Below are 121,896 nucleotides of genomic sequence, written 5' to 3' on the forward strand. Positions count from 1 at the left end.
TCAGTACAAGCAGCTTATCCTTAAACTTGACGTGATTTGATAACGTATTCTGTCATAGTTACTCCTAAAATAGAAATTGTGTTAATGTACGTAGCCTACCTATAGCCGTGTGAGAACCAGTGGCCTAGTGGCTTCAGAATGCACACACATCCCTGCGGATATAGGTTCGATCCCCGGCTATGCACCAATGGACTTTTCTATGTGCGCATTTAGTATTCGCGTACCTCGGCTTACCCTTGCCTTAAAGGTGTAAATCTAGCTAAAGTATTAATTTTACTTCTAATGGCAACCAGGCTAGTTATTTAGTTTCATTTAAATATGAATAAAACTTCTTTAACGAAAACTATCACATAATTGAGTTGCAGATAATATTATTTACACTTATTTATTACTGTTGAACTTTGAATTGATAGAAGCATAATTAATTTTTTTTAATATTTGGTTGTTTATTGTCTAAAGTCACTCTTGCCAATGATAAGTAAAGATAAGTCTAGTAAGGTCTAGTTCCTAAAGCCTTTAGCTTTAACGTTTCTCTTCTACATATAAGAAGGTGTTTGATAAACGTTATTAACACGTTCGCTGACAGTGAGCACTTACCCTTGAAACCACATTACGGCAGTAGAATTTTCCATACTAAATGACAAACGTTCCACGACGTAGTGTGATGGTGGCCATATATGTGCCTGTCAAAATTCGATACTACGTCGATGGACGTGAACGTTTCTCGACGTTGTGTCATTTTGGACATGTGTTTTCCTGCCCAAATGTGACACTACGTCGACAGATGTGAACGTCTTGCGACGTTGTGTCATGTTGTACATGTTTTTTCCTGCCCAAATGTGACACTACGTCGACAGACGTGAACGTCTTGCGACGTTGTGTCATGTTGGACATGTGTTTTCCTGCCCCAATGTGACACTACGTCGACAGACGAGGACGTCTCTCGACGTTGTGTCATGTTGGACATGTGTTTCTTTGCTCGAATGCGACACTACGTCGACAGACGTGAACGTCTTGCGACGTAGTTTCATGTTGGACATATGTTCGTCTGCTTAAATCCGACACTACGTCGAAAGATTTCAAGCCTTCTATGAGAAGGTAATAAAACACATATTTGTGAAACAATCATCTATTCTCAAAAACAAATCTCCATGAAATCTAATAAAATTGAGTTATAAAAAAACTAACTTTCATAATTAATCAACGTAAAAAAATAAACAAAATCTTAGCTATTATCACATAAAATGGCGATTATACTTGTTTCACTACGATAAAAAAATCGACAAATCGTCTGAAACTTATTTAAAACTAAAAGTAAATTAACAAACAGCTATATATTTCTTAAAGGAAAATAAATCACATATCCTAAGTGGAGTAAAGTCTATAAACTTTTTAATACTTATTTATGAATTGAGATCAACAGTCGTAGTTACTAACAGTCCTTGCAAAATCTCTCTCGTTAAAAAATCACAAAAAAAGGAACGTAAATCTACAAAATGTGTAATAATTCAGACAAGGGTCTCTTGTTCTTCCCGTTCAAGGAGTTGGTGATAATCTTGGAAACATTCAGGACATAGCGCAGGAAGTCCCGGGCAACCAATGCACCTGTAGCTGGTTTCAACTCTCTTCTTGTTCTTAGAACACATTTTACACATCAGAAATGAGTTTTTTTTTTTTGAATTTTCAGGTGCAGGCTGGCGTTTGGGCCAGTGATTCCAAAACTTTCGTCCTGGATCAAGAATATTTATTTGAGGGTTGTTGTGTTTCCTGCTATTATGTTTTCTTAGATCTGATACTAAGTCTTTGCCCTTGCAGTTTTCTTTCAAGCCTATTAATTTTTTTACCAATTCCTCCCGGTACGCACACAATTCATATTTTGAATTTTTTAATACAATTTTTTTGTATAAATAATAAGAATTCCATACAGCAGTGTTCAATAGATGAAAAATAACTTTTATGTACCAGCGTATAGTTTTTCTCGGCGAAGAATAATAGCTAATCATCTGGTCAGACCTATCTACACCGGACATGTATTTATTATATGTTGCTACTTCAATAGGCTTCTTAACCATTTTCCCGTATCTGTTTGTTGTTTCTATCATACGGGGGTGCTCTCTGGTGGTCAACATAATTACTGGTCGCTTATCAACCCATTTGCTGACATATACTTTATTCTTCCTTACCCAAACATGTTCACCTTTTTTTAATTTCCTGTCCACCACATCTTTTGGATTATCTTTTATGTTGACACGAAGAGTACCGTTTGTGTGTGTTTTCAAATCTAGCAGTTTTTGAGAAAGAGTGACTGAATTATAATAATTATCCATAAAAATATCATGACCTTTCAATAAAAATGGTCTCATCAATCGCATTACCAACCGTTCAAGTTTTTTACCCATTGCACCCGTGAATTGGGTGTTTTCGTCTTTTCTACTGTACATTATTATGTTCAGAACGTAACCATCAGCTGTTGCCAAGATGTAGAATTTAATAAGGCATATCTTGCCTTTTTGGACTTAATGTACTGCCGAAACTGAAGTCGACCTCGATATAATAGCAAGGACTCATCTAAACTAAGCTCTTTATCGGGTTTATATATATTTCTAAAATTCAGAGTCAACATGTCAGTAAATTTGTTAATCTTTTCTGCCCCCTTTGCACCCAGCTCTGAACAACACATACACCGAAGTATTTGCTCATAACGCCGACAAGACATTGTATATGAGAACACCGGGTGATAATATAGTGGGTCATCATATGTAAATAGTTTCTGTTGTTTAGGAATGCGAATATGTCCATGTAGTAATGAAAGTCCAAGAAATTTTTTCATCTCTGCAACGGTAATATGGCGAAAATTTTGAGACCTTGAGTATCGGGTTGATGGTTTGTTCGAATTACATAAAGCTGTACCATAATTATTAGTACACTGGACCAGATACTCGATTAACTCTTTGGGAAAAACATGATCGAAAATTTGTTCAACCCTTGTCTGAGAGCTAACGTCAAATTGTATGCCAGGTGAATCGGTATCAAATTCAAAAACAGGAATATCATCTATTGTATGAGTCCATGGCTGTTCGTCTGGTACAGGAGATCTTTGCCGGTTCAGCCCTGGTGCTGGATCTATATTATTATTATGCTGGGACTGAGATGTAAGAAGGGGTGGCGAGTTGTCTATTGATTCTGAAATTGGTTCCACATGTTCGGTAGAACTATCGTCCCGCTCAAAATCCGAACTTCTATTTGAGATATCAGACTTACTTGAATCCGATGAAGCGACAGGGCCTCCAGACGTGCGTTGACGAGGTCTGAATGAAAATATTTCTTCTGATGAACTTCTGATAAAAAGACATAGCTTAGTAAACGCGAACATCCCAGAATCGTGTAAATGCACCATAACCATGGCATTTTAAAAGACAGAAATGCACAAAATATCAGTTTTTCAAAATTTACTTACGGTTTGAGCGATGTAAACACGTGCTTGTTCACAAAATGGCACCGGCCGCACTGATTGTTCGAAAAACAAGGCGAGCGCTCACGCCGATCGACGTAGTACTCGTGCACCAACGGTTTACATGTGTGTGTGAGCGACTGAGAAAGCAATATGAAACTTCCCACAAATGCTCGTGTTACGACAGTAAGAAATGTGAAATTGCTCACAATATGACAGTGGATACTACTCTTCATAATACTTATATGAAAAATTATCGTTGGACGACGTACTGCTAATACTCCTAAAATTAAGTGGCCCGTCCTTCGACGTACTGCCATAACGCACTATTTTAATTTCCCGCCTAACAACGTACTGTCAGCGAACGTGTTAATGAAAGTACGTTCACCGTAAGTAACTCACGTTAAACGTAGTTTGGTGGCGGTTATTTGTGGGATGTTTAATTGTATGTTAAATGAAACTCTTTGCTTGCAGCTGGCTTTAATTGTTTAAAACATAAGCCTTCATATTAGAGGTAGAGTGGTGGTGGGAGAGCGATGCTACTAGAAAACTAACTTGGCTTATAAGGGTTCTTAAATCTGAGCGACACTTTAATAGTGTAATTGGCATTTTGGACATCGTAAACAAGAATGTAATGTTACAATAATTTATTAACTAAAGGGCTTATTTTGGCCCAGTCTGCGATAACTGCTAACATTTGGTTTTTCTTATTATTAATAGCAATTTATATATGTAACTAACCTGATGCTAGTTTAAATAACTCGAACAACACTTAATTTAACTATATATTTTGAATAAGTACCATAAACCGTAAATATTTTATTACTTGAAAAATATCTTTGGCGTTGTGGTGGGATCCAATTAGTATTGTAATTATAGAAACATACATGAAAAATTATCATTTCATCGATAGATTTTAACATTTCAAAAGAATGCGTGTTAAGCGAAATCCTATAGTTTTTAGCAGAAGTATCATGGTCGCCTGTCAAAATAAACCAAAACCAAATTGTCTACACGACTCTGAACCAATAATAAGGCTATTGTTTTTATACAAATACGATATTGCGATTATAAATCGGATGAACTTGTGCTAAACAGAGATGGAATAGAGCTGTCGCGCTTTTTCATTGAATGGAACGGGCTGATTAATACTAGCTATTTCTAAGCAAGGCTTAGAGATTAAAAAAAATACCAAGATTTCCATGTATATCTAAATTTCGTTAAATAAAAAAGTATATTGAGCATATTATATACATTCTTCAATTTACCTAGTTAAAAATCTATTATCCGGCAGCCTTTGCTGATACGAAAACATTCAAACAAACATACAAAACACCAAATATTCTCACCTACTTGAAAATTACATTTTCCGTTTTGTTCTTTAAAATCATGTTTCAACTTCAATTGTTATAGTTATTAACGTTTATTTCGTATAAAACCTCTCTATAACTTTTCCTGTCCACACATCTGACAACAAGAAAAGCGCGCGCGGCGGTGTCCGTGGCGCCAGTAGCCTCCGTTCGTATTTATTTATTTCTATTCGTCTGACTTGAACTTATTTATGTATTTATTCATTTTTCTACATTCAAACACCAACAGTAGTCGTGTTAATGTTTCTGGGAAGTAATCTTTAGTGTTCTGAATTTGAAATTATTTCTAACACTATATAGAGACACGATAAAGAGAGTATGAAGTGTATCTTTTCGCTTAATATGGAAATATTATTATATAATTAATTAACAATTTATTACTCGGACATCCTCTCTATAGAGATAGAGAGAGCTATATTGTACAGTGTACACTTTGAGCATGCAATAAAACAAAGAACTTTGAAGTATTTTCTAATACAAATACGGTTTCTTGTTTATAAAATAAACGAATGTTTATGTGACCTGCTAACTTTAACAATATATTAAGTTTTAATTATACTAAAGTATCACCATTTTATTGGCACCAGCCAAGAAAGTCGAAAGCGGTGTGGCTTATAATGAAGTAAAGCATAATTTCCTTATGAGCCCTTGTAAGATTTTGTTTTTACTATAATATTTTTTTACCATAACCCTTTAAAATGTTATATAAAATATATACCTAATACATATTTTTAGAGAGCTACTCCAGACTACACCCGTTTTATGCGTAGGAACATCGCGACTATAAACTTATCTCTTATGGCACTGAGCATTAAATCAACAAATCAAATGATATACTTTAAACTGATGCTCGAATAATCTGTAAAGTCGTGCTCATAAACTGTTATGATATGCATAAGCTGTGGCCACGTGGGAGCGGCATGCGTTTGTCGGCAAATCAAAAGTCACGCGCGCTAAGCTTCGGGAAACATAGATACTTGGAACTCGTTTTTCGGATCGATAGCAAAATGGACAATTTAGAATTTTCAAAGAACCGATTTTTGTTAATTTCACTTTAATTGCTTAGTAATGGTGTTTTTAGATTGTAGGCGCCGGTATTTTACCACATTCCTATTTTAAAAGCCTTTTTTCTTGTTTAATGAAAACAATGTAATATGTAAAAACTAAGCAGATATTTATAGAACATTTATATAAGAGGAACATTCACTAGTTAGTAACAATGAACTATGACAAATTACCTATATAAACCTTATTATTCCTGACTTTGTTCTTTGACTCATTTATTATATGTGAAAAAAATGTACCAAGGAGACGAAGGAGAAGAAATGGCGCCCTAGAAAAAGATGAACAGAAGACAAAGAAGCGAATGAACAAAGAAAGCCATAGATAGAAAAATTTCTAAATTTATATTATATTGTAAATAAACGAGCTATAATATTATTATTAAATATGAAAGCGTCCGTCCCGTTAGCCAGTTTTGGCACTTCATTATAAATGGAACAAGAATTTGAAACGTCGAAATATCAAGTCACGGTAAATGCCTTCAGAATTAGACTTTTATATCAGTTAATCTAGTGGCATAGATAAAATATTTTCGTACGAACACCTACATTATGAACGGGTGGTCTACAGAATATATCGTATCCTGCTGCGTCCACACATACCGGTCTCATACTACGATAAAATACCTTGTAAAGTGTATGAAGCACTAATAAAATTACAGTCTATACAAAATGTTTGTGCTAGACACATCCTTATTTCTAATGTAATTAGTACTAATTTCATTCAAACCACTTAGATATAAAAGTGTATTATTAATGATATGTATTTATCTTTATTAGTTTATGAAACGCATGTGAAATTTAATTTTAATGTTTAATTAGTTTCATTGAGTGGTACATAAAAGCGGGAAATCTTTTGATGTTGAATAAATAAATTTTAATTCTTGAATCTAGTCAATAAAATTAATTGTTGTTATGTACTTAATGTACGTACGTGACTAGATATAAATCAAACTGAATAACTAACATATTTATCAAATTGATTAAAATGATAACCTGATGTTATTTGGTCCGTCAAAGAATGATCACCAGCAAATTGAATCTTGGTTCCTAAAAAACTAAACGAATGGCGCCAACGCGCCCGCGATGTTCTTTATTTAAATGTCTGTTAACATTCCGTAAGTTTTTTTTCTTTTCATTTCCCAATGTTGTCAGGATATAAAATATTTAGTCCTTTAAATGATTATAGTGCTAATTAGACTTTTAGGGTAATAATAAATAAAATAAAAAAGTGTTCTTCAATTCATTTTAAGTACATTTTCATACTAAGGTAGGATTTGGTAACCCTTTCAAGTAAACATACCTGTGTCAGTGTACCCAGCTCTTCCATAAACAAACTTAATTCTAAATTCCTTAAAATAATTACATTATTTAACCTTATTTTATTAGTGTGGGTGCAAATGTGTGAGTGAGTGTATGAGTGAGTCAGTGAGTGAATGAATAAAGTGTTTCGTACTAGGTCTCAGAAGCAGCTCTAACACTGCATAGGTTTTGAAGCTACTTTGCATATAAACTGTTTAAGTGTATAAGAATACACGAAACAGATAATCTCAATTGATGTGTTTTGTCTGTAGGCTTAGGAATACATTTTTACATCATACATAGCTATAGTAAATATATAAGAGGTTAGATAGTTCCAGCATTGTGAATTCGTGTAATTCTGACTTCAAATTAAGTGCACACAGTTGCGATAACAAAAAATTGCACTGATCCCTTTACGACAAAATGGCGACATTTCAAATTGTCACACAGCGTTCGATTGAATTAGCAATTTGACAAATGCAACCTTTTCTAATCTGCACCTTTTATTGTAAAATTGGTTTAAGCCGTGCAAAAAACACTTTAGCCGGATATTTAAACATGTAAGTCTATTTGTTCGTCTGTAAATATTGTTAATGTCCCTTTGGTTGAACGATAGAATGGCCAATTTGACATTGAAATTTTTTGTTTAAATCGTTCGAGAAGTTCAACGAACATGAAAAAAAACATTTTTCAGGTTTAAATTATTATCCTTAAATTATTTACAACATTATATTATTGTCTATCTTGGAAACACTTATCAACAATAATGATGACTGAAGACCAAATGTATTTAAAATTATAAGATAATTCTCAATTGCATTTTTCTAGCTTCCTGACCAAGCATTTCAGAACAGTGTGTAGGTTCAGCTAAAGATTCACCAAATAACATCCTACTGACAGTGCACCAACAATAAAATCAAGAAGCAATGCAGCATATCTTATACCTGACATTGACAATGTGTCAGACGCAGAAGGCTAATTCAAATTATTTATAAAAGGGACGCAGAATTATGTCTTTCCTACCTATTAGAATTTCAGAAACATACATATTTCTGGTTTAAAAAGATGTATCAATTGCAGCTCAACATCGCATCTCATTTTCTTAATTTATAATAATTTAAACTAAGTTTATTTATATTACGCACAAATTATAATATATTCGTTCCGGTGGACAATTCTATACAAACTACCGAAACGTCGTTACAATTTGTAACGGCTCGTTGCTTTTGAAACTACTAGAGAGATTAATTCGTCATTTGAAGACCAGTTTTCGATGAAAAAATGAGTTTGCTCAATTTGTACTTATATAATTGAATTTAAACGCACCTGCTTGGGTCTGCGACATTTTTTCTGCTAATGTGTAGGTAGAAAAATTTCATACATTGATGTATTAAACGGTACATAGTCGAAGATAATTAAGACTGTTTAGCGATACAACGAGGTGTTTTCGTTTTATATATTTATTTATATACATACGTTATCTAAAATAACTATATTATGAGATATTAGCGTCCGGCTGTATTAATAGTGAAAATTTGAATAGCAAAAACACGTACCTTGATGGACAGTTAAAAAAAAGAAAAACTTTCGTTAATTAATTTATATGTATTTATAGCAGATATAATTTTTTAGAAATAAACTACTTATATAATGAAATGATAACGGGGTAGTAACCTTCTTGGCCTTGTCTCAAGAATAAAGTGAGCGAAAAGTTAAAATGATATTTAAGTACCTTTATATAGAGCCATGTGAGTATCGTGTAAGACATGTCTGTTATTTGGGCTTACTGAGGCGTAGGCAGCTTCCAGCCTTTATTTCACGTAAAGATCACTTTCGTACAGAGCTCACGAGTATTTGAAGTATGGAATTATCCTAATTTTATAAACGATATTTCATGCCTTTGTTAATTTCTAAGATCGTCTGACTCTTCTTACGAGGTCGAGATGATATTGACTTTTTAAGTCGCTTAGTTCGTCAAAAGGCAAGTCAGTTTTGCCGCTTTCCCTTATTTTTAATCTTGAATTAATCAAAATTTTGGGAAAGGAATGAAATGAGATAACTCGCCATTTTATTTAATCTTGTTGCATGATAGTAGTTGCTGAATTTTATGAAGGTGACTTTTTTCAGGTTATCGTAACTCACCATTTAGCAGTGTGTTTTTAAATTAAATTGGCTATCTTTGGATTTTTTCTATCAAGCGAAGTTATTTAAATCGTGTATCGATCAAAATAGATAGGTATATAAACTACTAAACTCCACCCTATATTTTTTCCATTCTACCTACTTCAAGAAATGATGACGAAAAATGGAAAGAAACAATGTACTTTGAGTTTCGCGACCAGATCGTCCAATATATATACTTTATCTCTTTATAGAGCCCAAGCAACTAGAGACGTCTCTTTGTGCTATTTTTAGATATGAGTTGGTTCATTAAAAATATGTATACCGAATAGCTGTCAAATAACATTTAATTTATAAATCGTAGTTTATCTCTATAATATAAAATCCTGTATGTGTGATGACGTCAGCAGAGGCTCATACATTAGCCGTCTTTAGCACGCTCTCTTGACCCGCTACTGAGAGAAATTGCTCGGAAAATCACACCACTGTACTGGAACTGTACTAGTGTCTACCAACAGTACATTCAAATCCCAACATAGTCGTTTTTATTCTATATTTATGCTCATTTAACTTTTTAGTAGGTAATTGATATTTAAGCTTTCAAAGTTGCGTTCTAATTAGTATACATTGTTGTTATTTTTCCAAGCAACGATCATATGACTATATATCTTCCGCTAAATGCAATTTTAAGGATTTTCATAACCACGATTTTTTTAATAATATTCTATTAAGATACATTACTTAAGAATGTATACACGTCTCCTGATCATGTACTGGTTACACTTTAAAGTGTATATGATTCATGTATTCTTTTTAAATATTCGAGGTGGTAATGCATTTACGCATCCCCTCCCCGCAAGTAGGGGTATGTAGGACGCGACCCACACCAGAGTCTCTGCTATTCAGAGACTGGGTGAGCAATGCCCACTAAAATCACCCCGGGTAGTTCCTACAAGGTCACGTTAGAATGGTTGCCGGGGCCATAACTGCCTAACCTAGGTAATACTGAAAATGTTTAGAAAATGAAATACGGCTCAATGTGAAAGTTGCCAATACTTTTATTGCTTTTCGAAGTAATCTCCGTGCCTCTGTACGCATTGATGGAACCGCTGAGAAAAGCAGTGGGCCCATTCTTCCTTAGGGGTGTTAAACTCGTTAAACCAATTGTAAGCCGTGGCAAGAGATGGGGCTTCATTAAGAAATGCTAATCGCAGCCTAACATTCTTGTCGAATAAGAACGAAAGTCATAATAAATAATTGACCCAATTCTTGCGTTTGATTTATTTTCACGTGTAACAAGAGTTTTAGATTTGCCGCCAATTCACAAAAACAAATGTCAAATAAATGCAATATACTTCATTAGGTTAACATAGAGTTCTAAAATTGAAATTCAAAAAAGTTTTCATTGCCAATGTTTCTAACTGGCATGTTGTAAACATTTTCAGTGTAAGTATTAACACTTACAGGAGGTAGGTAGATTCTTTGCAGACAAGAATTTATTGTTATTATAACATTACTAAACATCAATTAAATTGTATGTGTTGAATCTTTCTATAACTGTATTTTTTACTACACATTTATACAATATAAAGGCAATTTAATATGAAAATATATTTTTGTAATTTGTAATGTGTTGAACATTTTGAGTACATTTACTGTACTGCTAAAAACCAGCTTATTTAAATGATGTAAGATAATATAGTGATGAGATTTTCTTGTCGTTATGAAATTCAAGAAGTGAACGAAATTTAAGTACCTATTCGTAAGTTCAGTCAAAATATTTTAGCATTAAGGTTTTTTTGCGGTATACCATGTGTGGCAAGCGAGATTTTTAAGGATGAAAAACTAAACTAAATATAAAAAACCGTTACTTCTCATAGCGATACCGATCCAGATGTTTTTGTATGAAAGTTATAGGTATGTAGTATTTATACTTGATTTATTGTCTGACGCATTGGGCCTCCAACAGGTTCACTCTATTTGCTTCATCTGCATCTGTACTTCGCTAGGTTGTCTTGGGACGGCCGCTGACGAGACACAATAAAATACTTACCTATACATTGTATAGGAATGTAATACATATAATGTGTAGTGTGTACAATGCCATAATACAAATATTTAAAAAATATTGTAATCCAAACAAATAAGTGTTTCTTACGGTTTTGACTTCTGGTTTCAAATTACTTCTCTACAACCTTACTTAAGAAGAATCACCCCCTAAGCCTTATTAATGACCAAGAGGCGGGCCTAGGGGGGGTCAAGGGGGTGTGAAACCGTGATCCGAGGTGAGGAGATAAAGTAATTTTGCTTAACTGGCGGCAGTTAGTATCACGGAAAAAACATGGTAAGCAAGTATGGAAAAGGAATCTTATGAATAGTATTGTTAGGAAGATTTTGAGATTTTACTTACGAGGTTGAAATTCAATGTTTTACTATTTGTCTACAGCTTAGTGACGCTGTCAAGAGGCTAAAATATAATTTGTGACTGTTTCAAGAGAACATGTATCGCATACCAGAAAAACAGGCCGGGGTTTTCAGGACGTTGAAACATATTTTCCGGCTGTTACAATGCAAGTGTCTGTCAAGCCCAATGGTACAGTTTCCAGTCATACCCGTTTTCAGTCCTTATACGCATGCTATGAAGGAATATTTTAGATGATTTCTAGGTAGCTAACTAATGAATTTGTTTTATAACTGCGCCCGTACTAGGTCCACCGCCAGCGATACTTGTGATGTTGCAACCTTGGAAAAGCTTGGAACTAATAGCTGGTGTTTGTGTCTATTATTTTTTTTTTCATTTCTTAATCAAATGCCTATGTACTCAGATATATATATTACTTGTTACCCTTTGTTTTAATGTGTTTTTTGTTACTTATATTATTAATATTAATCGGTATTCGTGTTAGGTATGCATAGTATTCAAATTATTTACGTTTTTTTATGTATTAAAAAATATAAAAGACTGACATTGTAGATTTAAAGCGAAATTGGCAAGGATGAAAATTGTGATTCGTTGACAGAAAAGTAGAGGTAGAAATAGAGGTAATTCGATAATTAACTTGGCACTGGAGTTTGATAATACCGGCGACAACAGAGCTGGTGCATTATTACCATGTTAAGAATTCTGTAAATTATATTTGCATGTTATTATAAATTAAAGCAACTAAGAATTCCATTCGTGACTGAGTTATAATTTGATGCGAACAGTAGTATTAACTTGTAAATTTTGTAAATATCGGACGACATGGTCGTACTGGGCAAAAATGAGCTTTACACCTTTTTAATACCAGTTGAAATGAGAGTTTAGATTCTTAAATTCGATCGCATTTTTTCGTACATTGACCAAACTGAAATTGTATTGGAATCGCATGATCGAACGATACTTGCTTCGAACCTAAAAAGTTATCTAATAATGAATAACTCCTAAAATTATTTTAAATAATTTCTTGATCACAATTTTTTTTGTTTAATAATTAATATATTGTAAAGTTTTATTATTGACTCTCTATTTGCAAATGCACGGCCATGATATAGTCTCATCTAGTCAACAATACTACTTTTTCTTATCTTGATGATTGCTTAAATGATTTCCATACTTATGTAGCTGATGGCTCAAGTAGAAGTAGCAGTGATGACGTCACAGTTCAGGGTTTTCTGAGGAAAATTAACACATCGATCTCGGAATTCGCTTTAAGTGAACAAAGTTTCTTATTTAGAACAGTTTGATGTACTTTTGGCAAAGTATTGTGAAAGTTTTACTTTTTCTCTGGAACTGTGTGTGAGTAATTGAGTGAGTTGGTAGCTTAAGCTACTCTCATCCTTGTGGTCGTAGGTTCGATCCCTGACACCTATGGACTATCTGATATTTCGCATTTAACACTCGGTAGGTGAAAGAAAACACTCTGAGAAACCCGTCATATGGATGACTAAACTAGTTCCTATTTATCTTTTTTTTTACCTGTTTTGTATTATTGCTTATATGCTTACATAACTTAGTGGTTAATAAATATGCTAGACAAATTACTTGCAATACAAAACAAAGAGTGATGTGCACCATTGTGATATCAGAACATCAAACAACATCACTAGCTAGCAGATTGTTATAACAAGACCTTTTAATCAAAAACAAACGCTTTCCAATTCTAAAACGTCATTACCAGCCCCTTCAATGTCATTACCATGTTTCAATGGTTTGAGGGGAGACAGAGGGTTATCTGATACTCTAAACCCTCCTAATTACCCTCTTCCTTGAGAAGTTGAGATTTCCTCCATTGTCAAGGGCTATCTGTTGACAATTTAACTCAATCGGCTGACGATTTAACGGCTTACCCGTTACCCGTTGTATAATATAAATTATATAAGTTTATATACGTATCACAAAAAACCTATAAAAATTGATTTGTATTTAGATTTTTTTGTTCCCATATAATATGAGAATATTAAAAATAATTGAACATGGATAAATCGAAATTCATATTCAGTATCAATTAAATTTTTGACTGAAAAAGTGTTTGATTTTGATTGAGGGTTTTGCGTTTGTATTGATATTTCGATGTGTGGTAAACATATTAAAATGTTTACGATAGCTTAAATGTCCATTAACTCCAACCGATTCTGAGTGTGAAGTAGAGATTAGTTCGTTCAATAATATAGTCTATAATGGTTAGAAAATACATTGTCAGCCATTTAACATCGATTTTTGTTTAATTCTATCTTATCTATCTTATAATGTGCACATTATTCACATCTTTTTGTACAGTCAAGGGCTGATCAAAAGTTATGAAAGGTTATTTGTAATACATAGTGTATGTAGGTATGTCTTCAAAGGCTTATTCACTAGAAGATTTATTTGGATAGTAACTTGTTAGTATAACTAATAATAATTCACTGGAAATTTCATAGATAGTTTTAAAAATAGTAGATGAATGAACTAGCTTTTTTTCTTGTGGTGGCTGTCATTGCTATAAAGACTACTGTTTCAATATTTTTATTATTTAATTGAAAGACTACTGTTTAAATATTTTTATTATTTAATTTAAATTATTACCAGAACCAAAGCAAAATAAATGTATTTTTTTAAATAAAGTTTACAGCGAATCGCATTGACAATAAAATGAGGTTACATAAATACTGCTTTAGGTTTATTTTATAATCGTATACATACCGGTCTATCATAGATATTAGAATCGTAAAAGGACCACAGATGGAAAATGAAAGATTTTGCACAGTCACAACAGAAATTGATCAACTTTTTTATATTTATTCATATTTTTATATTGGCTAGACGTTTTATATTGTATTGATATCAGCGTTTTTAGATATATCCACAGACAATAATATTTGATGGAGGTGTATTAGGGAGAGTGCAACTCAATATCGAAATTACAAGTGTTTTTAAGAATATGAAATATCTATGGTACTATAAATGCAATATCTTGTCATACAATCATAAGTATAGGTGATTAGTCTTAAAATGTTAGTAGAAGTACTTTTACTACTAGTTAGCAAGACGTGTGACAAAAACTGTGCAAAATGTTCGTAAAATTATTACTTATTTTAGATACTTCAGACAGTTGATACCTTTATGTAAAGTAACCTTTTGAATTAATAAACAGTACTCGGTTTGGTTTACAGTGTTTAGTCAATTCAAAATATGCTTTTTTCTATTTGTCTTCTTTCATTTTTTTCTGATTAAATTCTATAGATTAAAATTAGCTGGGCATATTTTACTAAAATAAATAATATATATATAAGATACAAACATTATAAGAACAAAGAAATAAGAGAAGTCAGATCGAACATACACTTAATAAATTTTAAATACCAGGACAACAAAATCAATAGGAAATAGAATTTAATTGGTAATTTCTTTTGTTTTTAGTGTTACACGGGACACGATTAATTTCACTTAGCCGAGTATCGGTCTGTTGGAACTTAAAATATGTGGTATATCGGAATTCCCAATATCCGTTGGGGGTTGTGGGTGGGGGTGGTTCACAGGCGATGTTTGCGGCGCCTGCAGCCAGCGCCCGAGATAAGCGACGACCGACGCCCGTCCTATGAAATTATAGCACCCTACTCTGTATGTATGGCTTAGGAATTTGTCTGTACGTTACTGAGCTTCGTTTATCTTAATAATTTAATATGCTTCTATAGAAATCGCAAGTGGACTGGAAGCAAAATCAGAGTTTCCAATTTGTGTCAAGCGCGTTTTATAATTAAAGTTCCATTTTTAAATTTTCTTTTTTAAGTCACTTAGCTCGATATATAGCCTACTGACAATCAATACCAATAAAAAAAATACGCTACATTCCATTTTTAAATTCTCTATAACCTTTTCTCTTCTCTTTCGGTACTATTAAGTAGTTCGTGCCTAGCAATTATCTTCATACCATTAATACCTGTAATATTATTTGTACAGTACCTTCGTGTATAGAAATGTTTCAATAATCATCAAAAGCCAGGTTATTCTACTAGTACGTAAAGATATAGCGTATATATAGAGGGTGTTGGGGTCGAGTCCTCCTCCGGGCCATTTGTCAGTGACAGGACGTCGTATGGGTGGCTCCCCCTGGATTCCTCCGCACGTTTGTGGCTTGTGTAAGCTTAGGGCTGTCAAACCGATATAGTTAGTTTTTTTATTTGAATATAATATTTTTATTCGTCGAGCGAGTTTGCTTATCTTGCCGAAGCCGTGTACAAATTATTTGAAGAAATCTATTAGGTATGAGGGTGTGCAATTATTTAATCAATTACCATCTCAAATTCGCAATATTGGAGTGTTTGACAAATTCAAAAAGGCATTAAAGATGCATGTTAGAATGAACGTAGCTGACTAAAATTGTTACGGCTAATGGCGACGTGTATCTCGCTCGTATATAATATATACATATTAATATTAAGTTTCTCATGTAAATAAAATATTTCTGTTTTGTAATGAGAAATAAAGTTCTTTAAACATTTATTTCTCACAGGTAATTACGAAATATTGTATTATAAAATAACATGGTTCTTTTCGTGTCATATTTTTTACTAAAATTTCATTACATTATTTCGTTTCAAAATATTGTTTATAGGCCAATATTATTAAAATTTTACTTTTAGGTAGCGAAACTTATTTTTATATTAGAATGGCTTTTCCCTTAAATTATTTTTAAATGTATACTGTATTGTTGTCCAAAAGTGTAATCTTAACCATAATCCTCAAATTCTTTTTAGGAAAACAATGCTACCAGCCCTAGAGACACTCCACATGAACGCGTTTCTTCCGAATTACGAAAAATGTGCTATACAATTGTGTACGCGACTGTCTCACGGGTGTTTGAGTGTCAATTTAAGTACTTTCTATAATCATTTTAATTTGAGATTATTAAAATTATATTAACAGTAAAAAATATTTCGAAATAAGACTCTCTTGTAGACATATATTTATTATTCCATACGTTGCATAATTTTTGTTGTAAATATCAGCAGCTGTGGCTTCAGCATCCGACTTTCATCCCTGAAGAGATCAGCACTCCGGCTGTGCACCAACAGAGATTTTCTTTGTGCACTTTTAACACTCGTAGAAGTGAAGGCAAACATCGTGAGGAAACCGCCATGTCTCACACCCAAAAATCGTGTGTCTGACATATCGATTTAAAAGAAAGACTCTCTCCAAAAAATAACAAATATTCAAAGTGTTGTTTATTTATTTGTATAAACAAAACGAAACAATGTGTTTGATATGACGCGCTATAATATGTCCCTAATATCTTTACTTATTCAACCATAGCTATTCACCTAACCATTTGTACTTAGCTCTAAGTATTTAAGAGATTCCTACAAATATAGTAGATAGCTTTGAGCATTGTCCACGTAGCACTGAGGTCCGGTAAGACGATTACCGCCCCCCTCCCCCTGGAAATTGATCCACCCCCCTTTGTGCCTTTATCTCGTAAGCGTGACTTACTACTAGGATATTGTGAAGGAATTTTAAGGCATTAGAGGAATGAATGGAAGTGCTTTTGATTAAATGTACTGAATGTCGGTTGAACTTTTGGATATTGGGTTTTAAAATAAGGTAGGTATTACTAGACTTACTTTATACGTAGTTAAGTAAATATTTTTATTTTCTAATTTACCGAGTTAAATGACTGACATTAAGCATGGTAGTCCTTAATGGTAGAATTTAAAATTTAATAAAATAACGTATTCCAATGAGTCATAACTCTAAAAACACCATTTTCTTGGTCGTTCGTAGATCCATTTATTGATTCAAAATTATGGTTATAAATTTCAACATACTTTTATTTATATTTTAACCTACCTGAGCTGTGGATGTAAATTAAGACACTAAAACAGATAATAAACATGTCTAAATTTAAAATAAACACGACTCATGAGCTTTTAATACTCGCATTTTACACTTGACGTTTTAAAAAACAACATGCATAATCTATGGCCACGCAAATGTCATCGAATTGCCGCCTATTTCTAGTGCCGCGGTCGTGACACGACAAACGTGAGATGAAGATATGACTGAGATTGATCGCACTCTTACTGAGAACTGGTATTTATAGAGGCTAGATATAAACTCGACAGATTTCGTGTTCTCTTTTTGTGAGACTTGCCTTCAGATATTTTAGATGCAAGTTTAGCATTTTAATAAAAAAAATGCGTTTTTATTTTACGGTAAATATAAGCGGTTATTATGGGGTTATATTAATAGGTGCTAAGATATTGTGTATCGCTTTAAAAATACATTATAAGTCTTTAATTAAAACGAATATTTTTAAAGGTCTATGGCAGTGTTTTTAAATAACTTATTGAATAGCAATCTTGTGCCCAATGGATACTAGACATAGTCCATATCCCAATAATCATCGTCTGGATGACCAATCAGATTCTGCCATGACGACCCTTCACACCCGACGCGAGAAACTCGACACCTTTGATATCCCAACTGAAAAGACATAACAGTTAACACATGTTCCCAAAAAATAAACCGTCTCCCAAACGTAGAGAATTGAAATTCGGCTGCGGGAATAAGGTGTGAAAATTGACGCCTTGACTGTAACGTAATTCTCAAAGAATGTAATTTAATTTGAACTCTATGCACTATAAATACAACAGCCTTTCGCGTGTTTGATAAATTCCATTGTGTTCATTACAACAAAGGAATTTGTAACATAGATGTTTCACATTAAGGCCTATTTTCATGTGAATAAGTTAGGTGTTAAATTTTACACCTAACCAGTGTTCTTTGATCGATCGATGCTGCTATTGGTCGACTAAAGATTATTTGAGGATTAGAATGGGCTTTGAATATACGATACGAGTTAAATATAGTAGGAACGAGTAGGCGTACTGTGTCATGTTTCAAGCATCTATTCTCATATAATTAGTTTAGGATCTATAGGTTATATAACGATCAGAGGTTGCTCTTGTTTAACAAATAATTTAAATTAAACAGAATATGAAAATTTAAATTGGGAACATACACCTGTTGAATAGGGAAATTAATTAGTCTTCAATGATTTTTATGGTAATGAATTAAGATTATAAGATATAGATATATTTAGAAATATTTTTATATTTCATGGTTGCCAAGCAGTAAATAAATTATAAACTATATGACTATTAAATTTATCATTAACACATGAAATAATTTAGGTATATGAATAATGCATTATTTTCGTCTTGGATTTTCACTTTGAATTGCACTAATTATTATATTTGTCAATCAAATTCGACAATGCCATATAAACAATATCACTGGATAGTTTTTAATCGGTGGCACTGCATTGTGTGGAATCAAAAAGTCAACCTGAAAATTTAGTCGCAAAAAAGCAATACTAGGTAGGAATGTAATATAAGTAAATGTCGTAACACATTTGCATAATTATATTAGGTACGGGTAAAGCAGTTAAGCTGTGCAGTAGTCTGAATCAAATGGACGATTGTAATGAGCAGGTGTATGTCTTAGAAATGTGTTGGAACTCTCTGAGGCACGAGTCAGTTCCATATCTCATGAGTTTTCGGATGTTCGCTTTCGATATTTGGTTCAAGCTGAGAATATAACGTGTAAAAATTTCAGTGTATTGGCGCTAGATATGAATAAACTAAGTATGCTATTATGTATGTACTGTAAAATATAACACAATTGTTAAAATAGACATGATAATATTATCTAATAAATAATTTTAATATAATAACTAACCTTAAAATGTAATAACTCAAAAATTAACTTGTAAAAATTACAGTCGATCACATTGGCCTAAGCGGAGGCCTAATTAAATGTTACAGTGCAGAAGCAACTGATTCTGAAATATACAGTAAAGTTAAATTCACAGTAACAAAAGCTAATCATCTAATTTATTTTCCTTTTTTAGAAGAAAAACAATGATAACGAAACAGGTACAGAAATCTGAGTCTCAGACCTCAAAAGGTTGTAGCGTTACTGATTTACTTGTTACACTTTCAATATTTAAGTAATTTAAACAATTTGAGAATTTTCAATTTAATAATTTCAGTTAGCCGATTCAGTGATATGTCGACGGAATTCATAACATAAATTTCACCTATTTCTTTGAAAATGAATTTTCTAAAACACGAAACAATTCTGATTTCTCTTTCATCTCATTAACTTACAAAGTTTTAACTTATTCCCTACATGACATTTGACATTGACATGGGTTGATCTTTTTTCAAATTAGCTTTTGTGGTCATGTAAAGATACATATAATGTCTCATATTACACAGATAATTTGTAACATCAGTATGGGCGGGATATAGAAAGGTAGGTAGATGATCAGCGTTTTACGCCTGACACTCTATTTAGCGTATTAGACTTTCATTTTGATTCCTAAGCACGGGATGGACCTTTGCGTACAGTTGCGTAACACTACACTTACATTCACCGTAAGGATTAATAGAAAGAGATCTCTAAATATATATATATAAATATATTTTTATAGAACAGGGGGCAAACGGGCAGGAGGCTCACCTGATGTTAAGTGATACCGCCGCCCATGGATACTCTCAATGCCAGAGGGCTCGCGAGTGCGTTGCCGGTGGCATTGAGAGTGGAATGGTGGTTATATATTATTTTTTAAATATATTATTTTATATATTATTATCAATGGCGGCTAACCTTAAGATACTTTTAATTTACTTATTCATCCAACTAACCGTAATACGTTGTGCCTTTGTCGGTAAAACTCAAATTACATTTTAGTACCGTTACATGATTATGTAAGCTTACGATCGAATAACTCTGGACGGCTACCTGTGTTACTTTGTTGCATGTTAAATATTTAATTGTCAACACTTGCGGCATTAGCAAAGATTAATTTTATTTATAGAGTAGTGGATTTTGGTCTTTTAATTATAAAAATGGATTTTTAAGTTTACCTATAACGTTTTATCAATCTTCATTAAAAATAATAAATTTCAACATTTTAGTATTATGTTGATGTCCTATTTTTTTTTAACGGGTGCTTACAGATATCACTTTGAAATATATGTTTGTGGTATTGTAGCTATCGGGGTAAACTAATTGTGTAGTTTTTTATTTGAATTTGGAATTTTTATCGAAATCAGTTTGAAACTATTTTATGAAACATGTTTTAAGTATCTTATGTACCGCAAAAGAGTGTGTTAATAATATCTGTATAAAATTAGCTTAAAACTGTATGTAAGATTGGGGTAGATATGTCTGTCACAGTCCGCTAGCGCAGATAAATATCTAGATGGACAAGGTCGCACGATTTGGCAAACACAAAATATATGTAAATTACATTCCTTAGGTAATTAATATTAAAATTAATTAATATTCAGAGTCAATATGACCATAAAAATTAAAACTAGACCTAAACCTTGGCGTTACGTAGAGATGTGGGATACTCTACCGCATTTACCATTGATGATGTTCAAAGGAGTTGTTTGGATTAATACCAGCAGCTAAGTCTCATCATCGGGCTTGGATGTGGCACGGGTGAAACTTGGTATTCTATCCGTCTTACGTTCCACAACTCAGCATTTTTTCAGGCAGTTTTTGCCGCGCACCACCTTTACATAGAATCAGCTGTGCAGTGAAGTATTTCCGAAGCAATTTCACTAAGGGTCCTTCAAGAAGAGAGCGTACCAATTTTTTAAAAGCCCTCTGACATTGACACTGTTCATGGGCTGCGGTAACACTATATTAGGTGAGCCTTCTGCCCGTTTGCCTACTTTCTATAAATAAATTATAACTTCAACGTTTTAGTGCAGTTTGTTAGTTGGAACGAGTTAGGGCTTTCAACTACAGCATTAAAGTTAGAAAACAATTTACTTTTAGTTTCAGGCTGAAGATGTGTGCCCTTTGAAAGTTAAGAAGAGCTCAAATACGTCGTGACATGAAAACGGCAGATGGACGGTCGTGCGATGATCGTGCGTGGTTAAGGCGGTACGTTTGTAATATTTAATGTTGTACGTGTATAAATAATGGAGCACGGACTAACAGCATGCCGCTCGCTGAGGCCTAGGCGCCGAAGACCGAACAGAAGTGCTGAGGAGGCGCTGTTTCTGTTAAGAAGATGCGAACGTATTAATAATAAATCGTTTATTTGCAAAGGATCATTTAGTTGGTTAAGTCAGATTGATTAATTCAAAAAAACCTGCCTAATCAGACATACAAAAAATACGCATGCAAATGTCATAATGTCATACAAATGTTACTACTATCTCAATAACTATTTAATAAATACAAGAACAATGAACCTAAAATTAAAAATATAATAGAATAAGTAAAATATATCATTAAAAGGAATGACCCTTTAGGCAAAATGTATGTAAGTTTATAATATGTATGAGAAGGGTCAAAGGTAGATATCTCATTTGGAATCACAAATTAAAGTTTGAGATGGGCGTAATGACCATATTCACCATAGAAATTCATAGAACAGTGGAACATACTTTGGACTTCTACTTCATATAGTATTACAAAGAAAGAATGTTTTCTTGATCTTCGATAAGATTGTAATTCAGACTCCATATATTTCTGTTTTCCGCGGCTTGGGTGGCGCCCGCCGCTATAAAAATCGGACAGCGGCGCGGAATCCCACAGATTCCAAGTTAATATTAATTGACCATCGACTCAGCACCCCTCCAGCGGTTATCAATATTTCCCAACAATTCCCTTTACAACCTCCACGATCATATTTTCGTGCCATCAAGATAATCACTGAGTTTATTTTGAATTTTACAATAACAGGCATTGCTTACGTTGAAGCGTAAAATATAGCTTACTTAATGAATGATCTACAATACAAATTAACCTTTCAATTCGAGGCACTGGCTTCTGAAATTAACACGTTCACCGAACAGCGAACTTTGCGTCTTTGAAACATCAGTAGACTAAAATAACTAGTAGTAACATATATTGCCTTATTAATTTGGTACGTTTCGTTTCATATATATATATTTTTAGTATTTAATATTTTATGATTACAATTTTTGCGCTGTAGTTAGTGTTAGTAGTTTTGTGTTTAAAAGAAAACGCAGTTTCTATTAGGTGTCTGTATTTAAGAAAAGAAATGGTTTTTATTTTACTTACATTTAACTAATATAATTCGATTCGACCAGTTACGACAAGCAATGACTTGTGATAATTATCCTTGAAATGTGAAGTCGGGTATATACAATAATAAAAATAATTTAATACTACATGGATAACAGTACACTACAATAGTTATGCCTATTGATGAACGCTCCCGAAAAGCTGCCAAGAGCCGTGATATGGAACATTGCGCACGCCAGTCTTATAAAAATAATAATTACAATAATGCGGTAAAACTTGTTTGAATCTGGCTAACGTGTAACAAACTCAAAGGGTATTACGTTTTACTTATAGCTAGCTAGCTACTGAGTTTATTCATGAATATTATTTTTTAATTATTCAGTTAATTCTACTTTTAGGTTAGATTAAGTTCGATACCCGATTGTCCACAGGGACTAACTGTCTATGAGCGTATTTAATTTTAGCTCGAATGGTGAAGGAAAATATCGTGAGGAAACCCGCTTGGAAACCCAAAAAGTCGATGGCGTGTGACAAATGATTATGAAACCGTTACACAAGTCTGAGGCCCGGACCTAAAAAAGTTGTGCCACTGATTTTTTTAAATTATTCTTATAATATGTATAAATTTTTTTAAATTATTCTTATATGTATAAATTATTTAAAAACTTTTCGTTCAATTATTGCGTACCTAACACAAACACGCTTTTTGCTTAGTAGTTTAAAGTGTAATTTTCAAGGTTAAGTATTAATTATGTATTCTTTGTTAAAGACACTGGAGAACAAAAAACATATATATATAAGATCCCATAAGATCTTTAATTTACAGACAAATCTTGAATGAGACGGGAAATGAAGCAAGAGTTAGACATTACATAATTATACTCTTTAACGTCTCAAATCATAATCTGTCAGTTCGCCATTGTCATCATTCACGCCATCTGGTTAAAAATTACAAAGAGAGTTCATACACCCCAAACCACTTCCCGCTTATTAGGTAATTTTTACTAGAACCTTAACGAGCCCACGGGAGCACAAAGGATAAGTAGCCCTTAAATATTGTTTGATTTGTAGTTATCGTCCGTCACAATGCCGTGATCTTTTTAAATATGCCCTCGGATGCCGCAAAATTACAGTAAAATCGTAATTAGGGATGTGCCTCGCTTGTTCCTTGCGGTTACAACTTCCTTCCCCGTAGTGTTTATATTTTTGAATATTAGCGAGGAACTAATCGATTTGAATATATTGACAGCTGCGGTGAGTTTTTCATTGTGAATTTAGCTTTTTGTAAGGTTCCTGTGGGTGAGAGTTTTTTAATGGATTAGAATTTGTTATCGTGTTAATAACCGCAAAGTACCCTTGTCTAATTGATGTTCGGATATAGGTATTTGATTACTCAATTGTTTTGCTTCTTTTACTAAGTTAAACTTAGATCGTGTAGGTAGCACTGTGAATTCTATAGAATCCTCAAATATTCTTTAATTAAGGCAGTGCTATGTAAAAACGTATTTAACACTAGCTCAATCATATCAATCTATCTAAGTACTTTAAAATTTAAATAAAATCCGTATTATCGGTTAAATACATACCCGATTTGCTATTTAGATGCTTGCATAATTTCAATTGTTCATCTTTCATTAGAGATTAACACTAATATTTCGCAAATCTTAAGACAATTTGTAAGACATAATACGTTAGAATCTTTCAATAAAATAACTTTATAAATACGATAATTCGGTAAACTAAAGTAGACGTAAAAGAATTGATGACAAAGTACTAACGAACAATGATTAGATATCTATAATGTGATTCCTTTAATAAGCTTTTAAAGAATTTAAAAATCGATATCAGAATTAAGAAAAATCGCTTGCAGGCTGCAGCATTAGTTTGAATTATCTGCTAAGTAGCTAGAGACTGCACAGACTAGTTCTATAAATGATTGCGTTAAGCAACTCTTATAGGTAGTACGTAATATAAAAGTAAAAAATAAACAGCGGTGCTACAACTATAAGCGTCAGATTTTTAACTAAATCGATCGTTTTATTACATTATTTCAAGATTACAAATAATTTTTGAAACCTTCACATACATACTGTCATTCAGCCATTACATAAATAACCAGCCATACATACATCTATTAAGCAAATTATTCTTCAACAGAATCCAAAATTTAATTAATTGTATCGGATCGAAGAAGTCTTGTTAATTTTGGAGCGACAATCTTTTTGTTTTTCGCTAATTTATATTCCCTACTTTATTATGTATTTTTAATATACACAAACTAAAAAAAACAATAACGAATGGCAAATTAGACAACGAAACAGCCATAAAAGGCAGCTGCCTCAGAATATGAACACTGTTTTTTATTTTAAACCTAAAGGAGTTCCATGCAGGTTACTCTAGACATTTTTTTACTATACACTTAAAACGTTATTAGTAACAATAATCATTGGAAAAGTTGTCTCATAAATTATTTTTACCTATTAATAAAAAACATCTAAGATTGTATCAGTTTGGCTATAAATAAAAAGATCACCGCACAGCTGCTAAAAGCAAATTCGTACTTGCGCAACGTACATAACAAAATAGTAATATATACCAAAAACGCTTCCACACAACGCTTTCATAGGCATTAGATCGCATTATAAACCCAAATGAATACAGGACAAGTTGTAATTAAGCGGCTGTTAGTGTGGAGTATAGAATTACACGTAATTACGGGAAGTGGAACCATTTGTTCCGTATGCGGGCGGCCGTTTGAGAATTTCAGGTAATATAAATATTAATTTTGTTTAATGTTTCGCACCGGTGCTGCTCTTACGGCTTTTCTTACGACCGTGTATTACTTGAAACTGTCACGCTACAACTAGCACTAAGTAGAAAATCCAGGCACAGAAAAAGTAGATAAACATTTTATATAAACACATCTCACATGCAGAGGCATTAAAACTGAAGTGCTTCTCAATTATCGTGGTCAGAGAAAATATTTGACTGATAACTATTCGATATTATAATTGGTATTGATATCTAAATAAATATGACGCCATATTAACGCCATCTAGTGCCAGTATTTGCAATATTCTACTGGATTTTTAATTGTACTAACTGGGTCCCTTGTTGTTCAGTGTGGGGATTCGATTTATTAACAATCTGGGGAGTTTAAGCCATCGAAGTTGATTAAATAACTCGAGTTAAATAAGTGAAACGTATTACCCGACGTAACACTTTTTCTAGTTTTCTCGGCCAAGATAATCTTGTATATCTTAAGCGAATCCACGGTCATTTACTTGACCGAGACTTATTATAATCCTTATCCTATAATTATGTTAGCCAATATAGAAGAACACGACATATTTTTAATTTACAGAGTGTTATTCTATACATGATTATTATTAAAAATAAAATAAAGATGCCAAATTGTATTTTTCCATGCTATGTTTGAAGAGAGAGAAAATACCTATGTATAAAATAAATTCTAAAATGACTAGTTCAAAGATTAACTAAATCCCTTAAAGAATAAAAAGAATTAATTATTATAACGACAATATATTCAGACCAACCCGCAATTATTTCACCGAATCAAACTTTTTGTTTGGGCTATTTTAATAAAATAATTACCCAAACAAAACAGAGATTTAATGATTAATAATCGACCATAATCTATAAAATCTTATTTATTACAGCAACAAGCTACATCTAGCATTTTAAATTGCTAAATAGATTAGTACATATTACAGGACCAATTTAATATTTAATTTTAAATTATTCAGAATGAAATGTCTATATGAGTTTTTACACATTAGTAATCATAAATAATTGAATGGGTCGTCTTGCTTTTAAATACATAGTTACAATACGTCAATCTAAAACCGGAATTAATTTCAATCGCTCTCCTGACCGTTTAGTCACAATAGTTAATCAAAATTATTTTACACCTTGCAAAGCTATGTTAATATACTTCGATTATATCATATAACATACTTATTTCTTTATACCTATTTAAATATTTTCACTTACGTAAATGTCGTCACAACTACTTGAGTTTTCTATGAAACTCAATAAAAACAAGACACTTGCATGATTAGTTTGTGGGTTGATTTATTGTATTTTATTAACATCTTTATTCTTGGTGCTCCATCAGTATTGGTACATGTGCTTTACATAATTATAGGCGAGTATCGTAAATTTTCTATTAGGTATATAACACGTACCTATGACTCCATCGAAACAATTAATATAACAATACGTTTCGATTTACTATTCTAAACCCGTTTGTTATGTTACAAATCATAGGAAACATAACTTCTTAGCAAGACCCTTGCTACTATATGGCTGCACAGATATTTGATACTTACGGTTAAATAGGCCACAGGGACCCACGAAATTTAATACCGACACCGCCCTATGAAAACTATTCACCACAAAATAGAAATAGACTTTCCCAGTTTGACACAGACACTTTTATACGTACACTAAGAGCATGCTTTATACGTTAATAAATGCTTTTGAATGGTATTAATTGGTTTGTCTATTCTAACATAGGCTGTGTGAGCAGGACGGCGGCGGTGTTATCAGACAAACCGCCCGTCCGTACCTACTAACCGCCTATATCCGAAATGGTCATGTTTTGTTAGAACACGATTATATGAAAATGAAGAGGCTAGTTTTGTCAAGACTCTTGTTGAACGTGAATGTGAACCTCTATATATACTACACTATATATTCATAGAAATATCAATTAATTGATAAACCCGGATCGGATTTTTCAATTTTTAATAAGCAAACGATGCGAAGGGCCCTTTATCCGAATGCTATTGTAATTTAGTATTGCCAGTGACAATACTAAGCTATTGAGTGACGACAGATGTGGAAAATGAATGTTGCCAGCAAAAAATGGTTTTAAGAGGTAATCGATACTATTGTGGTTGCAGCGCTCCCACTATTGGTACTTCGAATAACTTGAATTTTTGATTGTGAGGCCAATCGTAGTTCCCATTAATTTTATCCGAATATACCTAACAATTACTTGGATAGGTACACTTAATGCTCTGGGTTTAATGTATAGAAATTTTACATCAATATTTGCATTAGCGTCGACGCTTCCCCCACCCAATCTCTAGCGTCTGTCAAACGATTTAATTTTGTATATGAATTACATTAAACTACCTTCTCTATTTCCTAGTTAATTTAACCAATTTAGGTCAGTTCGTATCTGCTTATTTATTGGGATCATAATCAAATTGACGATTTCTTACTAAACAGGAATAAGTTATGCAAATTTTTATAAAATCAATACATACTGGTAAGTTTTTGTCATGATTAAAAAGTGAGAAATATAAAATAACTTCTAAAACGAGTCCAAAGATACCCAACGCCAGATCAACAAAATCACTGAAAGATTTAAAAGAATGCATTATTTTAACGAAAATATATTCAGACATCATTTTGAAATTAAATAACCTTAAATATTAACGATAACAATGCAATATGCAACGGTGGCACAAGATCTATAGATCATTTCGTTCGATCCCTATTAGCGTGGATCACAAATGCCACGCCTATATGGAAGCCCACTGAGCATTAATTGGATGAGAAATTCGATAGCGAAACGCCCATTATACCTTTATCTCATTCTCGCGCATACAATTGCGTGTGAAGGCTGTCTCTCTCACTCACTTGTATGACGTCAGTTTTTGTTCGTTTTGTGCGCGGGCGCCGGGCCACGATGCGCGCGCAGTTTCCGACAGCAAAATAAAATAGAATGGAGTTGGTTTTTATTTTGCTTTTTACGCTGTCACCGTGTGCAATATTTGTATTGCATAGTTTTTGTGTAAAATAAATGTTCAATGTTATAGTAGATATTGTTAAAATTACAATGCCAAAAAAGTGTGCTTTGCACTATGTGCGTGTGTGTTTGGTTAAAATTATCATGTTCGATGGATTAAATTTCAGTACTTACTAAAAAGAAGTTAAATACTGTTTATTAAAATTAATGTTTTAGTACCTATAAAAGGTAATCAATAAATTAATAAAAATATTAGTATCTGGTACTTATAGGTAGGTTCTTTCGACTCACATATATCTAAAGATCTGCTTGAAGACTAATTTACTTAAAGATATAAATAGCATAATATTCTACTTACTTACTTCAACTATATTTATAATCGATTATTAAGTTGTTAGTGTTCAGTTATTTTTTGTCTTAATCATAGGTATATTTAATAGTAACTAGGCGATACCATCTATTGGAAACTATATATAGTAATCTTGATCGACCTTGAGCTGTCATGTTTACTTATAAATATTCATTAATTGCTAATGTTTTAATTAAACTTAAATGTCGACCACGGTTATAAATCATTCTGATTTAGTTGCGTGCCACTCTTCACAAGATGGCGCTGACAATGTAAAATCAATATTATGAATAATTATTATATTTTTTACTTATTGATAATAATATTTGTAGATAAATAAATGTTTTATTATATTAATTTTAAGCTTAGTTTAATGGAAAAGGGAGTTACCAGACGTTTTATAATTCAAATAAACAAAACACGTTCAAACAAATTGTTACGCCTGAAATAGTTTTTTGCATATACAAAACCAAAAAGGGCTTTTAATCCAAGGTAATATGAACTATAATTATGTTAAATTAAGAACTACTTGGTTATAACTTATGGGTTTTTCTCTTAGAAGTCTCCCCTAGGTCTCGAGAGGTCTTCATATGAAACGACGCATGCATCAAGGTACATTATAGATTGAATTTCTGAAAACATTGCAAACAGCTTTAAATAGAGTTGTTTATAATGGTTCGTTTTTGTATAATATACGAGCAAAGGGAAGCAGGTTTTATCTAACCAAATATTGATTGTTTTTTACTTTTGAATTACTAATGTATCTTCATCAAATCTTAAATAAAAACTTTTTTTAACTTTCAGCTTAAGTTTTAAGAATAATTAAAAGCCTTACCTTCTGATATGACGAAATAAATATCTCAAAATATCCCATATTTTTTATTTTAAATATACATAAACTATTACGATTTAATACGCCTCAGTTGTCAGTTGATGTAATGATAATTAAGTTACCTTAACTAAGTACTCTGACATCTGTGTCAATGATTTTATATAGATAACATAACAAAACACTCATACGCAATAACTTGGAAGCTTCTTAAGTTATTAAGAGGGTATTCAATTGGACTTACATCCTTAATATAAAAACATATAGGTAAATATACATGCATAAAGTTTCGACTACTAAATTATAATAACTATTAGGTATTAGAACACACTGCCCTATTTTGAAATGAGTGTATATTATTTATACCTATAGTAGAAATGTGATGTGATTAAAAATTTAAAGTATTAATTCGTAGTTAATAGAGAATCATTAGCTATTAACTACAATAATAAGATATGTACCGAAAATCAATAGCTAGGAAGTTTTAACCATACACAACTCACTCAAGTTTTATAAGTCTTGAGATTTCTAATAGGTTTGCGCAAATTTTTATTTACATTAAATTTATATAATAATATATTTTATAGACGGGGCCTTATCCCTCTTTCCTGTACATCTGCTATGACGCAAAACCCAGCACACTGGCTGAAAGACCGCGAGTGGTACGATCTTCGCAGCAGAACATCGATTCGACACGGGACTTGTGAAGAGAATTATGAATTGATTCTTAAACTCGAGTGCTTTATTCAAAATTGGACGATCTGCTTCCATGTCTTAGATGAAATTATAAGTTCGTACTGTACGAGCATTATCCTGCCGTATCATGCTTTTATGAAAATATAACATTTTCCTATAACATACGAAGTGGGACCTCCTGAGCTCCACTATTGGTCTCCTCTATTGATAAAATGGTGATTTTACGCCTTCTTTGATTGTAACCCATTTTATAAAAATCGTTGGCGATTTAAAGGTCACTTTTCAGACACTCAAAACTATATTGCCAGTACTTCTCGCCAGTGGCAATAACTGAATGTGAATCACTTTTTTGTGATATTTAGAATTTTGGATGGAATATTGAATGTGTCGTGACCTTGGCACGCCAAGAAAGATTTTTATCTCAAAATGAAAGTATTATAATTAACAAAATCACAATTAACAATGCTTCCAGTACTTCCCAGAGACAACCCTTTAACAAGGTAATCAATATCTATGCTAATATTTGGTAATTAAATCCATGAGAAATTAGCCTGCTCTATTAAGAGTACATTTATATTTTTTGCACTATAGGTACGCAATATTAGTTGGATATGATATGCCTAGTTCTAATCTCTAGGAACTTAGGAAGTCAGACAACTGCCTGTTTCCGGTTTCCTTGCATTGTATTCCCAAACCACGAAGCTACTAGGATAGATAAAAGCAACGTTAATTATAAAGACTTAGAACTTATTTTAAGTACCCACACCTAGTATATTGATTTAAAAGGATAATTTAATACCCTTTTCAAAATAAAGGATTGGCAGGAGGCTCATCTGATGTTAAGTGATACCGCCGCCCATGGACACTCTCAATGCCAGAGAGCTCGCGAGTGCGTTGCCGGCCTTTTAAGATTTGGTACGCTATTTTCTTGAAGGACCCTAAGTCGAATTGGTTCCGAAATACTTCAGTGGGCAGCTGGTTTTTTGTCGATTTATTGTTATAGATCAACGAATATATAGATTTATTTGTTTAAACATGATAAATTATAATAGATATTGAGCCCTGTCAAATATGTCACCTCTTGTCAACTCTTCAGGCAGATTAAAGTTTGAGTGATATATATAGGACCTAATTTTTTGAATATATAAATACTCTATGGTACGTATGACAGTTAAATGAGAAATACTTAACAACTGTTAAGTAGAAAACACTTAGTACCGCACCTGTAATACCACATAACTACAAATTTACCTCGAAGATGCGCTCGCCGCTCTGGCAGTAAGATAATAATAGGACCGTCTGAAAGCGCTGACATCACACAGTCCTATCTTTATGCTCCTAGTTAGTGTAAAATCCTTTAATTTAGTATTCTCATGTTTAATTTTTAAATTATTGTATACTCCATTTTATGCTGTACTTACTTCTTAGTTAAAGGAATTTAGAAAGAAGAAGTTAGAAAAGGAACTTCACTTCACAACACACTAGAATAAATCTAGAAAAAAAAGTGCCTTTCACAAGTTCACATAACAGAGTGCGATTTTACATGAATTACAATTAAGCCTATACAATAATTATGGCTAATAAGTAATATTCTGTTAGCTTTTTTTTCTACACTACTAAATAGATTAAATTTCGATACCTAATGTTAAGTGTTTAAGTGTTCTATAATGTTATGACACTATGTTCGTATGTCCAAAACACCGCACTTGATTATACACTTCACCTATTAACTTAAAAGGTTTAGTTCTATTTAGACGCCTTGTGTCTGCTGTATCAAGAAGTTGGATTGCCTCGGCATTCACATGGTTATGTAGCCCATTTAAATAAGCTTAAACCGTTTCGCTGTATTAAGAACTGTATTCAGATCATTGTGGATACCTTCATTTTAAAATAATAAGACAATTGATGACCTAAGTTATGGTTTTGTATAAATAACATACTTTATTAAGGTTTTATGTGAAACAAAATTAATAAGATGGAAATTTATAGATTGTTATAAACGTCAATATTACGACAAAACTTATTCACACAAAGATATATAAATCCAAAAAATATCTTATTTTAAATTCTTTTATTTTTGCGTCTCATTATTTTTGTTGTCTATGCTTTTTTGCTTCAATATTATATACACAAAGTGTATAAAAAAAGTTACTTTACTAGATATTTTTTAATAAAAAATCTAATATAAACTGTTCCTAGCTAAGAAACATAAAGATGTTTTGTAAAAAAATGTCACTTGGTTGTGATAGATGCCTGCAGATATTTGCGTTTCATAGTTGTGAGTTCCAATCTGTTTAAAAAATACGAAGTTTTCCCGGTTATCTGTCATTTCATATATATTGCAAAAAAATCAGCTGTGGCAAGTCAGTCTCCATAGGTGAAATGAAACAAAAAATATGATAAAAAAAGTATAAAAAGTTTTAGTTTTAGTGTTTCTTTGTGATGAAACACATGGTGAAGACAAAATTCAAAATGCAAAAATAATTATTCATGTAGGTAACATAATGTACACTTATGAAAGTCAAAACTTTTGACTTAACAATAAATAAAAATAAAATAAATAAATCTGTATCGTTACCACATATTTAGTTCTGGGCCTCATATTTATGTATTTATTTCATGATCATTTGTCAATCTAATGTGCAAGTCGGTGATCAGCCTCCTGTGCCTGACACACACCGTCGACTTTTTGGGTCTAAGACATGTCGGTTTCCTCACGATATTTTCCTTCACCGTTAGAGCGAATGTTAAATACCATCATAGAAAGAATGTCCATGAGTGCACAGCCGGGAATCGAACCTACGACCTCAGGGATCGGAGTCGCAATCCGAAGCTTTCTGGCCAACAGTGCTAACAATACATTGGAACCCTAAATATACCAAAACCATACGGTTTCAATTTACAATGGTATCAACTTACACCATAAGAGTGATAACTTAATATGTCGTAATTAAACCACATTTAAGCTATGTTCTCTTCATTCGCGGTTTCATTTGTTTTAATCACTCTTCAGATGAACCGTGAATCTAGACTAGATTTATTTATTTATTTATAGCCTTATATCAGAATCAATATATACTTACATTATAGCTATTGCTTTTTGTTGTCTATGATTACTGATTCTGTGTTTCAAGACTAGATTTAACAAATAAGAAAAGAAATGTTACCTACATTAAAAGATTTTTCTTCAATTGGTATTTACGACTCAAGTCAGCCTATAACGAGCCTTCTGGCAGTGCGAGTGTCCATGGGCGGTGGTGTCCTTAGCATAAGGTGAGCCTCCTGCCCGTCTAGCTCCTGTAACATTAAAAATAAAATATTATACTTTGACAATTTTTGTTCCGTTGTAGACTATTTATATTTTTACTAATTTAGCACCTTTAATACATTAGACCACATGTATTGTAAAATTTTAATAAAAGATAACTATTTATTTTTTAATGTCTTTATTCCTAATTATTTAGTTATATGTGTATACGTTATGTTCGGTCAGAGGTTTGTTAGGAAATAGGTCTTGTTATATGTCATATAACAAGACCTATTTCACAAAACATAATTAAACTCTCCCATAACTTCTGTTACAGCCTTTTTATCCTATCAATAAAATCCTGATGATTGCTCTAAAACGCACATTACAAATTAAACCACCTGAAATCACACGAATGTACACCTTATTACAAACGAATAAAGTTGTAGCGACACGCAAAAAAGGTGGTAATATCCTAAGCCCACCCACAGAGGCTTCTTCGAAAATCCGGTATAAAAATAACTTGTTCTTACAAGCCGGCGTATAAGTTCCGATTAATACTTGTTAATGAAATGATTATTGCCGTTCCTGGCGTTTGTGTGTTACAAATGCGAGAGAGTTGGGCTTTTTCAATTTCATCTCCTCTCCAGGAATATTCACTGCGGAACAGTCCGGACTAAAACAAACCCTCGTATGATAAAATTCATAAAGCCGAATGAGCGGTTAGTAGTAGTAGTAGTAGTTAGTTAGCGGAAGTAGTTAAGTACTGTTTATTATGTATATTTCATTTTTTCTGTTTAGCATAAACTGTAGTAAGTAAAAAAGCCTATTTCATATTGACCAAATGGACTGTTAATGAATCCATTTAGATATTTCGTTTAGGCTTATTACATAACCAATATATTCTACGAAAATATTTTGTCTTATTTAATATACCTATCGTGTTTATTTATTTATTTTATTAACAGTTCGTTGCATTACATAAAAGGAAAAAAATATAAAACATAATTTAAAAAAGCAACTGGCGGCCTTATCGCTTTAGAGCGACTTCTTCCAGACAACCACTGTGAGTAAAGGAAAAAACTACTGTGAGTAAATTACATACCTAAGGTAGGCAAGAAGTGCAAAAATACATATTACAAATACAATAAGAAGGAAAAAACATACTTAACAGAAAAAAAGAAATAATAATAAACTAAATTGATATAGGATACAAAAACAACAAGTAAAAAGTGCAAATGAATCATGATTATCTAATTCAAGAATTCAAGTTTATTCTGCCTTGTTCAAAAACAATTGTGACGCCTGTATAGCGAACTATGTACATGCTGACCAATGACTTACTTTATACTAATACTACTTAGTTATAGGAAATACTGAAAAACTACTGGACCGTTTCACTCTTCTAACGCTACATTATACATAGACAGTTTTCCCATACTATAAAATGTCAAGACAGGCTTCTTAGAAATAATAACAACAGGTAATTTATTTTTCTGCTAATTATGTAAACATATACGAATAGAGATATAATAAGATACATAGAATAGAAATCATAATCGATCCTTTCCGTCCATTTTGGGACAATTTATTTAGAAAAGTATTATATATTATTATATTTGAAGTGAAATCTTGTCATACAATATTTATTTACTAATTAAATATTGTATGACAAGATTTCAGTGTAGTAGATATTAGCGGAGTTATAGCCTTAACTAGTATAGCAACATGCATCACACGAGATAACGAAACTACAATAGCGATTTTAAATGCGTATGCTATATGTACTACGCGATCACAAAATGGCGACATCATTACTACGATTATTGATAGCTGGAAGTTGATAGCGGAATCATTACAGCTTTTGGAGTTACAGTATCCAAGCTGCCATCCCACTTCAAAGTTGACTAAAACAGTATAAGAAAATAGCATATAAAAGCGTTGGGTTCGATGTCGCCTGAAAATACAGAGTAGGTACCCCCGAGACTACGCATGAACAAATGTTTTTTTTAATTAGAAAGAATAATTATATTGCATGTTCATTTATCAAATTAGGTGTTGGTTAAAATCGTTGCAGTTAGCGGGCTTCTAATCCGGCTGTGTGAAGCAGGCTGGCGCCCGAAGCCGGGGAGTTAGCGGCATTACGCAATAAGATGCTGTTATATTAACGCCAACCACTTTGACTGAGTACTCAAACTATACGACTAGAGGACCAAAATACCACGTAATTTAATGATTACACAAAAATATTTTTTTTAAATTAAAACAATATTATTAAAAAGGACGTGCATACAAAGTACACATGTCAGAAGTGAAACTTCTTTGTAAATTAATTATTACTAAGGTGAAAGCCCCAATAGATGATCATGTACCAGTATATGATCACTCCATGTTTTTGTATATCTATATTTACAATGACACAAGACGTTATGGGACAGAATTGCCGTCTAAAGTTCTAATATGTGGCTACTAGACGAATACATCAGCCATAGCTTTCTCGATCTCCCTTTCTCACTCTCTCTCAATCGGTCTCAATCGCTCTCTTCCTTTTCTTCGACAAAACTGCTGCACATAATCGTGACGTTTCATCCATAAAAAAATTACCCTCATGCTCCTAAAGAACTTTCATTTAAAAAAAAGTAGTGTTAATGCCTGATATATATCACTATGATAAACAATAAATTATATATCATCTGTATTTGTGGCGTGATGAAATAAAACTGGGGTCCGCGGATTATATTATGAACGAAACGGTAACATGTTACATAATTAAACGCATATTATATTACACCAGTAGGTAGTAAGTAACTGGTATATATCTCTATTAGCGACAGTAGTGTACAATCGAAAATAATTCATTTTTGGGATAGTTTTTAAAAACGCATTTTTTTAAATCTGCAGTGTTTAACTGACATACTGTATTATTCTACACATAGACACCCATTTTAAGTTGGCCGATCTTTGAAGGAGTACACTCTAACTTCTAATAGTTGGAGGTCGTATCTCTCAGGGATCCCACCAGGAGTCAATTCCACATTTCGCTTGCTCGCAAAAGATGAGCCTTGTGAAAGGGACTGTGGAAGACTTCTAGCCATCAAGGTGATGTTGATGATATTTTGAATTGATCGTACGGTCTTGAAACGAGGGTGGAGAGATGAACCCAAAACAGATGTATTGTGACGCATTTCGCGTGTTGGACTGAAGACAATGTTGACCAATCAAAATCAAACGAAACGCGCCGTCATTTCCGTTTCATATAATAAAACGTATTCTAAATTAAATATATTAAAGGATTGTTCAATACACCGTAGAAGTCGTACTTAAATGTTTTAACAGCAAGTGTTTGATTTAAATTATAATAAATAAATGAGAGTTTATTAATTTCGTCAAAATTGATATTAATTGTTGCCTGGAAGACATTGCGATACATTTATAAAGCCACCTGCACAATAGTTTTTATTTGTTTCTTTTCTAATGCAATAAAGTGAATTAAAATATAGGTCCATAGTAAATAGGTGTAACCTTTTGTATCTGATATTAATATTAATACACACGATATATTAAGTATTAACTTTAGACAGTCATAGTAATAGCTTGTAGGTCAGATAAGCTATGCAAATAAATAATAATGTTTTATCTGTAGTTACTAAGAAAATCCTAAATCGCCAGTTAGATCTTTACTATACAATTTAAGAGTGACATATGAACAAGGCCTATACGAAACGAAATGTTTTCTGTAAATATTTTAAGAACCCTTTCACTGCCTTTAACACAATTATAATATATTTGTACTCTGCGGTTTAGCTGTGTTAATTCAATGGTAACATATTTCAATATACAACACATTTTTATTTTTTATTTAGAAGTTACTAATATTTTTTTTTTTTATAGAACAGGCGGCAAACGGGCAGGAAACTACTAGCAGTATTGTCCTTTATTAACATAACTTTTACACATTAAAAGAAAATACTTTTACCAGATTGAAGCTATGTACCTATTGCTGTAAAGCTATAAATTTTTTAACATAAGCGTGCGTGGTCACGGTGACTTGAGCTTAGAATGCCTAGAAGATGAGTATACGAGTAGGTGATAGCTACTAAACTACTACTTCGATTCACTAAAGGATATTTTAGGATTTTTTTTTACCAAGGTATAAATTATTATGATAATACGATCTCAAGACAATTAGTAATACCTATGGTTCAATTGAGAAGAACCCTCGAAATTTAAATAAAATCTTCGCTTACCGCATTTCCTTTTGAAGAGAAAATATTCAATAATTTTGTCGTCTCAAAAACCGCTCAATATATCCTTTCAAATTATTAGAACTATGTCGAAGAAAACGGTTACTTATGAGAAGACTGTATTCCAGTATCGTGGGCTTCGTTTGACAAGGTTCCATGTCTCTAAAGAGGGTGGATGATATTAAGTGCTCAAGGAAACTCGGTTATAAGATGGGGAAGGTGTCTGATTTAAAGTGTTTTACTCTTCAATTACTTATAAATGTAGCGTTTCATGAAAATATTTTATTGTAATTGTATATATTTATTTAATTAATATCTTACTTAACAGCTTTGGACCATATACAAACAAAAATACCTTTCATTGATAAATAACAGATTAATTTAACAAAATATCCCTATTTAATTATGCCTGTGGCACATTTACCAGTTATTTACTTCCCAGCTGAGCTTACACACTCGCCTACTCGCTCGTCAAGGTAGTTCCGATTTCATTCGACAGTTTACGAATAGTACTTCTTAAAAAGGTAGAACGCGCACGCTTTTCTGGCCATGGGCGCCATAACTACAGGCGAGCCTCTTAAAATAACCGACGGACTTTGAGTTATACTTATATAGTAAAATTGTTTCTTGTAAGTTACTAGAGTAAACGCCATACAATTTTAATAATAAAAAATGTTTTTTCTCATTTATTTTGCGTGTATCCTACATTTGTAAATACAACTTTTCCTTCAAGCTACGAAACATCCCTATATAAATATATACTTATACTCATTTGTCCTGCGTGATTCATGATCACGGCTTTTGGCACTTTTGGCAATTTCTATATTTTAGCCAAAATATTTTCCCATACCTTATCATCACAAATTAACTTTTCAATATAAACCAGAATACGATAATGAGTGTGATCAAACATACTTACAAAACTTTGGGCTTTATATATATAGCAAGAGAGGTTGCAATCAAATAAAAAAAATCTATAATGATGCTTATTATAATATATGCCGAGTTACCAGAATTACATTTTTTATCATATTATGACTCAAATAACTCACTGTACTTATTACCTATGTTTTTGTCCTTTGCTATATGTGTATACAATTATTCAAATGAAAATATATTGCTATGTTTTAAGACATGACGTTTAATTATGTCTTTAGAATATCGGATTTGACTTTGATAATCGATATTTTAATTCTACTCGCTAACAGATGGCGCTTTCAATGTGTTACTAATCTACTAGGCTTCATTTTTCATTATATTATATTATTTCCAGAAATACTTACATTTACCAACTCATGTTGGTAAATCCTAAGACTTACACTAAATCTTAAGATTAACCGTAGTTCGAGCTTTTACAGTAACATAAATAATAGATAAAAATCTCATAAAGTTAAAGAGTAATATGTGCGTAAGAAATGTGTTAAAATAAATATGATTGACTGACATTTGAATGTTGTGGTTAGTAGGTATAATTATTTTATAAATTATAACCCTTTTATTGGAACCTCGCTAATGGTAGGTATTAGTAAAAAGTAATATTTATCTCAAGACTAATTCATGCATGAATTTGGGTGCATTTTAATTTTGCTCATAAACCTTTCAAGACGGTCCATATATAATTACATAAATCTTGGGAATTGTATCAAGATAATATCGCTGAGATTTAAACATAATTAGGACATATGTCTCAGAATCATTCGTTAAGTTAACTTGGTTTATTGAATGAACAGGATCATATAATTATCACAGATCTATATATTGAAATAAAATACATACATATTATTATCATAGATTAAAAGCACACGTCCTCCTTCTTAACTTCGAAGTCTGTTAAAAAACAATTATGCTCAATATTTTCAGCCTTCGCTACAGACGGTTTTTTATTTTAATTATATTTCAAATAGTCTAGGTATTTATTTATTTTATAAATTCATAAGTCTATAACAGGTTAATTTCAAGTTCAGTACACAGTAGGTACATTACAAAAATAGAACGCCAAAGAGAAACATTTACAGAAGATTAAAAGTTTTTTGTTTAAATAAATATGTTATAATATTATTATGTATATTTATATGGACCACAAAATTAGGACAAACAAATTATGGCAAACAAAAGGACGTACCTTTACCTTATTATGGATAAGTACTATAAAAAATGTAGAGTTCGCAAGCTGAAAAAAAACAATTGACATATAGCGTATAAAAATGTAAATCCCTGAAACAAGTAAATAAATATATTTATGTTTCTATGAAGTAGCTATATATTTATGTATGGCTGCGTTCTTGCTGAATATGTTTTTCAATAACAAAAGTACGAACCAAAATCAACTGTATCTAATTTAGATATAAATAAATATTTATTTACGGTTGTAACGTTGAGTGTGACCCAGCGGGAGGAATTATTCCAGTTTTATAGCGAGTTTTTGTAGCCATAACAATTGGCAAGAGCCGTGTAGGAGCTAGGAGGTAGAATGCGGTAGGAGGTCGCAAGAGTGTGCGGATTGAGGAGGGCCGCACAAAAGATATCGCCTAACGAGCACAATTGATGAACGAACGGAAACGTGGCCAATTAGACAGGCTAGGCCGTGAGCGGCGCGCCAACGGCCTGCTCTTACTGCGCTTGTGGCAGTCTGAGCATAGTGACCATTTTGGGTGTTCCTCATAGCTAGTCGATGTGGGGAACAGTGACGAAAACAATACCTATCTATAATTTTCAGGTTTTTAACTAAACAAAAACTTATTAGCTATTGTTAAATAGCTTCCCCGATTTGTACGATAGTACCTATATTTCTAATTTATTTTAGGCACCACTGAGTGGTATCGTATATGTAAACAAGATACGATACCAAGATAAAAGGCGAATAATAAAATATTTGTAGTATGGTAAAGATAACGTAAATACGCAACGCCAAAAACATTGAGAGGAAACTGATTGAAGGAGACTGCGTCCGCGTGGCGTCGTGCGAGATCGTGCGGCTCAGTGCGGACGACGACGAACGGACGCGAGGTGTGGCGGTGGCGGACACCTCACCGCGACGAAAAAACAAGGCGCGCGGCGCCGCGGCCCCGCCCGTCGGGGCGCGGGCAGCGGGCGGGGGGCCGCGCCGCGCCATTGGCCGCGGCGGGAGGGGTGTCGGAGCCGGCGCCGCCGGCGGCCAGTCGTTTGACGCCTGCCGCGCGAGCGGGTGTCGCCAGTCGCCTGGAACGTGTCACAGTCGCGCCGCGAGTGTATCCGCGCGGGCCAGAGCGCGTTATGGACGTTGCATGAGCGGGCGCGAGTGCGACCGCTGGAGCCGACGGGCACGCCGGCCGTGGAGCGCTCGCCGTGGGCCCCGGGCGGCGCGGGCATGCGCTTCGAGGGCGCGGAACGGCGCGACGCCGTTGCCTTCCATCCGCTGCTGGCGCCGCGCCCGAGTGACTTCTCGGTGTCAGCCCTGCTGACGGCAGGGGCACTGCCGCCTCCACCATATCTTCCCGCGGCACTGGCTGCCGCCGCAGCGCTGTCCGGACCTTGTCCGCTGCTCAAGCCGCCGCCGCCGCCGTACGCACCACTGCCTCCCGACGACGACGGCGTCGTCGATGACCCCAAAGTGACCCTCGAAGGCAAGGACCTCTGGGAGAAGTTTCACAAGCTCGGCACCGAAATGGTGATCACCAAAAGTGGCAGGTCAGTACGGGTCCGCTGCGCTGTCGTCGCTCGTATCTGTGCGTACCTCCAGCACGATGCCTTACGTGATCTGAGTGTAGTGTGTGTCCAGTTTACGATCTCCATGCGTTACGGTGATAGCGGTAAGTCGATTCGATGTAGATGTGTGCCTAGCCGTCTAGAACGATGTTTGTAGATAAAGTAGGACGCGTGGAGTTGTTTACAAAAACATTCTAATGAATTACACATACATTATGTTTATAAGGAAAACACCAGCTCTTGCATCTATTCAACACTGTCGTCTTTACGTCAAATCAAAATAAAACAGCCTATTTATAAATTGGTAACCGGCTAAACCGGTCTCTGCAATAAATTACACATATCTCATCTTGTTTTGGGTCTTGAAAGGAAGCATAACTCTATTACATTCCGATTAATTAAGTGCTTAATCTCTTAGACTTTCAATGCTAATAATAGTTATGTTATTTATAAAAGGACGTAGTTAAGTCATTTAGGTAACTTAAGTTTTTGATTTTTACAACTATACTATTTAAACACCTAAGAATGATGATGAAACATTTAACCTAGTCACCACCTAGTCATTAAAAAGATTTTATAGAAATTCCAAATCAAAATAAATTAAACAATTAATAAATATTGGAGATAATTGCAACTGTGTCGTATTAAAAGACTCTTGTCATGTTTATAGGCGCATTTTTTCGCTAACCGACGGGAGCTGCAATCTGTCACGCAATAATGAAATGACTAGAACTGTATACCTATCACATAGCATTAAATTACACAGCCTGATATAGAAAAATGCATTACAAAATAATAGTTTTTTTTTAGAAAACAATCAAACAGCATTTCTCTGTCCAATAAAATTGTATTATAAAGTTGTGTGGCTGCTTCTTATAAGTAGTCCAGTTTAATTTAAGTTGTGTATAAATATCAAATCCGACCTGTTGGAAAATAATAATCTTATAAGAAATAAATTGAATAACATTTAAAGATAGAAGAACCGTCCACTTTCTCTGACTGTGACTTAGAAAAACGATAGAACTGAACTATGAAATTTCGTATATTTAATTACAATTGCCTTCATCTTACTCCCGACGATTACGTAAATAAATATTTTTGGGTAACATAAGCTTGGAAGTCAAACATTAAAGTTTCTAATCTTTGAAATGATAAAAGCAAATATAATCTGTTGATGGGAGAAGACTATGAACTGATAATTTATTTATAGGCCTTCTGTATCTTACCCTAAACAAGTATTTATTTGTCAGAAATCAAACTCACTTCCCGCCGAAATAAATACAGCCTGTTTATAGAGAGTCGTTTTTAACTGTAACACTTCTATCACTTAACATCAGATGAGCCTCCTGCCCGTTTTCCCCCTGTTCACAGAAATTTCTAGGATTCATTTAAGTATCCAAATTAAATTTTGTTTCGAATTTGCTCTATTTTGATCTTAATGTACCACTGAGAAACTAATGGAATCGATATTATCTGTATCAAACTTCAGTTTATTCTTAAGACAGATAATACATACAAACATAAATTATTAATTTAAGATGTTTTGAGATAAATTTATTCAAACTATATTTACAGCTTGAATATATATAGATATAAAAATGTGAAAATTGAAACCATTGTATAACTATGACTGCTAGTTACTATCGTAATATTTATTTGTAACTTCGAAAGCCGACGCTAAATTCTTTATAAATTTAGAAGTTGATATATTCCTATTTACCACGCCTAGAAATACTGTCTAATAATTAATAGGAATGGTACAAGCATAATTTATTATTATCTGTGAAATTTGGTGTATAAATACTTAGATAAATAATAAATAAATAATATATATTACTTTTAATAAACATTATTTATATAAATAAATTATACAATATTAACGCAAAAATGAGTTAAATATTTCTTTCTATAGTAGAATAGATTTAAAAAGTCAATACCTGACATTATATTTATATGATTTTGCTATGATTAACAATTTTAAGAAAATGTTAACTACCGTGTATGTATGTTAGCTATGTTGTATTTTAGAAAACATATAGGTTAACATTAGAAAAGGCCGAAGCTATGACAGGACACTCTTTATTTGCAAAGCCACTGACATAATAATAACAATTTTAATGACAATTAATTAGTCAATGGTCAATTTCATTGTCTTTTAATGAAAAATTCTGCTAATAAATGATTTAATAATGACGTCTTGTTTTCTAAAATAAATATTAAGACCAACACGAGAAAATAAATAATACACAAATTATGTATGCAATGTTAAACTAGAAAAACCATAAATATTCTAACTACATAGGTGTAAATATACAGTTAATAAATTATAAAGTAACAATATTATAAGGTTCATAGTTGTACCATATAAATCAGTTTAATTAAAAAATATTAATTAATTTCTCATTAATTATTATGTAACGTACCAATGTTTACTTTAAACTTGCGTATCTTAATTGGGAACCACCAGATAAATAAACTAAAAACAAGATAATAACCTTGTTTCAAAAATTACTGTAGCATGGTAACTGAAAAAACAATACGAAATGTTTTCAAAGTATTCAAACGTGGGAACCAAGGGTTGCCAAAATTTCAAGGGTGACACTTGAAACATCAAAGCGCGGGAAATTTGGAAAAAGAAAACAACTTGGAAGAAAACCGTATTCGTTTTTTGTTAGTTGCCTTAAATCTTTTTGCTTATGAAAACTATTTTGTTCAGTTTTGTTTCCGGTACTGAGGTAATAAAACGCTGTCTTAACAAACAGATTATATAAATTTATTGTTGTTAAATATTGTAGTGTTTACATTACAAAAAAACTTTACTTACAGTCGTAGGTAATCATTTGTTTAGTGGTAGTAGTGGTAAGTTTTATAGTTTTGAACCATCGATTAAATTGAGGTTGCTTAGTGCTTATTTAACGTACTTAATTATATTATTGACTTGGTATCAAACCCATATTTTGACGAAAAATCATCTGCGCTATGCTAAATAGGTTTTTTGAGACTTCTTAAACCATATTTTGTGACATTAGTATAAATTTTAGAAAAATACATTATACCTAAGTAAAAAGATATTGTTGATTGATTTAAAACTCCTTGATTGATGTATAAATTCGTATTTTTTTCCGAGGTGAAAACTTGTATCTTATTTATTTAAATAATTATTGAAACAATTCTAAGTCTGCAAGTGAAACCTAGGTTACCTATCTTATAAATAAACAATTAAATGAAACGTTTGTTAATCATTGCACGGACGTAAGTAAATTAATTACTTCAACAATGTAACAAGACGACTACCATCTATTTATATTTAATAATTGATGGTTCATAAAAATAATCTTATAATAAATTAAGTTTTAATTTCTATGAAGCCTAGGATTGTTCCTTGTATAATATTTAATCTTATTGAAAAAAACGGTAATGTTTTCTACTGTACTATCAAAAGTTATGTCCCGAGTCGAAAACAAACGGAAGAAGAGTTCGAAAATTTCGTAACTAATCTCCACGATTTCGCAACGAATAGATAATCTGTGAAAAATACAATTATTGCTAAATATAAAACGTAGTAGCCTAGTAAATGTACGCAAGCATTAAATAAATCACTACATAATTTGCTTTAAATTATTGCAGAAACTAAGAAGTAAACAATGTTTACTGGTTGGGATAGATAACAAAGGCGTCACTTGGACTATAACATTAAATCTGACTGTCATCTGTCAACAACCTGTCATGATGAATTATTGGCAAATGACAAATTGTAAATACGAGGCGTTCTAATTGGGGGTCAATAGATAATATTGTCTTTTGTTTCATGATGTATTCTTGTGTACATATTATGTCTGACACCTTCAGTGTTGTTTTACACATAAAAATTTTTTTTAAAAGATGATATGAAATAAGTACTACATTATCTAAAACACGTGCATAGTGATTAGCCATATAGCAAAGTTTCATAGTTTCATATATTGTTAGTGAATTAGAAAGATATTTATATTTTGTTTCCTTTAAATATTAACCTAAAGTTTGCTGATAGTCGAATGGGAAAAGATAGTTTGTGTGAGTTTTAATACGAAAATAATTAGGTTTAACGCGCTGTAATTTTATTTATCATTGTTTTGTATTCTTTGTCTTCGCTTTTATTACATATTCTGAAAGGATATAAATAGGTGAAGATTGTAATTAATAGGACAGTTTGCTTTTTGTGTCAAGACTTATATGGTAAAAAGACATTCTTATTCTGTGCATAGACACAAAAGAGGATATTTTATTACGGCTATATTTTTTATTAAAATATAGAGTGCACTATATTTTTTTTCCTTTTATTTGTTTTCTACTATAGTTACTATTAGGCAGGACACTGTGCTAAAAATTTAACATCTAACATTCGCAGATTTAATTATACATATTTATAAAGGAGGTCTATACCTAGACTAGAACGCGTTTAAAGCTAATTTTACATGAATGTTTATTTAAGTATATTAGCCTAGTGGTTTCAGCGGGCGACTCTCATTGCTGAGATTTAATCCCCAGCTGTGCCGATCAACTTTCTATATGCGCATTTAATAATTGCTTGAACACGAAGGAAAATTTATTGAGCAAACCTCCTTGGACCTAAAATTCGACGGCTTATGTCTGACTATCAGAAAAAAAACAAATGATCACGAAACATATGCCAAAAGAAATCTGAGGTTCAGACTTAAAAGGCCACAACCTTTTGATGGTTTTATTTAAGTAAAAAAAATATAGTATAATAAGCATTGCATAGTAGGTATCGAATTGTTTTTTGCCTTTAGCGAATGTCGAATAATGCGATCGACAATAATAATACAACTTTAACCAAAATATCTATATTATATCTAATATTTCACTGCCTTATTTATGAACATAAAATAATTCCAAACTAATTGAAGAATGTTTCGTCTCGTTATTTGCAAAGAGACGAAACGTGATAAGGACAAAACATTCAACACCTAAGGTTTATGGTACTGTAATTTTCACTCGCATATTTGGTTATTGTAATTAAAAAATTGCACTGACGTCCATCACTCATTTAGAATTAATTCGCCGTGTCGGCCATCTTGTGGGCGCGGTCTGTAACTCTATATGTCAACAAAATTTCTTATCATACTCCGGTGCTAACATAATCTTGAGGTGACAATTTTTAATTAATTTAAAATAATTATAACTAATTAACTCATACAATCTTATTTGTACGAATGTTTTCAATCGCTTTATAAACAATAACAACCTATAGGAAAAGTTTTGATACTAACTATTATTAGTACATATATCTTGTCGGAAATAAACTGCGCCCCGTAATTCACGTGTTAATTCGGTCATAGCATTATATATATCCTAGAAAAATGGACCTCTTTAATAGAATAACCTTTTTATTAGAATCAGTAAATCTTGAGATTAACGTTATTGACCAGAAGTAACTAAGTATAATATTATTATTATTACAGTATTTTTTTTAAAGCATTGTTTAAATAACTTTTTAAATAGTGTATACGGAAGTGGTATCTAATTAACATATGTACCAAAAAGTATTTACAATGTTCTTAACTTACATAATTATACATGTAATCATTGTAAATGGATAAATAAAAAGCTAAAATAAATTGAAAAAGTTTGGTCCCTGCGGCAGCTACCTTTAATACTGGCAGTCTGTACTGCTATACAAGACTCTTATTTTTAAATATTTGTTTAAAAATTACATGATTGAAACCGTTGTCGTTATTTGAAGTCTATAAAGTCTTGGTCACAAATAATAGACCCGTTTGTTTCTCTCTCTTTGTCAATCTCATGGAAGCTTCTTGAAATAGAACTCATTAGTTATAGGCGAGGTCTCTAGTCGATATGCATAGCCACACATTGCCTTTGGAAGGACAAGTCAAACCATTGTATGTCATATTTGCATACGGTGTTGTTTTCATACAAATCGTTATTTGTTTTATTTCTTATATATCGCTACAACTTTTTTGGTTCTGGGCCTCAGATATCTATTCCGTGATAATGTATCTATTCCGTGATAATTTCTAATAGACATTTTTTGGGTCTAAAGGTGGCGACTGACACTGAATATTCTCTCGATGTCAGCACGGTAGAAGTCGAATATTCGGCATGTCAGTACATAGAGCCGAGCAGCTCTATACATAGAATCCCTTTGAATGTTACATTACAAGTCAGTCGCCACCAACTCTACGTCCGCCATTTTGACTGCAACCGTGGATGGGATGGAGCACAGGCGAATCGCGAATATTCAGGTGCTGTGAGTATTGTTGTGAGCATGCTCACAACGAACAAATATTCATATCGAGCCAAAATTCGATGTCAGTCGCCACCTCAAGATGTATCGGTTCACGATGATTTGGTCAAGTACAAGCAAGTGTCAAACGCAAGTGTCAAATAGACAGAAAGTCCATTGGTGCACAGCCACCATAGAGGAAGGGGAGAAGTTTTAGCCACTAAGCGAACATCTCTAGTTAAAATTGAAATACCAAATTTAATCTAATGTATGAGTAAAGCTAACATTAGACATATAATTATAAAATTTGTTTGAAATTGGCATTTAGAAGATTTTTACCAGTTTTTCACTCGATCAATTTGAAAAATTATAAATAATGGTTATTGAGTTTCCAATACACAATATTTTACTTATATAATTTAGCAATATAGAAATACAGTACAGTTAAAAAATTAAATTAAGAAAGGCAACTACTGAAATAATAATTAGATTAGATGAACGCAAATGCGAAACTACACATAAAATAACTTAGACACAACTTATTGAACACAACAAATATAAGTAGATAGTGTAAGGGAGATAAAAAAGCCTACATTAATAAACATATATAACTTTGAATGTATTTTTTTACACGAATAAAAATATTGTAATGCTGTATGTATGTAATATTGTATTTAATTCGTTCACATGAATTACTAAAAACGCATGGTCGGTTTAAGAATATCTGAGAAAGGTTTTTAAAATGTCTTAAAAGCCGACGATGAAAATTTAGATATTATTCATGTATCTACTTATAGAAATATTAATAATGTTAGTTATTTACATACCTACATACCTACATACCTACTTACATATCTTATGATTTCAACCAGGCAACTTATTCAATAATAAATTTATACAAATAATTCAGATGAAACTTATTCATAAGTTTATTTCGGTTCAGAAAGACAATATTTTTAGACAGCTGTCTCTCTTTACTGCATCAATAACACGATTTGACAGATAAAGACGAATATTTTTGAAAAAGCTGCGTAGATTATATATTTATGAATGAAGGTAAATTAAAACGACATTTCGCATGCCTAACGCCTGCAGTCGCGGTTGACTAACGATTTCAAACGGGTTTGATAAAAAAATATTTTAATGTTATAATTTCCCTGGTACAGGCATGGTTTATGTTTGATTAAATGTTCATTAACAAATATAAAAAAATAGTTCATTATCATTCAATGCTGCAACACCTGTATCAAAGCTTGGTATATCTTCACTTAATAGCGGATATATTTGCACATTTTTTTGTGATATTATAACATACTTTATTATGTGTTATAAAATACATTCGTTAATTAATAGACCGTCGCTTGTAGGAATCGCTTTCAAGAAATGCAATTTGCTATACAAATGCGCACGCGATGCGTCTATGGTATTTTGACGTAATTATGATCACTCTGCTGGAAAGATAACAATAATTAGCGATAAATGGAGAGGAACAAAACAACGCTTCTGTATATTTTTTAATTGAATTTAAAATTAACAAACTTTGTTATAAATGATTTTTAATTTAATAATCAATATTTTACAAAAACACAGTTAATGAGAATTATTTATAAATTGCACAGGTCGATCGATATGTATAATACGACTTATACAACTTTGAAGTATATTTATAAGTATAATTTTATGAAATAAAACTAAAAAAGTCATAGGCTTTGTAAATGTAATGTATGTATTTATAGAAATATATATATATAAGTGTTAATTTCATATCCTAAACCTCAACAGAGGGAGCTCCCCTTACCGCCTGTGGGAAAAGAGCGATAAATTTTCAAACTAATACTTAAATTAAAACTAATTTTTAAATTTGGAAAAGAAGTTATGTTTAATTAAGTCTTTACAAATGTACATTGAAATTTAAAAAAAAGATTTTTTCGATTGTTTTGTATTAAGTACCATAATCTATTATTTAGAATTGAATATATCAAAAATACAATAAAATACAGTTACATCACTGGTTGAAAAATTTATTTAAAAATTGTATTGATTTTAATTTATATCTGCGCCTATACAAATCTAGTCCAGTTTTCGGTGGCGCTGTTTTTTTTTAAATTAAATTTAACTCATTCTCTCATCTCGTATTAGGTACTTTGATTTGCTGGGACTATATTCCATGAGATCCCCAACCAACTAGTGCCGCAGGCTGCAAGACTGTTTCATTTTGATTTCTGTTCCTGAACTATCCATTTGTATAGATTCAGAAGCTTTTGTCAACCACGTCTGACAGTCCAGTAGACGCTACATACCTATGGTAGCGATGTTTGTTCAGTGGTATCGCAGTTTAAATATGTAGTACCCATTCCGTTTGTCCAGTTGCGAAACAAATAGCACCCACGTACGGTCAAATTAATTTACGTCGTTGACGGAAATTACTCTTCAATCTGCATACACGACAATACATTTAACCTTCGAGTTAGTTCGATGACATCATTGTGACAGGGCCGCCAGATACAGCTTGATAACACCCTTGTCCCACGCTCCACGATACAATTTCTACTAACATTTGATGCGGTACTTTTGTCTTTGGACAACCCTTGTACGGTACACTGCGATACACTTTTTACATATAAATATAATAGGTATGTGGATGGTTTTTTTTAATACATTCTGAATTTAAGCTTTGACACATTTGTTTATTGGCAAAAATTTAATAAGAAACTTAAATTTGTATCTCGTTTTAATAAAGATATACTTAGCCAGAAAGTTTTGGGTTTTATTCCCAGCGAAATATTTTTTTTAACAAAGTTTGTTTATTTCAATATTTCCAACCAGAGAAAGTGAGGCTGAAGTGATACATTAGTTGTTTCCCGCGGAAAATCATTGAATGTATCAATCACTCAATTTTCCAATCATTGACGGATTTCTAGTACATTTCTTTATGTAATAGGAGGCTCACTCGCTCGCCGATAGAATCATTCCAAAATTGTCACTAGTATAAAACTGTCCTTATATTTATCACAATAAGTCCACATAATAACCATTATTATTGGCACAATGGGAAAAGCATCGAAATCTTTTTTAAAATCCAATACCTAATCAATAAAAATTATTGCCAAGTACCAATTGATATAATCTTCATACTCCACTACACCGCCATCTAGTGACAAACAGGAAAAACATAATTACGTATTTCGTAGCTCCATGTAGCGTTGACGTTGCCAATAATTCAGTGGAGCCCTTAAGCATTGATTGACGACGGACCCTCTGGTTTTATGAGAGGTCTAATTAGCACGACACGGGTGATTCGTATCCATAAAACTGCAACTCGATGCCAATTGCATTTGTTTTTGTAGCGCGCTTTTGTATGATTTTTTGTATTCTGGGATTCGATTGAGTATTGTCTTTTTTTAATGAGTTAGGTTCTTGTCTCGAAAAAAACTGAAAACTTCGATTGTACGCTTAATATTTCAGATTTATATATTGGTTCATGTAATTTTTTGCCTAATACATAGAACATTCGATCTATGCAACTAAGTACATAGTTATAATTATAGCTATATTAAGTTTGGTTTCTCAAAATCTGACAAAACTGGTCTGAGAGAAAATTGAACAGATAAAAACTGTAAACCAAATGGTATCTATAATAAAATATTCTATTAATTTAAAAAATCGGAACTTTAATATGCGACAAATTTTAAATTGTTCAAACAAAAAAGACGCCAAAAAACCGAACGCTAAAGGTAATGTAGTGTAAACAGAACGTATCTTTTTACCTCAGAGATTGGCGGGTTCAATTTTTAGGACCAAATCTTCCTTTTGCAAGTTATCTTTGTTAATTGTCAATCTGAGTAAGAGTTTCTATCACAGTCTACCATTGGGATAGTCTTAAAATAACTAAGTCACATTTTAGTCTTTCATTCGTACCCCTAAAGTAAATTATTTGAAACGAAATGAGGTTATTTTTACATTTTTTTGTTTTGTGACTTTATTTTATTAATATTTTCTAAATAAAAAACGGAGTTTAACGATTAATTCCTAGCGATATTTATTAAAACATGGCAAGTAAATTAATGTACAAAATTTTATCTTATCATTATAAATAGTTTACTGTTTAAACTGACCAGCGTTTTAATTAATTAACACATGAATCACAAATGAAGAGACAAAGACAATTACGATATCTAAGTAAGACTATAATTTTGAATAATCTCTGGTTTTCTATCTTTGCTCTGAACTTTGAGGTTAAGAACAAGGAGTCTTCATCCGAAAGGCATCTTTGTTGAGATAATGTCCACTTAAAATGCGGTAAAAATTAATGATTTATAACGCAGATAATAAGAGGCGCCCATTTTATGATTTGACATTTTGTTTTATATGAGCTCGGCGCTTTTATGGGATATGTAGTTTATGACAATTTGAAGGGTTTTGTTTTGTTATCTATGACAAAAACGATAGGGTTAACTTATCGTCGTTTAATAAAATTTAAGTACTCATTTAAAAATTAAGAATTTACGATTGTTTCAATTTAGGTATGATAAGCTAATGGGGTAGTAAATATGATAAATTATAATTATGGCATCAGTGTTTTTCTACTCAATGATCGAACGAATTAACGCCTTCTTCAGGCCCAAAACTAAAATATTTCACTTATTAAATGATTGTACAGTTTAACACATAGATGCGTAGGTACTATAATCGTAAAATATTTACTGGATATTTATGTTAAAAGTTAGGTTAGGATGATATGGAACTAAGCCGTTTATAGTCAAAGTCAAAATTCATGTACACTTATGAATGTCAAAAAAAAAAAGAAATATTAAATGAATCTAATTTTACATTTACTGCCAGTTCTCAAATCAAGGGCGTAGAACGGAAGAGAAACACTGGCAATAAACTCTCCGCCACTCTTTTTAACGCGCCAAATTTTTTTTACACAATGTTTGTAAGGATCTGTAACCATTACACTATGATCTATATGACATCTTCAGTAATAAAGAATAATAAATTAAATTAAAAACAAAGATTTGTCCTCTATCAGCAGGAGGTATGGTGAAATAGGAGCACGCACGTACATACAAATATATAGTACGAATAAAGCGAATAATTTAAAATTCAATTTTATTATGATGAACAAAATGCAGAGGCCTCTTAGCGCTCATCTTATGTGGCAGTAATACAAATTGTCCAAGTCTATATTATTACTAACTAAATAATACCCGAAACTTAACACAAAGGCATAAAAACAAATGCTAGCCACGTAAAATTAATTCTAGGATGCGTAATTCGGCCTTCTCATCCAAAACAGACCGGACACCCAGACGCGGCGGCTCCTAGAACTAATAACAATTGCAAATATAAGGAAACCAGATGACGGTAATGAGCAATTCGGTATTCGATTGACGTCCACATCGTTACAGTTTGAACGGTGGCCGAAAAGCCTGCGAAACAGGATACGTGATTTAATTAACTGTTATTTATATAAATCAAGTTAATTCTAGAGACTCTTTAGATACAGAGGATGACTTTGTTAGTGTCTTAATAGATTTTGCGTTTATTGCGTTTAGATTAAATGTGTTTATGATATCTATTCATGTCTTCTGAATATATTTCTCAGATGATCTTTTTCATTATAAACAAATGAACCTATGTAAGTAAATATGTATTAATTAATTAATTAATTAATTAATTTGTTAATTAGAGTATTTTCTAAGTTGTTCACATAACGTTGATTGCTAACAATTGATATTAAACCTGATTACAACGCCATCTATTGCTGCATTTGCAATATTCCGTACAACAAAACAAAATTGATTTTACGGAAAGAAGAAATTCATACCTATTTTAATGAACTCGTGTAAACGAGAGACAATAATCATACCATAACGTGCCTAGACCTATTTAAAATATACATTATTGAATGTAATGAACAGTGAATTGGCACTTGCAACTTGGTAGCTGCTTGTAATCGCACGCGATGAGATTACAATAATACCAAAGGAATATAATTTAGATTTTACTACTAATATTAAAATTGTGATCCAATTTGAAAAACCAGTGGCGCTTCGCTTTGGCCTGAGACTTCTTGACCATTAAGTTAGTGGGCCCTACGTGCCCGACATCCACCTTTGATTCGAAGGCATGACCTGGGGTCGCGTTTAGTTTTAATTACTATATGTATTAAGTACGTTGCTAAGTAATTTTCACTATTGAAGGTCGCACGCGTGTTTAGCAAGCAGTATTCGGTTTTTTCGGGTTTTCTCACACGCTAGTTCTATTAAGATTCAACTCAAGCGCGATCTTAAGATACGTGGAATGATTAGTTGTAAATTTTCGAGAATCGGAACCAGGATTTAAACAAATTAGCCGTCTCAAGGCCCGCTTCTCGTAATAGTACACGAATAGATTTAATTTTTATGTCAAAGTCAGCGGTTGTCTTTCGTCTAATTTATAGCGTAGAATAGGAGTAGTAGGGATTCACGGGTTCTGCCTCACTCGCTGCCTCAGTCAACCTAACCCCCCGTGCCGGGGACTGCCTCACTCGCTGCCTCAGTCAACCTAACCCCCCGTGTGTTTCTGGCTCAGCGGCAGTCCCCGCCTAAAAAAAAAAAAAAAAAAAAAAAAAAAAAGTTTGGTCTCTTTCCCCACTAAACAGACCGTGCTGAGTCGATAGCACTCACTCCCGAAGCGATATTTCTCTCTGTTTCGAAGTTAGGTTTTGTTATACGTTGCAAATTAATCGATTTACTAATCACCTCATAATAAGAATGTAACGTCTCGTCCAAATCCTCATTTACTAATCACCGAGTCAGTTTCGTATCCATAATTAGCAAATTACCATTACGCATACGCATTTACCTGCAAATGCACCAGGACAGATGGGAAAAGGATTTACTGAACATTAAAAATATGATTTCCGTGTTTTATGTGTTTATTTGCATTATGTTACAATACAACTTTACTAGTGTCATGTCATTTCTTGGCGAGTCATACGAAAAATTTCTGAGGTAATCTTCCAAGCTGAAACCCCAGAACTTGTAGTACAAATATACTACACAATACTCCCCACAAAAGGCAGAATAGATGTCCTGAATGCTAGCTGTATTATAGCTCCATACCCGACAATTTCTTCTTAAAAAATCCGCTATTACTCTAATAGGCTTACGTCCAAATGAATCAAAATATTCTCCAACTTTTTCGTGGTTGATATGAATAGCTACCCAATGAGATCCTGGTTGTGAGTCAGGATCGAGATTGCATATAATAAATGTGGGTAAGTGTACGTGCATTGGTAGGCGATTCGTGGGGTACACGCTATACTGGATGCTGGGATGTATTTTATGGAGACTCATTTGCAGGTTTAATGTATTCATTTTTATTCCAACGCGTTTGACCTTCTACTCTTTGTATTTAACAAAAACGGAAAGGACCCTTGAGAATCACGTTGTGCTTACTTAGCAATTTAATACTGTCTTCGAAAACTATCGGAAGTTTATCAGAGCGAATTCGCAAAAGCGACATTAAATCCATAACTGTTAAGATACTTGTATATTTAGAAATAAATAGATCTGCTTACGTTCAATATTTATTCATGATTTGACAAACTTACCATATTTAAAAAATTACACAAACACGGATAAAATCATTACATTACTTATTGTACATACGTTATATGACTGTTGTATTATTAACAAGTTTGGTATAAAAAATAAAAACATTTCGATTACAATATACTATGATAAGAAATAACAATTATTTTAGTATTCAGAGAAACTTATTTTATATCAAAACATGACTTAAAATGAGTAGACATACTTTTATGATTGCATTAATTATGACAGATTCACATAATACTTTCTCTTTTCATAAAATACAAAAGTAGAAAAGTTGCAACGGAATGTAACAAAAATGAGATTCTGTAGTTGAAATATTATTATATTATCCAATACATTTTGAGATAATGAATCAGTCATACATAATAAAAACTTACAAAATGTGATGTATCCTAACTTTAGTGACAAAAAATAGCATTTTTTCTTTTAAACATTATGTTTGGCGGTTAAATAGAAGCAACATTTACTAATAAAATGTATTAAAATAGACAGAAATTATAATAACATAGGGCAGGAGAAAGTAAATTAGATATTTAATTATAAACTATAAATTCTTGTTAAACAGTAAAAATATTAACAGGATTAATGAAGATCTAAAACAATAACAATACTTGTCTTTTTAGTAATAAAAAATCAAAATTGTTATACAATTATAAGAAGAAACTAAAAAAAATTAAATACTATTACCTATTTTAACACCAACAATAAGATTTAAAATTTACATGTTGTCATTAATAAATATTTATCCTAACTATAATTTTTTCAGAACTTACAATTACTTATTTTGCAATTTAAAGCTAGTCATTTTTCAGGTTATAATTTTTATGATACATTGAATTCCTAATTACCCTAAGACCATAACTTTGATTACACTACTTATTTATTAATATTATGATACATTTATATATGATACAATTATAAATCTTAAATAATCCATAATACTAGTATTGGAATCTGTAATTAATTATTAACCATAAATATATTTATGTTGTGTTGTATAGATCTCTCAAAATCCTATAAGTAATTAAAATGTCATAGAACATAGACAAATCGAAAAGTGTATGTAGATAAAACTCATGTGCGTATTCTAAAATATTTTATCAGAATTTTTTGGAGTTTAAATTATGTAGGTACTGATTTCGAATAAGCCTCTTAGACTTTTAATGTGAATAGTAGAAAAATAATAGCAATAGGTGAACAAACAGTCTACTAGTAATAAATAAGACGCAAATGTTGACGATTTCTTAACACAAAAATAATCACATAATCTGGAGTTCCTCTTAGAGTGGAATAATATAGTTTTATACACTTAATTAGTTCTTATAGTGTTTTAATGCCATCCACCAAATTAAAACTTACACAAACTACAAGGTACATACGCGAATGTAAATACAGATATTAGTTTTATAAACTGTTCTATTAAACTGGCATTATTACATGAGTTACGTTTAATTTTGATACAGTGACGTTAAATATAAGTGGGTTATTTGTTTTAGTCTTTCAACGTCACATATTAATTTTATTAAAAGTTATTTATTTTTTCACATAACTGGCCGATAATAACAATGGAACACAACGGTAGTTTACCAGGTCACGTAACAATAAATAAATAAAAAAATAAAAAAACAAACAAATGATTGTGATATGTGCCAGATTCATAGGTTACTCACAATTCGTATACATTTTAAATTATAAATATGGATTCCTGGTGTGTGATTAAAAAATCGGTAAATGCGTTTATTGGTCCGATAGATTGTAATGAAACATTTTCCATCCCCGCGGCCATAGTAAATTGGGCCCGAAGACCACAGCTAAGTTGCTGCTTGTCATCTTATTTAGGCAGCTACGATCTTGTACCTATAAATATTATCTCTAGTAGGACATAAAACTTAACAATTTGAATCTAGGATTTATTTAACTATGAGAATGTGTGTATATGTTCATGGCATTTCATAAGTAGTTGTTCAGTGCTTTCCAAAACTTTTGCTGGAAGTATGTACAAAATTTGTCCATTTAATTTACTTTTTGAGGGATTCGTTATTTACTGATAAAATTTCTTCCAAATATTAAGAAGAAATCTTTGTATTGTAGGTAGTAAAAAAAACTTAATGTTTTGAAGCATATAAAAATAATACTAATTCTTTTGTGAAATCCTTCAGTGTATATATTTCAAATTATTTTAACTTTATTGAAAGGTGTATGTATTATATGTATAACAATCTAAAAATAATCAAAGAAATACAAACAATTATTTCATTTAGGTTTGAAGTGCCACAAGTTTTAATCATCATTTTTTTTAATATATAGCAAACGAGCCTGCGGAACGTCCAGTAAGGGACGACTCGATTTATTTTTATATGTTATAGTAAAATTAAAAAAAGACAAATACCTTCCACAAAAACTGCATAATATACTTTAAAATCTTGTAATTGTCTAGAGGTTGCTTTTCGAGAATCAATATTTTCACCTTTCTTACTTCATAATACAAAAAACAAATTTTATTATTTCAGAAATAAATAACATAAAAAACCAATATTTATATTTAATAACCTTCATATTTGCTAACTACGTCATATAAATAATGGTTTTTTATGTTATTTATTTCTGAAATAATAAAATTTGTTTTTTTACACCTTTCAATAAAGTTAAAATAATTTGAAATATATACACTGAAGGATTTCACAAAAGAATTAGTATTATTTTTATATGCTTCAAAACATTAAGTTTTTTTTACTACCTACAATACAAAGATTTCTTCTTAATATTTGGAAGAAATTTTATCAGTAAATAACGAATCCCTCAAAAAGTAAATTAAATGGACAAATTTTGTACATACTTCCAGCAAAAGTTTTGGAAAGCACTGAACAACTACTTATGAAATGCCATGAACATATACACACATTCTCATAGTTAAATAAATCCTAGATTCAAATTGTTAAGTTTTATGTCCTACTAGAGATAATATTTATAGGTACAAGATCGTAGCTGCCTAAATAAGATGACAAGCAGCAACTTAGCTGTGGTCTTCGGGCCCAATTTACTATGGCCGCGGGGATGGAAAATGTTTCATTACAATCTATCGGACCAATAAACGCATTTACCGATTTTTTAATCACACACCAGGAATCCATATTTATAATTTAAAATGTATACGAATTGTGAGTAACCTATGAATCTGGCACATATCACAATCATTTGTTTGTTTTTTTATTTTTTTATTTATTTATTGTTACGTGACCTGGTAAACTACCGTTGTGTTCCATTGTTATTATCGGCCAGTTATGTGAAAAAATAAATAACTTTTAATAAAATTAATATGTGACGTTGAAAGACTAAAACAAATAACCCACTTATATTTAACGTCACTGTATCAAAATTAAACGTAACTCATGTAATAATGCCAGTTTAATAGAACAGTTTATAAAACTAATATCTGTATTTACATTCGCGTATGTACCTTGTAGTTTGTGTAAGTTTTAATTTGGTGGATGGCATTAAAACACTATAAGAACTAATTAAGTGTATAAAACTATATTATTCCACTCTAAGAGGAACTCCAGATTATGTGATTATTTTTGTGTTAAGAAATCGTCAACATTTGCGTCTTATTTATTACTAGTAGACTGTTTGTTCACCTATTGCTATTATTTTTCTACTATTCACATTAAAAGTCTAAGAGGCTTATTCGAAATCAGTACCTACATAATTTAAACTCCAAAAAATTCTGATAAAATATTTTAGAATACGCACATGAGTTTTATCTACATACACTTTTCGATTTGTCTATGTTCTATGACATTTTAATTACTTATAGGATTTTGAGAGATCTATACAACACAACATAAATATATTTATGGTTAATAATTAATTACAGATTCCAATACTAGTATTATGGATTATTTAAGATTTATAATTGTATCATATATAAATGTATCATAATATTAATAAATAAGTAGTGTAATCAAAGTTATGGTCTTAGGGTAATTAGGAATTCAATGTATCATAAAAATTATAACCTGAAAAATGACTAGCTTTAAATTGCAAAATAAGTAATTGTAAGTTCTGAAAAAATTATAGTTAGGATAAATATTTATTAATGACAACATGTAAATTTTAAATCTTATTGTTGGTGTTAAAATAGGTAATAGTATTTAATTTTTTTTAGTTTCTTCTTATAATTGTATAACAATTTTGATTTTTTATTACTAAAAAGACAAGTATTGTTATTGTTTTAGATCTTCATTAATCCTGTTAATATTTTTACTGTTTAACAAGAATTTATAGTTTATAATTAAATATCTAATTTACTTTCTCCTGCCCTATGTTATTATAATTTCTGTCTATTTTAATACATTTTATTAGTAAATGTTGCTTCTATTTAACCGCCAAACATAATGTTTAAAAGAAAAAATGCTATTTTTTGTCACTAAAGTTAGGATACATCACATTTTGTAAGTTTTTATTATGTATGACTGATTCATTATCTCAAAATGTATTGGATAATATAATAATATTTCAACTACAGAATCTCATTTTTGTTACATTCCGTTGCAACTTTTCTACTTTTGTATTTTATGAAAAGAGAAAGTATTATGTGAATCTGTCATAATTAATGCAATCATAAAAGTATGTCTACTCATTTTAAGTCATGTTTTGATATAAAATAAGTTTCTCTGAATACTAAAATAATTGTTATTTCTTATCATAGTATATTGTAATCGAAATGTTTTTATTTTTTATACCAAACTTGTTAATAATACAACAGTCATATAACGTATGTACAATAAGTAATGTAATGATTTTATCCGTGTTTGTGTAATTTTTTAAATATGGTAAGTTTGTCAAATCATGAATAAATATTGAACGTAAGCAGATCTATTTATTTCTAAATATACAAGTATCTTAACAGTTATGGATTTAATGTCGCTTTTGCGAATTCGCTCTGATAAACTTCCGATAGTTTTCGAAGACAGTATTAAATTGCTAAGTAAGCACAACGTGATTCTCAAGGGTCCTTTCCGTTTTTGTTAAATACAAAGAGTAGAAGGTCAAACGCGTTGGAATAAAAATGAATACATTAAACCTGCAAATGAGTCTCCATAAAATACATCCCAGCATCCAGTATAGCGTGTACCCCTCGAATCGCCTACCAATGCACGTACACTTACCCACATTTATTATATGCAATCTCGATCCTGACTCACAACCAGGATCTCATTGGGTAGCTATTCATATCAACCACGAAAAAGTTGGAGAATATTTTGATTCATTTGGACGTAAGCCTATTAGAGTAATAGCGGATTTTTTAAGAAGAAATTGTCGGGTATGGAGCTATAATACAGCTAGCATTCAGGACATCTATTCTGCCTTTTGTGGGGAGTATTGTGTAGTATATTTGTACTACAAGTTCTGGGGTTTCAGCTTGGAAGATTACCTCAGAAATTTTTCGTATGACTCGCCAAGAAATGACATGACACTAGTAAAGTTGTATTGTAACATAATGCAAATAAACACATAAAACACGGAAATCATATTTTTAATGTTCAGTAAATCCTTTTCCCATCTGTCCTGGTGCATTTGCAGGTAAATGCGTATGCGTAATGGTAATTTGCTAATTATGGATACGAAACTGACTCGGTGATTAGTAAATGAGGATTTGGACGAGACGTTACATTCTTATTATGAGGTGATTAGTAAATCGATTAATTTGCAACGTATAACAAAACCTAACTTCGAAACAGAGAGAAATATCGCTTCGGGAGTGAGTGCTATCGACTCAGCACGGTCTGTTTAGTGGGGAAAGAGACCAAACTTTTTTTTTTTTTTTTTTTTTTTTTTAGGCGGGGACTGCCGCTGAGCCAGAAACACACGGGGGGTTAGGTTGACTGAGGCAGCGAGTGAGGCAGTCCCCGGCACGGGGGGTTAGGTTGACTGAGGCAGCGAGTGAGGCAGAACCCGTGAATCCCTACTACTAATAGGTAAAAACGAGAAAAATACTGTTTCCCAAATATCTCACTCGTACGGTGAAGGAATCCGCACATGGTCGATGGCGTATGTAGAGGGCTGATCACCTACTTGCCTGTTAGAAAAAACAAATGATCACGAAATAGAAATCTAAGGCCCGGACTTCCCAAATCAAAGCCTATATATTCTATATAGTCTATATATTCTGCTCACTGTCAACTTTGATAAAGCGCTGATCAATCAAAACATGATGTGGCGATTAAATTTAATATTCGTTTTTTTTTATATCTAATTACTTACCAAAGTATATTAATACACTTCACTTAAGTTTGATTATTTATTTTTATTTAGTTAGCCAATAGCTTTTATAAACACAAAACCAAATGTGTAATAATTAACATAGTCCACGAACGTCCTACCCTATATATGAGTGTGTCTTTGAATGTTGATTATTATTATAGTTATATATATTAGTATTATATTTATCTAAAACATTGTTGTGTCGCTTTTGTAGGAGGCAATTGTATTATTAATGTCAAATTGTAAAAAAAATACTGGGCACAAATTCAACGTCCGGGAAAAGCCGGGAAAACTGTAGTAAGTCTTGTTTTCAGTATAGGGGCAGAAAATTTAATCAATATGTACCTATAATTTTATATATATTTCTCGAAGTGACGCAACAAGCACTTTCGGTAGCTATTAAATGATTATAGATAAGATCATTAAATGTAAATAATTAATATGTTGAGTATGCGACTTCAGTAATTAATTATATCTGCATCAAATTTGTTGGGCGGCCACGTCTGCAAAAACCGGGTAGCTCCTACTCATAAGTTTATGTCGCGACACATTCCGTTGTCCTCTGCTCGATTCCAACTTATACAGGGTAGTAAGAATTATTATATTATATTATTGCTGCATGATAATATTCAATTTCACACAGAAAAACCATTCTATTAATAAATTAATCATATGGTATGATTCTGGAAGCAACAAAGACTTTTTAAAGCTATTTCAAGAGAATTAAAGGTTTTCTTAGAACCAGGCTGATCGGATAATTGAAAAAGCGATTTCTCAACATGAAACTCCACAATGTGGAAATACAATAGCTAAGTAATTATTCTTATAAATATTATATTGCCCGTGAAAAAAGCTAGTAGTAATATGTTGGGAACACCCTCTACACCGTTATGCTCAGTGGCGCCGTCCTTAAATTCCCTGGCGGGCGCGATGCCGCGATAGGAAACCTATATGTATTATGTATAACAAATGGGAGACATCCAAAATAAAACGAACGGGATCCTTTATATTCGGCCCTGAATCTTTGGTCCTGCTAGGGTTGTCAAGCTTTACAATATAAAGTTTAGTTCCCGATGTCTGTGTGCGTTATTTGTATGAGTACGCCTTTTCAAGTAATTCTATAAAAATATTATATTGTTTACATAAATAGACGGTTTGAATGCATCAGTTGTCGGTGTTCCTATGCCCGACATATCAGAAGCGTTGTATTATTTCGATAAAAGAGATTAGTACACGGAATAATATCGTCTGTATAGGTATACTAACACAGTTAAATAATTCGATAAAATTGCCAAATTATAAACAACTTAAAACGGGTAAAAATCCTAAAAGATAAATTTGACTTGATTTATTTCAAGTAGACAATGATATGATCATACAGTTACAAATAATATGAAGGCTGTTATGTATTTGTTGCCATCGTGATTTATAATTCAAACGTGACAGCCCTACCATACTCCAGTCTCCACGTGGATAAATTCTCGACATTTCATCGTTGCAAGAACAAGCCGCCATCTTTTTTTCTCGTTTGCGAGTCGACGTTACTGATTTTTGGATATCGGTGATAGATTTTCACTTTTGATCGAAATATATTATATGTTAGGCATTTATTTACATTTATTAAATGCTTTGATACATTATTTAACATTAGTCCTTATTGAATAATCTTACAGAAATTGCATTTTAATATTTCGACACTCAAAAGTGTCATTAAAATTTTATGTCGAATTGTAATTGCAAGTAATGTAGAAATTCGTAATAATAATATATAAATTCGTAGTAAAAATAAATAACAATGACGCAACGCCTGTCAACCTTTCAGATATTTTCTAAAAAAGTTTCTCACTATAAAACCTTCGAAAATCGATGTCAATAAAAAAGTTATTACTCAAAAGTAGTTCAATTTACCAATTTCAGTCCCTTCACGTACGCTCGCTACTTGCATATGTATCATTTGGTTAATTATTTACTTTCCAATTAACTGTGCTTGGTTAATTAGATACTACGTGCGGCGATTTGAGACAATTTGTACTTCTTAATTGTTTTTAAATCTAAAGAGATTTGAGTAGAAATTGACACATTATTCTCATATTATTATTATATTACAACAATAGTAAAATAAGTTAAAGCTTGGAAGAACTTTTGAACACTTAGAGAAGTCATGAAAGAAAAGAAAAGAACACAGGCTTGGTTATTAAAATGAAGGCTTTCAATTGTTGTGTACCAACACTGATCCCGAATTTGGGCGTCCACTGTTCAAGTTCAGCATACAAACCTACAATGTGTCAAAGATAGAAAGATAAAATAATATTTAAAAAGAGCTTCAAAATAAATAGTTCCTGCCAATATCGCTAGAATTCCATTGGTAGTCGAGATTCTTGTTTGGTAGTTACGAAAGTTTTCTCCGAGAAATCTTGATTTTCTTTCAATGCTTGAAACCGATTCCCCTGAATATGTATGTCTATCTTTTCTCATCTGTCTGCAAAGAGATTACCATCGCGAATAAATTGAAATGCAAGTAGATACTGTTACCAGGATACGAATTACCTTGTTATCCAAATAATTGGTACGTCTAGAATATTCATAAATCACTCGACTAGTACTCGAGGCGAAAATCCTAAATGGTATCTCAGTAATGAAACGGGTTGAATTTGAATAATTATTCATTCGTTATCGTGATCTACCTCGCGTCGAAGTGACGTCGACATGACATCGACAACGTGTTTGCGTCGAATCGTCTAATAAACACCGGGCCTGTGGATCAAAGGATGCGGCCATTTTTTTGACAATTGACAATTATTGATGACTGTGACAAATTTAGTTTTGTTTAATCCTGTATTTAACTTTGTAGGTATATTAATTTCTTGTTCTTTATTGCTAACGTAATTTTTGAAAGGTTTTTGAACTTTAAATTGGCTTTTAAAGTATAGTAAGTAAGTATATGTTAATGTTGTTTTACTTGACCATTTCAAAATAAATTAAAGATTTCTTATTGAAATTACTAAGGTTTTTTATAAGTTTTAAATGCTCAATGTTTTAAAATTAGATCATAGAAGCATAACAGTAGATACAATTGATGATAGAAGGCTTAACAAGCGGCCCACCCGGCGGTGGCGCCAGTAACCTTACTTATCTGTATCGGACAGTAAGAGGTGTGGAGTATTGCGTATTGTTATAAAGTCCGTACTATTCGATGTCATATATTCTGTAGGTGATACATTGACATTGAATTTGTGTCTTTGGCTTATGTTTTACTGTGAGTAATTTTTACCGGTAGAAAAGTCGCATGTATCATATATTTACATGCAGATATATAATTATTGTATTTTTATTTAAAGGTGTAATGTCTGAAATGTCCTAAGACTTAATTTAGCGTATTAACTAAAAATCAACTCCATAGTTTTCCCCGTTCGTAGCGTAGGGCTACTGTCAAGCGGCCGCAGTGGGCTGCCCTTCGATAAGGGAGACGAGATGACATCGCTTTTTGTTAATCGTTATTTATAGCTTTTTTTGTCTTACAAACCGCCTTTTGTTTCATTTACTTTTTCAAAGGTTGCATAGGTGCGCTGTTATAATTTTAGTTTATTAGTTTCTTCTAAAAAAGGTCATTTACATGATTAAAGTTTTTTACGTTCCATTTTGACTAAATTGTATCAGCAATAATGACAATAAAAAGTGTTGTTACCTAAGTATTTCTAGTCTCTAACATTGTCGTTTTGTTTTTTATTTCATTATCTTAATAAATATTTGTCTCATAAGTATCTTAATTTAGAGCTCACAAGAATAAACTAACAATAAAAATGACACAAGTTGTGCGCACTAAAAATGTAAGCAATTTCATGCAGTCTATGACAAGCTATTTGGTGTTTATTGGAGACATAATGTCGGCAACATCGCATGTCAGTGTTACCACTTCACATACATGCCCTTGTTTAGTGTTAACATGAGAAAATTATATCGGAATAGTAACGGGAAGGCAATTTATTGCTTTGTCAGTTTCGCTATGAAAACTCGATTGTTTAACCTTTTTTAAAATTCGAATAATTCAATTTTAGAAATATGGTCGAAAAAAAATGATTTCAATTATAAAAAATATGAATTTTGTTTTGAATTGACTATTAAACTAAAATATAATGGAATCATCCCGCGTACTCAATAAGGATTTATATCTCCCTAGAAATTGGCAATATGTCTGTGGAAAAGTCCAGGTACACGGTCCTTTTACATATTTTTTACTCCTTACTTAAGTATTGCGTAATTATATTATTTATAAACCATGTTTATATTATTTACGTGTGTGGTAGCGTATTAATCTTAAATCTTCATTGTTCATCAGACTGGATGTGCCATTATACGCTTGTTAAAAATTTATTTCATCAAATAACTAAAACGACTATAAAGACATTGCATCATAAAAATCGTTTATAACTTTTGCGTTACTGATTTCTTATAAAGCAAAAATCATTACAGAAATCGTTCAATTAATATAAAAAAGACAAAGAAGAGTTCAGTGGTTACATACAATTTTATCAATAAATATTAGGCCGGAGCAGAGTACATGTTCGTTGATAATATATTCGTCAACTCAATTTGACGAAGTCATAGTGGAAGGTATAAGAAAACAATAAAAACAAATAAAGACTGTAGAATAATACAAACACAAAAAGATATTGAGGGCGTAATCAATTAATAAAATTAATACCTATTTGTATTGTATTGCTTTTTATTTATTGATTAATTTCATAGAGTAATGCTATACATTTGAAAACTATTTCTTTTGATTTGTAGTAATCTTACAAGAGCTGACTTGTAAAAACGCATCAAATGCATATGAAAATATTGCTTTAACTTGTTTTGCACCAAACGTAACAAATCCAAGATAAAAAATTAAAATCAATGGTCGAAAATTAGATATCAACAAAATTTATAAATAAGACCCTATCAAAAATTTATCATAGATTGATAATAACGACTAAATCTTTGAACGTCTTTGCTCTGTCTGCAATATAAAGAAATATGGTTAATATTAAATTGGTAGTATAAACTATTTAAATTGGTTGTAGTTAACTCTTTATAAAGGGCGAAGTAAAGTTCTGTTACTCTCAATCACATCCCTCTTTTATAACCGTTTATTAAAGTTTACAATTGTTCTTGGACTCACAATACTATACACAGCGCAAAAAGGGAGGGTAATTATATCCATAAAATAAGGATAGCCTTATATTATAGAATTATATTTAGTACAGGTAAAGAATAGGTAAAACAAACACTGTTGCTACAATCTGTTAGCTCAGGGCTTTAAATTTCTGTATCTTTTTTGTGATCATTTGTTTGCAGGTGACATGCCAAAGCAACCGCCTATAGGAATTAGGCTGCAAATCATAACTGTTAGTGCATATAAGTGTTAGATCTTGAGCACAGTTCTTTAAACACTAGCAATTGAAATTTAAGTTATGTAAGATTATCAATCTTATTATATTAGATTATAACTGTTTGTTAGCATAAATAAGGGCATTAGAACAGTGTTGCAAGCGTGTGATCCCTGCCTCGTGCGATGACGGAGAAAATCATCAGGAAACCGACATGTCGGACACAACAAACACACTAATGAAGTAACGGACGCAATCTCAGATACATTTAGCGCCACTGGATTATTATTATTTAACTGTTTATTAGCTTAAATAGATTACAGTAGAATTAAAGTTAAAACACTGATGTGCTGACGATTTATTGTTTGAGACAATTTATATCAAGTAATAAACGCCTACAGATGCCGTATCGAGAAACTCTAAGTCCATGCGCCCACTGCTCACGACATTAATATATTGCTCCATTTTGTTATAACATAAACCCTAATAACATCTCAGACTCAGATGCAGAGATGCACTTAATAACCCCATAGATGGACAATTTTTTCCAAATTCAAACCTTTGGACAAAGGTACATTTCTGAAAATTTCGTGAAGAAATCATATATTACTTCCTAGATTTATTAAAAACATAGAGGCATGTTCACTGTATAGTGCAATATGTGCAAACGAAAGTTAATTTATTTGAACCCGTGATCTTCGGTTGAAAATACAAAATAGAAGGCAGGTTTATAATAGTCGATATTAGTTACCATGGTTACCAGTTTTTAGTCCATCTTTTATAAGTTCAGCAAACCAGCTTTGACACTTGATAAACAATTGCGTGACATTTGCCGTATCAATATGTAGGTAATTTCCTAATTTATACGACAAATTATTTTTTGCTAGTCAGTAATAAACTTTTATGAATTGAACCTTTCAGCTAAGGAAAACGGTGTAATAAAATTAACACAAAATTACAGTAATTACTTAAACGATATTTATGTATTACTAATCATCGATTCGTTTCACTAAGGTGCCAAACGCGATAACTCTGTATTCTAGTTTTTTCTGTATAATTAATACAAACAAGATAAGAACTGCAAGGTGTCACGGTATTAACCACGGATGGACGTATCATAAGCGGACGCGGATTCCTATAATAAACGCGTAATGATAATCTGTGGCTATTGAACTTTGACATACTAAAGTTATATCATGTCTCGGCTCTCTACAACTAAATTATACTAATACAAACTTTTTATAGGGCTGAATGAATTATTATTTGTTTTTGTTGTTTTTTTACTTATTAGGGTTGCCTGGATCACTTATTAGCGATAAGGTTACTTGTTTTCATTATAATCTGACGAAGTTTAAATAAATACCTCTTATTTATGTATGACTATTAAGGTCAATTGATTAGAAATATGGCGGTCATTTTTAGTTCTTTTTAATCTTGGAGGTATCTGTATAGTTATTTAGGTACCTAGTAACAGTATAGAATCATTCAACAATTATCAGCCTCAATATGTCGATTACTTTATACTCATTAAAACGTTTGTGCCAAGAAAAAGTTTAAACTTTCACAAAAAAATAAAAAAATAATCACAAAAAAACCGCTCATGCTATCGCTGTGTCATTAGCGTTTATGTTAACTAGTGAGCATCTAACACGTAGACTGATTCGCGTGAAAGACCTCGTCGATCTGCGCCCAGATGCACTAAGTGTTAATCAGATGCTAAACGTTTAACGTCTTGCAAAAAAATAAATAATACGTTGATGATATTATTTCTAAATGTCAATTGGTTGTAGGCGTTTTCGTATTATTTTTAGAAATTAGTACCTACAATTTAACAAACAAAAACTATTTGTTGTTTATTTAAATATTTCAAATGTTAAGCGAGATAATCTGTGAAACTGCATCTGTATTCTTTAAATCAAAGGTTATGAAATTGGGCGTTAAAGCCGTTGGTGAAAGCGGGTCATTTGATGGAAGCCACAGGAATGCGTCACTGCGTGTGCAGATGCTCTCATCCCCTCGCCACCCCCTTCTTTGTGACTCCATATTCCAAATACAAGCACTAATTTGCACATGTAGCAACACAGATTTACGCCTTAACGTTAGATACATGCAGCCTGTTATTGTTTGCATTTTTATTGTCTAATAACGAATTACTCTATCGATAATCCTATATTTAGATTTTTTATGTGTGCAAGTAAAATCTTTATTTATTTTAATCAAAAGTATTTTTAGTTTAGTTTATTATATACAACGATAACTTGGATGTAAAGAATGTATAATAAATGTTATCCAACATCCGATTTCTATTTAAAAAAATTGTTAATCAATTTTATAGATTCACAATAGGAACTTTATTTTCCAATTTGTAATATCAGTACATTGTCTGCTTCTTATTAAATATAATTGTATTTAATCTGTATGTTATGTTTTAGAAATTATTTTTTATGAAACGAGGAATTGTAAAGCCAAATAAAATACAACGTACCTATATGCTTAATAGGGTTTTTACATGACAATTTTAGTACGAAACTTATGGCTAATCGTTGAAACTGAGGCGGTGCTCACAATTTGCATAATTCCGCTTAGTACGTTACCTTGACATTTGTCAAAACAAACCTATTTAGATAGGTTAAGCATTTAAAGCGTGACTCAGTAACAAACTCAAAGAATGTCACCTTATGAGAACCCTAGGGCACTTATGCAGTCTATTGTACGAACAGCGAACTCAGCTATTCAATCATTATAGTCGAAAATTAACCTTAGTACATTTAGATAAGGTTGAAACTCTGATTACATCGAATCCAGTTGAATAAAACTCAGGTCAAAATTATTATAGGTGAGTTAAAATCGATAGTGTTTTATAACGCGGGGAATTTAAATTTAGAATGCATTTTGAAATAAGAATAGTAATCGCTTTTTATAATATTCACGAAATGATTTAAATATATCTACGTTTTTTTACCAAAACGGGTTGCGTTTCTACTTAGAAGTAATTAGGGCTAACGTGTTAACTATTATAAGTAGAACTCTGATTGACGCCTTGTCTCGAAACAAGATACCCAGCTAAACTTGACACCTCTTGGCGTAACCAACTCATAGAACCGCCAGTTCACCTTGTTATGACACAAAATATTTACTGAATCGACAGGGCTGCTTATACTAAAGACGGCTTCACTCACAAGTAATAATAAATAACTGTAAATTTTTTTCTTCAAGTTATTTTATATAAAATAAAAAAGTTATTAATAAATAATTCTTAGCTTAATGAGAGAACATAATCCTTAAATCTAATGACGAATCCGTATGTATCTTTTGTGTTTGTATCAACATAGATTATTCCATAAAAAAGTGAATTTTATTAAACTTAATCAACATTATCTCAAGAAAATACTATTTCATCTACATGAGGCTAATTAATTAAAAAATAATTTAATTTAGTGCCCTTTGGAGTCTTTTAAAAATTGTATAAATAAATCGGCGTAATTTATTTGCATAAACTGTAACAAATTATTTGATAACCCTATCGTAGTTAGCAGGGCTAATGTGTCAGAGCTCAAGTTAAACTGGTAGCCTGTTGTATTGTGTTACTTGACGTGTGGTTGCAGTTTTTGCAACGGCACAGTATTTCAATATACCTACACTTTCGCTGACACAAGTCTAATTACTTAAGAAAACAAGAAATTAATCCTGCTTCTCATTTCGGTATCACCGAGGATGGATGTTCACTTTGATAAAAAAATAATTTGTGTAAAAATTTCGTGGTTTTGAATTTGTTTATTATTATTTGAAATGTTTAAATTATTTTGAATATCCTTTTTGTGATTACCAAGGTGGAAGTGCGCAACCCCTGCCCCCAAATAAAGGGCTTTGTGGGACCCGTAGGTACTAAAATCTCTGCCATACACTGGGTGTACCCACAAGGTCGTGTTAGGCAACGGGATCGCTCTCGAATTCTAACGTCTCCTGCAGCATAAATGTTATCGTCATAATGTTCAGTGAATTACATAGAGGTAGGAGATCTGCATATCTTCTCCAATGTTACATCTTAACCCTAGGATACAATCAAAGAGCTACATCTCTTGTTCTGCTGTCTCCTTCTATACTATATACATTACTTCCTAGAAGGTTAAATTAAATACCTACTGTATAGTACGTAAAACAGTCGAACAAAGTTTGAGTTTTAAATTTTATTTTAATGTAAAATACAATAAAGTATTAAAGGCAATTTTTCACGTCTAAAATCGAAAATCTGTTAATAAAAAATATTACTCTCTTTGATTACTCCAGACATAGATAATAAATAAAAAAAATAAGACATAATTTTCTTAGATACAAAACATAACACGCCTTAATCGTTTATTACCTTAACTGAACGAAATATATACAGCACTTCACATCTCAATCCAAAATTGTTTTCAAATTATTTCACGTACGTAATTTATCGGTTGTTAATAAATTATTAAGGCACCTACAACATTCCCTGACAATCATATAAATCCTAGGGAATCCTATTTTATGTCTCTCCATATCAAGGTTTAAGTATCGTATTTATTTAAACAGAAATTATCTTACGAACAAGGAAAAGTTGGTTATGCTTTCCGCAGACAAGGTAAGAACCACGTCAAGCAATTTGTATCGGATAGTTGTATTGAGTTTTATCTGTGGTCAGGTAAAGATTTGACTATCAGCTTGATAAACTATTTATAGTTTTAGAAGTTTCATATATAACCATAAAGTCAAAGTCAAAGTCAAATCGTTTATTTGCCAGAATAGTCTTACAATTAGTTACATAAATTACAAAAATACATAGCTTAGTGGTAAAAGCAAACACATATAAAGTAGTGAGATGGATTCCCAACAACTTGGATTTAGAGCTATTAAACATTAGAATGTACAGTTAAGTTATAAAAATCGACATAGTTGCTATAATATTCAGTGATTAAAACGTAATTTTGCATTAGCCTTAAACTGGCAATCAAAAATTTATATACATCTTGATACTGATACAAATGAATGAGGAGCGGTTAGCGGTAGGATATACAAAGCGAGGGAAGGTAGGCCTTGTCGTACGTACCAAATGCAGAAAGTACCAAAGAAGGCACAAGTTAAAAGTTCCCATGACTGACAAGCATGCGTAGACCTGAAAGTAGATGAAGCAAGAGAGTTGTCAGAACCGTAGCAAGTGAAGGTGATATAAATGAATAAAATTAAAAATTATTTCTTCTCTCCTCAACTCAAAAAGATGTCTCAATTTCATAGAGATGCAATTCAAACTAAAGTCCCTAATTTACGGTGACTCTAACTATTCCGTATTCCAAACATCGTTCTGGTTGGCACAACATATATCAGCTGGTCGGCAAATGCTGCCTTCATCACGTAATCGGTATAAATCAGTGCTCTAATGATCGTTAAACCGTGCTCACACTGACCATTAGGTACAAACACTGGACGAGCGACAACGACAATTAAATTTAGTTATGAAATTTACCATAGACTAAAATGGGGTTTATTACCTATCTGTAACCCTAATGGATTTTAAAAAGGTTTGAATTCAGAATCAAAATAAGAGTCCGATGCTATTTGTGAAATTGTATTTCCAGACAAATGTTTCCACAAATGAAGTTTCGAGTATCCGGATTGGATGCGAAAGCAAAATATATTTTATTACTGGACATCGTTGCCGCAGACGACTACCGATATAAGTTTCACAACAGGTAGAACATCATACATCGCCAGTTCGCCTGCCTTTTGATAGCCGATCTATTTTCTAAGCATGGACCTCACACTGCACTTTGAGATTGGTGTTCGATTTTTGAAATTGAATCGATCACTGTAATAATGTTCTATTACCTAAACCAACCATTTAGCTTGTGATTCCACCCACACTGCACTAGTTCCCACAATTGATGCCATCTTAATTATAGCTAAACAATTTGTATACTTTAAAAAGGGCAACGACATTACGACTCGAATCAACGATTAAGGATTCACAGCGCATCCATTGGGCAATAACATTAAAATAACTTTGTCTCAAAGACCGCAGTAAAAAACGGCCAACGCCAAAGGTGAGAAATATGTACAACAGGATTTTAGAATTAGAATTTTCTAGAAAACAATAAACAACAAAATTCAAACAGCGTTTACTATTGAAACATGAACATGTTTTGATTCACTATATCTTGTCCGCTTACGCCACAGTATCCGATCAACGAATCCGATAGTTTAATTCGATAACATGATTCGATAAGGTGATCTTTACGTCCGACTTGCTTCAATACGATCTGCCGACGGGTCAGCCAGATGTGACTGATAACAATGTTCGTTAATTAATACGATTCGAGAATTTTTTAATTTCCACTATGACTCATGTCGCCGACAAAAGAAAACTAGCGCCACTTTAATTAATTAAACAATTTGTTTAAAATTCGTTTTAGTGAATAATTATTCAGTATCATTAGATTTATCTCATCAAAAATAGGCGCTTAATTTATTAAGATTTATTAAAACTGCATTTGTTTACAAATGCAGTTATTAATAAGAAAAATAGAGACGATACAGTTTCTGATATATGATTTAATTAACAAATTTATTAAAGGATAAAGATGAGTCAAACGGTTATGTAAATGAGCGTAATTAGTGCGAAACAAGATCACAAGCTAAACGGTCGGTGCGCGGGAGTCGACGCCTCACAAAAAATCAAACTAGTCCGTCCGCGTGTCTCACAATTGACGTTATGTCAAATCGTTGTCGCAAAGAACGAGTCCCAACCCATGTTTTTCTCTCATATTGCTTACAGACGTATGTTTCCTGCCTACAAAGCTCGCGTTTCTGGTCTTGATAAAAAAGCAAGGTACATTTTGCTAATGGACATCGTAGCTGCGGACGATAGCAGATACAAATTCCACAACAGGTATAAAGAGGGAATTAAATTAAAATAAGAATGTGGGTTTAGGGGTCGGGGCGCGCGATCTTATTTTAATATAATTCGCGAAAAGGCAAGAAGCATGCGTTCGTGAAAGGCAGGGATCTGCGGGACAGACGTCGCTCGCTAACGAACCAGAGTTCCACCGTTTTGACCCAATTTTCAGTCTCATCACGTGCGTTGGTTACGAGTCGTAATTGTCGTTCACCAGGCCTGAGTTATTGCTCTACGCAGATCTCTTTTCGTTCACGTTGCTTTATTAACCCACCATAGTCTTAAGTTGCTTTTAATCTTGTGTTTGCTGTGCTGTAAATAGTCTGCATGTTCAAAGATTTCAATTAAGTAAATTAACACGCTTTAACAAGTTTTTGACTGAGGTCGTAAGTACATTGTTTATAACGTCATAATGTTTTTAATTTATGCGACCACCTGTCTCTGCGAGTGTTCGTTTTAATTAAAAATTAATTTCGCTTTCATTACTATTACCAATGGTAAAGTTTGATAAATTTTATTTATTATAAACGGTTGTACCTCTATGATTTGTTTGTGGTGAGTCTGTGCTTTGAGGTGGTGTTTTTTTAAAGATTTATATTATACAATATATTTTCCATTGAAAGTGTTTAAAGGCGCTTTATTTATCTAAATGTCATGAGTAAAATTTAATCAGGTAACTGGCATTTATAGAATTGTTAACCACTGTATCGCTTTGAAAAGTATTATATCTCAATAATTGCTGATATGATAATATATATATATATATATATACATAAATGATACAGAAGAATTAAATATTAAAAAATATTACATTTTAATCGTTTCTATGTGCTTTCTGTAAATGTTTGTGCTAAGATATTTTCTTTTTTCCGGAGTCGGTGGATGGTTGCCGGGAAAGCGGACCCAGAAATGCCAAAAAGGATGTACATACACCCAGACTCGCCCTCAACGGGGGAGCAATGGATGCAGAAGGTTGTCTCCTTCCACAAATTGAAGTTGACGAATAACATCAGCGACAAGCACGGTTTCGTGAGTACCATATTTTGTTACACCATGCGTCTTACTCTGTTTATTATGGTAGAACAGAAAAATGGGATACATAAACATATTTTTAATATATGTATGTATTTTAATTATAAAAATAAATAACGCATTTCCGTAGTTAAAATTATATCATATATTTATTGTGTCTGGTCGGCGAAACTAAAATTTTAATTGAAAGGAAAAATAATGAAGGAGTTTTACAAAACTATAAAAATTCTTTATATGTTTAAATGAATATAGTAAATATATTTATGCCTAAATGTTTAATAATTTAGAAGATACGTTAAATTTGCGCTCCTAAATGCGATCATTAGAGGCACGTACAAAACTAATCAATTTTATTTGAGTTTATAATCACCAGAGAATCGTTTACGTCAACGCGACGAATGAAGGGTACCATTAATTATATGGTAGAATATTATAGGGTATGTAGGTGATGCAAGATAAATAATTCTATGGCCTGATATAAATTAAAAGTGATATTATGTTTGAATAAATCTTCGCATATACGGCATATCTTAACAGATAGTTATTTACATTATTTATAACTCAAATATTATTAATTAATACCATATCGCATTCTGCCTTAGCAGTTTATATCCATCAAAAAAGGTTTGTAGCAAAAAGTTTTAATGTGGGTGATATTATAATTAAAAAGGTTGGGTTCTTGAACAGCGGGGGTGCATTGTGCCCGCCACGGTTATTACTGCTATTTACTTTAACTGAACCATGTTCAATAGATAATTTGAACACCGGTAGTTCAATTCCTACTTAGAAAAGAAAATACATATAGAATATATAGGTAATTTAAAAATACATGAAGTATTATAGATTTATACTAACTTTAAAAAATAATATTGTATTAAAGTAATGTAAGAATTGGCAGGTGTAAAAATTATATCAGATAATGAAACGACTAAGGATATATTATATAATATTATATATAACACGTAATAAACAGCAAAGTAAATTTAAGAACTATAGATTCCTTACAACTGAAATATGTCTTATACTTCACACTCCTAAACATCTTATAAAAACTTTTCTTCAGTAGAAGTTTTTTACTCAAAAGAGCATTGTTAAGCTAATTCGCAATAAGAAATCATATATGAAAATGCTATTTAATTAAAAGGCAGGTGCATATGAATGTTCTAAAACTTAATTAATAAGAATATTTAACAAAACTTGTTTCTTGATACCATTACGTTTTTAATTATTAAATTCGTATAACACAATATTTCATAGAATTTATTGTCGAATCAAATTTAAGGCAAATTACCAGTTATTAATTTATAAGTAATAATAATCATTTTAATATATTAAACTGACATATGTCAAACAATAAAAACGCGCTAAAATTAAAAAAAAAACAATTTGCATTTCATTTTAATAATACCGGTACGTCTTTTTTCATAGACAACAGTCGGTAAGCAATATCATTTTCAAAAAAGCTTCCGAAACTAACATCCTACACCCGACTGCGTTTACAAGACCGCGATCCAATCATAGATAATGCGTTTTTTTTCCCGTGTCAAGTCTTTTGTCTTTGACGAGGGGTAATTGAAATAACGATCGTCTGTGGAATGTCAGGAATTTTGACATCAGCTGGCTGGTAAGGTATTTAAAAAAAATAAGTGTAGAATGTTATCTGCGTGTGACAATTAACATATAAATAAATATTATTTATGTGGATAATTAACATAATTCTCTACGGTATAATAGTAGGACAAAAATTATTGACCGTTAAGAGAAATTTCATATGTCCATTGGCAGTTCTATAATATTATTGAAGCTGATTTTCAATGTTATGTTTAAAAATCATTAGATATATTGATATACAGAGACATAATGGTGCCGCTATGCTCTTGATGACTCTCTCTATTGTGGTCGTAGGTTCACACCCCAGCTGTGTACCAATGTGCGCATGTAACATTAGCTTGTACGGTAAAGGAAAACATCGTTAAGAAACGGGCATGCCTATGCATGCATTATGTGGTCGTTTTGCAGTCGTGTACAACGCGACCGCTCCACGGCAGTCGGTTTCGACTGCATCATGCGGTCCGACTATGGCCATTGGCCAACGTTAGACCCATAAAGTCTGTCAGGCACAGAAGAAAAAACAAATGATCACGAAACAGATGCAGAACTCTAAGGACCAAAGCTAATAGGTTGTAGCGGCATTTTTATAGTCATATGCACAGTACCACTCTGCTATGCTAAGTATCGACTAATATAAAGCAAATACCTCTTTATTTTCTAAACAACTGAAGACTCGTTAACTTTGTGAAACCAGCTGCCCTCTGAAGTATTTCCGAACCAATTCGACTCGGGGTCCTTCAAGAAAAGAACGTAGCAACTCTTAAGAGGCCGGCAACGCATTCGCGATCCCTGGCATTGAGAAAAAGAACTTAACTGACGACTGAAAATGCCGTAATGTACTTAATAGTCAACCAAACGTGATTTCACAATGAATATCGCCAATTGTCGATTAATTTTAAGTACGTTTAAATATTAGTGTTTTTACAACTGAACTCGTTAAAGCTCCTGACATCTTTCACCTTTCGATATTTTCTAAACAGGTAGATCCCGATTTATTGGTCGTTTTGTTTTTATGCGGCCGCGTCGTCTTTCGTGTCCGACATGCCGATTTTTGTACGCTTGTCAATTTTTCATATTGATATTATCTGCCATGTTAAACATTTGTTTATTTATTTTTTATTGATGTTTCTTGTAAATTATAAAGCTTACCTAATTTTTATGCGACAAAATTCACATTAAATACTTTCTAGAAAAATATTTCTCATCCACTGATTAACCTTTTTCTTTAAGGATTTTAAAACATCAATAAATTCAGGTTTAGTTACGTCCCTAATCCAATATCACAACTACTTATATTCTTAGCAAATTCGTTTGTTGGATTTGGCTTGTAGGGTATGTATGAACACACACCAACGTATATGTGAGACTTGAAAATCCCTCACCTAAGCTCTAGACTCACTCCGCTTTATATATTAGGAGTATCTTTACTCCTAGTTATATTAACACCTTAAAAAAATAAAATTCAATATATTTATTATTTTGACTTATTAACACTTCGTTGCATTATAGAAAAGAAAAAAAAATATTAAACTTATCGCTTTCGAGCGATTTCTTCCAGAGAACCACTTTTTAAAGACTTATAATTCTATGATATTCTATAGTTATTATTTCGTGATATAAATCTCATGTGAACTTAGAGAGGGCGGCATAAAGGCAAATAGCACAAAGTTTACAAGCGAACAATAAACACTCGATACAATGCGCTAATATTTTGTAATCGCTGCCTTCTGGGTCCGTTTTTACAAATCAAAACATCTCGAGTGCACAATACCTTCGCCGCCGGGGGTGTATTTTGAGGCTTGAATGTCAAAGATGACGAAAAGCGCCGTCTGCCAGTTTTAATTGTGAGGGGCTAATCCTCAACCGGCGTCTTTCGAGCGTCTAATTCACTTCAAGTAGGGCATTGTGTTTCGGAAGCCGCATCTTTCCAGCTGCCAGCCAAAAAAGTAAACAAAAAACTCGCCAACTCGCCGTAAGATTTCATAATTTAAATTTGGAACCGCGAAACTCTACAACTTTCCGCGAATGACGAAACATTTTTCGTAAACTCTGTACGCAATCCGGAAGTTTTGCACGAGTTTGATAAACAAGTAGCTACCGAATTACAAAGGACGGTGGACCGGTGCGCTCGCTCGAGCAGGAAAGGGCATGTGTTCGATAATTTATATACAGTTATTGATCAAAAGGTGATGTCCTTTGGGAGGCATCGAGGCATCCAGGAGATCGGTGAGCCCCTCACAAATTGTTCTCTATTAAACGAGGGTGATAAAATCTTTCGTAGCCATCTTATCGGTTCGATTGTCGATAGGGTTAGACATGTAATGGATTAATTATCGAGCGCTCGGTTTGCGGTTTAAGAATGGAGACTCAAAGGGTTCATGTTCAATAATGCTGTTCATGCGACGGATTTAGCCCCTTCGATACTTTGTATATCCGTTGTAATCTGCCTTATTAAGTACAAGGTTTTTATTGTATTATTACTGAGTTATCTGAACAAATGCAGGTTTTCTAGACGTAAGGCCGAACTCGTATTGCCATACATAATGCGCAAGCGATTCTAGATATTTTTGGTCCACGGCATTCAAAAATCCTTGTTAAGTATACTTAAAACTAGTCAGAGATATTATTCCTCGTGTATAATACTGCAACAATGTAGCATTTGCTGCGGATTCATAAAGGCTTGAGGCTTTTTATAATGTAATTGTTAATTGTTGGAGTGTAAATTTAATCCTGTTACTCTTCACTGGCAACTTGAAGACTTGTTTATTTTTTATTAGGCTTAAGAGTGGCGCCCGCGCATACCGTGCTTTGTAATTAATGCTGAATAGAAATAAAGAGGTAGTTCTATAAGCTCCAAGCAAAAGAAAGAATGAAGGACGCAAGGTAATATTGCAATTCACTGCAAAACAAGTGAGAGGCTTCACTATTTTTTGAACGAATAATCTATCTCTCTTCATCGCAGATTACCCACAATTTGACAGAAAGAGTCGACGTACTACGATGATTATGTAAATTTGGTATGACTAAACGACTTGGATTTTTTAAAGTGAGTCGTTATGCGCGATGATTATATTAGGTACCTACATACGAAAAATAAGACGATAACAAACTCAACATACATAGGTAATATAAAACAAAACCAAAGGTATGCCATTAATTATTTAGTAATTATTTTAGCTTAGCTCAATAAAATTCTTTACCTTCTTAATATTTATATTTTAATTCATTATATATTGACTTATTGTTTAAGCCATTAGGATCTTCACCCCCGGGATCGTGCGTTCGAAACACAGCCGTGCTCCAATGGAATTTTCTTGCAATTAGTATTTGCTCCTAATGGCAAACATAGGGAGAATATGTCAGACAGAAGCCTGATCACTGTGTACAAAATAAAATGGAAGAAATGGACGCAATCTCAGACCAAGACCCATATTGACATAACAGATAGGTACATACGTATTATACATTGGTGATAAGTTGTTGATTCCACATCTGTTTTGTAATTAATATCTGTACTTTATATTGTATTACAATCTGTTGACCTAAACAAAGGACACAAATACTGGGGTGATATTATTAGTACAAGTTTGCGAAATATATCAAAGTAATCTTATTAAATTATAATCTTATTATATTACTAAGGATTAGTTATCAGTGCCAGTAGCATTTCGTTTTCAACCATTAATTTACAATTATTTCGCTGGGATACAAGACCCGGACCTCAAGGTTATATTTTACCACGGAGACTGAGAATAATTACTAGCTTATAATGCTAATGAGATTCAAGACCTATGCACATAGCCCCGTACCAATGTCAAAAACGTATTGAATTCCAAGTTCAAAAGCGTCATTAAAACTTAAAAAGTGAAATCTCTTCTACCAAGAATGTACATTTATATGAATATTCGATTTTCAAAATTTCAAATGAACGAAAACAGACAGGATTTCAGATACGAATTAGAATTTATGCCATAGTAACGTTAAATCTCTACTTCCATGAATGAATATTCGATTTTCAAATGTTGTGTACATACATACACAACGTCACTAACCTTAGATAATAATTACTTTGCCTTTTCCGTTTAAAAGGGCTCTTATTAATAATTGTTATTGCATTCTTTTCTGCCTATCCCCAATGTGTCGATGAGACCATTAAGACATAATTAGTAGAATTTATCTATCAGCCGTTAACCTAGCACCTGCTTTACACATACACAATATTATTTACGATTTTAATTATTTTTTTATTCAAATGTTTTCTAATTAATATAGTATAAGGCTGCTGTTAAAAATTAATTGAAAATATATTTCTATATTTTACAAAACAACTAGTGCCCAGGTTTGACATATCACACATCCGTTAAATATAAAGTATTAATTTATGAACTAATAAAGTAATGATAATAGTACTAAGTGAAGTCCTTAGTATCATAGATGTTTTTATGTAACCGTAAAAAAACTGATAAATAGTGACAACCCTTTTTATGTCCATGAACTCTTCATCTATCTCGTTCTAAACCTAAGCTGTAACTATATCTATCTCTATCATCGAAATTTAAGTAAGTAAAATTCAGAATGTATTCCCATGAGAGGCACAGCGCACAAATATTTGCGGGATCAAGTCCGGATTAAATGCACTGTGGTTGCCCCTACCATAGATTGTCACGATCATTTTATCTACAAAACAATTAACTGATCATTTTCTAGCCTAATACGATTAAGCATTTTTTCTTATCTCAGAATTTATTGAAATTGTACATTTCGCTAGTGAGTCTGTTATAAAAAAATAGATATTATAATTTTAAAAATACTAATTTCGCGATAACTTTATAAAATAATATTTTATTCATTAGGAGTAAGCGAACTTGTCCTTGTAGGTGGCTTCAGAGAACTTTCGCATACACAGAATTTATCTGTGGATTTATTTTGTCATGACGTATTATTCAAGATATTATATTTAAACACAAAACAATATTCTGAGTTTAGAATATTTAATAAAATAGCAATTGACACAACAAAATGGAGTGGCAAAGTAGCATCATTTAATTTTCAAATTTCGAACGACAATTTTTTTTAATTTTTAATAATTAGTATTTGGTCTAAATAATATATTTTATTTTTACTAAATAAATGTTATAAAAAAGGCAATATAGCATAGATTATAGAAATAGAAATATATATAATAGAAGAAAAATAGGAATTTAAACGCTTTGGTAAAGCAACCTTGCGGCTTTTGAACTATATTTTATGAAAAAAGTTGTACGTCTCATTAAAATCATTTCGTGTTCGCAATTTATACAATGCGAGATTAGATAAATTTATATTTTTTATTGATCTCATGGGTGGTTATTCCCACGCTCACATAATCTCAACGGTGCAGTTTACGATAGGTAATACAATTAATTTGTTTATTTTAGCACATTGTTAAAACATCGAACCGATCGTATAATTTATCACTTTGGTTTTACGATAGTGATTTGATTTTATAAAAGTGAGTGCCATAAAACGATTCACATTATTAATTAACGTTTTTAATAATGGTCTATGTTAAAATTATATCAGTATAAATATTCTAGTTTATATTGTAATGGATAGAATCGTATAACAATTCCAATTTTAAATAACTCAGCAGTATTAAGTCCTAGCCTTGTCGTAGGTTCGATCTCCGGTGTACCAATATACTTCATGTCTATATTCGCATTGAACACTTGCTGAAGTAAAACATCGTGAAAAAAGTCACCGGCGTGTTTCAGCCACAGTAGGTGGAACACCTTTATCCCTTTTTAAAAAAGAAATGATTACGAAACTACATAAATTTGAGGCGCAAACTTAAAAAGTTGTAGCGCCACTGGATTGTATACTGTTGTTATTATATTATATATTGTTATCTAAAGTGCTGATCTCTTTTTATAATAGCGAGGACAGAAAGAGACGGATATATCCATATAAGTTACATCGGTGCTATATAAGGTAGCTTGAAAATAAGAGACATCGTATTTACGTTTATATTTCAACCATGTCTCAAATGTCAGAGAGATCGTTGAAATACAAACGTAGATACACTTATACTATCTCGTACTAACTCATACTAGATCTACAGTATCGAAAACTAATAGTATTTTTGTTATAAATACCCTTGTCAAGTGACCACAAGGATAGCAAATATTTGATAATGCCACTTGACACTGTTTGCACACACTCGGAAACATTAAATATAGGAACATGGGTGCAACATAATTCTATTTTTGAAATTCGAACAAGCTGAATCCTGTTTCTACTTACGTTATTTACATATAAACGGTAACCATAGCAACGAATCCCATAGTAAGGTTATATAACGGAATTATCTATAGTATATCTATTTATACTGGTGCAGAAGCCCTGTCCAATTTATTAAACAACAAGTACGTATTAAGGAAAACAATTAAACCAAAGTTTAGCGACAATAAATTGTCAACGTTATTTATTTTATACGTCACTACAATACGTAAATATCTGTAGTTAGTAAACGTGATTCATTTCAAAAGGTCACCTCGATATGACTTAGGTTTCTAGAATATGGTATATTGTCTTTTTATATAGTTTTATATACGACAATAAATTTTTATAAACATTTAATTTGCGGACATAACAACTTATAAATAGCATAACATTTAGAAAAAATAAGACATTGCAGGTAAGTAGTACTCTTAAATTACTCTAAAAATACAACAATTTTGTAAACATAATTTCTTAGGAAACACATGTGCTTGGATCATTCTCAATTATCCAATTCCGACAATTTTCTACACATGAAAACACATGGACACGATTAGACCCCATCGGTTGTTATTTTTCAGAATTATGAGTTCACAAACTTATAGCAATTCGAATGAATATTTGGGAAATATTCCGAATAACCGTGTCTGAATTAATTCATATTTTTATTGGCGTTGTCGAAAAGTTTATTGTTTGATAGCTCTATCATGGATGCGAATACATAAAAGCTTTTATTGACACACATTTAAGAATAGTTTTATTTACACAAATAGCCATCACTATACAGAAATTCTAGGAGATTTTATGATAAAATAAAATCCATACTAAAAATTGTTTACGAAACCCCAGTAGGAACCTTTTCTGTTTATTTGGATACAAAATCGAGAAACAAACAATCGCATATGAAGAAATTGCAAATATCATTGCTCTTAAATCCATTTTTAACCGACTTAAAAAACCGAAAGCCGAGATTACCAACTGAAACTGTAAATTATATACCTACAACTGAAAAGCACTCGAAAATTTATTTTAGAGAATTTTTTTGGATATTTTTTTAATCGTATGCTCGAGGAATAAGTAAATGAAGAATCACCACTGCTTTTAAAACATTTGTGGTCTCTAAACCACAAAAAGCCAGGTTGCGTGTCAGTCAGCAAATGCCAAAATTACACCTCAAATTCAGCAACACTCGAAGCTCACTTTTATTTCACCTTTAAGGCCAATAAAACCGTCACTGAGGGCAAACTTCGACTCAAAATGAGAGCGTGTACGAAACAAGTGCTACTGAAAACCTTTAGGATGGGCTAGAGACACGCATTATCAAAACGCCACAATAACGAGAGCTTTCAACCACCTCACGTCGCAGGTGAAACAAAGGAAATGAATGTTTCTTTAGAGCTCAGCTTAAAGTGGTCTTTCGCTGCCTTGTGTGAGGGTGTTAGGTATCTGTGAGGGTAACAGTTTTATACATTCCTTTTTATGTGTGTCGTTAAAATAGTGATGGTGTAATTTAGGTGTTAACGTTGAATGTGGTTAAGTTACTTTACACATGACATTTTGATTTTCGAATAATATAAGACTAAGTTTATTTTATGTATTAGAAGTATGCCAGAATGCGAAGTCCCGTAACTATTTAATAGGGTACAAGGCAAACAAATTTCATATGTGACTACTGACTACTGTTTATTTAAAATAACTCGCGGTATAACAAACTAACGATTTGCAATGTAGTTACGAGGTTACAAAACGTTTTGTTTGTACTTCTAAATACAACACATTTAATATAATATTTCAGTAGTGTGTTCTATTATAATTTTAATTAAAATCAGTCTGCCTACATTAGTCTGAATTAGCGCGCAATTGAATAAGAACGCCCTACAAACGTCAATTGAAGAACACACTAATGCAAAACCAGAAATGGCTCTAATTCAACAATTAAAAAACTGACATGTGAAACGATCAGAAACAATTTGTCAAAACATTGCACGCGATTATAGAACTTCAAGCGCACCGAATATATGACATAATAGCGTGTACAATTTCGACAGATAGAAGACAAATCGGTCTATAAAACCTAGCAAATGCTCAACTGAATTCCTGCAATGAATTTGATAAATACTCGAACTTCAACGATTGTGTCTACGACCTACTTAAGTAGAAATGGCACAGAAAAGGAATGTCAGTAGGAATTAATATCAACTTGATGCAATGCTTAGAATTTTACACGTTAACAGAAGAACTTAGCTTTTTGCATGGCGAACAGTATTTTACTTGAGCTCATAGGTGTGATAATATTCCCAGCCGGGCGATCAGCAGACTGTCATGGTAGCAAATCGCTTCTACTTAGGTCTCAGTAAATATTTCCGATCCCGACTTAGATCTAGAATACCAAGCGTGTTTTGTATTACTCTGCTGTGACCAGTGCTTATTTATGGTTCTGAAATCTAGGCCCTTAGTAAGAAAGACGAGCTTGCGTACTACCCTTATACCTTCGTGGCAAGAGAATTAGATGGCATTGTTAAGGGCCTCGACGCAAAAGGTGTTCCTAGTTGGATGCGGGAAGCAAGATAAAGTGATGGCAAAATCTACTTGCGGAGGCTAAGCCCAATGAGGAGCTGTATAGCCATAGATTACGATGATGATTGAATCAGAAGAATGGTTCAAAGTCCAATAAAAATAGTATTACAAATTAATTATTTCGAGATTATTTCAATATTTAGTTAGTTAATCAATCACTCATTGCGCTACGCTTACCGAGTCACTCGTTACTTAACAGTTAATGAATAACACTGTAAAATATTGCTATCATTTCATATTCATTTTTATAATGTAAATGTAAACATATGTTAATCAGGCTTGATTAGGTACTTATAATTGTAAATAACGCAGCTAAAAAATTTAAATGATTGCTATCATGTAACATACAAATTCAACATTTGTTCTAAGCCTGTTAAGTAAACTTTTTTCCCGCAAATGTGAAACTAGAAATATGACTTGTCTTGCTCATCCATTTTGTATGTACATTTGCATGTAAAAATCATAAAGCTGTCACTGTTGACACGCTGTTGGCGCGTAACGTTCCCTCGCGTTTTGTGTTGCCACAATTAAAGATATTTCATAATAACATTGAAACTGGTTTTATAGCTTCTGTATATATATATATTTATGAAACGTAAGGTAGTATTAATAATAATAAAAAGAAAATTAAAATAAATTTAAAAAAATTCTTCCTTGTAGTAGTGTACAGCTTAGGAATATTATAATATTTTATTTATATATAAGGTAGTTTTTGTTATTTTTGTAATCAGCTCAGTCACGTACAAAATTTTAACAAGTTTTGGCCGTAACAGAGGTAACTTTCGAATAGATAATTGAAAAGATTTTAAGACCGGCAACGCACTTGCGAGCTTCTAGCAATGCCTATGAGCAGAGGTATCACTCAACATCAGATGAGCTTTATGTCATTTGTCCCCTGTTCCAATATAATAATAATAAGTAGGAAGGTTTAGATTAATTAACTTTATTAGTTTAAAGAAAACACTTTTTTACCGGACTGAAGCTATGTACTTATTATTGTAAACTTATAATTATTTAACATAATTTTAAATTTATCCGACAACAATTCCAATAATACATAGCTTCAATCCGGTAAAAAAGTGTTTTCTTTACATGTGTAAAAGCTACGTTAATTAAAGACAATACTAACTTTATAAGTTTATTAATTAACTAAACAAATGTATTTATTATTACTATATTGTTTTATTGATAAAATCTTTTCTCTATTAAAGTAACTCAACAGTTCTGAACTTCACGTGTATGACATAAGCCCTTACGGTATTTAAAATAAAATTCGTTAACATTTAATAATTCATAGAAAACTGTAAACTAGTAAAAAATAGTAAAATTTCAATAATAGCCTAGTTGTCTAGCGGCAGTAAAAAAATATTACCTTGAATTTTATAAAACAAGTTCCCCTCAAGTCTCTCCATATAAACAATGTAGTAGTAGGTACCAAAAGAGGTTCAATATCAAATATGAAAAATATTGAATTATTGTGTTGCTCGGAGCCCGCGCGGAATTTTCTTCTCATTTTTATTAAACGTCACACCTGCTCCTTCACTCGTGAAAACGACAATTTTACATTTTCCGCATTCTCTGTATATTTGTAGTAACAGTCAATTGTGGAATCTTTTGAAATACCTCGCGTGGCGTGTGAATATTGTTTTCGATGTTTTGATTTGTTGAGTGTTTATATAGTGTTCGAAATTTAAACGTTTAAACGGTTGTACATCAAACGTTTAAAGTCAATACATTGACAAGTGTTTTTACGCGTTTATTTAATAAAAGAATATTATTAACTGCAAAGCTAGAACTAGGGTTTATAACTAATCAAATTAAAATTTAGAAAACTATCAATACATTTGTGAAAAGTTTTTAACGTAGATTGGTTGGTCACAAAGCCATCCGTAAGTTAATTATATCAACCGAACCTTAATAAAAGCTAAGACAGGTAGCTCTAAAACCGTTAAGATAACCCGATTGCGTGTCTTGGAGTGACATTCCATGTCACCGAATTAGTTTAGTGAGATACGAACACCTTGGTGGTCTAATTATACTTTCACTAGTCAGCTGGTTATGGACATTGCTCTATATTTTTATTCTGTGGTCATTAAAAGACGAGAAGGTATTCTGTACCCAACTTTCAGGCCTAACGATGCTCTGTGATCAAGGTTATTAAGTCAGTTATAATTCATAAATATATATTTTAATATATATTTATGTTCTTTGATATTTAAGTTCTATGATGATACTGTATGAGTGGATGGAATTATTTTGCAATTGTTTATATGTATATAATTATCGACGATTTGGTACCGTGTCACGTTCTGACAAACAAAAACTTTAACACTTAACTGAATTCCATTGCCATAAGATGGGAATGAAATCATAAGTGTTCATGTAATTACTGTGTGTGTGTGCGTGCGATCTCTACCGAACTGATAAGCTGCAATAAAGAGTTAAATTTAAGCGTTTTATCCTGGTATCGGAAAGGCTATTGATGTTGATAAGTATCAGAATATAAATATAGTGGAGTCGTCTTTGTCAACCATTTTCAATGTATGTTGTCTTATAGTTGATCACATTACAAATTTGATCTTATTTCAAAACGAAAAATATTTATTAATTTAGTTCTATTAAATATCAGAAACAATTGCTAACTAAACTTCACCAATAAGTAATTCTAAAACTTACGCGGCTCCACGGTTTTTCTGTTACATCAACAGTTTCAATACAATCTAAGCAGTGAATGCTTGATATTGAAAAGGGCTACTGCGGCGAGATGAAAGGGTCGCCCAGATAGCGCTAAAACACTCATTCGTTTTGTCACCGGCCGACCACCGGCTAATGTGCTTGATAAGGCCTTAGAGCGATGGGTTCATTGGTAGCATAAATTGATAATTCAATTTAAATATTAGTTATACGGATAACAAATGGCCATCACAAATTTTCTATAACGAAAGCTTAAGGCGTGTATAAACATGGTGTTTATGAAAACAATAAACGCCATATTTATTACACACTAGTATGATTAGAAATTAAATTATAACAATCGTTAAGCATCGCACGCCACGGTCATAGAATAATCAACAGAAATGATTTTAATAAAAATTAAAAATTAATAATCTGTGTATCATATGTGGAAATTCATGCGGACACGCAATATGCCTGCTTGAATTTTACCTACTAAGCACTGACAAATTAAAGTATTAAGTATTTAACTAGATCGAACGTTTATTGTCATAATTATACTTACTACTGCAAAGTTCGTTTCGCCTTATTTATGATGTTTAACTTAGACTACCTTTATAGTAGCTACATATCTACATAAGGAAAATTTTACTACTCCATATATAGACTGTTCGCTTTTCCGGAAGAAAAACCTTTTTAAATATTTTTGGCTTGATAAAAAACCTTCCTCGGAGTTCAAGGAAAAAATAAAAAACTCGTCGTCTTCGAGCTTTGCTAAGTAATTTTATTTAAATATATTAATAATAATAATAATAATATTAATAATAATAATTGATAATGAAGTGACGCTTTATAATTAATAATTTCGCGTACAATAGGTATATTAAGCTGCAGTATTAAGAGGCTCGCGGCAGTTTTAAAGCTATCTGAAGATTTATTTAATCTGTGGCATCTAAAAGCGGCCGTTAATAAGATCAGCTATACGATATGTAAATTAAAACTTAGTTTTTCTGTTGTTTGATATTTTGTTCGGTACTTTCGTAAATGAGTTAAGTTGTAATAAACAAAAATGAATCGTGTCTCTAATTAATATAAATTTCGAATTATAAAAACTAAGGAGATATTTTTTCCAAAAGCTACAAAATACCATCCAGAACCTAAAATTTGACTCGTTCAAATAATTGTTGAATATATTTTTATATCATTTACCTATATAATGTATTTTTTCAATACTTACATAATGATATTATATTTTAGACAAAGTATAGCTTACTAAGTTGCTTTGTCGGTTCTATTAGACTTATAAAGATGTTTTAATATCTTAATGTCGTCATATCAAGTAATATCCCTTCTAAAAGCAATGAATATAGAGATAAAAACTGAGAGTGCCGCACTTTGAGTGTTTTTATAAGGAGAGATTGGATTATATATGTAGGGTTGTCAATAAAACAATAGAAAATTGAACTTCAAGAAGAAAATCTCAAAATACCTTAAAAAATACAAGATATAAACACAAATTTAAAGAAATCACGTATGTGTAACAATTTTTTGTCTTTTTTATATTTTTAATGGCAACCCTAATAATAACGGGCCTTATTGGCGTCTGCTTACGCCGGTAGCTGTTCGGTTACTCGTTACACGTGAACGAACCTTTTTTAAATTTAGAAGGCTTTAAACGATCACAGATAATGTAATGCCGCACGCATTGCGTGTAAAGCTCTGTGACAAACCCTTTTTTGTTATAACCATTTTGGAATTACTATTGTGTGCTTATTCAGAATTTGGAAATGGAATCTATTTAGATGCTCATTTTACCAAGTAGGATAAATAGCAATGGTTCGCTATGTTTACATTATATCATATAATATCAGAATAACGTGTGACACAACATGTATGAATAATGAAATAAATTCGAAAAAAATCCGAACGTCAAAAAACGTCAAATATCTGGAACTTGTTTGCAATCACTGAAGTAAAATCCAGTGCCGTAATAAAGTACGAATGTTAATTACACAAAAACGCATAAACTCCAACGAAATTTCACCAAACTTCCCGTCAGCGGCCGTTGAATTAACTCGAGAAACCTGACCGAATATTGTTCATTAATTGAATTGCAATATTAACCGGGCGAATAAAGAATAAAGTCTCTTACGATATAGACCAATAAAGGGCTCTTTATGCCAAACAAATCGGCTCCTTTGAGCGGTTCAAAAACGCCGCAAAATGTTTTATTCGTACTTTAGTATTTATCGCACTCGAATTAGACCCTTCACGACGAGTTTCGCTCAGATAACTTTAATTCAACGATAAGTTTTATGTAATCTATGATTGGTGCGCTTTGAATGATAATCTGTGGTATAAAATGGACGTTTACGTATGGCAACATTGCATTTAATGGCTAGATGCATTGCTGATTTAATTTTAAATGCGAGCTATGTTTGATACTTTATTTTGTTGTCAGTCGGTTTTTATGAGTTTCTACGGCGTAAATAAGAAAATTTTGACAAGAGTGAATATTGGGTACGGATTGACCGCGTTGATCTTTACGCAGTGGAATAATTTGAATTGAATTTATTAAATCACCAACTTTTTACGCCCGATTTTTCCTTAAACGACTACAACATCAAACGAGCCGTTTAAAACATTTTACATACTGTTTAACGCAAAACCTTTTTTGAGTAACGTTATTTGCGATATTCTCCTGACACCTGTTCAAAAAGACCGCGCATAAAAACATGTATTCAAAGTTCTTTATAACTTTATATCATTATGTTATGTGTATCTCAAAAATATTAATGGTTTTAATTCTATTACATTGTATATTTCAACACTTATAGTATACACTGCAGTAGTATACAGTTTGGGTCCATCTTAGTTAACAACTTAGTCCGTTGATATTAAATTTATAAGACGTATCATTTTCCCAATTAATTCTTAGTTGACATAGTAGTGTTGCAGTTTATGGATTCGATTTCTTTAAGCATTCTTTGTAGCATCTCTTAGGCTACGTACGCACACGTTTGCAAAGTTATACAGCGAATACAAATTTACTTTTTCGTACTAAGAGACTTGGTTAGTCCGAAAGGCTTGATAAATTATTAGTCAATTAGTTGTACATGCTTGTTAAACAACTGAAAATTCAATTGGAGAACTAAACAACTTTTAATACATTATAATTTTAACATATTGTAAACATGTTCCTTATGAAGAAACAATGTATATCAAGTATTAGACTGTCGTTACCATAGACATTTCCATAGTTGTCAAATTTACAAAAACGGCACGTCTAGACGGCCTACCCGCACTGCATATTCCAGTGCGTACAAAGCCTTAGGGAATCTCGTTCCAGTTAAAAAATATTCTTGAGTCAGTATTGCCCGCATGGTATGTGAATGGCAGCCCGCATGAATGTCTATGATTGGATCGAGTATGCTCAGGCGCAGACTTGCTATAAACGTTTTTATAGGTTATCGGGAATTTACTAGGTTTTGCTTGTTCGTTTTGTCTAAGAATTTTAGCATACAAGGCGCGATGTGAGATTGTAAAAGAAAGCTAATGATGTATTTGTATGTAATTGGTGAGTCTTTAAAGAAGTGTTGCGTAGTAGAAGGTTTTAACTTGTTCAATTTTCTTATTAACCTTGACTACTACTGAGAGGTGAGTTAATACGTCCCAATAGTTATTAATTCATATATTAATACAAACTTACTAGGTATGTACTTTATTAAATTTTTATACGTATATTGGAATGGTTTTATATGTTTTAGTTATGTTTTTATTAGTTTTTGCATTTCATAATCTCACCTTTACGTGAATAGTTTCCTGGACATGTCAAATGTAAACTGTGACAAAATCATATCAGAATCTCTATATCCCCTTATTAATATAATCTCTAAATTCAAATCCTAAGCTATTAAACATGATTACAACTTATAAACTTTTGAGCCTAGGAACATATGAGCACTTGAGAAAAGTGTAATCAAACTTGGGACCACCAGAAGCGAATGTTATCTACATAATTGTAGAAGGTGACCACGTTTTGAGTTAATTGACGCATCGCTCCTCAAAGATTAGTCGTGAATATTTATTGCCCTTCGACGATAACACCGCTACTAAGGTTCAGTCGATAATGCATTTTATTCAGCGGCTTAATTTCGAATCTAGACCGATAATTACCGTGGAAGAACCAAGAAAGGAAGGACGAATGATGGTTATAACTTTAAGTACACATAACAATATATATTGTGTTTACGAGTATATGCTATGTGCTTGATTCATGAAGACAAGTGAATTTCTTGTTAAAATTTTATCAAATGGCGCTGGTATGAAAGCCTTTGAGAGGGCTCGACATCGCGTGCATTTTCTTTGGTGTTCTAACATCCTGGGTTGGGCTAAAGACCAGTTTACTCGTCTATAACGATATCGTATCATAATAACGACCGTCTAACAAATCTATAATAATAATTATCTTTATTTCTTCTCTCACATATACATACAAGGTTACAATGATTAAAGCTAAGATGATAACATTTGAATTTATAAAGTACGTACTAGACTTCGGAGTACCGCATTTGGCGTCGTTTCAAAATATCTTTGGTTTAGTGACACCTGAGTTATGTGTTAGGAATGCTGGTTTCCTGTTACAAGTAGTGCTTGTTAGTCAGTAGCAACTGCATAGAGTATGTATTCTAAATTTGAAAGTCTTAAGTACATAATTATAGTAAAGCCTTTTTTATGTCCGTATGCCTAAATTAAATTTCAAATGTTGTTAGTATTTACTCATAGCTAAATTTAAATCGTCTGTGTATGGTCGTCTCTGGAGTGAAGGCCCCTTTTAACAATTTCCAGATGATTCTATATTTTCCAATAGTCTGCCAATCTATTTCTATCAGCCCACCTTCTATTTGGCCTCTCTACTCTTGTTATCACGGCTGGACAGTGTTTAGTCATTAATATGTTTCAAAGCTTGTAAAACAAGTACAAATTATAAGGTATATTATGTATTATTGATCATATGAAGCCATGTTGTTTTGTAGTCCCAAAATTGGTGTACATAATCCTATACAATTTAATACAATAATGAGGGGAACTAACTTGTAGTGATAAATATTCATACAAATTATTAGATAATAATAACGTGCCGCCATTACGTGACGTAATAACTTAAGCCCCTTGCACACTAATCCTATCGCTATTGTATTATCACCCTAACTATATGAAGCTGATCCAAAAGAAGCCCGTACTACCATAGCATAAAGTGCAAAATGCAGTTTTGTGTAGGGCAGTTGAGAATTGTAATAATATCACTACGTTTGCGTATCGAAGTCTATAAGTTTCCGTGTTTAACTATCAAGCTGGTTTTTTAATTAAAAATGTCGTTATTTTTGTTTGAAGTGCAGTGGAGAGGTCAGACGAAAATAAATTTGCCTTTTAAATATCCATTTAAAGAGATTTTCTATGTCAATTTGTACACAAAACTTAACTAACTTAAGTTCAGATGACAGTCATTAGCTTAAGTATCATTAAGTTTATTCACTGTATAATTGAATTTTGAAAAAAGAACATCAAGTTATGTCAGTTGAGTTTAAAATAAAATATCATTTTTGATTCGTCGATAGCTTGAGGTTCGTTCTGATTTCGAATTCTCAATCAATATCGAAGGTGTTGGCTAGGAGTGTCCCAGTGATACCTATTAGTATAGGGGTGACAATGAGCGAGCTGCCCTGCTATTGGTCAGCGGTTGTGACGTCACGGGGTACGCCCTGATCGCACCGGACCTGACCGGTAATATCCGGATCAAATATCTCCGCAGTAAATCCGTATTTATGTCCATTGTGAGCCATTGAATGGAATTAACTCTCACCTGGTCATCGCATTGAATTCGGGAAAGATGTTTCTTGTTATTTCTGTCTTTTCATGTCCCGTTAACGTTCAAGGGAAAAATAACTTACGCGTTACAAAATTTTCTGGTTTTTGATCTTAAAAATAGCTAAAAGACTTTTTCCGGGAGACTCGTTATCCCACTGGAATTTTGATAAGTACAAACGGAACAAAAACTGTAACATCTTCAATTTAACAAGCGACAAGAGATTTCTAAATATTTGAAATCTCAAAGGTCAAAACGTTAAGTCAATGAAACTCCGACTAGCATTCCTCGCAAGTTTAGTCGGTCCCTTGGCCCATAATTGCTCGTGGCGCCCGGTTCTTTACTTTTTTACCCTTTGTATGGCTGTGTTTTTGTTCGCTTGTTGGTTTTCGGAATTAGCATGTCTTATTAGCATAGCTGTCCGATAAGAATTGATTGCTGTTTTAACAGCTCCGATAGTTTCAATTTTTAGAATATATAATTTATATATTATATCGATCTCCTTATAATAAGTTTATATAACTTATATATTAGGTAATTATGCGAGTAGTAAAAGTAACAAATAATCATCCACCACCTTCACCTATCTTGCGTTACTTTTGCCATTGGAACACTTGGATCCCGATAGTAAATACGCAAATAAGTTATCAAACAACCACATATAGGAACTTAATTACTATATAGTATTATATTTGGACTAAGTAACGATTGTCGCCATTCTTATTATTTGGATAAAACCAAACGGTACCTATCAAAGATTTATGATAAGGGTGATTGAATTTAGAAATTCGTAGGGTTTTTGTGATACGTTTTAAAATTAATTTAATCAAAAGAAACAATAAAGACTAAGGCTTGCCTATATATTTGTAATTATGGTCGCATCTCCTATTAAACATAAATCTATTGTATCTAAAATAAATTAAAAGACAAATTTTCATATCTGTAAACAGTGTAGAAGCTACAAAATGTAAATTTGTACAGCAAGCGCTCACGTTGAATTTATATGATGTTATAAATCAGCCGAATACAAGGTACACGAGTCAGCCTCTAAAGAGACGATGTTTCGATAAAATATGCGTCTGCTCGGGCACCGAATGGTAATATTGTTAACAGGGAGTAAACGGGCAACCAAAAGGAGAATTATATTCGGGAATTTCTCAATAAGACGTTGAGCGCGTGGGGCCTGCGCGGGCGCCGCCCCGCGGCGAGTCTCTGGCGCCTCCATCGATCGTTCGGTCCTCTCACTCGTCTGTAGCGCTGCGTCCCTTTCCCTCGCTCGCGGGTGGCGCCCGCCACGTCATTACTAGCCTCACTGGCCACCTCGCGACCTCTTCGGGGCACTCAGACCTTCCAGGGTATATCATTAATCTATTACGAGGCGCATGTGAGGTAATTCTCGTTTTTCCTCTTTAGAATTCGTCGGGCGCGGTGAAAGGCAAGCTTTTTATAGCGCTTAATTAGTGTCGATCTTTCGCTCTGTCGGCAATGCCGTATATGTCTGTCTATCTACCGATTGTAGATCGCAGGATGGCATTGATGCTCTATTGTGTAGTTAAGGAATGTGATCAGCTATCACTTAGTATGGTTTCTATTACAGAGTTCTTCCGTATGCTATATTTTGGCAATACTGACAATCAAACTTACACAGACACAACGCACACTTATAACAACCCTCAGCCATACAAAGTGAGACTAAATACGCAATGTGAAAAAAAAACACACCCACACCGACATACTCATACGTATAATGTAAGGTTTTATACAACTAGCATTTGATTAGATGTACCTAAGACTACTTTTTAAAGAAATGGTTTCAAATACAGAATTGTAATTTATTAGAGTCAGATCCATTTTTGTCAGAACCATATTTCTATCATAAATAAAGTTTTTATATGAATTATTTAAATTTATTTCTTAGACAAGTCGAATTCGTTAAAGCACTCGAGAGAAGTGATCCGAGTTCAGCAGGAGAATAAATTGTGGTGATCGCGGCTTGAGCGAAATATGTTATGGCTTTCTTAATATATATTAATAAATTTTGTGGCCCTTTAAAAACTTCAGGTCTTAGGTATCTGTGCCTTATGTTTGTTACGGCCTACAGAGACCGCCCTGCGGCGTCGAGGCGTGTCAGCTGCGTCGGCGCAGACCCATTCATATCCAACTGCTAATTACACCCCGTAAAACTCGAACCGATCGTCCTGATTAAGTTCTTGACATCATATTATTTCTTTATAACTGGTTTGTTTATGGTTTGGGGCGATGTCAACGAGTAATGGTGGCTGCAGTGTATTTATTCAGAATGCCTTGAATGGACACATCAATGAAGGAGATAGATAATCGAATTTACCCGTTGAAGCATTGTTATCAATCAGAACTCTTGAATAAATATTGATATGTGTATCTAAAACTTATCTAAAAAGAAGTTAGTCAATATACTATAAGCTCGTATATATGTATAATTAACTACAAAACATCTTAAATCACTTTCTAAATGTTCCTATAAAATTTCATAGATTGTAATAGATTTAGTTTACGTTATTTGAATGTAACTATACAAAACTATGAAACGATTATGTGACGACATTAAACAAGATATTAATGATCATAGTATGTTAATACGTTTCATTCATAGTATAAACCGGTTCCAAAACAGGAGGATTTATTGTTGAGAGATGCATCATTGAGAAGATTCAATAATAACTTTATAAATTTAGGCCATTGGTTGCCCTAAAAATGCAGATTAAAAATTTATTCTCATAAATACAGAAAACAAAGACATATTTAATTTAAATACTGATTAATAATAAATCGGATAATAAAAAGAATAATCTATCACATGCCATAGACAATCATCACAAAATGGTTCTTAATTTAAATTTATTCTTGTAATATAACTAAAAACAAAATTCAATAACGTCAAATGGACCAAAGTTCATTTTAAATTAAGAACGAAAAGAACACAGATTAAGTGAATCAAATTATGGGCTCTTAAAAAATCAACAAACGAAAGGTAAAAACAATAAATCATAGCAGAATGTTTACTCAAGCGGTCCGCAGTTATTAAAGTAATTTAGCACCAGCGTCTGCTCTGTCCACAATGTTTGTTTTGCAGGCGAGAACTTTGCAAAACCCATTATTACGATCGCGTTATGTTTTTTACGGGCAGAAGTGCTTGACTTTTGGTTTGTTTGTTCGTTCTTTCAAAGTCAAGTTTTACCTTTCTATTCTAGCATGAATACAGCGTAATGTTTAAAAAAATTCTGCATATATGTAAATTAGTTTCCTATTGAATTTTGTTTTTCGTATTATTAATTTAATTTATATCAGTTTTTATGTTGACCACTTACGGTGGTAATAAAATGTAATTAAGTTCTATTTCAATTATTTTTTTATTTCACGGCCCATACGGCAAAGTTTTACTTTTTATATATATTGCGCCAAAGGTTCCTGTCACCTGGCGGCGCAAAACCTTACTAGACGCCGGGGGCGCGGGCGCAGTAAACCAGCCACACATTATTTATAATTTATCCATTCATCCGTCTTCGATACTCTGTGTATGAATGTATCTTCATTTTTCTCTGCAAGACATCTCAGTTTCTACTACCTTATGCTAATAATCAATAAAAAAATATTAGTTGAAAGTGGTGTAGAGATAAACTGGCCACATACATACATATTTTTTTTATTAAGAGCAGGTCCAAGTCTTCTTATACTAACTTCTGTGTATTTATGAAACACACTATATTGAGATTTTTATCCTCACCCATACGCATTTAAATATTTAGTTTTAATTTGGTTTAAACACATGCAAAATCCTTTTATATTGTGATTGATGCATATTTTTAGCATAAATACTTAAAATAATTTAGAGGTTTTTAATGACCTAACATATATTTAGTTTCTATGGTAGGTATACACAATGACTAGTTGCAACCATAACAGGTAATAATCAGAATAGGCGCAACAACGTTACTGACATCCACAGAATTATTTACCTCAATAGAGCTATGAAATATCTATTATGTATTAATTTATAAGCTATGTATAAATAACATTATTTTTTACTGAAATAAAATAAATAACTTGCATGGTGTCATTTTATTAGGAATCCTATTCTTTCTCATCCCGTCTGTCGGCGATTCCCGCCTTTTTCTTGCCATACTAAAGCTCATTTTCTCTCCTTCGTAGGAGCTCATCTATAGCCAAAGTCAACGGATGTTATCCAAGTTGCTGTGGCCCAATCCGTCACCTAGTGCGCCCAGAGACCCACACTCAGATCATTTGGTTAGTAGACATTTCATTTTAAATTTCTCAACTGTCACGCTCCTTATTTCAACTGTCGCTATGAAAATTCCTGTCACAGATAGTGTTGATTGTATCACAGACCAAATATTTAATTTCACTCTTAAAATTTAATTCAAACCTTGAAGACCGTTACTCATATTTCTATCAAACGCCCAACTTATTTTTTTACCGCCAAAAAAATTTATGGTCGAACTAAAAAGGCAGATGTTAATGATTCTATTATTTATGATCGAGCCTTGTCTATTGCTTGTTAGCTTTATAATTCCGGTAACTTGATGGGTTATAGGTGATGCGTGTAATTTTCTTTTAAATTATGTTCATTAACTCATAAACAAACATTTAACATGGTACAGTGACGCGAGAGGAATACATTAGTTATGGGGTGCGTTTTATACTTGGTTATATTTATTTATTATGACAGTAATCACGGATGCATTTTCAATTAAAAGAAGCCATGTTATAACGTTAAAAATAAGCAAGCATTAGGTATTAATTTTAATTAAAAAGATTATCAGAATTTCCTTAGCGGGGATATATTGCTTGAGTCATGATTTTATTATTGATGTCTAAACAAAGAATTATTAATGGTATTATACTTACAAATCCTTCCAATAAATAAGAAATAAATCACTGTTGACTTATCAAGATACATATATTAGTAGTAATTAAACGCGTTTTAATCGTTTTTAATGTTAACGACATAGTTAATAAAAATATAGCTCTACATTTCAAACAGTAAATTGGCAGCATAAAATTTGAAATATAATTTTGTAGTAAAAAATTGAAGACAGCCGGAGGCGCCAGCAATCACCTCACCAAGGTGTCTGTACCTAATTATATGGTAGAAAAACACTTCACAAAACCCAAATATTTGTTAATCTTACAATTACATACAAATATAAACCTCCATCTAACTACTTAAGGTTTAGAATTGTGTAACCATAAACGTTTGCTTTATAAATGATATATGAAAAAAGGCCTCAAAGAATTGGCGTAAAAACGACCTTAATTAGGATATGATTAGGGGTTTGTTCTTAACAAAACTAACAAGCGTTAGCCGATGATTATGGTAATAAATAGTTATAGTGTCGTTAGGCAGCTGTCTGTTTGTTTATTACACCCGTATTTTGACATATGCCTTGACTTGATTGAATTTTCTTACCTCTGGTTGTTGGCTATTATTAAGTATTTATACTTTCATTGTTAATAATTTTGAATATAGAATTCAAACTTTAAAATCAAGAAACAAATGAATGCTTTCTTAAATTTTGCATATTGTTGTTTATCTTTTCAATTTAAACTTTTAAATTATCTATGTCATGCTTTTAAGGTTTTTCCAAAGATACCAAACAAACGTCTACCAAACGCACAAGAAGGACATTTGACGGATCACACACTATCTATGGTTTCCTATCATTAATTAAATTAACTGTAGTCTATGGATTTTCCGTGAAAGAGACAGGTGACACTCGCGTGTGAAAACTCATTATCGACGCTAATAAAATAAAGGAACTAGTCTAGTTTCTATAAAAATATAAATATAGAAACAATTCAACAATAACAGTTTCATTCAAGAACAAAAAAATCATCACCAACACATATTCGTAATAATAATTTATAATAAAAGTAATTTTTGTTTATAAGGACTCGCTTATTCCGCGATTATCGCGCAAAAACTGACTTGAATTAAAAAATTGTTTCGATATTAAATTTATCGAGAAAAACTTTAGGCATAAGCCTAAAGAGTAGGTATATATAAATATATATAAACTTTAGGCTTTTTTATATATAAACTTTAGGCAAAGTTTATATTTAACTTAAATAAAGAAAAAGAAAAAAAAACTACCTTATACATATATGTATATATTTCATGTATCTAGTTTAATGGATTTATGGTTCACTAACTTGTAGTTTAAACAATTAAATTTTAATATATAATCTAATCTAAAGTCAGAACGTATAAAGTATATAACCTTCACAAGTTTTTACCTTAGAATTTCTCTTTAATATCATTTGATTTCAATAAATATCTATAATTATAAAATCCTGAAAATATTCAGAAAAACCGCGGGGAACAGTTTTATTAAACGCTAACCATTCTGTCAATTTCACTTCAAAATTATCTAAAGTTGCCATCAGCCTAAAAAATGCAAAATTCAAAAGTAATAAAGTTAAATGTATTTTTATAATAAAAACACAGTAATAAACAATAGACTTAGCGACCTTGTTAAAAATACAAAAAAATCAAGTCATGAAGTATGTATGAGGGCTTGTCCCATTAGGGTAGATATTGGGGCTGTAATTGATTGACTTCGATTGATACGCTTATCATGGTTTCACTCTCGAATTTATTTAATTACTTTTGCTAATAATCCTATCTCACACCACCTTGGTAATGCATGGTCACTTGAAGTCTAACAGCATAAAAAAATGTAAAATCAAATAAATTAAGTACTTAAAAATTGCTCTCTGTAAATTGTGTAAAACATCGTATTTATTTCGATAGTTATTGGATATTTGGAAATGAAAAATTTCTTGTATAGGAGTCAGTATAAATATAGGCAATATTTGGTATTGGCTACAGAAGTGTAACTTCGAGATACATAACTTATGAGTAACTTTAAGCGCACCCAACGGAAGTTCTTAATAAGGTAATGTTTTGCTACATTTAAATAATCCTTCATTCCTATTAATTGTATGATGTTATATATACCTTAATCTTGTCCCGATAAATTAGCTATCCAACATACATTTTCAACAAGCCAGTTTTGAAGAAAAACGGTTTCAGACAAATTACGATATCTCTGTTGGTGATGAAACGGAAGAACTTGCATGGTTTGCATTTATAATTTATATATTAAATAGCCAAAATCGACACGTTAAATTTATCAAAAACTGACAATATCTTTGGCGTAAACTATTGTAAAGTTCAAAATAAGTTAGCTAATATGACATGTTTGTATACAATTACGCACTAAGCATTTTTAGTGTTATCTAAGCCTCGTAACTTCAGACGAACTTTACCAACGGTAATAAAAAAAAAAATTGTATAGTTTGCTTTGTAAAATTAAATTATATTACGACTTTATAACTTAAAGTCGTTATTTCAATTCTAAAGAATTTAATGTTATAAACTAATAATGTTTTAAAATATCATTGTGTCTGTTTCCTCGTTTCAAATTCTTATGTTCACTTAAGGTGTTAAATGCAATAACTTACCTAGATCTTTTGAGTTATTTGACGTATACGGAAAGTGCATAAAATGTAATTAATTCTAATGCTTCATATCCGAGAAGTACTAAAATCAATCACTATCTGTTTTAGAAGATTGGTTTAATTCGTATAAATAAGCTGGTGGTTTATATTTAACATTAAAGACCGTAAAATGGTTGAGACTACCCGGGAAAAGGAGAGTAGGTAGGGCATAAAGAGGGTAAGCTGATGACTTGATAGAAAAAAGATAGGCGCCTAATATTTATTCAAAGAAAAAAAAATATTTTTAATACAGTTGCTCAAAAAGTGGCATATTGCAGGGAGGTATAGCGTTCGGAAAGAGGGCTATTACACACTCGTGCTTTTTCTTTGCCATTCCCGCACTCGTGCGTTTTCTTTGCCAACTGTCAAAACAATGTGTATTAAAAAGAAAAAACCAACCACGAAGGTTTTATTAAAAAGATTCATAGAAGTTTAATGATATATGATTTCTAAATATTATAATAATTGGATTCAATAAGTTCGGTTAGGTTTCTTTTCATTTCATATCAATTAAAAAAATATTAAAAAGAATTTTATAATATATGCAAATACGTATTTTTAAAAAGTTTACTAATAATTGGATTCAATAAGTTAGGTTAAGTTTATTTTATTTCATATCAATAGAAAACAATTTTAAAAAGAAAAAACTAACCATGAAGTTTTTACTAAAAAAAATCACAGAAGTTTTTATGATTCATGCAAATATTTTAAAAAGAAGCTACTATTTGTTTCAATATCAGATTTAATGATTGGACTCAATGAGTTAGATTTGGTTTTCTTTCAATAAAAATAGTCTACTGAAGAATTGGCTGTATGGGCCAAGTTCCCTTTGCCTACCCAGAATGGACGAAGAAAAGAAAAAACAAGCTTTGCTCATATTCTTTGCGGTTGGCGCCATTTTCCAAAAATGTTCTTTCGAGTTGAGTTATTTGTTGCACAAAATGAGTAATTTCGACGATATTTTATTTGAATGAATACCACCCGAACGCAGTATAATTGCATAAAATGCTTCGGAGAACAATTTACAGGAAACATATAAGTCGCTTCATATCTCAACGAATTTCTTCCGTAGAGAGAAGAGAAAAAAAGCAAATAGTTTAATTAAATTGCTTAATTTTTTCGCAACTGTATTAAAAATAGTCGTTCAGTACACGTGCGGTACCGTCATTGCAACTTGTTCCGACTGTCAACCCTCACCTTCGGCTGCGCCTCGGCTCGGGTAGACATTCGTCGGAACTCTTTGCAATGACAGGCTTTCCGCACTTGTAATGAAATATACTATATTATTACTAGTGACTTCCAAATTTAAAATACATATCGTGTAGTGGAAAGGTTTGGAGGATACCTTCACCGAAGAGAGGTATACAGAGGCGACTAATATATTAAATAAATAGGTTAGCAACCTCCATGCTTATAAAAGGATGTAATAGCGTTAAGGGAACTAATAAACGTATGTGTATGATGTTAAACCTATAAAAAATGCTTAATAAAAACGCTGCTTTCGCGTAATATAGAGCTACAACACGTCATGTTATATCAAGAAAAATAACAGTCAGGTATTCTATACTCCCGAGGCCCTACTTTTAGGGTTCCCAAAATCAAAAATTTTATCGATTTTCGTTTGACCACTTAATAAGTTTAGAGCAGTTACCCCAATGGCTTCCGCGTACGAATCTCATCCTTGAGGTCATAGGTTCTATCTTCGGCTGTGGACCAATGGATTTCCTATATATGGTCCGAATTTAACATTCGCTCGAACGGTGAAGTAAAACATACTGAGGCTAACCTAAGACCAAAAAAGTCGATGGTATGTGTCAAGCCCAGGAAGCTGATCACCTAATTCCTGTTAGATTGCAAAAGATCATGAAACAGATACAGAAATCTGTGGCCCAGACCTAAAAAGGCTGTAGTGCAACTGGATTTCTTTTTGTATGCCCCATAGGCACATTTATTAATTATATATAGTATTAGGTATTACTGAAAATTTCGTTTACGCCTGTATAATTCCAGTTCTATTTCGTTGAGTTCTATCAATCTGAACTCTTAATAAGGGCCTATAAAAACATCACTCCATCCCTGTACGTAAGTCATACACAGCTAAATGGTTAGACTCATGAGAGCGATTACAAGATCTTAGATACTCCCCGACGTATAACTTAGTTAATTAATTAGTACTTAATCTCTTCCTAAGAACTATTTGTCTAAGGTAACTTGCTCAAATTCACATGAATTATGAACGCTAAATCATGCAATTTAAATTTGACTTGAAAATTTACGATTTATATATATTTTATACTAAACTTATTTACCTATATTTGCAATTTCTTTTCGCTGACAAATTGTGTTTTTCAGCTTTCTATAGAGTTTTGTTCTCCCTGTTTTATTTCTCCCTGTATTGATTGTGACTCTTTCAATCGGTATTTAATTGTTCATACAAAGTTACAGTGTCAAGTTTTCTTCATCGTTCGTTGATTTGTTCTCATTAACCTTCTATAGCGATATAATTGCATATTTATCATGTAAAGGGAAATATTAGCACATAATGGCTAGTTGTATTTAATTGGTTGCTACGCCATGCGTGAAATGACGGTTCATGTGTGCAAATATTGGACATAACATCAATGACACGTTATTTAACGTGACTTGAACATCTCAGGACTGTCTAATTGTTATAGAATGGAGTGCTGACAGTTAAAATGTGTGCATACTGCCCATTAACCGCCAGGCATTAATTTGAAACGATTAACTGTATTCTTACTTGAATCGTTTTATAAATAGTTTACATGTGTAGTAAAGAAATATTTTGGTATGAAACAATTGAACAGCGCTTCGCGGGCGTGTTTAGAACATCACGTATAGATGAAATATAAATCCAGTAGTAAACGATAAAAAAATATATGAAAATTTTTATTTGAGCTGTTGAAACCTGACGTTACCGTCTTGACGACTATTTAACTAGGAAGCTGGCGAGATTTTAAGGAATTTATGAATTATGTTTCGGCCAATACGACAAAATTTTCTTAATGAGTCTCGATAAGTACGTCGTTTGTTGATGTTTTTAAACTATAGGTTTCTGCAAAGTTGATACTGAATCATTTGAGCGTCCTCTGTATGCAATAGCCAATATGTATCATTAATTTTAGATAGCGAAGAAAATTTAGATTTTGAGAAGACAGACATCTAGATCTCCGTATTATCACAGGAGGTAGATGTAAAAAAAGTCTATTAAATCATTTGTTCGTTGCTGTAATTGGTTCATTCGATTTATTAGAACCCACTAGATACGAAAAAAATGGCAGACATTTTACTTTCCGACTTTATGTTGACACTTTCAACGCGCTCTTAATAGGAAACGCGTGGTAAACGGTGAAAACTGGTGGCAGACTATTTTTCTGCGGTTGTACGCGGGGATTTTAAACGAATACTGCAGGTCTACAAAGCGTGCATTTCATGTATTTTTTATTATCGAAAAGATCTTAGAATATCTTGAAAAAACCAATCAAGCAGCCATCTAGGAGTTGTCTATGCTTTATTGTTTTTATTTTCATTTTGACAAAGATTATAAACTTTTCTTTTTTTTAATACCTGTTTTTTTTTTTAATTTTTAGGGGGTGTCAATTGACAACGCTCCGCTACCACGGGGACAGACGTGGTCCTTAATATTTCTTATCGTATAATTATCGCTATCAAAAAGTCCATCGAGCAAATCTATAGATATTTTGTTCGCTAGCTCCTTAGCTTATACTAAAGGTTATTTTAGCAAGAGCGTATGCAACTGCTCTATACATTGCAAATATGTAGTGAAGATTTCTTATAGACATGCGAAAAGAACATATGAATAATCGATACCACATAAGACTCGCATACGATATCAAAGCGCTTCTCTCGATTCCCGCATCCCTCTGCCTTTAAACTTTAAAGCAAAAAGCTCGTACGCGCTGAAGGGGAATCGTGATTATTAAGTTTTCCGACTTACAAGTTCCATTATAAATCCGGATATAATCTAGTGAAGACCATTGAATTAATAGACATACACTTACATACCGCCGTGCCACTTCTATGCTGAATAAAGGTATAAAACTATAAAAACCCTTTTAACAGACCCGCTGAGAGCATCATCACTCAAGTATAAAATCACCGGTACATTAAGAGGCAAAATTGTAAAGAACCCCGGGTTCTGAGCGTTTGTTGGACGGATGAGTTCATTGTGAATGGCCGGTTATAGTTTGATGTTTCTTGTAATTGCGGCGCGGTGCCACTGTCTTTATGAAATTCTGCTCTACATTTAAATGTGTTTTAATACTAATGGGATTAGACGCGTAAAATGGAACGCTTTTCCAATCCTTTCTTTGTGTATCTTTCCCACGTTGCAATTATCATCTTTCAAAGGCGTTTTACGGTCTAGTTCTGAAGTGACATGAAGAGGCCTGACGCACTACTTTGAGGTTTAGATCAAACGGTTTTAATAAAAATCATTTAGGACCTATTTGGGATCTACAGATATATTTATGATAAACAAAATAAATTACAGTATGATTTTTTTTATATTATGCAATAGATACATAAATAATTATTTTTATCTTTAAGTTTTGAATGTTGGAAGTGTAAACATTTATATAATAGGTGTTAAATATTTGTTAATCAAATGAATCGTTGTTTGTAAACAAATTTAATTTATATTATGTTGATAATCCAACCAATATTTAAATATAGTAGATACATATGTATCTATATATATTACTATTCTATTAGGAACCATACAACTTATAATAATAAAATAGTTTCCAAATTTCAAATAATACTTATATTCCGCTTTTAAGTCTCCGATATTATCCATATTCTTTATATACTAATAATAAAACTAAATATAAAAGTTTAGATTGCTATGTGAACCACAAACTGTAGAGGCACTCTATTATCTACAGTAAACTGGGAGTATCATGATCTGTAATTTGCGGATAAAAAGCAGAACAAAATAAACATTACCTTACCTCAACCGTTTCAAAACCAGCTCCATTATTGTCTTATAAAGGCTTGATACTGCGACCATTAAATTATACGACTAACGCCATCTATTAGCCAACTGGCGAATTATATTTTTTATGTCATTAGCTTTATCAAATCAATCAGTTATGATAAAAATATTTTTTGCTTCTTTAATAAGGATTACTGCGTTGTATTATAGTAGACTCTTAAGACGTTAAGCAAAGTACTAGTCCAGTCTACTGTGCCTTATAGCTGTCATGATAATTAATCTAGTAAAAACCTTAGAACAATATAATAACGTCCAAGCGGCCCATTTGAAACTAAACTAATAGTTGATTTCTGATTCGAAATTCAAAGGCTACGCCGCAGAGACAAACGGTTTGAATAGCTTAAAAACAATACTATTTTTAAGTTTTCACTTAAAAAGCTGCACTTGAGCGCGGCTGGTATCAATTTCGTGCCGGCAAAGCGAAGTTTACTCACCACTGTTTGCTTTGGCGGGCAAACATTAACACTTATGCATCGTTTAAAAGGCTGACACGATCATTTTTCGTTGCTTTTTTAATTCGCTTTAATAATGTCTTATGTACATACAATACAATGCTAACAAAAAACAATTTTTAATTACAACGCATTATTCAATTATAAATTATAATTCTTTGGATATTTCCCCGACCATATTGTCGTCGGGCAGTGGTGGCCTAGTGGTTACAGCGTGCTATTCTCATCCCTGAGGCCGTAAGTTCGATCCCCGGCTGTACACCAATCGATTTTCTTTCTATGTGTGCATTTAACATTTGCTCGAACGTTGAAGATCGCCATAGACTCAGAAAGTCGACGGGGTGTATTAGACGCTGCAGGCTGATCACCTACTTGCCTACTAAATTATCAAATGATTATGAAACAGATCCTCAAAAGGTTGTAACGCCACTGAATTATTTATATTATAATCATTCACTTCCGTTATTTAACTCTTTTAAATCCTAGGAAAAAGTCTTTTAATAAATAATAGAAACTTAATACCCTTCATATAGTGGTAATTCAATATTGCCAGGGATGGGTCGGCACCTGTGTCGGCGCATCAAAGGCTGCGCAGGCGATGCAAGCAAATATTTATTTTAATTTACTGCCCGCCGATCGCTCGTTAATCGCTAATGGATTTGCTCCCGCGAAAATAATTTCAAGTTGAATCTCTGCAAATATTAATGTCACGTTTTAGTCTTGTTTTTAATATTTACAGGAAATATTTCCATAAATCCAGAAACAGAAAATTCTATCCTGCAACATTTCGTAATAAGATATAAGTTACAATGTCTTAATTACATAGATATAACCAAGTTATACACGACAGATTCACTTTCTATAAGTTTAGATAGAGTCCAGTCTTCCAAGTAATGTTTGTAAACTTTATTAATGAACCATTTATTTCAAGAAAGTGTTGAAAATTGACAATGACCTTTCTATTGCTCAACTATTAAACACTAACACAATTTTAAATTAATTTGTGATGCTATTACCTAGCTTGTTCCCTCAATAAATGAACGAACCAAAATTATCAAATATAATAAATGATTGGTGTATGCGGTTTTGGCGATTTCTTAAAGAAATGTGCTCAGTTATTTCTCCAGCATCCGCATTTGTCATTTGCCCAGTATCAGTTCTACAATTAAAATAGCAGTAATAGCCTTCCGAAAGCTTCTGATCCACCTTACGCAAACATGACATTTGAGATTCAAGCTACCAATTAGAAATAACGGGAGCATATGGAACCCTATCGAAGCTCCAATATTTGTCAAAGCTTTAGTAAAAAGCATTATGTTGACATGGCTAAGACGGTTTGCGTGTTAGTAAGCACAAATATTATGTCGGCGGCTTCTATGACGTAATCTGGTTTAAAACGTTTTCAGTTTTTATTCTTCTTTTGTTTATACATGTATTAGATTATTGTGTACTAACGTTTCATATAAATTGTATTGTTTATTTACTGTAAAATCCACACCTTTGTTGTAGTTTTAACCTTAAATGCTGACGATTATTTTATCTATAGATATAATTCATACTTAGGCAATACATATTTAACACAATGTTTCCACATAGGTACAATCTTTGATACTTGATGGATGTATTTTTGTCTCGTCTAGGTTCAATATACTTACAAGAGTATGTGTTGTAAGCTAAATGAGTTGTATTAATAAAAAAACTTTAATGTATGGTAAAATTCAAATTCAGCTCCAGCTACTTCACACGGGTTTTCTAGACCTAACCTTGAGGATATCATGGGGGTGTGTTTCATAAATATTGAACGATTGAATCGATAATGACTGAATTTTTATTGAAATGTTTTTTCTCTGAATTGCAATTTAGTTTAGTGCAGAGAATTAAAAAAATCGTACACGTTGCCAGATGTACCGGTTCTTGTTTATTGAAATTCTTTCGCTCACCCTACGGCTGACGGATAAACATTTGCTTACTTTAAATTGACAATTGTCAATTTCAATTCTTATATTAACAATGTAGCTCTATGTTAGTATAATGATTATGGTAGTACGTATACTAATGTAGGTCATCTTGTCTGGTCTGCATTTTTTCGATGCATGAAACAAGAGCTAAGTACGATACAACAGTTATAAGATTTACGTTATTAGTTTTAATTAATTAACCGAGTTAGTGGGTGTAATACGTAAATCCCTAATAAATCAGCGACTGATCAAATTATCCAACAAATAAAGCTTGTCGTAAAATTATATTCGATCTAAGCGCCTTGCCGAATATTCCGTCTTACCTTCAGCGAATTCTCAATATGTGCAATAAAAAAAATCTATAGAATCGAATCACGTCCCGAAGTCGTTCCGCGAATTAAAATCACAAAAAGATAGAAAAGGACAGCTGCAGGGCCCGCGCGAGAGAACGAGCGACATAATATGCAACATCGCTGCATCCACGCCCCTATAGGAATAAAATTCAAAATAAGATTTCAAAGGAAGTAAAAGGAAAAACAAACAGTCGCGGCTTTCTCTAGTTCGTTAGAGCGAGACAGGTATAGTTTCGTCGGCCTCGTATATTGGTTAGTTGATATGACTTATGGCGCGTATGTTTGCCGCGAATTAGCCATTTGGTGCGAATGCATAGGGCGACGCCCGGCGCCCGACGACGCGATGCGTTCTAAAACGTGCAACTGCAATCGAATGAGCGATATATAATTAATTATATCGCATTTAAGTATAAAAGTCACGTATTTTTGTCTTTACTGCGTTAAGAGCCTTGAATTGAAGTACGCGAGGAAAAAGCGAGTGAGCAAGGAGGGTAAATATTATAAGTCATTATATTTTATGAGCTAAGTAATTAAAATAAAAAGAGTACGATACATTTCAGAACAAAAAGATATCATAATAAAAAATTAAGTGGACTTCACGCAGCGCCATCTCGTGGGGAATAGCAATGGAAAACTATTTTTTGTTATTTATATTTAATATATTTACTATGCAACATTAAATTAGTATGTAGAATTAGTTAATGTAGAATTAGTTAATGTGTGATTAACTAATTCTACATTTTCCTCCAAGTAATTATAGATTTATTAAAAAGTGCGTATTGCTTCGGTAGTGATTGCCGTTTAATTACTCCCTATTAATCACCTATTATGGTCAATGAATTAGGCATTAAAATAATTGCAAAGACGTGATACAAGCCAATAGAACACTACATACTTCATCGAATCGATTATTTTCACGCGACGAATAATAGATAAAATACTTAATGTCTCTATTCACACGAAACGCAACAATTAATTTAATATCTGTGACCGTGACGAAACGAACAATGACACGTAGCGCCATCTTTTGTTTAGTATCCCAATTGTATTTTTAGGGATGTGTTACTTTTGTGATCTTTGATCGATAATTTTTGTAGTATATTTTCGTCAATAATACCTATAAAAATACTGAAGAAGGGAAATTCACCGCATTAATAGAGGCATTTAGATAAGGCGTAGTGTTCAATAAATACCAACTTATACAGAAAAGCAGAGAAACGTACCTTTTAGTTACCGTTAAAAGTTTTTTTAGTGCTTAAATACAAAAATCCTTTAATATAACGAGTAGGGAGTATACAAAATATCCTAGCAGGAAAGAGGGCAAGTAGTCCTTTGAAGGCGACACCGTAGACCCTATCCCGGCTCTTGAGGCAAAGAGGGCATTTAGTAGCCCACATTAAAACACCGTTCCTTTTTAAAAAAGAATATGTAAAAATTTAAATTATTCTTTTTAATTTATTAGCCATAGTGTGAGAATATTTTTTTTTATATCAACAATGCCTGAGCACCTAGCCTGATTTATTACTCTAATATATAGATACCAAATAAACCACAATAACCTATAATAAATAAGATATAAACATTTTAGTGTAATTTTAACTATTCTCACATCTTCAGATCTCATCACCACTCATGAATCAAACGTTTCTAAAATTTATCGATAGACCACCGTGCATCCCGATTACCATATAAATACGTTGTCTAGCCGTAAAATAAAGAAATTGGACGGACAGATAAAAGGTCCGTAATTAAGACCGACTAGCGATTATAATTTCTCCGTTATCGCTTTTGAAATGGCCTCGTCTGCCCGCTTCATTAGATTTCTTTATGACGTCAATCTATGGTACGAGAGAATATGTAAACTTTTTAGTGATTTATAACTAGAGTAACATTAGTAGTCTGTGGAATATGAATGAAATTTATTTTTGTAAATTTGTTTCTCGATCTTAAGCTTCCACTTTACTATACGTTCGTGGCATTTTCACCTCATTACAATTTTTATCATTCATAAAATTAGCAAATTTTATAATAAATTCTTATAGATTCTTATAGTTAGAATGTCACAAGCACGAAACACTTAGAAATTCTGCCAAGTCTTGCATTTTTTCTATGTTTTTAATCCTTTAGGAAATTTATAGATCTTTAGAGATTTTATAATCAGTGTTACAATCAATAACTAGTTATACAATCACTTTAAACGCTACACGTCTTTGGTTTTTTTTATTTAAATCCTCTGTGGAATTTAATCACCTTAATTCAAGAAACATAACTAAAAGAACAAACAATACATTCATTAATTATGTGGTTGTAATTTGTTACAATAGAAATGAAATCAGGATGTTTTAATTAGAGTTTAATCTTATTTAATGCATACTTTGTTAACGACGCGTTGAAATTAAGAGCAATTTATGTAATTTAAAGAAATCTGAGCGTGCGGGCATCAATTACATCAATTCAACGATTAATTCGTTCTTTGTTCAAACACATATAACAAGCTTCCATATGCGTTACTCGCATATTCTGTTCTCCTAATAATATTTAATGTAATTACATAAATATTTTATGCTTTTTAACGTAATTTAAAAATGAGTTTTGAATTATAAAATCTCCCGTGGTGGCGTGTAAAAACTATTATGTAAACGCCACAAATAAGTGAAGGAATGAACTTGCACTAATTTTATGATAACTGAAAGTCATCATGATTTGACCACTGTTGTAAAATTTAAATAGGTATAGAGATTACGAAATAACTATCAAGCGCTTACTAAAAAAATCTTTCTCTGTTTTTGATGGTAATACATACCAATTGTAAATCTTACCGTTACCGTTTATTTATAATTAAATATAAAGAAACAAATATAATAAAAATTTCTTAATCGAAAAAATATCTAAAATAAACCAGCGCAGGTTGCGAATTTATTCGAAAATATAAATGCCTATTGCAGAACGTACTTAAAAGCGCCCATTTTAGTACAGTAGGTACATTGGGTAGGCAGATGTAGATAATAGCAGTGTTGGACTAGTGCCTTTAGCGTGACTCTCATCCCTGAGGTCGTAGGTCCGTGCACCGGCTGTGATTTTCTTTCTATGTTCGTTTGACATTCGAACGGTGAAGGAAAATATCCTGAGGAAATCGGCTTGCCATAGACCCAAAAAGTCCTATGTCCGTTAGATTAGTTATTTTATTTGACCTACTTGCCCATTAGATTAACAAACGAACACTCCGCTAGAAGATTTAAATCCCAGTAACACTGATTCAGAAAGTATAGAATAGTTAAGGCTCCGATGGGTGTGAGCATATTTATTGGGTTAATGAACTCTTGATTAAAATTCTATAAACAAATCTATACATGAGTTACATCTCACATTTACTAGTTATTTTCCGCTACAAATAATTTATTTATACCTATTGTATGTCAATTGATTTACAAGACAACACTCTGATCGCGCCTAGGAATCTTAAACATAATTTTGCATACAAATGCATAGCGTACAAAGCATTTACGCCGACAACAATAGCTATTTATCTAGATTATACTCAGGTGGAATTATAATGCATGTGTGAATAAGCTGTCTTTATTAGGAACTGAAATATCTATTTGAATACATAAGATACCGCCTGTACTTATAAGGCTTCTTAAAGCTCCGTAAAATTGTAAATACGGCCCTTTTTATATCTTTTTATAAATTGTGGATGGATATGTTTTTTTTTAATTTAACGCATTTTTATAAATTTTCTTAGTAGATCAAGAATATGCCTGCCATTGTTTCTAGGGCATTTTTATACGGTAAGGTTTGCCATCGATATATTTTTCTTCTTCATATATAAGATTTACTAACAATAGTTTTCAAGAATTACTAAATGAATAGACTTGCAGAGACAGGTATTTGGTCAAATGATTTATCTTAATTGGTCTTTTGGTTATCCCATTATGATATTTAAAAGGCACTATTACAGTAGAAAAACGTAACAAGTATATCTATGCGTTTTCGTTAATAAAAAATGCAAAGTATCATGGTAACAAGCGCCTATTACCAGCAATACCTGGGGACTGGTAATATCCCATAATTTAAGTAAGAAAAAGGGTCGACACTGTTATTACGAAAGTCGAATTTACTTAACCCTGTTATTTTTTGACAGTATCAATGAACTTTCATGTAGAAGTTTACGAACTTCTTGCCCTTATTAGAATGAAAAAGTTGAAACAATTATTGACTATATATCCTGTATAGTATTAGAGTATAAATTATACATAAGACAAAAATGCGAGGCACTATGGGAACAATACAATGAAAGAATAAATCATATTAATAGATTTTATCGTGGTATGATCTAGATTAGGTATGTATATGTATATACATATATTTATATTATCTATATATCTTTTCGTTTTAATAATGATTATTAAAAATTAAATAGGATAAGATTTTTTATTGTAATATATATAATACGTTAGTATTAATTACAATAAAAGTCGCAAAATAAAAATCTTTAAGATTAGAATTAAGATTACCATTTACAATAATAAGTTACTCGGTCAAGTTCCTAAGCTGTCTAAAGTGTGTTACGCAGACGATCCTCAACTCGATGCACAAGTACCAGCCCCGGTTCCACCTAGTGAGGGCCAACGACATCTTGAAGCTGCCTTACTCCACCTTCAGGACCTACGTGTTCAAGGAGACGGAGTTCATCGCGGTCACTGCGTATCAGAATGAAAAGGTATGTCAAGAATTAACTTCATTACATCAAATCTATTTAATAACTACTTGCTCCAAAATTTTATCATAACAATCAAAATATACTCCAGTCTTTTTTGCTTGAGGTGAAATGGGTGGAAATAACTGTTCTTAAGAAACTGTTCTTATACTAATTGTTAAAAGCAATTAGTAAATTATAATGTTTCCTTACTTTAAATATTCTCTGATAAATATGTAAGTGTAGAGGAAGTTTTATTGCCAATATTAATCATTGTGCAATGAAATATTATTATATTAACATGGATTTGACTCCTGAGAAAACGGTTGCAGGTTAGATGGCATAACAGCTTAGCTAAAAGAAAAATTATTAAATCCATTATGTAACAGATACTTGGGATCTGTGGCTTTATTAATTTCATTAAAATATCATAAAAGCTACATCGTTATAAAAATATCTTTCTTTCAGATAACACAACTGAAAATCGACAATAACCCTTTTGCAAAAGGGTTTAGAGACACAGGTGCGGGGAAAAGAGAAAAGAAGTAAGTATTTAAACTTCTTCATTAAAATGATTCCATATTTTTGATTGTTTGATTGAAATCGAAATCTTTTCTATTTTGAAAAGGATTTATTGGGGCTAATAAGGTTCATTAAAGTTGATACTAGGCAGGTGTAATTAATGAATCTATAGATAAAGTAACGGAAACATCTAACAAAATTAGCGTTATCTGTGCATCTCCTCAAATTAATTAGGACGTTTCGAAACGAACAGAACCGACGCCGTTCCAAATTCAAATTAAACCAATCCGGCGCCTCCTTATTCGTGTTCGGGATTTAAACATGGCGGGTAACTGTTCAAAATGGTGGAGTCATTCGACTTGGCGCTTTTTCCAACGTCTTTAGCGTGCGAGGGAGAAAATTGGATTTCCGCGATAAAATCAGCTTTAGACTTTTTTCACCGCATAATTTGATAGCACACCGCAGTGGGAGATTGCGGTTCCGCTTACTTATTTGAATTTCAACGAACAAGGACTCAATTAGTTTCAGCTGAGATTAAGTCGTGATGCTGGGCATAATCGACAGATCTACTTTTAAATATTTATTAATCACTAGCTGATTAAATTTGAATACTTCTTTTAGTATCTGCCACCGATTCTTGTTAAAAATAAATTAGTAAGCTTACTTTACAAACTTAATACAAAATGCAAAACTGTATTTGTAGAAGTAGGTTACGTATTCTTATTTGTTATTATATTCTTTTAGTATGATAAGGCCCAGAGAATCTGAAACATAATCATGTAAAAATTAATATTAATAACAATTGTAAGGGTAAAAATTACAATGTATCATCACTAGACTTAGCTCAATATAATTTTAGTAAGTACTACGTAAAAACAAAACAAAATTGTATCAAAAAAACAAATACAATTGAACAATCCCCATTAGAGAGTCTACGTTAGATATTCATGAAGTTCAGGAAGGCATCTTTAATTCGCTTACACAACATTTTACACCGGATTTGCCAGGCCACAGCGTCCGAATTAAAGGGCATACGCCGACGGACACCGGAAACTCGTCTTTTCAAAATGGCCGCCGAGCCGGAAGCGCGGGAAACGTGAGCGGTTTGATAAACGACACCTGAAAAGCCCAGGACACATGCCGCATATCTCAGCGAGGCCTTTGTGCTCGTTATGCTGGGCTTGTTGTTTTTTAAACAGAAAATTGTATAGACATAAAAATAAGCCATAGAAAATTCATACTAATAGATATTTGTAGCAAATATTAGATGTTTAAAAAAAAGATACTTTTACAAATCACAGGAAACCATTATTTTCAATTTATTTATATTAAATTGGTTTAAAATCTTATTATTTAATTATTGTGTCAAATACGATACACTTAAGGCCAAGTCATACACAAGAGTCCACAAAAAAAACGAGATCGAAGAAGAAAGTATTATTTATTCTTTATGAGCCGTGTTATTATAATAATAAAGGCTTAATGGCCTCTAACTAGATCCTTTGTGACATTCGTGAGGATTTAATGTCCAGTACTAAGGACCAGTGTCCCCTAAGAAAGAACACAGAACATAAAAGAACATTATTCTTAAATATTATTGTCAGTAGCGCACTCTCTTTAGAAGTGCTCGATGAAACCAATTTATTTCGGTAGAATTAAGTGCTTTTTTCTTAATTATATACAACCAGTTGCGAGCTTAAAATAAAACCGATAAATAAATTCCAAAATTACAATCCTCGAGAGTACTCATAAATTCAACACGAAATATTTTATTTGCAACAGAAGTATCATCGCATAAATTTAAAGTGAATCAAAACAATATTGTTAAATGTATCATCAAAAATATGCTCAATAAAACTGGCGAGGGTGGCGGGTTGCATTTTGGGGATAAAAATTTGGGAAAATTACAAGGCGAGCTCGCCACCCAGCCGTGACGTTTACATTGTAACGCGAACACCCTAATGCGAGCTGTTTAATTTAGGGTTGCCAATTTTTGTTTTAATTTCACACTTAACCTACATTTATTAGGTCACTTTAGGAACAATTATGAAAAATCCCTCAAGGCTCTTGTAATAACGGTAAAATGAATTAAACAAGCTAATTATGTAAATGTGTGTGGAACTTAAAAAGATTTTACTGTCTCATAATATTAATGTAAGAGTACATTTACTCCGGTTCAACAACATTTATCTGAGTATAGCTTAGGAAGCAGTTTTAAGAGTTTATACAGTAGACAACTACAACACAGCGGCCTTAGTTATGTTGGAAGCTTGATCATTTTTCATTATTTAATTATATTAGCAGTTGCCAGCCCTAACAACTAGGGGTGGTTAAATTAAATTCTATCAGGCGATGAGATGAGTTAATAAAATGAATTTACCAGAAGCCGTAATCAGACAGCCCCCAAAGTGTTTGAGGATGAAACAATACGACAGTTTTTACAGTTGGTAAACTTTAAGACAATGCAGGCGGCGACTTTAATACTTTGTTTTACCATTGAGTGTAACTGTATTTTGTTGTCTGTGTTTAAGCCACACACTGTATTGTAGAGGTTCAGCTATTCTCAACACTCTGGTCGTATATACGAAACCTGGCAGTGTACCAATGGAGTTCCTCCTAAGTGCTATTAAAAAAGAAAATGTATATATATTTGGAATTCTTCGTCCACGATTTGATGATTTAGCGAGTCATTAAAATCTGCATAGTTTTGACATATAAATTCTAGCCGAGTATCTGAGTCTTCTGTATTTTTGAAAGGAGCGGCATTAATAAAGAGAAGATGTGTTTGTCATAAATCGGTGACACTAAAGTAAATACTCAATTAGACATAAGGATTTGCATATACTAATAAAAAGGAAAACATTGTATAAACACATCTTGAAGACATAGTAGGCGTGTTTATGGGAGTAGATAATTTGTAATTACTTCTAATCCATGAATCACCTCTGGCATAACTTGAAATCCAATGAAGCTACTTAAGATTTTTCTTTGTAACATTATTTCATTAACAGATTTTGTTACTGCATTTCTTGCATACTAAAACACATTATATGTCCACGCAGCTATAGGTACATTTATATGATTTTTCACACCAAATTTGTTACCAAATCGTTTTAGCAATAAAGGTGATAAAGGGCGCGACAGACTATCATTGAGAAATGATTAACCTTTAAAGGGTCGCGGTGGGCCATTAACCAAAATGTCAACCGTTTGACACCCCTCGCTAAATGTGTGGCATTTTTAAACTTAGAATATTTTTGTTGCTATTCGAGTACGTCTGGCAGAGCTGTTTGCAATAAACCAAATTTTAGGATCTATGTTATTTTTCAAATTCAAATATAAATTTGATTTACGTAGGATTCTTATTTGTGGAAACGATGTAGTCTTTAGGCGTTGTTTCAATATTTTTTTAAGTACATTTGATATCTCTACACATACATACGATTTACATATTTAAATACACTAATACACTGTCCTCGGTTAAATCATCAATTATTGTTTGAAGCTAAACTTTATTTATCACCAGTATTGTATACAATTAGAATAAACAGTAGTCCAGAGTTATCCCTTAAAATCTTGCCAAATACGAAATATTATACATATATAAAATGCAGTTGAGCTTTCGTACCACGTACCTAATTCCAGGTTTTCGATATCAGCGCTACGGATTCTAAAAGATATAGAAATTAGGTTTCCTTACATAACGTTTTTGGAATTTTTCGCCAAACATTTGTTGATTTATTATTTAGGAAATCATTAAAATCTGTATAGACATTACAAACAAAAACAAACAAACAATCTATAGATGGCATAATATTGTAGCCTGAAAGTTACAGGTTAAATAATTCACAAAATAGTACTGCTGATACTACTTATTTTGAATCTCTTTAATTTATATAATCATCTATTCACACATTCCAAGATTGATCAATAAAATCCTATATAAAATTGTATGCATTGCATTTAATATTATAATTATTTATTATACCTTAAATATTATTTGCACAATAGTAATAAGCACAATGTTAACACGAGCAGTCTGTCTGTGTACCGCAGGCAAGCGTTGTTGACGGCGCGGTCTGACGCCAGAGACGATGACGATGAGCGACCATTGGATGTCGGAGGACCTTCCAGTCCGCCCCCTCCCGCACCTACTACGCAGCATTCTACCAGCTGTAAGTATCCACTAACTAATCTTTGGAGGAAGATATGTATTCCTTACTATCTAAGAGATACCTTGTTCATCAAACTTTCTTTACACTAGTCTTAGTAAAGTAAGTTGAATAATGTATTTCCTGGAAACGAAAAAAAATATTTTTTTAATCAAATATTTACATATACAGTATCTTGAAATTATGTATCTTAACAGTCATCCTTGACGTATTTAGTCTATTGTACAATAACTAAAATTGCCATTTTCTATAGCATGGTTCACATCGAGCGGTGGCGGTGGTGATTCAGGCCCAGAAGAAGCCGGTTCCGACTCCTCATGTTCAGGAGGGCCGCGAGCGCAGTCTCCTCCACCAGGACCTTCCCGGCCCTCCCCCGCTCCTGACGTGTCCCTAGGTCCACCTATCCAACCTCCCCTTTTACCATATCTATATCCTCCCTCGTTGTATCCCCCTCCGTTCTTTCCGCCGCATCAAATGCCGCCAGGACTTCTGTTCAACCTTCACCCTCTCCTGCAGCAGTACTCTCTACCGCCTCCCCCCGCTCCTAATCCCGCGCCGTCCCTGAGCAAAACGCACAGGTTCGCACCCTACGCTTTACCGGGCCTGGGATCAGCGTTCGAGCAAGTAGCGCCTCGAGCGAGGAGTTTGTCTTCGTCGCCTGCGCGGCCGCGAGTTGGCTCACCCCCGGCGAGAGCGGCGTCTGCTGATCCCCCACCGGATGCCCCCACGTCCACGACGACCCCTAACACGCCCCCCGCGTCCGACCTCAAGAGCATCGAGCGTATGGTGAACGGCCTGGATGTGGAGACTCAGGACTGACTCGCGACCAAGTCGTGACTGTGTACATAGAGTGTATTTATATGATCCCTCATGGGATGTCGTTTTGTATCGTTCCTATTTTGTTTTTCTGTCGAGTTCTTATCGGGTCGATCGGATGATGTAAATAGTTAAGCTTATACAATAGCTGGTTTAGTGTGGCTGTATACACGATGCTGAGAAACTTTATTGGAAACATTCAAATATTTACAAATATTATTTCCCTGCAGAATAAAGAAATATAACTTTAACTCATTCCAATTATTCTTACTATTGTGTATGACTAGCATCATATTTTTATTCCCATCACCGTGTATACTGCCCGTGAAAGTTCTTAGATATTATGTTCGTCGATGAACAGTCACGCCTGTACCTTACCCGCAGACCACCACCTGGATCTCTGGAACCGGTCATAGCTTAGGTTTGCAATGAATACAAAGTGTCATTATTATCAAGTTTGTAAAACGTTATTTTTAACTTAAAGTAGCTTGTTCATATAATAAACATTATTTTCAATCTTATATTTTGTAAAAATAATTAATTACGCAGTTATGTCGTATCTGTTAGTCTTCTGTTAGTCTTTGCTAGAAAGCAACCTTATTTGAACTATTGAAGTTAAAAAGAGACGCCTACTTCTTCTTTCCAATATCAATAAAGGACATTTTAATTTATCTTCATTGTACTTCTAATAACGTAAGTAAGATGTGTGCCGTGACGTCTTCGAACTGTAGTTGATCACATAGATGCAAACATAGTTTTCACCGCAATAGTTAGGTAAGACATATTTCACGAAAAGACATCGACATCTTTTATTTTGTTTCTCTTTGTAATTTTATTTTATGTTTTAATCACATTCAGATTTTGTTAAAACAATATGAAAATATTTTATTGAATACATAGTGTTATTTTAAAGATGTCGAGGGATCTTTTCGATTAATTTTCCCACGTAGTATAAAAATCGCTTTATCGTGTAAATACAATTGTAAGCTATATTTACGTGTTTATTATTAGACATATTTTGAAAATATGTTTTATCAATTGTGCTGTGAGTGGAGTGCGTTTAGTTGTTGGGAACGAGAAATTTTATATTTTTCATGAAGTTTATGGTAAGATTCTATGGAGCTATTAAAAAAAATCATCGTCATTTTTTAAGTTCAAATGTGAAATTTTTGTTTTTTAACTTAGAAAAGCTTTTCTTGTTGATTAAAAAAAATTACTTTAATATTGACTGTAGTCATTCTATCTGTCTAACTGAGTCTTGTAGTTGAGACAAACTTTCATTTTATTATTAAGTGTGTCTTTGGTCTTGGTGATACAGATGACTCATCTTTAGAACAAATATATTGTTTAAACGCTTCAAAGGTCCCTTCAGCTCCATAGCTTCTCACTGTCCCTTCCTATCTAAAAGACAAAAGTATTAAAACGCATTAGATTTTATATGAAGAAATTGAAGTTTCTGAATTTTTTTAGAACAATTGAACGCACCTTTAAACGATTGATGAATCTAACTGTAAGTTAAATTTTGTAATATATAGTTGATAAATTTGTAGTTAAAAACAAAATATATTATAAATGAATATAATTTTCCAAGGAATTCATTAATTAAGAGCAATTTCAACTCAAATAGATACCGTTTGATTTTACTAACAGTGATTTGACTCGAAGTAAGAATTGCCATTTTTCTACAGAATGTTTTAAAATTGCTTGAAGGAAATAACAAGAGACTGTATTCGACAGCTGTATGAACTATTCATCATTAAAATATATAGATAAATCTATTGACATATACTTGTTTTCTTTTCCTTATATCTTTTAGCAGTGTTGGGTAATAGCTAGGCGAAATAGTGCGTGACTTTCTACTGTGAGGTCCATCCGCCGACAGGTCATAGGTAAGCACTGGAATCTCTGTGTGCAGAAAATAACTAAATTAATAAGGATTACGCAAGATTGTTTGTTTTATGTAATACGTACACAGGAGGCTCATCTGATATTAAATGTTACTGCTGTCCATGGACACTCACAATGCCAGAACGTTAACAGTAATTGTCAGTAGCAAGAAGGCTACATATAATAATAAATAATAAAAAAATTTTTTAAAATAAAGTACTTATTATTTAACAAATTTGCAGTTTTATTAATCATGAGGAATAATATTAATAAAATCTAAATTCATAATTAAAATTTACATATATTACCAGTTAACAAATCAAGTGCGTAGAGCGGGCGAGAAATGGTGGCATAA

General features: G+C 32.5%; 1 protein-coding gene across 7 annotated transcripts; it reads left to right on the top strand.

Annotated features, from left to right (window-relative positions):
* The first annotated feature begins 41,164 nt into the window (after window positions 1–41,164).
* LOC110993331 (optomotor-blind protein) lies at window positions 41,165–121,438 on the top strand. Of its 7 annotated transcripts, none has more exons than XM_045634654.1 (8): window positions 41,165–41,658; window positions 72,758–72,871; window positions 74,949–75,102; window positions 98,279–98,374; window positions 114,010–114,168; window positions 114,613–114,689; window positions 118,705–118,841; window positions 119,092–121,438. In XM_045634654.1, exons 1-8 carry the CDS (start codon window positions 41,339–41,341, stop codon window positions 119,655–119,657), a joined length of 1,623 nt encoding a protein of 540 aa, XP_045490610.1. In that variant the 5' UTR covers window positions 41,165–41,338; the 3' UTR covers window positions 119,658–121,438. The 7 variants fall into 7 exon arrangements, with proteins under 7 accessions (XP_045490610.1, XP_045490611.1, XP_022115236.2 ...); XM_045634655.1 differs by having other exon boundaries at window positions 118,723–118,841; XM_022259544.2 differs by having other exon boundaries at window positions 114,022–114,168.
* Window positions 121,439–121,896: the final 458 nt, after the last annotated feature.

This window comes from Pieris rapae, chromosome 3 (assembly GCF_905147795.1).
Source record: "Pieris rapae chromosome 3, ilPieRapa1.1, whole genome shotgun sequence".
NCBI classification, from domain to species: Eukaryota; Metazoa; Arthropoda; class Insecta; order Lepidoptera; family Pieridae; genus Pieris; species Pieris rapae.

Bases quoted from the DNA above. Each gene is read 5' to 3' on its own strand.
- LOC110993331 (XM_045634654.1), top strand. From the start codon at position 41,339: ATGCGCTTCGAGGGCGCGGAACGGCGCGACGCCGTTGCCTTCCATCCG. The intron at 72,872-74,948 runs GTAGAACATCAT...TTTTTTCCGGAG, and splicing joins CGATATAAGTTTCACAACAG to TCGGTGGATGGTTGCCGGGA. The intron at 114,169-114,612 runs GTATGTCAAGAA...TCTTTCTTTCAG, and splicing joins CTGCGTATCAGAATGAAAAG to ATAACACAACTGAAAATCGA.